This window comes from Pleurodeles waltl, chromosome 7, assembly GCF_031143425.1.
Source record: "Pleurodeles waltl isolate 20211129_DDA chromosome 7, aPleWal1.hap1.20221129, whole genome shotgun sequence".
NCBI lineage: Eukaryota > Metazoa > Chordata > Amphibia > Caudata > Salamandridae > Pleurodeles > Pleurodeles waltl.
The window spans coordinates 538,019,826-538,164,004 of NC_090446.1; the positions used below are offsets into that span (position 1 = coordinate 538,019,826).

Consider the following 144,179-nt stretch of genomic DNA (forward strand, 5'->3'; position numbering starts at 1 on the left):
TCTCTTTATGGGTAAATCCTACGAACTAAACACATTCTGGATCAGTCAGTAGGCCCAAGGAATATTTAGACTGTCCTTCAAAGTCACCTTCACCTTCACCTTTCACCTTGGAGGACATAATGAAGGAAATTAGGGCTTTAAACCCTTTTGTCGTGAAGACTAATACTTCCCTTCAGCTTACTGAAGACAAATGATCTTCTCACGAGCAACATGCCAGTGAACAGCATGTCTGCGATGTGGAGACCTCCATTCCTGATGTTTTTAATTTGGCAAACGAAATTGTACAACTTAAGAAACTCACAGATTATAGAGAATAGGAATCAAAGACATAACCTCAGACTTAATGGCATAACAGAAAATTCAGAAGGCATTAATATGATTGCTTTCTTGCAAAAGGCCCTTCCTTCAATCATTTCCTTCCAGACACAGGTCCAGTCAGCATTCAAGAGTGCACCGTATAACAGGGGTGGCTCCTCCATTAGGGCGGAGGAGTGTTGCCCCCCACCAGCGGTGGTAGTTGCAAACCTTTTGCCAAAAAACAATAATAAACTGCTTTTATTATTGTTTTTTCGTAAAAGGGGCGGGCCCTGGTGCAAGATTTTTTCTAAGGCTATGGCCCTTCAATTAAATTAGCCTTACTCCTGATCTTATCATCCCAGAACAAGATGGTTTTGCTAAACACAGGAAAATAGCTGGGAACTTGCGTATCTTTCTGAATCTTTTCAACAAAGCAAATAAACTCACTTCTTCTCTTGCTGTGACCCTGAAAGGCCTGGTTTTGGTCTCCGATTTTTACAAATGATTTCCTTGCTCTAGTCATTGTCTCGTTCCACTGTCCTATTAAACAGAATTTAATCTCCTTATTTCTCTCTCAACAGAGGCATTCGTCAAGGATGCCCCTTATCGCCTTTATTACTTGTTCTCACTTTAGAACTGTTCTTACATCAATTGAAGACTTCAGACACCCTTTCTGTTTTTAAATTAAAGACACATATATCAAATAGACTACATACGTGGACGTTTCCTCCTTTACATGTCACAACCAGAGTCCTCACTTCCAAATGTTTTCTTTGTGTTGCAATTGTATTCTGAAGTGTTAGGCTATAAGTTTAAGATAGATAAATCAGAAGTTTCACCCCTAAATAAATACTGCATTAAGGACTGTTTTGTTGTGGCAGGCCCTTCTTGGAATACTATTAAAATCAAGTGCCTGGGGATTCTTTATTCCAACAACCTTAGAGACCTGTTAAAGATAAATATGGAAAATATAATTTACAGAATTACCCACCTTACCTAGGGCTGGTCACCTCCATTTCAGTCTTTGTGGGATTGTTTGAATACCATAATGGTAACATTACTCCCAATTGTAAATTTCTTTCTCCAGATGTTACCCATCATGACCCCTAAGAAGCATTTTAATATTCTGGATAAGATTCTTTCTCATTTTCTATGGAATGGGATTAAATTTACTAAGTCTGCAGATTCTGTTAATTTTTCAGATTTCTCTCTCTACCGTAGAGCGTTTGGTACTAAGCAAATTCAGCATTTCTTTTCCTACCCCAGCGATACTACTTCTCAATTGTGGTTCCTACTAGAATCTCCTGTGTTTTCTCCTTTTTCGATTAAACATATCATTTTCATGTCACACCTCCCCCTCCAGGTTTTGGCTGCCATCTGTAATATCACATTCTTGTTCCTACTCAAAAACTGCCTTCTTTCAAATAAATCATCGTTGACCAATATCTCAAAAGTCCTATCTGGTAAAATAAACACCTCATACTAAATGGGAAACCTCTCATGTGGAGAGTTGGATTGATAGGGGTCTTTTTATTATCTCACAACTAATTTTCAATAATTTGGTAATACCTTTTAAATAGCTCTCTCACTCTTTCAGCCTATCATCTACATTCCTCAGACAGTATAAGTTACTGAAGGATCTTCTTCTAAATGTCCTTAAACTCATCTTGTGTTCTTTGGTGAAAATTATGATTTGCAGTTTACTCCTTTCTCACTAGATAAAACATCCACAACCTCACTAATTTACAGAAAACTCACTACACCCATTTGCAATAGATTTAAGTCTAAGCAGGAAACCTTGTGAGAACTTGACTTACATTGCAGTTGGCCTCTTTCTATTTGTGACAAATTGTGGATGAAAATTCACTCTACTGGCATCCGGCCGACTTAAAACAAGCACTATATTACTTTCATAATAGACTATTCAATTTGCCAACCCAACTGTTTAAACCCAAGCTTCTCTAACAAGATCCTTATTGGCATTGTAACTCCCATTCTGACACATCCGTTCATGTGTTTTTTCTGTGCCCAAATATTTCTACCTTGTGGGTTCACGTATGGATTAGAATTGTTGCTATTACTGGTGTATCTGTACAATTTTCCTTAGACAAAATATTCCTTGGTGGCTTACATTTCATATGGTCAGATAAAAGATTTTTTGGTAAATTAGTGGATCTTTTATTAACAATCGGTTTACAGGTGATTACATCCAACTGAAACAATCTCAACATTTAACTGTGGTAGAATCTGGTGTGTCATAATCCTAGACTTGCTAGATATAATACACACACTCCCTTCCATTGTTTGTTGAACAAGATATTCTATGGTCACCTCTCACTACCTATGTCTCTAAAGTTGTAATTTCATGTGTTCCTTGTCCTCCTTTAATAATTGTTTGCCTTCTTTACACTAATTATACTAACTTGTTTGCTTATTTATGATATGGTTGTAGTAACCCACTGGAAGTTATAGCTACTCTTATGTGAAGTTAATTCTTTCAGCATTTTTCCTCTTCCTCTTTCTCTCTATATCTCTCTTCTCTATATGTTCTCCTCTCCAGATACCTTCAACCACCAAATCCTTTCAAGGCAGCCATATGTATTTGAATTACAATTAAAATGGCAGGTATTCCTGAAATAAAAACATTGGATTGATACAGGCATGGGATGTGACAGGATTAATTACCAATTGTTTGATAAGAAAAAGTGAATCTATGAGCAGTCTGTGGCTCATCTTAAATATAAAAAAAGCTATTTGGACAGTTGCCGGCAAGTCTGAGATTTTTAGAGACCAGTGGTGTTGGGACAACGTAAGACAGATGCCTGACATCCTTGCCATGTATATAATCCTTGACACACTCTAATAGCCTTTTAAATGCTTTGGCATATTGAGAAATCTCATGATTGTCCAGTAAGTCACCAAACTCTGTCTGGCAATGTGATGAAATGACAGCAATATCAAGTGAAGTTCTTTATGACTCATAGACTGACTACCAGTGTGATGTTGCCCTTCTTCCTAGGGCACGGTGATAGCTAATTACAGTTTCTTCATTCTGTCTTTTAAAAACCCCTAAGTAAACATTACAATGACATTACAGTGTTTGTAATTATGATGGTGTATATGGCACGGTGGAAACTGCCCACAGGAATTGTACTCTAACCAACTATGTTGAGGGCCTGATTTTCAATTTATTGAATGCTGGATTCCTGCTGTTTTTCAGCATGTGTCCCGCATCTGCCAAACTCTAATTGTGGTCCTAAATAGCAATAACATTATACTTCAAAAGACTTCCAAATATGATGTCTGCAAGGTGAATTCCCCTACTAACCCTGTGCCAGATTATTGATCCATCCATTTGTTGTGGAATGAACAGTGCTCGCACTCAAAAAACTGGAGGTTGCTGTAGTTGTTAGAATGTGTGTTGTGTTGGTCTCTGTGCTTGGAACAATCCCTGTTGGTAAGACTGAGAATGACGTAAAGTTCTCTGTTTTTGTTACTGAGATGGTTTTGCTAGAGCTTGTGTTAGAGAGCATTGTACTGGAAGAGATAACAGCAGAAGTTATAGTTTTGGAAGTCATGGTAGCCTCAGGTGTTGGTGCGGAAACCAAGTAATGGGAATAATTATCAAGTTGAGTGGTGTGGGATCCTGTGGCAACAGAGGAATTTACTATTGATGTGCTGCTTGATTTTATGGGTGTAGTAGAAGAAAACAAGCTGATTGATCCGTAATTACCTGTAGTAGTAGAGTTTAGTGTTTGTGTGGAAACTAAGTTAGTGATTGTTCTTGTGGTTAAATTAAGGACCAGGGTGGGCATAGTATGTGTGTCTAACGCGGATTCATTAGAAACAACTGTTTTGGGGCTGTTAGGCTTAGTAGCCAGAGTAGAAATGAGATTGGAAATAGTTTTGGAGGAAGCTGTAGCAGAAAGATTAGTAGCTAGTGTGATGTGTGTACTGTGGTTTGTTCCATCAGTTCTCGTAGAGACATCTGTAACAGTTCCATGTGTGGCAGCTGATACGCTAGAGTTTTTGTGTGTAGTTTCTCTGGAAAAGAGGATCGTGCTTAACACTGAAGTGGTTGCAAGGGCCATTTTAGTGTAATTTAGGCTAATGTCTGGTGACACTGAAACCATTGTAGGTGAGTTGCTACGTGCTGTGAGTTCGACCGAAGTGGGTCCTGAAGTCAGACGGGAAAAGGTTGTGTTCATAGATTTAGCGATCGATGTAGGTATGGGCACATTGCTTGAGTTGGACAGTGATTTAGTGAAAAATAATGAAGTTGCTGTTGCTCCATTGGCAGCAGTAGTTAGGTTTGAGCCATGGACTGAGACGTGAAGAACAGATGAAGTGGAAGAATTTGCTACATTTGGAGTGTTTAGTTTGGAGGTGGCAGAGTTCATTGAGTTAGAGGATGGACTTGAAGCAGGTATGTTGGTAATTGTAACAGGTGCTAATGTCAAAGTGTGTGAGACAGGCCTGGAAACAGTTATTGCTCTAGTTGAGTTAAATAATGTATTAAGCGCTACAGTGGGTTTAGACGTAGCCCTGGAGCTCCACGCCGTTGTGGTAACAGGCTTCGGAGGCGTTGTGACAGATGCACTCCCTACATTGCAGTTGAGCCCAGGTGTATATCCCTTAATCCAGCTAATGTATGACGTGATCAGGGTGTACACTCCAGGTGCAAAGGGTGCAGCACATTTTGTGGCTTCCCAGCTCATCACTCCAATCAGCAGCCAGGTGCCATTGACACTGCAAGCCAAGGGTCCTCCAGAGTCTCCCTGGAAAATAAATTTCATGCGATTAGCTTTTGTAACTGTCTGGCCTCATTTGAAAGAATGAATGCATGAAAGAATGGATTGATAAATGACGCATGGAAGACTATCAACTCATTATTGATGGAATTAACAAATGAATGAATATGCTTACAGAGAAAATCAGAGTCTGTAGCACACATTGTAACATGTCCCAAGATAGACCTATGTAATTAAATAATTACTCCGCTATGCAATGATTTGAGCGCTCGTGCTTTAGCTCGACTGCTTAGTGACCCTCCAGCAAACCAAACCGGGATAAATCTTGAGTAGGGCCATGCTTGAGCTGGGGGTAAAAGGACTTGCACATGGATCAGAATTCTGATTATTGAAGGAATTACTGCACCGACTGCAATTTTCCCCTCACAAATTTCCAATGCATGTTCGGTTTGGTGAAAAAAAAAAACAGATTCGTTATTTAATTCCCTATTTGCCTCACCCCTTAATGTCAATATTTACCTGATACAGTAAACACCTCACTTTTTACCGGCTCCCTTGTAATCAGGGCCTTTGACAATATTATAAAGTAACGTGCTTGTCTTTCATCAGCCACTGGCGTCCACCGCGATATTGCTCAGGTTAATTATGTTTTGTAACACAGATATATACTGTTTACTCTACCGACGCTAATACGGGAGATTTTGGAAAAGGATGGCTTAAACATAGGGCCTGATTTTTCAGAACATTGCACCAATGCAAGGTCAACAGAAGTAAAGCAAACCGGTGCAAAGTGTTGTTTTGGGATTTTCATTCCATTGCAAAATGTTTTGTGCTGGAAAATTGCCTAAAAGTAACACAAAGCAGAAGTATGCAATACTCTGCTGCTCTACTTTACATCAAGAGGGCATCCTAAGGATGGTGCATGGGGGTTCCCATGTAAATTCTTGACACATAGCTCTGTCTACTAACTTTTTTAGGCAGGGCTTGGCACACATACAGATATAGCTCCTCGAACATATGCACAAAGAAGGAGAAAATATTTATTTGCTCTAAACTTTTCTAATGCATCATATGTGTAACTGAATGCAGTCTAAGCATAGTATTTTGCACTGGATGGGTATCTTTCCAGTGTATAACTTATGCTAGTCTCACACAGACACCTGGGCACTATAGTGTAAATTAGGATTTATAGTGCTAGGCAGCCAACAAGAGCACAAGTGCTTAGGAAAAGAGCAGTAGAACCACATCTTAGTAGATATCTACTGGCCTGCGTCTCACACAATGCAGCACAACTAGGTTACTGCACTGTATTATCTGAGACATTAGTAAATCTGCACGTGCTATTTCAGTTTATTATTTTCCTCTTCCACACAGAGTAAAATAAAGTTTTTTTTGTGGATTAATCACATAATTAGGTGTTGATAACCACATAGCAGAAAAAAAGGAGAGTATTATAGAGGTTCCACAAAAAGATTATGGCTATTCAAATTTTCTGTTAAAGTTCATGTGAATTTTCATGCTTTCAAGAGTTTTTAGTTTGAAAAGACTCAAATCCTCCTTTTGAATTAGCTGGTACCTATAGTACTTCTGCCCTGTTGCGATAATAAAATTACCGTAAAGTAATACCTCGGTGTTTACCATTTGTATGAGAAGTTAGAGTATAGCTTATGATTACTTGGTTATGGTTGTTTTGCTAATGCAGACTTCAACAAAAGATTATCAAAGATCCAAAAAAGATAACTGTTTATAACAATCTGTTGTCTTATTGCTCCCTTTTTATGAGGATTTTCGAAATGTATTCATTCATATATTTCCGTCTTTTTTATCATTTAATCAGGCATCTATTGGTTCATTGGTTTTCTTGAACTTTGTAGCTCATTGTTTGCAGTGGTGACTCATGTATTAGGGCATTGGGCGTACTTATCCCATGCTGACAATGACCAAATTCAGTTTCTCTTCCTAAAATATACAATGCTTTCTGTGACTGGCTGCCTGATCCTCACTCCGAGAAAGCGAGGGTCAGGCAGCCAATCACTGATGGGCTGCCAATTGCGCACATGCATATGGGTGGAAATGTAATAGTGAGTACCTTTCTCCAGCCCTTGCTTCTCATAAGAGAGGTGTTCACAACAATGACGCTGAAGGACTGATCCTCACCATAGGCCCGTATATTGCAGAATTTCAAGCCAGACCCTACCATCACCCACAATCAGTGACCTACAATTTTTAACTCTGGATAGGGCTGAACACCCCCTATTGTGTGGTAAACAGGGTCAAGGTCGGGATCCTTGTCTTACTGGCTCCTCCAAAGCTCCTCCTCTAGAAGGTAGTAAAGCAAAGATGAGGGCTATACTAGACAATCCATTGCTGGCTAGCAGCTTGGTTTGGCTAATGCTGTGGGTGTGCTCTGTAAGCGCCTGCTCCAATGTCACACAGAGTAATAACATTGGGTCATGTATATGTCAAAAGAGCACACCTACAGCACGTGAGTGTCTACGGAACGACACTCCTGCTTTGCCTCGACGTCAGCCAGCTGGAACTGGTGGAAAGGTATAAAATAATCTTTAGTGTTGGTATGTGTGTGACAGACAATGCTTGTATGTGTGCGTGTTCGGGTCTGATGTGTGTGTGCATGCGTCTGTATGTGTGTATGTGCATGTGTGTGGATGTGATGTGCCCACTGCCTACCTGTGGTACAATGTTGTCTATGACTTAATGGTGATGATTCATGGTATATCAGCAGCATCCATGGTATGATGGAGCCCACTCCTGCTGTAGAGCTCATCTTATTGGAATTGTAGTAATTATTTTTTAAACATTTTATTTTTATTTTAATCTTTGAGGAAACAAACAACTTGACACGTTGTACAGTACAATGGCATAGCTGAGAATAAAGGTGTACATGTTGTATCTACAGTGACTATTGTTAGGAAAAAAGAGGGCACTTATAGTCAGGGTGCTTAGACTCCAGCAAATGACACAGTGTCAAGTTAAATCGCATATCTCAGTATGCATGATTTAAACAGTATATCTTTCATGGCACCCAGGGAGTCTAGTTCATACAACAGTATATTGCAACTTCGGCCATGACTGTACACGCAATAAGCATCTGCAGAGCTTACCAAGTCACAGATATCACGTTCAGAAAGAATCAGTACCTAATGTGTGACCTGCAGGGCATGTCAACCTCTCTGATGTCCAATCAGTTTCCATCTCAGCCAACTCCTCCTCTACGGTCCTGGACAGGAAGGCCTGATAGGGTCCTCCAATATCCCTTGGCTGACTGATAAGCTAGAGCAATATCTGGTAGGTGGCTGACTGTGTTGCAATAGGCCATATCCTTGTGCTGTTCCATCAAACTTGGGCTTGGGCTTGGGCCATGGGCCCACAGCATCGCTATTGTTTGTCTTGGAACCAATAAGCCGATAGCTACTAGTAGCGTAACCGCTCCCCGAACCTCTCTATGATATCCTAGCATCACCAGCAGGGGCGCTGGTGTTATTGATTCACCAGTGATTGCCTCTAATTCCCTGAACACGGCTGACCAAAACGTCTGTACGCTCTGGGCAAAAGCACGCTAAATAGGCAAATCCTGTCTCCTCCTCAGTGCAGCACAGGCATCCTGCATTATCACGCAGGCCGTATCTAAATAGGCGATCTGGCATGTAGTGTACCTTGTTGTAAGAGGCTGGCCTGGTTTGTAGTGGGTACCTTGGATACTTACACCTTACACCAGGTCCAGTTATTCCTTCTTAGTGAATGTAGTAGTGGTCTAGCCACTTAGGCTGATAGAGGTAGCTATAGCAGAGCAGCTTAGGCTGAACTAGGAGACATGCAAAGCTTGTGCAATACCACTTATAGTTACACAGTACTTATGCACAAGTAAAGACAATACTCAGTGTTACCAAAAATAAAGGTATTTATTTGGGTGACACAGTACCAAAAATATCTTAGAGACAATGCTCCTTCTGGAGGTAAGTATTATACACAATATATACACTAGACACCAAAATTAGACAAGTAAATAGTCATAGAACAATGCAAACAGTAGGAAATCCTATAGAATGCAAGGGGAGAAAATAGGTCTAGGGGCAACACAAACCATATACTAAAAAAGTGGAATGTGAATCATGAATACCCCCCTAGACAAGTGTAGTGTGCGCAGAATCACTGGGAGAGTAAGAATACAGTAAAGGCAAGTAAATTACCCCACCCCAGAGCCCAGAAAAGCAGGAGTGAAGTTCTGAAAGTTTCCTTGAGACACACTACACCTTTTTGGGATTTGCAGCAGCCAACCAAGTCTGCAAAGAACAATTGTTGGATTATTGGGCCAGAAGACCTGCAAAAGAAGGGGACCAAGTCCAGAAGTCAAAAGAAGTTCCAGGAAGGAAAGGAGCCCCTGCCAACCCAGAAGAGGGTGCAAAAGTCCCCAGTTAGCCGAAGACTGCAGGAATGCATCCTAGGAAGATGCCAGTGGGTTCCTGCATGATGCAAAAGATGTCCCACGGCATGAAGATCGTTGCAGATGAGATTTCGTGTTGGAAGTTGTCAACAAGCATTGGCTACGACAAAAGTGTGTTTTGCGTCAAAATGGCGCTGGATGGACCCAGGAGGGACCTGGGGGCCTCAACTCTGAGTGAGAAGGAAGAGAGGGCCCTCAGCACTTTAGAGAGCCCTCAGGATGCCAGCCAACACCCTCAGGAGCCGCAGGACCTGGGTTCAAAGGAGGTGCAAAACGCGTTGATGCAGCACAACAAAAGAAGGTCCCACGCCGCTGGAGAGCAACTCAGCGAGTTGAGCGTTGCAGGATGGAGTGCTGGGGACCTGGGCCAGGCTGTGCATGGAGGTATTTCACAAAGAGTGCACAGAGGCCTCAAGAGGCGAAGAAGACGCTGTACACACGGGAAACGTCACACTCAGGAAAGGCAAGTTTTACCTCCTCCAAATTGCGTCAGCAGGACCTCAGGACAGTCTATGTCGATGATGTCCACCCTCTGTGTCCTTAGGAGCAAGCTCATGGTTGTGAGAGCAGTCCCAGGGTACCGGTCGTCATCTTGAAGGTGCCTGCTTGCAGCAGGGGAGTGACTCTGTCACTCCACAGGAGATTTCTTCGGTCCTTTTACCCCTCCCCAGCCTGTAACACCTATTTTCAAAGGGAGAGGGTGTAACACCCTGCTCTCAGAGGAAATGCTTTGTTCTGCCTTCCTGGGACGGGGCGGCCCAGACCCCTGGAGGGCAGAACCCTGTCTGTGAGGTGGCAGCAGCTGTAGCTGCAGTGCAGGCCTCAGAGAGCTGGTTTGGCAGTACTGGGGGTCCATGGTGGAGCCCCAGGGATGCATGGAATTGGCTCCCCAATACCAGATTTGGAATGAAAGGACAATTCCATGATCGTAGACATGTTACATGGCCATATTCAGAGTTACCATTCTGAAGCTGCATATAGGTATTGACCTATATGTAGTGCACATGTGTAATGGTGTCCCCACACTCACAAAGTCCGGGGAAATAGCCCTGAACTATGTGGGGGCACCTTTGTCAGTGCAAGGGTGCCCTCACACTTAATAACTTTGCACCTAACCTTCAGCAAGTGACTAAGGCCCTCATTCTGACCTTGGCGGGCGGCGGAGGCCGCCCGCCAAAGTCCCGCTGTCAGGTTACCGTTCCGCGGTCGAAAGACCGCGGCGGTAATTCTGACATTCCCGCTGGGCTGGCGGGCGGCCGCCTTCAGGCCGCCCGCCAGCCCAGCGGGAAAGAGGCTTCCACGATGAAGCCGGCTCGGAATCGAGCCGGCGGAGTGAAAGCTGTGCGACGGGTGCAGTTGCACCCGTCGCGTATTTCACTGTCTGCGCAGCAGACAGTGAAATACTTGTAGGGGCCCTCTTACGGGGGCCCCTGCAGTGCCCATGCCAGTGGCATGGGCACTGCAGGGGCCCCCAGGGGCCCCGCGACCCCCCCTACCGCCATCCGGTTCCCGGCGGTCGGACCGCCGGGATCTGGATGGCGGTAGGGGGGGTCGGAATCCCCTCGGCGGCGCAGCAAGCTGCGCCGCCTTGGAGGATTCAATGGGGCGGCGGGACACTGGCGGGAGACCGCCAGTGGTGCCGGTCCGACCGCGGCTTTACCGCCGCGGTCGGAATCCCCATTGGAGCACCGCCGGCCTGTCGGCGGTGCTCCCGCGGTCCTCCGCCCTGGCGGTCTTTGACCGCCAGGGTCAGAATGACCGCCTAAGTTACTTAAGTGCAGTGAAAATGGCTGTGAAATAACGTGTGCGTTATTTCACGCAGGCTGCAATGGCAGTCCTGTGGAAGGGTTTGTTTGAGCTCCCTATGGGTGGCAAAGGAAATGCTGAAGCCCATATGGATCTCCTGGAACCCCAATGCCCTGGGTACCTAGGTACCATATACTAAGGACTTATAAGGGGGGTCCAGTATGCCAATTGAAATTGGTATATATAGTCACTGGCCTACAGTGACAAATTTAAAAGCAGAGAGAGCATAAGCACTGAGGTTCTGATTAGCAGAGCCTCAGTGACACAGTTAGGCACTACACAGGCATACACATTAGGCCACAAACTATGAGCACTGGGGTCCTGGCTAGCAGGATCCCAGTGAGACAGGCAAAACACACTGACATATAGGTTTTTATCTATGAGCACTGGGGTCCTGGCTAGCAGGATCCCAGTGACACAGTAAAAACACACTAACACACACTCATAAACAGGCCAAAAGTGAGGGGAACCATGCTAGAAAGAGGCTACTTTCCTACGCTTGTTGATATATTTGAAATGTAAGAGTCTACGCCTACTATTCAGGGAGATGGTCTTAACAACTGATCAGCAGTACTGCCATCGCTTATCGCTAATACCAATTCTAAGGTCTCTCTGCCGTTCTAGCCTGACCCTTAAAACTTCTTGTCTACCGCCTCTTGTGCAAACACATAAAATCGCGCTGCTATTCAACAGAGGGCTGTTGCTTGCAGTAAAGAGGTGAGGGCAGACATTTCGAGCTGTTTTTGGACATCATCCCCTAATAGTCCTCTCAAGCTGTGGCACGCTCTATGGTATTGACGCTATTGATATATTTTGCAGGAGTAGCACCAAAATACTGGTGCTATTCCTGCAGGGTACATGCGGGCCCATTAGAAATAATGTAATAATGAAAGTTAAAAGTGCTGTAAAAAGTGACACAAGAAAATCTGTTAGATTTCCTTGTGCCATTTTTTTGTCCCTCCCTAATGGGGGAACGCCCCTTTTGCATACGTTATGCCTGGCGCCGGCATAATGTAGCGCAAAGGGTTACAAAGTGGCACAATGCAAGCATTGCAGCATTTTGTAAATATGGTGCAAGGATTTTGGCCTTGTTGGGCCACATTGGCGTCAAAATAAATAACACTAATGTGGCACAAGGTGGTGCTAGGGGCTTATAAATATTCCCCTTAGTGAAGGATGTACGTTTTTTGCTGCTCTCTTGGACTACATCTCACGTACACCTTGTATTGTGACTAAAGAACACCGCTATAGTGTGTAAACTCAGCTCCCTCAGCACGTTCTCAACTCCAGTCCCCTGACCCAAGGGGAACCATGGGCACTGAGTCTGAGGTATATATGGGGAGTACAATGGTGACCTTGCCTATTGTTCCAGAAAGCGTTGCCAAGCACAAGTCACCACATTCAAAGAATCAAAGACGTTATATCACCACATTGGTTTCCCAAACAGGGTCTGGGGCAGCATGTGTGGAGGCACAGTGCCCCGCTCCAGCCACAAATGTGGCAGTTCTCGCAGACCATATTTTCAGTATTAAGCAAACGTGCACTGTGCTGCCCTATAATATGTTTCTAAACCAGGGGAATTACATCCCCAATATCATATGGTAAGATCAGAGTCTCCCACCCCACTCGTTGTTTTCCTGCCCATGCCAGTCAAGCCATAAGGGCTCCACTGCTTCAGGCAATAGAAGCAGAATATTCACAAACAGAAATAAAAATCAAGGTAACACCACCATTTTCATGATGGTAATACGTCCAGCCATTGACAATGGCAATCAAATCTAATGATCCACTACCTCTGCAAGTTTCTGCACAGCTCTACCACAGTCGTCTAGCATAAAAACCTTAGGTTCCGTATGCACTTGAATCCCCAGATAGCGCACAGAATCTGTCTTCCATTGTGAGAGATAGTCTAGCTGCACTGGCGTTGTTGCAGGGTAAGCGGAAATATAATAGATATATTGCAGGTTATACGGAGTCCGGAGTGTCCCCCAAACAGTACCACCTTCTGTAGCACTAGAGCAAGGTTCTGCTCCTGATTGAGTATATAAAGCAGAGTGTCATCTGCATAAGCCAAAATGATTAGTTTGTATCCCAGGAACTGCAGTGTTAGAAATGGGGTTTTTGGTTGGCAGTCAGGTTGCCCTCTGTCCAAGCAAGAACCCTCACTATAGTCAGGGTAAGTGACACACAATCCAAAATCAGCTTGTGCCCACCCTCTGGTAGCTTGGCACGAGCAGTTAGGCTTAACTTAGAAGGCAATGTGTAAAGCATTTGTGCAATAAATCATACAATAACATAATATAACACCACAAAAATACACCACACAGTGTTTAGAAAAATATATAATATTTATCTGGGTATTTGCAGGTCAAAACGATCAAAGGTGCAATATGAATTTGTAAAGATATCACTGAAAAGTGATATAAAGGGGGTCATTCCAAGTCTGGCGGGCGGCGGAGGCCGCCCGCCAGACTTCCCCCCTCCGAAATACCGCTCCGCGGTCGAAAGACCGCGGAGGGTATTCTAAGTTTTTCCCTGGGCTGGCGGGCGGTCGCCAAAAGACCGCCCGCCAGCCCAGGGAAAAACTCCCTTCCCACGAGGATGCCGGCTCGTAATCGAGCCGGCGGAGTGGGAAGGTGCGACGGGTGCTGTTGCACCCGTCGCGTATTTCACTGTCTGCCAAGCAGACAGTGAAATACTTGTAGGGGCCCTCTTACGGGGGCCCCTGCAGTGCCCATGCCAGTGGCATGGGCACTGCAGGGGCCCCCAGGGGCCCCGCGACCCCCCCTACCGCCATCCGGTTCCCGGCGGGCGGACCGCCGGGAACTGGATGGCGGTAGGGGGGGTCGGAATCTCCTCGGCGGCGCAGCTAGCTGCGCCGCCTTGGAGGATTCCAAAGGGTGGCGGTACACTGGCGGGAGACCGCCAGTGTTGCCGGTCCGACCGCGGCTTTACCGCCGCGGTCGGAATGCCCTTGGGAGCACCGCCGGCCTGTCGCCGGTGCTCCCGCGGTCCTCCAACCCGGCGGTCATTGACCGCCAGGGTTGGAATGACCCCCAAAGTGTCTTAAGTCTTTAAAAAGCAAACAAAGTCTCTTTCAAGCACAAAGTACCTGGTTTCTGGTGGAAAATCTCCTCAGAGGGCCACAGGAGAAGAGATACATGGAAAAATTGTGTGTGCGTCGATTTCTCCCCAGCACACACGGACTTGCATCGTTATTTTTCACGAGGGGAAGTCGTGTGTCGTTTTCCGGCGCGCGGACAGTCTCTTTCTGTGGATTGCGGGAATTACCAGATGTCCCGGGTCTGTGCGTGGATTCTCCTGCTTGTTTTCCGGCTGCGCGTCGTTCTGCGGGGCTGCGTGCTGAAGTTTCGCACTCACCGCAGGCGTTGCGTTGATTTCTGCTCTGGAGGTCGGGCGGCGTTGTCCTTGCGAGCCCGTGCGTCGAAGTTCCGGTCGTCCCGAAGGTGTCGTGTCGATCAGCATTGGTGTGCGGCGTTTTTCTCACCACGGAACACGCTGTGCGTCGAAAATGTCGGCGCACAAAGCGTCCAAGTGAAAAAGTAAAGTCTTTTTGGTCCTGAGACTTCAGGGAACAGGAGGCAAGCTCTATCCAAGCCCTTGGAGAGCACTTTTACAGCCAGACAAGAGTTCAGCAAGGCAGCAGGCCAACAGCAAGGCAGCAGTCCTTTGTAGAAAAGCAGACAGGTGAGTCCTTTGAGCAGCCAGGCAGTTCTTCGTGGCAGGATGTAGTTTCTGGTTCAGGTTTCTTCTCCAGCAAGTGTCTGATGAGGTAGGGCAGAGGCCCTGTTTTATACTAAGTTGTGCCTTTGAAGTGGGGGTGACTTCAAAGAGTGTCTAAGAAATGCACAAAGCCCCCTTTCAGTTCAATCCTGTCTGCCAGAGTCCCAGTAGGGGGTGTGGCAGTCCTTTGTGTGAGGGCAGGCCCTCCACCCTCCCAGCCCAGGAAGACCCATTCAAAATGCAGATGTATGCAAGTGAGGCTGAGTACCCTGTGTTTGGGGTGTGTCTGAGAGAATGCACAAGGAGCTGTCAACTAAACCTAGCCAGACGTGGATTGAAGGGCACAGAAAGATTTAAGTGCAAAGAAATGCTCACTTTCTAAAAGTGGCATTTCTAGAATAGTAATATTAAATCCGACTTCACCAGCCAGCAGGATTTTATATTACCATTCTGGCCCTACTAAATATGACCTTCCTGCTCCTTTCAGATCAGCAGCTGCCACTTCAACAGTGTATGAGGGCAGTCCCAATGTTAGCCTATGAAGGGAGAAGGCCTCACAGTAGTGTAAAAACGAATTTAGGAGTTTTACACCACCAGAACATATAACTATACAGGTAAATGTCCTGCCTTTTACCCACACAGCACCCTGCTCTAGGGGTTACCTAGGGCACACATTAGGGGTGACTTATATGTAGCGAAAGGGGAGTTCTAGGCTTGGCAAGTACTTTTAAATGCCAAGTCGAAGTGGCAGTGAAACTGCACACACAGGCCTTGCAATGGCAGGCCTGAGACAAGGTTAAGGGGCTACTGAAGTGGGTGGCACAACCAGTGCTGCAGGCCCACTAGTAGCATTTAATCTACAGGCCCTAGGCACATATAGTGCACTCTACTAGGGACTTATTAGTGAATGAAATAGCCAATCATGGATAAACCAATCAATAGTACAATTTACACAGAGAGCATATGCACTTTAGCACTGGTTAGCAGGGGTAAAGTGCCCAGAGGTCAAAAGCCAACAACAACAGGTCAGAAAAAATAGGAGGAAGGAAGCAAAAAGTTTGGGGATGACCCCGTCAAAAAGCCAGGTCCAACATGCAGCCTTCGATGTGCATGATTTTCTCACAAGACACAAGCCAAGGGCTCGGACACCAGGGCATATAGTGCAGGAGACAGGGAGCAGCCTTGTCTGGTGCCTTTCGTAATATCTATGTGGGTGGTGACCACTTTGTTGATCCAAACTGTGTTGGTAAGCTGCGAGTATAGTACCTTAACCAGTAAAAGGAAAACATCTCATATCCCCATGCTTTTTATGACCGTGCACATGAAGCCTCATTCCACGGAGTCAAATGCTTTTTCGGTGTTGAGAAATTCAGCCATAGCTCACACTTCTGGGTCCACACACTGAATCACGCAGAATAGCGTTCTGAAGTTGAGTGGCAAACTGCAGCCCGAAGCAAAGCCAACTTGTTCGGTCCCACCATTCCAGGGAGAAGTGGGGCCATCAAAGTGGGCAATATCTTCACATACATTTTTGTATCCACATTTAATAGCAACATTGGTCTATATAATGATGGGCAACAGTCTGCCGTTTTGCACGGTTATAGAATGGTGTTCAGGAGGACTTTGCACATTGTTGGAGGCATGTGTCCTTACTTAACCATTTCCTCGTATAAAGTGACCAGACGGGGAAAAATGTGGTCCTTATAGGCCGTATTAGAGGCTACTGTGAGCCCGTCAGTCCCCAAAGCCGTCTCGGATGACATGTCGCCTAGGGCAGTGCTTATCTCCTCCGGTAGCAATGGTGCATTCAAGCGCTCCCTGTGCTCCCCAGTGAGCTAGTTCATAGTGATGTGCGTGAGGTAGTCCGTAATGGCGTTATCCTTATAGGCGATGTGTGATTTGTATAAGTCAGCATAATATCTGCGCAATCGCTCCGAGACCTGCTCCCCCACACACAAAGGCTGCCCCGGTTCATCTTGTATCTCTAAGATCATGTCATCTTCCCGTCGAGGGTGCAATAACTCTGCCAGCTTTGCACCGAGGTGTTCACCCTCACCATACGTGTGAGTGATTGTGTACTTCTCTAAATGGTTGACCTCACTCTGTGCCATGTCATGATATTCTTCCATTTATGCTGTAATGTTGCACAGGAGGGCCCGCTCCCCCACCTCCTGTGTCGGTGTCCGAGATCTGCAATTTCTGCCTCTAGTTGCACCAAGCAGTCCAGCAATGAGCACAGGACCCCTACATGTTTAGACACAGTGATGTCCTAAATGTTAACTTTGACGGCCTCCCAGACCATCATAAACATTTCCACTGAGCCCACATTAACACAGAAGAACTCTTCGATTGCTTGTGCTAGCTCCTCCCAAAATGCGGCATCTAGCAGTGAGTATAGAGGGAATCGCCCGGTAAATGTGAGCTGTTACAATGCACCCAGTTCCAGCTTCAAAATAACTGGTGAGTGGTTGGAGTATGTACAGGCAGTGGTTCACACCATAGCATGTGCTGGGACAGCCCCTGGAACAATAACGAATAATCAATGTGTGTGGATATTGTGTACAGTGGAGTAATGTGTGTATTCTGACCCCAAAGGGAATCTGTGGTGCCAAACATTCAGCAAACCCTCCACAGAGGCTATATCAGCAATAGCGCAAGCAGTTGCCGAAGGCTGCCGGGTCAGCTCCTTGGAGCAGTCCTGCACCGGAGATAGTACATAATTGAAGTTGCCACCCCATGTTTGGGGCAGATGGCTCTACTGCATTAAGGGTATGACAGAACTGTGGGTCATCATAGTTGGGCCCATACACCCCAATCTGCAAAACCACTGGGTCATTCCTGTGACAGCAGACCACAACATATCTGCCACCCGGTCTCCACGAGTGAAGTCTGATGCCCCACATTGGTCTAAGAATGAACATTCAGGGCCTGTCCAATGGCAGTATGCTATACATGCACCACTAATAACGGTAGCCCCGGAACCTGCAGCATTTTGTACTTGATGGCTGCTTTGATGCACATACAGAGAACTGGAGCCAACAGACAGTAGTGAGGGGTGTTCCAGACATGCTGAGATGACTCACAGAGCCCCTAGGAACAACTTCAGTACCTGGGATATTTCACTGGCCTGTGTGAGGACATTCATACTGGATCTTTGGCTCCCCCTCCCTAGAGGCAAGTGATATTAGTGGGTGGGATGAACCTGCTGTAAGTCCCACTGATTAAAAAGGAATGGAGAGTGGACTGTGCCCTGGGGGACCCTGGTTAGCATCTGAGGGGAAGGTGCACTGTGCTTTGGTCTGCCCTAAGTGAGATTGCTTGAGGGATGCTCCAGAAGAAATAACCTGTGCTTCCTTGGGTTCCCTAAATGGGAGGAGGGCCCATCTGCAGAATTCTTCATCGAGGAAGTTGATTACTACTGCACTCAAATCCAAACAACTCTCAATTTGTTTCTTCATAGAACTAGAGCGTAGGGTGTTGGTACCCGTGCCCTGGCCTTGGGCGCAACCCCGGGGGTGTTTGTTTATTGCTCAACTCTTTAATTAGAGAGACAAGGACACAGTTCTTCAGCATGTCCATGCATATGACCCCCAATGGAGACAAAACTATCCAACTATTCCCCGACTATACGAGGAGAGTCCAAGATCACTGGGAAACGTTCATAACAGTTAAACAATAGATAAGGGAGCACAGTATTTAATACATCCTACTATTCGTGGCCAACCTCTGCGTTCAATATAAGGGCAAAGTGCACTTTTATAAATCACCCATGAGGCTGTGGACTGACTAGAATCCTTAGGCGTAGGACGTGAAGAACAGTTTCCAGAATGGAAAGATCAGAGAAACCGGTGGTCAGTACATCAACTCAGAACTGACTGTCTGGCACCCAACAAGCATTCTGGATCTACAAAGTTGATGGGAGGAGAATGCATCCTGGTATGTCCAGATAGCACTCTGCAAACAGAGACTATGCCACTGGACAGACAAAACTCCTTCTCACCCACTGTGTCTGGTTCAGGAGATCCAAAGAGATGTAACTGCACCAGGGTGAGTAAAAATCGGCCAGGTATGTCAGCAGACTGACGACAGAGACACATAGGCCCTCATTACAACCCTGGCAGTCGGTGATAAAGCGGTGGTAATACCGCCAACAGGCTGGCAGTAAGAAATATGGAATTATGACCACGGCGGAAACCGTTCAGACAGAGAGCCACTTTAACACACCGACTGCCAGGGCAGAATCAATAAGCACCACGGCGGTAACTGCCAACAGCCAGGCCAAAGACAATGTTCCGCCCAAAGTAATATGACACACCTATCCGCCACATTATCAGGGGCGATACCAACGACATAAAAAACCTGGTGGAAACACTGCACAGAAGGGAAACAACTCACCTCTGGGACTCAGGGAACAACCACGCCGCCATGGAGCCCGAGCTGCATGTCTTCCACATGCTCGCCTACCTTCTCCTCCATTACGAACACCAACGCCGGTGAAGACAACAACGGTGAGTACTGCCGCCTAGCACACCGGGGAGGGGGGGCGAAAAAGAGAGTGACACACACATGCAACACACACACCCCCACCCCCAATACCATACACACAAGCAGAGGCAGCAACATAAGATATGTACCCTGTACCCCTCAGGAATAATGCAAGGACCACAGGAATAGATTAAAGTGAGTGTAATACGATAAAATAGTAGAACTAACTGCATCCAAATCAAAAAGTATATACATATTTACAAATGTAGGGACACTGCCCAGTCCTCAATGTCCGTGGGCCACAGGGCCACATCAAATAGTCCAAGGCCCCACCTTACTCCTGCAACAATATGGAGAGAACACTGCAGGGGCATCAGTTCGAACATAGCCAGGCACCTCAGAGGGACAGGGAATGGGGGGGCACCTCAGCCGGAAGATGGTACAATGCCACTGGGCCTGGAGGGAGCAACATGCCCATTACTCAGTCCTGGGGAGTGCAAGGCCACAGTCTGTCAAGTGGGTGATTTGCCCACTGCTTGGTCCTGGGGAGTGCAAGCCCACAGTCTCTCAAGTGGGTGATCTGCCCACTGCTTGGTCCTGCGGAGTGCAAGGCCACAGTCTCTCAAGTGGGTGACTACTTCCACTGGTTCTGGAGGGGGCATTGTGCCCAGTGAGCTTCATCCTGGGGAGGATGGGGTGAGTGGATAGCTTATCCACTGGTTCTGGAGGGGGCATTGTGCCCAGTGAGCTTCATCCTGGGAAGGATGGGGTGAGTGGATGGATTCTCCACTGGTTCTGGAGAGGGCATTGTGCCCAATGGTGCAGATCGTGGGGAGTTCAAGGTCACAGTCTCTCACCTGGGTGTCAGACCCACAGGATTTGCTGGTGCCAGGCCGCACAACAGCTCATGGACGCAGAACAACACATTGTCCGCCAGCAGTGATGGCTGCTCAGTGGTGGCAGTGGTGGTGCTGCTGGTGGAGCTGGCAGTGATAGAGCGAGGCTCCAGCCCATCCCCTGCAGCCTCGGACAGCTGCCCACGGGTCCTGCTGCTGCTGGTGGCGGTGCTGGTGGCAGTGCTAGCAGTGGTGGCGGGAGTCTCCAGCCCATCCCCTGCAGCCTCAGACCGCTGCCCACTGGGGCTGCTGCTGCTGGCAGTGCTGATGGCAGTGCTGGCAGTGGTGGGAGGAGGCACCAGCCCATCCCCTGCAGCCTCCGACGGCTGAACCACCATGGTTGGTGGTGGGGGCTCTGACTGAGTCCCAGCACCAGGCCCCTTGCCCTTCCTGCCAGCAGCTGGAGATGGCTCCCTGCTCCTTTTGACAGCAGCTGAGGACTGCTCCTTGCCCTTCCTATCAGCAGCCGGGGATTGCTCCTTGCCCTTCCTTTTAGCGGCTGGGGGTGCCTCCTTGCCCTTCCTTGTAGCAGCTGGGGGTGCCTCCTTGCCCTTCCCTGCAGTAGCTGAGGGTGCCTCCTTGCCCTTCCCTGCAGCACTTGGTGCAGGCACCCTTTCAATGTGGCTGTCTTTTGCCCGGGATCCTCTCCCACCTTGAGTAGCTGAGGACACTACTATGCCCGTGGACTAGGTGGCTGAGGTGCTCACCTGGGTTTTGACCACCCTGGCCCGACGTGAAGGACTGGGGGAGGGGTAGGGAAGAGGTCAATGGTGGAGAGGAAAAGCTTCTTAGGGGCATTGGGGTGGGAAGAGGGAGAAGGTTTGGAAATGGAGGAAGAGGAAGTGGTTGTAGGAGGTGTCTGTCTGTTGTGTTTGGGTGCAGGTGCATGGGCTGGATGCTGTTGTGAGGTGGATGGCTATTGGGTGTCTGAGTGCTTGCATTTGTGTACTTTGGGAGGAGAGGGCACAGACACAGTGGGAGAGGACACAGGGGACTTGTGAATGGATGTGAGAGTGGTGACTGCCAGTGAAGGGTGTGTACTGATAGGTGTGCTGGTGATGGAGGTAGTGGATGAGGATGCAGTGCATGCAGGTGTGAGTTGAGACGAAACTGGGAAGGAGGTGGATGGCGAGGAGGAGGGTGCCACAGTGGAGGCAGTGGATGTTGGTATGTCTGATTCTAGATGGTGTTTGTGTGAGTGTCTGTGGGATGAAGTCTGGTGCTTGTGTTTGCCATGTCCACTCGTGTGTTGCCCTGGGTGCCTGCTCGTCTGCCTGTGTGCTTAGGATAGTTTGGGGTTGAGGGGAATGGGACTCGGTAGTGGAAGTTGGAGGGGGAGGCTAGAAACAGGGACAATGGCTGCCATCACAGAGGAGGCCAGAGCCTGGATTGAATATGTTGGGCCGCCATGCCAGTGTGAATGCCTTCCAGGAATGCAATCGTCTGTTGCATTTGGCCTGCCAGCCCCTGGATGGCATTCACATTGGTTGACTGCCCTACAGAGATGGATCGCAGGAGGTCAATAGCCTCCACACTCAGAGCAGCAGGGCTAATTGAGGCAGGGCCTGAGGTGCCTGGGGCGAAGGAGATGCCCACCCTCCTGGGTAAAAGGGCACAGGAAACTCACTGAGGGGCTGCTAGGAGGGTGGTGCTCGTACGGGGGTGGCGGCTGTACCTGTAGTTTGGGTGAGCACAGAAGTGTCCGCCACCACCAGGGAGCTTCCATCAGAGAAGGTATCCGTGTCAGAACTGTCGCCTCCAGTCTCTGCTGTGGTGATCCCCTTGCCCTCGTCCCACTGGTGCCCTCACTATCAGTGGATTTGGCATCCCGGGTCCTGTGGGATGCAGCTTCCTCCATCACCGGTGCTTCTGCTCCTCCACCAGATTATGCTAATGCACAGAAGGACAGGGTAACAATACAAAAAGGAGAGGGATGAGACAAAGGATACATTTGGTCAATGGCGGCACCAACACCACCGTTGCCGTACACGACACACACACACACAGGGAACAGCCCTATGCACTAGGCAATGCACTACCCGTCACAATGCTAGTCACCAGGCCATGGATAGGGACACCTAACGCCAATTGCAGCATACCTGTGACCCACAGACCCCTGGCCAGTAGTGGATGCCTACTAGCTTGGTTGGAGGACTTACACATCAGAACCCTGCCCAACATGGGACCTACTCTGCAATGTCAGGCCTGGCCTAGGGGCAACCACAGGCCCACATACCCCACCCGGCTACCACCGCAACACGCGCAAGTTGTATATTGGGGCACTGTACTCACCACCTTGTGGATGCCGTGATGCCCCCAAGCACCGATCCAGCTCCGGATAGACCACCGCCAGTATGCGGGACATCAGGAGGGCCAGGGTTCAACAGGCACCCTTTCCTCGTTGGGAGGCCATCCCCAGCTGGACCTCCGCCGTCTTCCGTGCCCAGCGTCCCAGGCCCTCCCACCGTTTCCGGCAGTGGGTGCTCCGCCTGCCGTAGACCCCCAGGGTCTGCACATCCTTGGCGATGGCACACACTATACCCTTTTTCTGATGGGCGCTGATCTGCAGGGAAATGGACACAGGGAAAGGTATTAGCCTGACCGTCCTGCCTGTTACACTCATGGCCCACCATAGCCCTTTCCATCCCCTTACTCACAGACATGGCCCAGCATACATGATGCACGTTGCCCAGGACCCATCCACCAACCACCCCCTACATGAGGCCTTCAAACACACCAATCCATGCATTCATGCCCCATGCATTGTGCTCACAGTGTACTCACCTGTTGGTCTGGAGGCCCATACAGCAGTCGGTACTGGGGTAAGACCCCATCCACCAGTATCTCCAACTCCACTGAGGTAAAGGCAGGGGCCCTTTCCCCAGTGACACGAGCCATGGTCCGTTCCAGACACAGGTCACAGCAGCACTTGCAGTGTAGGTCCCCTCCTGTTGAAGGTCAGGTAGCAAGTGAGTGAACAGATAGAAAATGGCAATGACGTCTGCGGCGGTGAGTACCGTCACCGCCAGCATACATCACCATTGGCCGCTGTAGCCCATAGGGCCCAATGATAACCAATGAGGAGTTGCACAGCGGTTCTCGACCGCATTCCGCAACGGCACACATCATCAGCGGCATAACCCCATTTCCACATATCTCTCCATACAGGACACACGGGTGCCATTTCAGGGGGGGCCAGGCAATGGCTTCTAACTGCGTCACAGTACACATGTGCACCATTTGGACCTCTCCAACAAAATACTGTTAAAATCACAACATGCATTGAAGTGTAGTCGTTGGAAATATGAGATACTGACCAGCTGCTCACCATTTTGCTCCATAGATTGCAACCGCTGCGGATGAATAGGAGATGGAGACATCCCCCCATGTATAGACCCCTCATGGACTTGGCAACAATGGAGGACAGGCACATTATCCTCACCCGTAGACTGGACAGGCCCACAATCACAGAGCTGTGTGCCTAATTGGAGCCTGACCTGATATTTGCTATCCATCACCCCACCGGAATCCCCCATCTTGTGCAAATGCTATCAGTGCTCCATGTCCTGGCAACTGGGTCCTTCCAAGTGACAGTGGGTTTGGCAGCAGGAATGTGTCAGCCAATGTTATGAATAATGCTGACCAGAGTGTTGTCTGCCCTGATAAAACACATGCGCAGCTACATCGTTTTCCCCCAGGTGGAGGATTTGGACACAGTGAAAGCTGATTTCCATGCAATGGGACATATCCCCAACATGATTGGGGTAATTGATGGTGCACATATTGCATTTGCCCCCCCCCCTAGCGAAATGAACAGGTGTCCAGAAATCAAAAGAGCTTTCACTCCATGAATGTGCAGATGGTGTACCTTGCGGTCCAGTACATCTCCCACGTCAATGCAAAGTATCCTGGGTCTCTGCATGATGCCTTTATCATGAGGAATAGCAGCATCCCATATGTGATGGCTAAACTCCAGAGGTACAGGGTGTGGCTAATAGGTGAGCCCTGGTTCCCACCCAGTATAAGTTGGTGTATGGGTATGGTGTGGGCCCTAAGGGTTAGTGCATGTCTAATAGTTGTCCCTTGATATTTGCAGGTGACTCTGGTTACCCCAACCTCTCATGGCTACTGACCCCTGTGAGGAATCCCAGGACAAGAGGAGAGGAACGTTACAATGAGGCACATGGGCGAACAAGAAGAATATAGAGAGGACTTTTGGCATCCTAAAGGCTTGGTTTTGTTGCCTCCATCTAACAGATGGATCCCTGTACTACTCACCCAAGAAGGTCTGCCAGATCATCGTGGCATTCTGTATGTTGCACAACCTTGCCTTATGTCACAGCAGGATGACAAGAGGATGAGGCTGGAGATGGCCGTGTGGCAGCAGAGGACCCCGTGGACAGTACAGATGAGGAGGCAGAGGATGAGGACAACAGAAGTGCAATAATTCGTCAATACTTCCAATGACACACAGGTAAGACAGTGTTACTTCACACTTAATTGACAGTTTTCTGTTTGACATTGTCACTGGCAGGCGGATTTTCCCACTTCTATGGCCACTCACTGTACCCTTTGGCATCTCTATTTGCAGATATTTGTGCCCCACTATCGCTCCTGGTGTGTTGACTGCAACCAACCACAGGTCATTCCTATGTATACCTTGCTGTACAGTTGAATTGCAATGTTTAAACCTTGTTAAACGAATACATACTTAAATCATTTGACATACTCCAAACTTGTATTTTTTCAAAGGTTGTTTATTTAAGTGCTAAGAAGTAGATGGGGATGTGCAATGGGCTGGGGTGATGGTGGAGGAAAATCCAGGATAGAGTCCAGTCTATTTGTTTCACAAGTGAATTGTTCAAGGGGACATAGGAAGGGAAGCAATGTCAGTTCAAGGTGGACAGGGTGACAGAGTGGGACACAAGAGTGACAATCAGGAGAGTCTTATTTCCTGGCTTCTGCCTGGATCGCTTGGAACATTTGCAGGGTGGTTCCCCTTCTGCAGGGGGAGGGGTGCTGATGGCCTGCTGGTCTTGTGGCGGCACCTCTTGTCCACTACCGGTAGCGGAATTGGAGGGCTGTTCATCGGTTTGGCTACTGTCAGGGGCCCAGTGGTGTGCCACTGTTTCCCTCATAGTGTTGGCCATGTCTGCCAGCAGGCCTGCAATGGTGACCAGGGTGGTGTTGATGTCCTTCAAGTCCTCCCTGATCCCGAAGGTACTGTCCCTCCAGCAGCCGCATGTTCTCCTGCAACTTGTCCACTATCTGGCCCAGCGGATCCTGGGAATGTTGGTATGCTCCCAGGATTGTGGTGAGTGCCTCCTGGAGAGTCAGTTCCCTGGACCTGTCCTCCCCCTGTCGCACAGCAGTCCTCACAGATTCCCTGTTGTCCTGTGCCTCTGTCCCCTGGACTGTGTGCCCACTGCCATTGACCCCAGGTCCCTGATCGTCCCGTGTTTGTGGGGTGGTCTGTGGTCCATGTAGTGGTGGACACACTGCTGATTGACGTGTCCTAGGGACAGAGGTATGGGCCCACTGGGTGGGTTCTGTGGTTGTGTTTCCTGAGAGGGGAGGCTCTGTGGTGGTGTGTGACTGTGCCTGGGTAACCGACTGTCCGGAGATCCCTGATGGGCCAGGTTGGTCATCCAGATCCAGGCGTCCAGAGCTGCTGTCATCACTGTGGGCCTCTTCTGGGGGGGGCTGGATGTTGCTGGAACCTCTTCTCCAGTGAGATTGGCTGGGGGACCTCTGGGGATATAAATGCAGTGTTATTGTTTCTGCATGTGACATATTGTGCATGGGTGTGTTGCCCTGTATGGCTGTTGTTGCCCTTTCAGATTAGCCTTTGTGTGAGTTGGTATTTAGTGGGCTAGGTGGTTCTCTCCAGTGTGCATGCAGTGGTGATAGGTGTCCATGCAGGTCTGTGAGGGGTGTCCATGCATTGGTGTTGCATGCAGGGCTAGGTATTGGGATGAGTGGGTTGTGATGGTGGGGTATGTGGGAGGTGGTGATGTGATGGGAGTGAGGGCAAGGGTGGGGGTTTGTGATGGCATGCAGGTAGGGAGGGTGAAAGTAGTAAAGAGTTAACTTACCAGAGTCCAGTCCTCCTCCTACTCCTGCCAGGCCCTCAGGATGCATGATTGCTAAGACTTGCTCCTCCTTTGTTGTTAGTTGTGGGGGAGGAGGTTGGGGGCCTACCTCCAGTCCTCTGTACAGCTATTTGGTGTCTTGCTGCCACGGAACGCATCTTCCCCCATAGGTCTTTCCACCTCTTCCTGATGTCATCCCTTGTTCTGGGGTGCTCTCTCACGGCGTTGACCCTGTCCACGATTCTCCGCCATAACTCCATCTTCCTAGCAATGGATGTCTGCTGCACCTGTGAACTAAATAGCTGTGGCTCAACCTGGGTGATTTCCTCCACCATGACCCTTAGCTCCTCCTCTGAGAACCCGGGGTGTCGTTGTGGTGCCATGGGTGTAGTGTGAGTGGTGTGGGTGAGGGTGTGTGGGGTGATGTGTTGGGGTGTGTGATGTAACGTGCCTGGATGGAGTATAGGTGATGGTGTTATGTGGCTCTGGTTGTGTGGGTGCTCTTGCCGTATCTCTATCTGGTGCCAATGCTTTCTAGTCTAAAGGGATGTGGGTATTGTGGGTGGGTGTTTTATAGTGGGGTGGGTGTGTGGGTGTGGTGTGTGTATGTGTATCAGGTGTGTGTAGTTTGAATTGTCCAACGTGGTGTTGTTTTGTATGTGTGTGTGTATTTTGAGCACAGCGGTATGTACCGCCAATGGTTTAGCACCATTGAATGTCCACCGTGGTGATTCGTGGGTCATAATGTTGTGGGCGTAGTACTGTTGGTGTAACAGTGTGGGTTCGGATACCGCTAGTTTATCACCTACCTTTGGGCTGGCGGACTTGTGTGTATGGCTGTATAGTGATGGATTGGTATGTGAGTGTCATAATATGCTTGGCGGTTATCCGCCACGGCGGCGGTATGTTGGTAGCAGTCGTCATGGCAGTAAGCGGGACTTACCGCCAATGTCATAATGAGGGCCATATATATTAATAAACTGCTCACTTCCTCAAGGGGACTGAAAGTTTATTTTTTTATAGATGTTAAACAGTGAAGGGCAACATATACTCCTTGGCTGAGAAAATCCAGTAACTGGGCCGACGTGGATTCTAATTGTGGCTTCCGAACTGCGTGGGTCTTAATGTCCTGGACAGAAGTTTAATTGACTACTTTTAATTCGATAGTTGTGATTTGAGAGATATGGTGGGCGACTGGGACAGGCTTTGCTACCTCTTTAACTTTGGTTGTGCCAGGAGAGACTTGTGAAAACTGCCCATGGGTGGGTATTGGGGGAGGGGTTTATTGTTCAATTGTTTACTAATATGTTGACATTGTTAGATAAGTTGGGTAAGAAGGCTTCCAGCTATCATAGGTGTAGCCAATGGGAGCTCAGCACAAATCCTCCAAAGGTGAATTACTCACAATAAATGTTAATATACATTATGTTCAGGGGCGCCAACTATAATCTGCTGACCTGGAATGTGCTGGGTTTGAACAGCCCTGTAAAGTGAAATAGAGTGTATGTGTATCTTTAAAGATACGGTACAGCGATAGCATTTCTGCAAGAGATTGCATAATGTTTGAAGAAAAGATGGAGGGGACTAACCTATGCTACATCCTATTCTGGCTATGCCAGAGAGGTCCTAATATGGGTAGCATCGGAGTTCAGTTTAAGCACACGCAAGTGTCCCTAGATCGGAGTGGAAGGTACGTTCTATTGGAGGGTACACTGGATGTAAATGAACTCTGCTTTAATAATATTTATGCGTCCAATACTATTGGCACAGTGTTGGCAGGCAGTCAGGTCTCCTCGACAGCGAGGATATCCTCGCTGGTGGCTTTAATTGTGTGCTGGATGGCCACATGGACAGGGCTCTCCTTCGACTTGACTCTAAGCCCCATATGACCTTGGCCCTTAAGCAGACCCTAATGATTTTGACTCTTGTTGATATCTGGTGTATGAGACACCCTCATTCACTTACGTATTTCTTTATACAAGCAGCAGCTGCTCATAGGTTGATGGGCACACATAATTTGGCCAGCTACCTTTCTTATCACACACCACTTCTAGTCACATACACATTGGAGAGGCAGAGACCGAGGGTAGCCTTATGGAGGCTCAATGCTGAACACTTACAGTTCAGGTCTTTCGGTGCACACTCACAGAGGCCCTTTCCCAATACTTTGAACACAACTGAGACAGTATGAGTCGTAGTTTGACACAACGGCATGCCATGAAGGTGGGGAGTGTCTGACAGCCACTGTTGGTATTCGCCGGATGTTGGAGGAGGACCTGATAGAACAGGAGGAAGCAGTGGAAGTGCTCGAGAGAGCCTTGTCAGCCAACCCAGAGAACATGAGAGACTGGGACAGACAGTTACAGGGGATTGTGAAATATGAGACCAACTTGCAAAACACACACAGAGTACGGGGGGGACGCCAGTGGTATATAGAGAGTGAAAAGGATGGATGCCTACTGGCATGACTGATACGATCAGAGACTGAAATTTAGCTGGTAAGAGACTAGCGGGACAAAGTAGTGCACATGAAGCAGGTGAATAATAAAGCCTTGGCAAACCATTTGCAGGAGGTGCGTATGAAGACCCCATGCGATACCACATTTTGCTCACAACACACATTTCTGGCAGAGCTGCCGCAACTCTCTCCTGAGGACTGTGAGTTATCAGGGGCCCTGGAGAAAAAGAAACTCCTCAGTGTGGTGACCTCCTTGAAAACTGCTAAGGATCTGGGAGGTGACGGGCTCCCAGTAGAATTTTATAAGGTGCTCCCAGACACCCTGGTCGATAAATTATTGCCAGTGTATATTGAGGCCCTAGAGAGAGGCCTCCTCCCGGATTTTATGAGGGAAGGCATACTTGTAATGATACCAAAACTAGTAGGAGACCCCATGGAAATGAACTCTTACTGACTACTCTCCCCGTTAAATGTTATCTCACAGAGGAACACTCTACACAACCTGCATTGCCCTGCACATGTCAGTCAGTCAAAGTTCTTTATTCGGTCACAAAAGACCATAAAAGCATAACACATAAAATAACACATTTCATAGTAAATCTCTGGTTAGTCTAAAACCTTCTCATTAGCGTTAAAATGTGAGCTGCGACAGTTAACATTTTTAGGCAGAGTGCTCGTTACTTTATAAAATGTAGTTAAAATTCAATACAGGTGTTAGTAGTTGTTTTTTTTTAAATGAAAGATAAAATTCAATACTGTCAAAAAATGTACTAAAGTGCAGTATTCTGCTAAAAACAGATTCACTAATATAATATAAAAATGTTCAACCTAACTAAAAAGTATGTAGAGACTCTTTCAGGTTAAATCCATTTCATGTGTTGTGATAAATAAAACATATGATACAAAATAATACTGTCTGGGTACTTTACGGACCCCGAGTCCCCTTTCTACATATAAGTCCCATCCTCCATAGGCATCTTAAACAAAATGTATTAGAGTTCGTGAAAACTCAATCGTTTGACATCGCATAAGAATGATCAAATAAACATGATAAATCATTTCTATAAATATGGTAATCATAGTAATTTACAATAAAAGAACATTCAGTAAATTCAAATTACAGTCTTATTTAAGTTCTTTCTAGCAGTTATTACAGAACTTACAAAATTTGCTAAGGCACAGCATATTTCAATGGACGGAAGCGTCTGAAGATATAGATACCCAGGACGGCATTGGCGTATGTGAGAGGATCTTAAGAGAGGGATTGTATATTGTTTTCTCTGCCTGTCATACAGTTTACAAAATAGCACAACTTCTATTGTGCTTTGTAATGAGACGGATTTGCAGGGACAGGTCCTTAATGTCGTGCTCCAGTCATTCAGGGTAGGAAAAGTTACCAGGCGATGAAACGTGTCTAGTCTTAAACGAGTAAGAACAAACCCCTGCCTGGTTCTCATTACATACATTAGGTAGGGCTGCATGCCATGCACAGTCAACATGAGTTGCTCATAACACTAGGGGGCATATTTATAGGCCCCTAGGACCACCTTACACCACATTAACGTCATTTATTTTGACGTTAATGTGGCCCAACGAGGTCAAAATCCCCGCACTGTATTTACAGGGGGCCACAAAGCATGCATTGCACCACTCTGTAATCCCTTGCGCATACATTATGCCTGTGCCAGGCATAATGTATGCAGAGGGGGCATTTCCCCGTTAGGGGAGCCGGTAAAATGGTGCAAGGAAATCTATGGGATTTCCTTGCACCATTTATTACGGCACTTTTAACGCCTGCTCAAAAGCAGGTGTTAAAAGGGGGCTTCAATTCTTTATACTGGGCCCCTATGTACTCTGCAGGAGTAGCACCAATATTTTGGAGTATGCAGAGTACAATAATAGCATCATAAAAAAATTACACTATTGCCCCCTACCCTGCGCCATGGTGCGCTGTATTTTAAATACGTCGAACACATGGTGGCGGTAGGTGGGTGCTAAGGGGCGCAGGGAAAATGGCGCTCCCTTCCATAAATCTACCCCGATGTTTTTGCACTTCCACTGTCCACCTCAAGTCCGCTAGGTGCTTAAGGCACAAAGTCCTCACATCTTTTCTGCTTACTGCAGCCAGTAATTCTTGATGTTCATAATATTCTTGGTGTCCCCTATCTTTGAAAAAATTCTTGATATACTTCAACCACAGGACTTTTAAAGAAAATCTAGAGGCCAAACAATCCCGCAGAACAGCACAGTTTAAGCCTGCATGTTCTGAAATTCATATTTTCTGCCATAATAATATGGGCTGTACCATTATTAAATAAACTAATAAGAAGGCCCCAATTCTGCATGACAGATGAATGAGGAAGTACCCTTTGGTACAGATAAATGGAATCTCAGGAAATCATTTTCTGCTGTTTGATTACATTTGGTGCACCCCTAAACACCCACCCCATTTGTGACACTGGGAATACATTTTGCTACGTAGACTTTTAGCATATTCTGTGGAGTAATCATCCCTAGCCATTTTGAAAAGTTCTTCAGAGCCATTTTAGTATTAATAAACTGTAGTTTTCTAGCATTTACACACTGTGACCAAGAGCTTTCTTTATCTAACAAGATTACCAAGTATGAGAATGTTGTTGTAGTATCAATTTTTCCACCTTGGATAATGATATTGTGGCTCTTGATTATCTTTATCCACATTTCAAAATATAGGTTTTGGAGCGATTAACTCTGAGGCCCAGTTTTGACATGTAGCTAACATAAGTTGTTAAGAGTCGCTGGAGGGCTAATGGAGTTCGTAACATAAAAACAGCATTGTCTGCATAAAATAGAGCAGGAATCAGACGATTTCCAGTATGGGGAAGATCTATACCCTTATTTACTAGCTCTAACTCCAGCTTGTTTGTATATAATGAAAATAAAAAAGGTGCTAATACGCAACCTTGACATACTCCTCAGTGTATACTGAATGATCTAGAACATTCCCCTCTTGCCCCATATCTCACCTTAACTCTGTTAGGCATTGTACAGTTCCCTTATAAAAGGAATAATTGTCTGGTGTACCCCTAAATCATTCAAGATGATCCATGGTGTATCATGGACTACACAATCAAATGCTGAGGACAGGTCTATAAAGGCCAACTATAAATTACCTACCTAATCTTAGTGTATTTCTCAATTATAACACTTAGATTTGAGCCCTATTCTACTGTTCCAATCCCTGGGCGGCATCCATATTGTAATTCTGACATGATATTATTTGTTTCCGCCAATTCTTGTAGTCTATTCAGAAAGATTCAACCAGCTATTTTGAGGTGGTCACCCTTTTTAAATATGGGGACAATAATGGACTCTGCCCAAGATGGTATAAACACTAAGATACAACCGGCCCTCAGAACATGAGTCAGGAGGGGCCCCCATAGCTGAATATTAGCCTTTTACAGGTCCAGAGGGACGCCGTCAGGACCTGGAGCTTTCCCACCTGTACTTCCATTAATGGCCGCTACGACTTCCTCTAGGCTAAAGAGGGGTGTTATGATAAAGCGGGCATCTTTTTAGGTTGTGTCACCTGTCGAAGACTCACGCCGCTCTGTGTCAAATATCAAGCCGTATATCTAGGGAAAGTGACCAATCCATTCCCCCTCCATTATAGCAATCTCCATTCTGGGATCCTCTCTTACCCCCATCATTTGAGAATGTATTATCTTCCAGAAAAGAATGTTATCATTTTTTAGGCTGGCATTATGGAGTAATTCCCATGTTTCTTCTTTCAGGCAGTCTTTCCTTTTCTTAATTGCTGCCTTGTATTCATGCCTAGGCATACGAACCTCATTGTGTCATATAACACTTTTGAACAATCCCGGTATGCGGCAGCTGTGGTATAGACCTCCTACTGGATTTTGCAGCATACTGGATACTTTGAAAGATATACATACCTTTCCTTGAGTAAGTCATTTTGACGAAACACGTGTCAGCTGTTAACTGTTGTATTATTGGATTCGCTGTTTTCTGTAGAATCTACTGAACCTTGGAGGAATGAAAATTCCAGCACATTGAAGTTGAACGGTTTATGACTCAGCAAGTTTATGATTGGATTACAAGGATAAGTGTGGTGTGTCTTGGTATATTAAGCAATGTACTAATATTAGTTGACTGGCATTCAGTTGACAAGATCACACCCAAAGTGGTTGGGTGTAATACCAGTTTGTCACCCTAAATAGGACTACCTACGATCTAATGAACATTGGACTGCATACTTCAAATACACATAGGAAGTGCAAACCATTTGCATAGCCACTTGGAGTGTGTATAATTATTTTGTGGATGTTTGCAAGAAGTTTTAAAGTAGTTTCTGCTGTTTTTTTTTTTAGGTTTTATTTGAACTCGCTTTCTTTAGTGTCCGCCCTACTAATAACTAAGCTGACTCGTTCTTCTCTTCAGGCAGACTGATAATACGTGGTGAATTGAACACAGCCATTTTTTGTCATTACAGTTACTCTGTCTCACAGTTACCCTACACGGGTGCCGGCATCAATATTAGTGTGACCATTCTGTGTTGCAGGGGCCACTAATGGGGCCAATATGGTATTGCCACATGACAGCAGTTTTTCTTCAACACATCAGATTTGCTTGTCAATCACTCCCATTGCACCTGAAATATATTTTAATATGGAAGTACGATCTTTTAAGGTGGGTGAGGAGTTCAAAATTGCGTGCTTTCTCTTACATATCTTTCCAGGGGCTAGGTATATCCTTTTCGAAAGAGAGATATTATCTGACCAGCAGTGCACTCTCAAAGTTATGCGACAAAAGCAAACAAACACAAATTATGAAGGGAATGCAGAACCAATCAAACATTCACCCCCAGTCACAGATATGGGTTTAATCCATCAATTCTTTTGCTCACCATGCCACCCCAGTTTGTACCCAGACATATGCAAATCAGTCTTGACCCTGTTCCCCATGGGAACACTCCAGCCGAACTGCCAGGCCAGGTCCTCCCTAGATCGGAAACAAGCATCCTGGGACCGGTTTCAGGGTATCACCTCTCATCAGCCAGGCTAGCTTGAATCCAGTGGCACAGTGAGCCCGGGACCCACATCTGGGCATACCGGGCACACTTATGGCAACAAAAGCAAACAAACACAAATGATGGACAGAATGCGGAACCAATCAAACATTCACCCCCAGTCACAGATCTGGGTGTAATCCATCAATTCTTTTGCTCACCATGCCACCCCAGTTTGGACCCAAACATATGCCAATCAGTCATAACCCTGTTTCCCATGGGAACAGTCCATCCCGAACTGCCAGGGCAGGTCCTCCCTAGATCGGAAACAAGCATCCAGGGACCGGTTTCAGGGTATCACCTCTCATCAGCCAGGCTAGCTTGAATCCAGTGGAACAGTGAGCCCGGGACCCACGCATGGGCATACCTGGTGCACTTATGGCAACAAAAGCAAACAAACACAAATCATAGATGGAATGCGGAACCAATCAAACATTCACCCCCAGTCACAGATATTGGTTTAATTAATCAATTCTTTTGCTCACCATCCCACCCCAGTTTGGGGAACGATGGAGTAAACCCAGATCTGTGACTGGGGACGAGTGTTTGCATTGTTCAGCACTCCGTCCATCATCCTTTTGTGCTGCTCTAATTTATGCGGGCATTGTGCGAGTGGAGTGATTAACGGGCTAGAGGATCTGAACAAGTGGCCCGCTCCAAGGATTCTTCCTTATTGCTCTTGTGTTGAATTATCAATGTTAAATAATGAACAAAAAAAGTGTACCTTCAATATCACTAGAATCATAGATCCACTAAAGCTGTAAGGGACTGTCAGTCTTACCTGGGAGGTTTCTACATGCAGGAGAGAAGAACACCCTTGTTGTAATGGCTCATAAGCCATACTTTGCCATTCATTTATTCTTTCTGCTAAGCTTAGAGGGGTGGCCCAGACCAGCCTCCTCAAGACTCTGTTGGGCGTGGACCGGCCTGCCCTTTGCCCGGGCGCAGCCCACATGCATTCCGCGCTGCGTGTTACTCTGTGTGCTTTATGGCAGTCTGCAATGGCTCCTCCCCCACCAGCCTCCAAGAATTCTGGGATCAGCAGTCCCATGATTGGCAAGTGTGTCCCGCGCTGCGTGTTCCTCCGTGTGCTTTATGGCAGTCTGCAATGGCTCCTCCCGCACCAGCCTCCAAGAATTCTGTGATCAGCAGTCCCACGGTTGGCAAGCGCGTACCAGAGCTGAAGAACAACCCATATGCACTTGCCTTTCTTAATATCGAGGAGCCCTTTGACTTGGTACACTGAGGTTATATCTGGCAGGTGCTGGATAGACTGGGACTGGAGGGCAATTACATTAACTGGGTTGAAATGCTTTATAAGTCCCCAAGGGCGAGGGTGAGAGCAGGGTGATGTGTTTCAGAGGCAATTGACTTACAAAAAGGCGATGCCCCCGGTCCCTACTGAGTTTCACTATCGCGATGGAGCCACTGGCCTGTAGATTTAGGCAAGCCTACATGGATGGGTATACAGATAGGCAGTACGGAGGATATAGTATCACTGTATCATCTAGTATTATCTCCACACCCACCACAGAGGCCGTATACCATGCATAGTATGTGCGTAATGCAATATTGAATGATAAAAAAAGCATGACAGACTCAGCCATTACCTCTGGCATACCATAGTGCAACTTATATTGAACATATTAATTTAGGGCCTCAGCTAATGAGGCAGTCCCTGTGCAGTCACAAGAACCCTAGAGACAATGCTCCCCACTCCACACCCACCACATAAGTGTCCCCACGGGGCAGATGCCGCACTATTCGTCCATTTCCTGCATGTTTCCTGCAACTTCATTGTCCGATCTAGGGGAGCAGCGTTGCATTCCCGCTGTCTCCCAACGCTTGAGAAACTTTTGTAGTTATTTCACGTTGCTTAGTATCCTTGCTTGGCCATCAACCATGCAGGGTACAACACGCTGTATTCCATTTGGAGTTTGTGCAATCTCCTCGTGGCTGGTAAGAACTGCCTCCTTGCTTCCTGCACTTACTGTGTGAAATCTGGCTACAATGACAAGTATGCTTAAGTCACTGCCACAGCACAACAGCTAACGCTGACATCCCCTGAGGCTATGAGTCCTCAAACACACTGGTGACTTTGCTATTTATGGCAGGTGGACGTAGGCTCATAACACACTTATATTGGGCACTGCGCACAGACAAGCAACTAGCGCTGCTTCATATAGAGGAGGCCTGCCAAGGAATTAGTGACAAGCCTATTACTCCTAAAGCCTGGCTCAAAATTCATGCCGGGGTTCGTAAGGTGTCAGTTTGTGCCCAGTACAAACAGATTCAGCATAATATCACATATATGGTGTACCTATCCCCGAAGAGATTGCATTCCATTTATCCCACTAGGAATCAGCGTTGTCCCCACTGCACTGGCAGCCATTTTTCTACATATACTATGGCATTGTGCAGCTATTATTTCCTACTGGGTCGAGGTACCATCCCAAATAAAACATACAACAGAGTGGGGTGTGCCTCGTCAGTTTACCCAATGTATACTGGGACTAATTCCCAGCAAACCAAAAACGACACTGAGCAGGCGTTACACCATATCGGGGCTTACTGTGGCAAAATGATGTGTAGCGAGAAGCTAACTAAGTCCTCGACCCCTACTGCCAAGTCCTGGAAAACAGACTTACTCGAGTGGGGCAGGGCAGAGGAGGCACATATGAGAACAACAAACAGAGATACGGAGGTGGTGGATGCCCTGCTATCCTGGGGTGCACTAACGCAAGCATTACTGGACCCCCTGGGGAGGCCTGGTCGGAACTGAGGGATGCAGAGGGCGGAGATGGTAGAGTGCTCTTAGCAAAAACAATATGTGCACCTGAAAATGAGTAAATAACTACATACAAACTATTCTCTATTAATAGCAGAACTGTAAACAGTACTAAAAACAACCCTTGGTGAGCAATAGGATACCGGAATGGAAGCTGAGAGGGGCAGTTGGGGGGGGCAGGAAGGGTGTTTTAGAAAATGTTTTGTTTAAACTGTGTCTGTATTGGTTATACCTTGCATTATTTGTATGTTTCATTTTTATGGCTACTTACGGTATTCTCATCTGTTATGTGGCAGATATCAATTACCACTATTTCGCCTACCGGCGATTTATCTGTTACACATTGACCCGCACTATTTTTATACTTGTGTATGATGCAGATATATATATATATACATTTGTTGCTCGGGGATCCGTCAATAATTATACTGTACTGTTCTGTGTAATGCGCTTTAAACTGCCAATAAAGTAAAATATAAAAAAGATATCTGCCACCCGGGTCCATACAGACATCCTGCAATGAAACCCCTGACCCTTTGTGCGCCTACACTAGGACACCCCTTACATGCGAAGTGAGACTGCTGCATAGCAAAGGCCCTGTATTCTAAGCTGCCTTAGCACACCACTCCTTGGTGCCAGGTGAGTTTCCTGTAATATAGCCACATCAACTCTGTTCCTCTGGAGATAGGCCACCATCGTACATTTTACTGCAATAATTCAATCCCCTGACATTTCGTGTAATGAATTGAATTAGACAGGGGCTTGCGCTCCCAGACCCTGCAGGCTGCAGGTTATGCCCCATCTTTAGATAGCTCCAGTTTCCAATGCAAGCCTGTCCAGTTTTCACACATCCGACACAGCCTTTTCCTGCACGTAAAGATTTACAGCTGTAAAGTACAATATCCACCCACACTGTGCACACCAACAACTTGCTCAGCGGTTCAAACCCTCCCTCTACCCCTACCTTATTTCCCCAAATTACTTGTTCACCAAGTTACTTGAGATAACTCTAACTACAATAGGTGAATTTTTAAGGTTTGATATGTTAAAATGTGTTAAAATGTAAGCCTAGCTATAATGTCCCTGTAACCTTTGATTTTTTAAGTGAATTCCTATGTTTTTTAAATTCTATTTCCTAACTATAACATCCCTGTAATCTTTGAATTTTTTCCAGTGAATTTCTGTTTTTTTAACGTAAAATAATTTTCACTACTATACGTTAATCCAACCACTGCCACGCATGCTAGGCTGTAGGGTCTGGCTAGGCCGCGCGGCCAACCCCCTAACCACCCAACTCCATGCTGCGCACAACCCTTTGGCCGTGTGTGGCGGAAGTTGGACGCAGCCTATCTCTCTGGGTAGGACTGGGAGGAGCTCACGGAGTTTCACTTCGGGGAGTTCCACAGAGTTACCGGAAAACACCACTAAGGCCAATATGTATACTCGGTTTGCGCTGAATTAGCGTAATTTTTTTAATGCTAATTCAGCACAAACCTAACTCCATATTTATACTTTGGCGCTAGACACAGCTAGCGCCAAAGTTATGGAGTTTACGTCATTTTCTGGATGTGAAAATCTACCTTGCGTCATTGAGATGCAAGGTAGGCATTCCCGTCCAGAAAAGGACGATATGGACTTTGTGCCATATTTATCCTCCATGCTAAAATCCAGCACAGGGAGATGGGGGCCCTAAATAATGGCACTAAGCTTGCTTAGCGCCATTATTTAACGCCTGGGTATGGGCAGGCGTAAGGGGGCCAGTAGGCATATTTCCATGATCAGAGACCATGGAAAGTGCCCACAGGTGCCCTTCCCAGACCCCAGGGACACCCTCATCCACACCAGAGGGGGACCACAGGATGGGGGACCCATCCCAGGTAAGTCTTGCAAGGTTTAAAAAAAAAAAAAAAAAATCCCTCTTGGGGGCCCTGTCTTGGGGCCCCCTTGATGGCACTGGCCCAAGTGGCCATGCCCAGAGAACATTTGTCCCCTGGGCATTGCCATTGGGGTGGTGGGCATGGCTCCTGTCTGTATGAAGACAGGAGCCATGCCAATGTGGGTTGTGCACCAGAAAATGGCTCATCACTTCTTAGAGGCATTTTTCTTCCTCTAACAGTGTAGCACCATAATTCGGCACACTAGCCCCGTTTTTTTTCCCTACGCCTCCCCCGCCCTGTTAGCGTCCTTTCTAAGGACGCTAACAGGGCATTAGCGCCAGCTAGCACCATTCCATAATTATGGCGCCCCACCGGCGTCTTGGAATGGCACTAGCCGGCGCTATACTTTTTCGCCCAAACTGCAGTAACGCAGTTTTGCATGAAAAAGTATAAATCTGGCCCTAAATTTCTCAGAGTTCCGCGAGTGGAAGAATTACTGCTCGGCAACTCGAGAATTTGCACTAATTTGGGATTCCAAATTCTGTGGTAAATAAACAATCTTTGCCTGTTTTGTTCTTGATCCTGGGCTACATGATAATGACCACCGGGTGGCAGCATTGACATGTATCCTGAGTGACAATGCACTTTCCACATCAAGTATCGCATGAAGTCAGTTTTGTAACCCCTGTTTACATACATGGAAACAATGTGACATTTGCAGTTATGAATTACGAAATTTTTATGTTTTATACAAATTTGCAGACCACCAGGAAGTGGTCAAAATGCCACACCTATTAAAACCTGGACGGAGGGCATCTGTGTTTAGCACTAGAGTCAGCTCCAGTAAAAGCTCTGTGAAATATATATTTCAGAATACCAACATTTGTTTTGTACAGGAGTTTCTCAGACTCGGTGCGCGGTTCTCTCCACTGTTCATGTGCACGGACTTCTCTCGTGCTCTGTACCTCGGTACTCAGGCCCATATTTATACTTTTTGACGCAAATCAGCGCTAGCACAGATTTGCGTCAAAAGGTTTACCAACGGCTAACGCTATTCCAACGCGCCAGCCGGGCGCCTTATTTATGGAATGACGTTAGCCAGCGCTGCGGTCTGGTTAGCATCAAATTAAATTACTCAAACCGGGCAGCGGAGGCATAGGGAAGAATGGGGGTTGTGCGTCAAAGAATGGTGCAAGTCAGGTTAGAGTAAAAAATATTGACTCAAACCTGACTGGCGTCATTTTTTGACGCACAAACCCCATGGAAATGACTCCTGTCTTAGCAAAGACAGGAGTCATGCCCCCCTGCCCAATGGCCATGCCTAGGGTACTTCTGTCCCCTGGGCATGGCCATTGGGCACAATGGCATGTAGGGGGGCCCAAGTTAGGCCCCCAATGCCACTTTACAAAATAAATAAAAAATACTTACCTCTACTTACCGTTGATGGGTCCCCCCATCCATGGGTGTCCTCCAGGGGTGGGCGAGGGTGGCAGGGTGTGTTCTGGGGGCAGGGAAGGGCACCTGTGGACAGCTTCCATGGTCGGAGACCATGGAAATGAGCCCACAGGTCCCTTAACACCTGCCCTGAACCAGGCGTTAAAAAATGACTCTAAACTGGTTTAGAGTCATTTTTTAAGGCCCTCCCCCTCCCGTGCGTCATTTTTGCACGGGAGTATAAATAAGGCGCAAAGGCCTTAAAATCATTTTATGCCCTGGAACGCCTAACTTGCATCTCATTAACGCAAGGTAGGTTTCCACGGTAACAAAATGATTCAAACTCCATAAATTTGGTGCAAGACGGGTCTAGCGCCAAAGTATAACTATGGAGTTAAGTTTGCGCAGGATTTGCGTCAAAAAAATGACGCAACTCCGGCACAAACAGAGAATAAATATACCCCTTACTTCTTTCCTTGCCACCTTGCTCTTCCGGATTGTGGATCGGAGATGAGTTCCTGAAGTCTGTTCCAGGGTCCCGTCTTTCTGGGGGGGTTGATAGCAGGGCCCTGTACCCAGTGCTTGAAACAGAAACACAGAAGTGCAGGTACTCTGTACCAGAGTACCTCCTTATTTCTGAGAAGTGCCGGTACTCTCCAATTAAAAGCATTACGTTTTTCTCAAGAAGTGTAGGTACTCTCCCACTAAAAATAAAAAAGTGCTGGTACTCCGTACCGGACAGCACCGGCCCATTTAAAGCACTGCCTGTACCAAGACTCTGTACCTGTGCAATGTCCGAGACAACGTAACTGTGTTCTCTCTGCCGCCTGCCCCACCTTCATCTGTACCTGAATTAGGTACTTATGCTAGTACCTAGACCTCTGCGGTGTCTCTCTGCCCCTGTCCCACCATATCTCTGTACCTCAGTAATGTATTTGGGTTTCTTAAATAGTCCTAGACCTGAACCTACGCACTGTCTCAGACACTGCCCCTGTGTTCTCTCTGCCGCACCCAATCTCTGCCCGAGTGGCCTACTTGAGCTCTGTACCTACATTAAGTACCAGACACTTTACTTGTGCTCTCTGTATCTCCCTCTACATTACCATGTCAGTATACCTGTGTGATCGGCTTGTGCTCCGTATCTAGACTCACACAATACGTGTTTGTGTTTTTTTTCCCCTTGCCCCGCCTGCGCCAGGTGTGCGGAATGCTGTACCTTGGATACCACCCTACACCGCTGTGTACCAGGCACTGCACCTGTGTTACTTTCTGTCCCTAGACCCGCCCACACCTTCTCCATCTTCATCCTTCAACCCCCTATACCCCCGCTCTGTACAGGATTGCTTCTTACCTAGACTTCGAACTCACTATGCAGGGCCAGCTTTAGTGCTGGGGGCGCCCTGTGTGACAGTCTTTTTTGGCGCCCTCCACCCTATGACCACCTCCTCGGATTCACTCACTACCATCCGGCAAATGTGCCCCTCATCTGTCCATAGCCCACCTTTCACATACATTCATTTGTTTCAAAGCACTTGCAAAGGCTGGCTTTACTAATCCACTCAGCTATCCACATAAAATATTGGCCCATATTTATACTCTGTTAGCGCCAGATTTGCATTTTCTTTTTAATGCAAATCCGGGGCAAACCTAACCCCATATTGAAATTTTGGAGTTAATGTCATTTTTTGCCTGCGGAAAACTACCTTGCGTCAATGAGACGGGCAAAAAATGCATCAAAGGCCCTAGCACCTTATTTATCCTCCCGTGCAAAAATCATGCACGGGAGGAGGAGGGCCTTATATAATGGTACTAAGCCTGCTTAACGCCATTATTTAATGCCTGGGTATGGGCATGCGTAATGGGACCTGTAGGCAGATTTCCATGGTCGGAGACCATGGAAATTGCCCACAGGTGCCCTTCCCTGTCCCCCAGGGACACCCCCACCCACCCCTACCCACATCAGGAGGTCACCCACGGATGGGGGCCCATCCGAAGGTAAGTCCGTGAAGGTATTTCTTTTTTCTGTCCAACGCTGCTCGGGGGCCCTGACTTGGGGCACCCTGCACGGCACTAGCCCCAGTGGCCATGCCCAGGGGACATTCGTCCCCTGGGCGTGGCCATTGGGGTGGTGGGCATGGCTCCTGTCTTTACTAAGACAGGATCCATGTCCATGGGGCTTGTGCGCCAGAAAATGGCGTTACACTGCTTAGAGGCAATTTTGTTTGCCTCTAAACAGTGCAGCACCATAATTTGGCACACAAGCCCCCGGATCCCCCTACACCTCCCAGGCCCTGTTAGAGTCCTTTTAAAGGATGCTAACAGGGCCCTAGCGCCGGCTAGCACCATTACTTAAACATGGCGCCTGGCCAGCATCTAGGAATGGTGTTAGCCGGCACTATACTTTTTGCCCCAAACCTGCGCTAACGCAGGTTTGTGGCAAAAAGTATAAAACTGCCCCATAGTTCTGTTATTTGCAGCAGGCATAGAAACCCTCTACACTACTTTATTGAGAGTCAACGCTGCCGCTAGACAAAACTCCCATCTCTCTCCCTAGCAGGAACATTAATCACAAGAGGGTATCTTAATTATTTCCTGAGGGCTGGACGCACAAGGAACTTTTTGGCAGGTGCTTTTAAATTTCAAGTTTCGTAAGTCATTGCTAAACACAACTCCCATTGAGGTCAGTGCCCCACCATCTAGGTCAGCACGTGCTGCGGCCACACCGCTTACACCGCCCTAAAGCCGCCTCTGCCCTCATCTCTCCATAGCCCCTCTAACATACATTCCCTATGTTTTAAAGCGCTGGTAAAGGCTGGCTTTACTGATCCACTCAGCTTTCCACATAAAATACAGTTATGCTATTTGCATCAGGCATATTAACCCTCTGTGCTACTTTATAGCGAGTCAAGGCTGCCGCTAGACAAAACATGGTCTCTCTCTCTAGCAAGAACATTAATCACAAGAGTTATCTTGACATTTTAATTGCCTCCTGAAGCTGGATACATAAGGAACTTTCCAGCAGGGGCTTTTAAATCACAAGTTTGTAAGTTATTGCTAAACACAGCGCTCTCCTGAGGTCAGTGCCCCAATCCAGGTTAGCACCTGGTGCGGCTGTACCGGTCACACCACCCTAAAGCCAGCCCTGTCTCTATGTATCTGGCGGTGCTCTTCGGCACCATACAGGAGCTCTTCGCTTCGTCCTCTGCCCTGACTTTGCACCTTGTGCTCCTGAAGTTCTGTGCCGTGTGCCTGCGGCCTTGAGTTCAGTCTCAACAGGACCCTTTAAACGACTAGCCAGGGGCAGGGACAGGCAATGGCAAGAGAGACATCATGGCCGCTCCACGGACACGTGTCTGTCAACTGGCAATCAAAGCCAATGGTACTTCGGGCTCAGCCGACTTCTTACCATCACCCCGTGGCATGATTGGAATACATCCTACTAAGTGAGACCACGCTTAGCACGGACTGGCTGGCTTCGAACTAGAAGAATCCTACTGAAAGCGACAAAGGTTCAAGTCTGAATACAGAGCCAATCAAACCCTTCCCTCTTTGCTCTCAGTAATCGCGTATTCAGTAAGCACTTTTCTTTTAAGGAGTTTTAGTTGGTTAGACACTGTAGTTTAGGAGACACTTTCCCTTGGGGGCTGGGGCAAACAGAGAAGCATACAAACTACAAAGGGGCAAATAAGTGGAGTTAGGTGATCATTCTACAGGCAAAGGGAATTCCTGATTCAGAGCATGCTGGTAAACTCCACTCGTCAGGCAGTTGCCAGAGCTTTTGCTGAACTCCGCGCTTTAAGCAGAGCGGGGAGTAGCAAATCTCCATGAACTCCGCTGGCAGACATTTCCTTTCCTTTCATGTCTCTCTCAACATTCCTGCTGCCCGATTGCAATGCGATCAGGGACAGCAGAAATGCCCACTAGACACCAGGAATTTTAATGTATTTTTATATTTCAATAAGGGGAGCGGCCCTTTGGCAAAGGCTGCGCCCCAGTGGATCTGCCCCCAGAGGGCGGAAAACCCCTAGATACCTGGGATACATTTTTAGCTTTGTCTATTTTTATTTTTTTAGGTGTGGGGAGCGACCCCTTAGGCAAGGATCGCTCCCCAGGGGCCAAGTAATTTTTAGCCCATTTCTGCCCCCCCTGGGGGCAGATCAGCCTAATATAATTAGGCCGATCTGCCCCGGGGGGGGGTAGAAACCACTAGACACCAGGGATTTTTGGTTTTTGTTATTTTATATGTGGAGAGCGACCCCTTAGGCAAGGGTCACTCCCCAGGGGGCCAAATTAGTTTTAGGCCATTTCTGCCCCCAGGTAGTTTTGTATTTGATAATTTTGATGTGTCCAGATAGTGTTTTGGGGCATTTTCTGCCACAAGCACTAGGCCTACCAACACAAGTGAGGTACCATTTTTATTGGGAGACTTGGGGGAACGCTGGGTGCAAGGAAATATGTGGCTCCTCTCAGATTACAGAACTTTCTGTCACCGAAATGTAGGAGAAAAATTGATTTTTGGGCCAAATTTTGAGGTTTGCAAAGGATTCTGGGTAACAGAACCTGGTCAGAGCCCCACCAGTCACCCCATCTTGGATTCCCCTAGGTGTCTAGTTTTCGAAAATTGGCAGGCTTGGTAGGTTTCCCTAGGTGCCGGCTGAGCTAAAGGCCAAAATCCACAGCTAGACACTTTGCAAAAAACAGCTGTTTTCTATGGAAAAATGTGATGTGTCCACGTTGTGTTTTGGGGCATTTCCTGTCGCGGGCGCTAGGCCTACTCACACAAGTGAGGTACGATTTTTATCGGGAGACTTGGGGGAATACAGAATAGCAAAACAAGTGTTATTGCTTCTTGTCTTTCTCTAAATTTTTTCCTTCCAAATGTAAGACAGTGTGTAAAAAAGATGTCCATTTGAGAAATGCCCTGTAATTCACATGCTAGTATGGGCACCCCGGAATTTAGAGATGTGCAGATAACCACTGCTTCTCAACACCTTATCTTGTGACCCTTTAGGAAATACAAAGGTTTTCTTGATACCCATTTTTCACTCTTTACATTTCCGCAAATGAATTGCTGTATACCCGGTATAGAATTAAAACCCATTGCAAGGTGCAGCTCATTTACTGGCTCTCGGTACCTAGGGTTCTTGATGAACCTACAAGCCCTATATATCCCCACAACCAGAAGACGTAACGGTATATTGCTTTCAAACATCTGACATCACAGTAAACAGTTAAAGAGTAAAATGTGGAGAAAAATGTCTGTTTTTTTCACCTCAATTTCACTATATTGTTTTATTTCAGCTCTTATTTTCAAACACCCTTGTAGGATCTACACAATTTACCCCTTGCTGAAATCAGAATTTGGTCTACTTTTCATAAATATTTAGCTTTCTGGTATCCAGCATTGGTTTTACACCCATTTCTGTCACTAACTGGAAGGAGGCTGAAAGCACAAAAAATAGTAAAAATGGGGTATGTCCCAGTAAAATGCCAAAATTGGGTTGAAAAAGTGGGCTTTCTGATTCCCTGGCTGAGGAGCAAGAGGGGCAGGGTTTGGGGTTAGTTCCCCATGGTGGCAGCAGTAGTTTTAGTAATTCAAATGTTAGGGAAGCTAAAAGTAAACACAAAGATCCTTCTTCAGGTCCAAAACACTCCTCTGGGGGTGGGGATAATCCTTCATCTTCTTCAAACTCTTCACAATCAGAAAAAGCCTTGGTGCTATGTGTGTAGAAATAAAGGCCACTGGCCAGGGGATAAGTCCTGCTCAGGTAAAGCCCCTGAGCCTACCACCACTAATACATCAGACTCTAGTGCCCCTAGCAGTAGTGGTAATATAGGTGGGACTACTGGAAACAGTTAAACTATAGGTGTAGTTGGGTTCACTTTTGGGACCATAATAGAAACTGGGGTAGACAGTCCCAAGACAGTTTCTGTCACACCTGGTAGCATTGGCCTTGCCACCTTGGCTGATTGTCCCCTTAACATGGCTACGTACAGGCAGTCAATCTTAATAAATGGTGTTGAGGCCCAGGCCTACAGGGACACAGGTGCCAGTATCACTTTGGTGACTGAAAACCTGGTGTCACCTGCACAAGACCTCCTTGGACAGAAGTACAAAGTTACTGATGTCAATAACTCCACTCAGTCCCTCCCCTTAGCTGTAGTTCAACTTAGTTGGGGTGGAGTACTGGCCCTTAGCAGGTGGTGGTATCACCTAGCTTACCTGTAGATTGTCTCTTAGGGAATGACCTAGAGGCCTCAGGTTGGGCTGAGGTAGAGTTTAGTACCCATGCATCCATGCTGGGTATCCCTGAGGAATTTGCTTCCTCTCATTTCTGGTGAAATAAAAAAGCAAAGGAGAGAAAAAGGCCTGAAAACTCAGGATCACTCTCCACCAACAGGTAAGAAGGGTATCAAAGTATCCATTCACCACCCTGCCAATAAGGATACCATTCCTGTGGTGGGAGTAACGTGTCCTGGGGTGGAACCTGTACCAAGAGAGCCCTCAGCTACCACAGCTTGACTCCAAGAGGTAAAAATACCTCTCTGTGGAATTACTAATCCAGATGGGCAAAATTGCACCATTTTAGTAAATATGGAGCATCCCTCCAGGCCTCCCAGAGAAACTTTAGTGCAGCAGCCATGCACTACCTCTAAACACTTAGGACAGCAGCCCTGTCCTGGTGTGGAGCTTATAGGACAGCAGCCCTGCCCTGCTCCAACACAAGAGAAACTGCAACCCTACTCTCTCTTACAGCCATATGGGCAAGGTTTTTGCCCAGCTATGGCTTTATTGAGACAGCATCCCTATCTAGCATTTCCTGCATTTGACATTGGCCCAGTGGACCAATTCCACTTCCCAACTTTAAAACATACTAATAGAAAAATTAATACTCACACTGTTGGTTAGGTAAAAATCTCCAAACAGGGTGGTTTACATCCCCACAGTGAAATAACCATATAGTGGATAATAAAGGGAGTAACCACTCTATTGCAGATCTACTCTCCACTTTTCACCACTTAGACAATATTGTCTCAACTGGCCAAGGTTAGCCTTATTGTCCTTCGTTTGGGGGGAGGGTTGTGTGAGAAAGTAGCCTCTTTCTAGCATGGTTAACCCCACTTTTGGCCTGTGTGTCAGTGTGTTTTTACTGTGTCACTGGGATCCTGGTAGCCAGGACCACAGTGCCCATAGATAAAAACCTATATGTCAGTATGTTTTGTCTGTCTCACTGGGATTCTGCTAGCCACGACCCCAGTGCTCATAGTTTGTGGCCTAATGTGTATGCCTGTGTAGTGGCTAACTGTGTCACTGAGGTTCTGCTAACCAGAACCTCAGTGCTTATGCTCTCTCTGCTTTTAAATTTGTCACTGTAGGCCAGTGACTTCATTTACCAATTTCAATTGGCATACTGGACCCCCCCCCCTTATAAGTCCCTAGTATATGGTACCCAGGTACCCAGGGCATTGGGGTTCCAGGAGATCCATATGGGCTGCAGCATTTCTTTTGCCACCCATAGGGAGCTCAGACAAACCCTTACACAGGACTGCCACTGCAGCCTGCGTGAAATAACGCACACATTATTTCACAGCCATTTTCACTGCACTTAACTAACTTAGAAGTCACCTATATGTCTAACCTTCACTTGCTGAAGGTTAGGTGCAAAGTCACTAAGTGTGAGGGCACTCTTGCACTAGCAAAGATACCCCCACATAATTCAGGGCCATTTCCAACACCATTACACGCGTGCACTACATATAGGTCAATACCTATATGTAGCTTTACAATGGTAACTCCAAATATGGCCATGTAACATGTCTAAGATCATGGAATTGTCCCCCCATTCCAAGTCTGGTATTGGGGAGCCAGTTCCATGCATCCTGGGGGCTCCACCATGGACCCTCAGTACTGCCAAACCAGCTCTCTGAGGCTTGCACTGCAGCTACAGCTGCAGCCACTTCACTCACAGGGTTCTGCCCTCCTGGGGTCTGGGCAGCCCAGTCCCAGGAAGGCAGAACAAAGTATTTCCTCTGAGAGCAGGGTGTTACACCCTCTCCCTTTGGAAATAGGTGTTACAGGCTGAAGAGGAGTAGCCTCCACCAGCCTCTGGAAATGTTTTGAAGAGCACAAATGGTGCCCTCCTTGCATAAACTACTCTACACCAGTTCAGGGACCCTGCTGTGGCGGGAAACTGGACAAAGGAAAGGGGAGTGACCACTCTCCTGTCCATCATCACCCCAGAGGTGGTGCCCATAGCTCCTCCAGTGTGTCCCAGACTTCAGCCATCTTGCTTTGCAAGGTGTGGGGGCACTCTGGAGGGCTCTGAAGGCCAGTGCCAGCAAGTGACGTCAGAGATACCTCCTGATAGGTCCATAGCTGATAAGGTAGCCAATCTCCCTCTCAGGGCTATTTAGGGTCTCTCCTGTGGGTTCTCTGCAGATTCTTCTTGTAAGTTTCCTTTAGGAATCCTCTGCAACAACTTCAGACTCTTCTGACCTCAGATCAACTGCAACCTGCTCCAAGAAACGTTGTAACTGCAACAAAGTTTCTACAAGAGACACTTTTCTTCAGCAACCTCGGCTCCCAGTCAGCAACTGCAACAGTTTCCATGGTGTGCATGCTCTGGAGACTCCTTGTCTTCATCGTGCACCAGAAGGACCGAAGAAATATCCCGTGGAGTGACGGAGTCACTCCCCTGCTCCAAGCAGGCACCTTCCAAGGCAACGACCAGTACCCTGGGACTCCTCTCATGCCAATGAGCATGCTGCTAAGGACGCAGAGGGTGGACATCATCGACATAGACTGTCCTGAGGTCCTGCTGACACAATTTGGAGGAGGTAAGACCTTGCCTTCCCTGAGAACGACAGTACCCCTGTGTATTGTGTCTTCTTTGCCTCCTGAGGCCTCTGTGCACTCTTTGCAAAATTCTTTTATGTGCAGCATGGCCCAGGTCCTCAGCACTCCACCCTGTGATGCTCAACTCGCTGAGTTGTTCCTCAGCGGCGTGGGACCTTCTTTTCTTATGCTGCATCAACCACGTTTTGCATCTCCTTTGAACCCAGATCCTGCGGCTTCATGAGGGTTCTCTAAAGTGCTGAGAGCCCCCTCCTCCTCCTCTTCACACAGAGTTGAGGCTCCCAGGTCCCTCCTGGGTCCATCCAGTGCCATTTTGATGAAAAACGCACTTTTGCCGTAGCCAAGGCTTGTTGGTGCCTTCCAACACAAAATCTTATCTGCAACGATCTTTACGCCGTGGGACATCTTTTGCATCATGCAGGAACCCACTGGCATCTTCCTAGGGTGCATTTCTGCAGTCTTCGTCTAACCAGGGACTCTTCTTTTGCACCCTCTTCTGGGTTGGCAGGGGCTCCTGTCTTTCCTGGAACTTCCTTCAACTTCTGGACTTGGTCCCCTTCCTTTGCAGGTCTTCAGGTCCAATAATCCAGCAGTTGTTCTTTGCAGGCTTGGTTGGCTGCTGCAAAATCCCAAAAATGAGTTGTAGTGTGTCCTAGGGAAACGTGCAATACTTTACTCCTGCTTTTCTGGGCTCTGGGGTGGAGTAATTTACTTACCTTTACTGTATTCTTACTCTCCCAGTGATTCTGCACACACTACACTTGTCTATGAGGGAATTTGTGATTCACATTCCACTTTTTTAGTATATGGTTTGTGTTGCCCCTAGCCCTATTTTCTCCCATCGCATTCTATAGGATTTCCTACTGTTCGTATTGTTCTATGACTATTTGCTTGTCTAATTTTGGTGTCTAGTGTATACATTGTGTATAATACTTACTTCCAGAAGGAGTATTGTCTCTAAGATATTTTTGGTACTGTGTCACCCAAATAAATACCTTTATTTTTTATTAACACTGAGTTTTGCCTTTACTTGTGAATAAGTACGGTGAACTGTAAGTGGTATTGCATTAGCTTTGCATGTCTCCTAGTTCAGCCTAAGCTGCTCTTCTATAGCTACCTCTATCAGCCTGAGCTGCTAGAACACTACTACTACCACTAACAAGGGATACCTGGTGTAAAGTATAAGTACCCAAGGTACCCACTACAAACCAGGCCAGCCTCCTACACCGGTAAGTCTAGGTTTTCCATACCTAACTAAACATATATGTATCCATGCAGTAAATAATGCAATAAGGTATGTAGATGTGGAGTTAGGCATACTAAATCCATACTTTCCAATATGTTCATTCCTATTGATATTCTGTCCATCGGTATTCTGCTTCCATATTCTTATACCGCGATAATCTAGGGGTACATATATTTAGTAGTATGATCTAGTCTAGTCTAGCAGTCTCGGGGTAAAAACTCTCTCTTCATTGAAACCTACCCAGAGGCTTGCATGAGGAATACTAAGCATACTGACACCTGTTCACTAGGGCAGCAGCAATTTATGTTATCTCCCTGAAGTGATGAAATTATAGTGCTTAATATAATGTGTAACATTACTATTGCTTATAAACAATTGCTGCAGCACTGAAACATAGCTAGAATATCTTAAAGCCCCCTCAGATGTGGTACTGCCTCACACCTCACAATATCACATGCATTATATTGGATAGCTACAATTTTGCACCACCTACATTGCCCAACCACTACATTGCAAGCTAAGTATAGTAAATATGTAAGTAGTTAAGAATAGCAAATATGTACTTACCTAGAATGTGTAGTCCTGTGTGATGTAGTACACATATCTGTACTTTTGTAGATAAATATTAGCAGCAGCAGTATAGTGTCACACAACCTCAAATGCACTGGTGAAAGCTTCACACAACACATTAAAGATGACATCACAAATCACAGACATCACTGTTATCAATAAATAATCCTGTGCTACAGGAAAAGATCTACCGCTATACCTTACGCACTGCCTTAGCATCTCACTCAAAGTGAAGTGGCTGATGTTGTTATGAGTCATGTTGTTGTTATTTGTGAGGTCTGGTGCACTTTCATTGCTAACCGTAACAGTGTATTTTTGGAATCTTTTGGTTTTGGTCTGAAAATTCAATACCCTTTTGTCTGAAATACTTTTATGAAATGTCAGTTCATTATAAATAAAAACAGGAGAGCTATTACCCTTCGTAAAGATCCATAAGATTCATTAATTAACTTTTTTACTAATTTTGTTGGCAGTTAGACATGAGAAACCTTGTCTGGTCACCTTGTCCCAAAAAAACCAATATTGTGTGTCTGTCTGTACTGAGAACATGGCATAGCATCTATGTCCTAATTGGCTGGGCAATTCCTCCTAGTCGACTTAATTTAATCCCATCTAGATCCATAGATCTAGATCAAAAGAACCACCTTTCCTTCGACCCTATATGTGCCAGAATGTTTAATAATTCACATCGCCCAGTAAACTGAATCCATTGCTGGATTAATGAATTGCTCTTTTTCTCTTAAATCAGCGCCTACTAAAACTCCTGCCATTATCTTATTCCCCTTACACTTTAGGGAGAACTTAATGCTTACAGTTGGAAGTGGTTATAGTTTTAAGGTGAAACCTGCAAGCGCTTTGACCTGTTGTGAGTATTGTGGGCTTTTAACCACACCCACGCACGCCCATCTCTTTCACTCGTTCTTGGGCTTGCCTTTCAAAAATGACGATTTAATTGGTAAATGCTTTACGTTACTCCCTCCTTGGGGCAGTTTTGTTACCGCCTTGCAGACTACCCCTTTTACATGCATAATTGCACAATTGCCGATATGTTTGACTGCGAGCAAACTTCTTTTTCCTTTTGTATCTCTCCTACGCGATCATGCTCATAGAGGCCATGGAGCTTTACATGTGCTCGCATATGTCAATCGTTTTACTTTTCAGTTTATTTGGCAAGAAAAGTTCAGTTAGGAATTTACAACGCTAATAGCTCTAACTTGAGCAAATGTGAGACCCATTGCATTGTAGATGCTTGTTAAGTTTTGATTTTAGTTTTCAGAATGAAATAAAAATGTCAATGTATTTTAGTTGGTGGTGCCTACAGGATTTCTGATGAGAGATGTTACTGGTGCTGAGACAACTAAGTTGTTGTGCGGTGCAATGTAATGAATAACCAGGTGTGCATGCACTTCCATCGTAGTGGTGCCTGTGGATGTGGGCACAGAGGACAGAATGCTCAGGTAACATCCCCTGCTGCCATTCTCTAGGTTGAAAAAAACAGCAGATACAGGTATGGGGCCACTGATGATGCTAAGAAGCACCTAGGCACTGCTTGTCTTAGAGCACTGAGGTTCTCAAACCTCTAGTCTCATACCTTTTTCCCTGCTTTTATCTTTCCTGAGGTATCTTTACTGTGCTGAAGTGATTCCACAGTCAGAACCAGAGACCAGGAAAAGTGGCAAGCATGGCAATTGGAATACGTCAAAGACTCATAACAGGACGGTGGTGACTGCAGTACGTAAAGGTCACCAAAGAAAGGTATTACTGAATTGTTAATCATAAAGAGTAAGTGTGTAGTCATGTGAAGTGTAGTTCCTTTTTGTGGCCAGTGGTTTGCCCCACAACACCCCAAAGCTAGTGCAGTGCTGTGTTTAGGAGGACATATGAGTCAACATTTTCCCTTTCTCTTCAGACATTAGCTTTGATATTGACATTGTACTGGATCCATTTGACTTAGAGTGAGTGAGGTTCAAGAGCTCATCCAATCTTCTGGTTCTTTGCTGTAGTAAAAGGCAAGCAGACATAGCAGTGAATGTGGAACTTACATTGCAGAAGCCCTTCTGACCAATGGTGTAGCCAGCACAGACCATGTCATCTCGGACGGGTTTGAAGAGGGAGCTCTGTCGTAGAAAGTTCTGAAACATGGCATTACAATCCTTGGTATCAATGAGTGGGGCTTGCCCCTCCTGTAGCGTCTGTGGTGGTGGCAAAGTTGCTGCAAGATGAAAGTATGAATTAATAAATGGATGAATGAAAGCATGGGTAAAGAAATTGTACAATAGGCAAAACATTGTATTTTTAGTGCTCCTTATCCATGCACCAAGCGACACAGACAAAGTTGAGTGACATCAAAGTGACATTTTAAAATACATTATTTTTGTTTTTTTACAGCAGATAATGTTTTTGAATAGTCTAGTTCCTCCAGAGACTCCATGGTAGATTTCTGACTTCCTTTTTCTTAAGTATTTGATGTATCTTTCTAGATTTAGTCCTAACCCTGTGACATATGAATCACCACTCATTTGAAAAGATTCTATACATTGGGCCCCATTAGTAAACAAGCACTAGCAAAAGCCTTTTGTTAATCAAGAGCATGTGTCAAGAACCATGAAACACACAAAAGGAGATGGAGGATGCTTGAAATAAATCTAACCACTGGCAATTACTTGGATAGCATTCCAACCCATTGTTCTTTTGCTCACTGTGCCACCTCAGATAGACTAAGCCGTATTCATATAAGCCTTGACCCTTCTCTAATGGGAAAAGTCCAGCCCGAACTGCCAAACCAGGTCCTCTCTAAACTGGAACACAAGCAACCCAAGACCAGTTTCAGTCAGGTGGAGCTTAGCTCTAGAGGCAGAGTAAGGGACCCATGTCTGGGCATATCCTCAGAGGTACATGGCTAGCAACCTTGCCACAGGTGGTCTATAAAGAAAACAAATTCCATGACATCTGTTGTGACTCGTGCGTGTGTGTGTCTCATGCCATCTGCACATGACACAGGTATCATGATGAGTGAGCACAAGTGTGTCATGATGCACGTCTGTATGTACAAAAAAGTGAATAAAAGGAAAGTGTAAAAATAGTAGGAAGCGGCCCTGCAGTACTTTTCAGCTGCTGGACCCATGAAAAACAAAAACAAAACAAAATAAAACATTAACAGGTGTAGTGGGATAGGGAGTAGGGTGCAGAGCAACTGAGAGCAGGGGAGTGAAAGAAGGGCACCAGGAGGTGAGGCGTGAAGAGAAAAAAGAAGGGTGAGAGGGGAAGGGAACACACGCACTCCTTTGAAGTGTCCCCAGAGGTATACAGTAGGATACAGCTCATCCAATAAGAACACTGTGAGAAAAACAAGAATAGGGAAGAAAGTAATGGTCTCAAGAGCAGGTAATTGAGAGAGACAACAAATCCATTCAGCCATGAGTAAGGGCCTGATGCAAAGCCTCTTCACTGACACTAGCCACAGACAGCCGACAGACAGCTACAGCTAAAGATGTTTGTAGGGGGTCGGACTAGCCTATAGGTAATCATGCAGTGTCTGACAGGCTGGCCTGAAAGATCAGTATGTGACCCAGTTTTTTGGCTGTTTGTGGGACTGTTTTATGAACTTCTGGGTGAGATGTTACTACTGATTTCCCTGATATTAAAAAAAACTTTGCATGTAGCAATCTCAAATCCTGGTAGTCTTCTATGCCTTGCAAAACACTTATACATTGTGTCTTTATGAGTTCAAAACTGCCCCACTTTGCAAACATGGGCCGCTTATTTAGCTTTTTAATTCACTAATGTGGGACACTTTGTTTTTGGTGCCTGAGCCTATTTTCTGTTTGAGTGCAATTTTGTTTAAAGTCAAGACCTAAAGAGAAAAGCTGCTTTGGGCCGGATTGATTCATTTTAAAATGTACTCCATGTTTAGAATCATTTACACTCAGGTACAAAGCATGCACAGTAAAAACTGGAGTATAACTAACGTTTGTGTTGGCCCTCACTTTGTTATTAGTACCCTATTTACATCTTAGTGTAAAAAAATGGAATAAGAAGCACAAACTGTAAGTGTGCGTGTTTTGTGCCATGGCTGTATCAGTTTCACACTATTTAGCCAATAACCACCAAGGAAGGACACTTAAGGTGAATTGATGCTAAAAACTGTGAAATGCAATTTGCATCTGTTGTTCACTGTACTTGTATTCCTGGTGCTATCTGGTAGCACAAAAGGCACCTTCATATCCAAAATGGACTCGAGGACTCATTTCATATTAAATATATAGCACTATGGGCTACAGGTATGAATCTTTTATTGAGGTCCCACACTGCCGATCCACAAAATCCAGCCATTTGTGACAGCATAAATGCCTTTTTTGATGTACAAACACCAAACTGCAATTCTACAGAATCATAGTTTGGGTTTCTGAATCGGTATCTTGAAGGAGCGTTGTCAGAAATTAGGTATCTAGCTGGCAGAGATATGCACCCTTCCCAAGTAGGGACCACAACCCCATCATGAAATTCAGATACACACCCTAAATTAACCTGCACCCACCCTCTGGTAGCTGCATCTGATTAGCGCAACAGCCTTGATGCAAAAGGTTTGAAGAAAAATAGCTGGGGAGTCCACTCTCAAAGCCCAGGACTGGTTTAGCACTTCTTGGAAGGGCAGGACTCAGACTGGCAGCTGACCCAGAGTGGAGGAAAGTCGTTGATGTCCCTGTGACTTACAGAACAAAAGACAAGCCAACAAGCCCTTGGAGTCACTTGGTTCTGAAGAGGATGTTGAGAGTTAAGTCCAGTCCTTCTCACTCCCAGGCAAGAGGCAGCAGGAAGCAGGCCAACACAGCGAAGCAGTTTAGCAAAGTGGCAGTCCCTCCTGGTAGCACAGCAGTCCTTCTTCTTGGCAGAAAATCCTCACATCCATAAGTGTACTGATTTGGTGGGGACCTGCACTTATACCCAATTAAGCCTTTGAAGTGTGGGAGACTTCAAAGAGAGGCCTTCAAATTGCACAAGGTCCCTGCCCTTGCTTCCCTGACTCTAGATATTTTACAGGGGATTATGCAGCTCTTTGTGTGGGGACAGACACAGCCCTATTCAGAGGTGTCAACTCCTCCCTCCCATCTAGCCCAGGAAGGACCATCAGGCTGGTAATGGGCAATCAGAATGTAAAAGTCACACCCCAGCTCCCTTTGTGTGTGACTGTCTAGAGGGAATGCACAAAGCCCAGCTGTTACCCACCCCAGATGTGTATTCAGTGGTATTCAGAGGTAGGCAGATGCTAACTTTTTTTTTCAGAATAGCATGCAGCTTCCACTAAGAGATAAGTTACGTTTAGTTTATGTTAAGAAGATTATTTTTACTATGTGATCCAGTTAGCAGGTGCTCAGCGCTATATCATCGTACTTGTAGGTAGGCACTCGCTTTGGCTGAATATTGAAGAAGCCATTGCAGCGCAGACTATTCTGTCCTTCTGTCGCCGTAGTGAATTAATGACCATAATGAGTTAGAGTTCTTTGTGACTTTATGCTGCTCGTACAGGCCCAAGCAATTTCACAGTAATGCAAGAATGCATGCATTGCAAAAAAGGGAGACTGGTTTGGTCGAATTAAGGGGCTTGAGAAATGAGAATAGAATGAAAGATCATGAGTTGGAATGCATTCATTCCAAATGTAGCTTTTGTTAAGGAAATTTGAAATAGGGATTTTAGGAGTATAGACAACTCAATGATAGTTGATCATACTAGTATAGTACCATAGGCGATCTAATTTAAGTGCAATGGTATTGCATTTGCCTGTTATATAATAATATTGTGGAGATTAATAGTACCATTAATGTTTTTTTTATCGTCTTTATTTCTAATCTTACATCACCACTCAATGGCAAGAAGTGGGTCACTGCACCAGCAGGTCCGTCAGGTGTTGGGGAGGCGCCAACCACCAGGACTGATGCTGATGGCTCTGCTCATGCCAGTAAGTCCTATTATTTAATATTACTTTTTTTATTCCCCTAACTTTTACCTCTCCCCACTCTAATACTACTTTTAATCTTGCTTTGTTTATTGTTTCACACTGTCTCCCTTTCTTTTCAACTCCCCTATTCAAGTTTTGTTTAATCCTGTATCCCTACATTATAATTTTTTTTTTGTCTTTCATTGACAATTTTATATTCCACCCCTTCATTGCTCTTCAATGACTCTGAGTCATCGTCAATCATAGGCTATAGCTCTGCCCCTCTATAACGCAAAGCTTTTGGTTGGCTAGACTACCTGGCTTTTCTTACATTCCAACAAATGCCCATAGTGATATTTTTGAACGAAGATACTGTAGCGCTAACCGAACTGTAACAATGTACTGTGGTTGCTTTTTTTTATTAATAAATTAAGAATGGGAGGTATACCTGGCGTCTAAGAACTGCATACTGTTTCTTTATAGCCACACCAACCAATGGAGCTGAATGTAGTTTGACAGTTGCAGGAGCAGATGGAACAAGGAGAGGTTCAGTGGCAGGGACAGGGGATGGTAAGTCATACTGCTTGCTAATTGACAATTACACTTACTCACTAGTTACAAGGGTGTTGTCGTGATTGGATTCACAATCCAGGAAGGGATGCTTAGGTGGATGAAAAATGATACATGGGTGAGCATTGGTGTTGGGTAAATGGATGGATGGGTGAAAGGATGATTGAGAGAAAGGGTGGATAGTGTGAGTACTGAATTGGGAATTTGGGTGAAAGACTGGGTGAGAGAAAGTGAAGCTTAAATCATGGTGTTAATGGGGGTACATAGGGGAAGAATGAAAGGACAATTGAATAATTGCTTGGATGACTAAAGAAGGGAGCTCTTCTTCTGTAGACACCCCTCTATTCTTCTATAGCAAAAGCTGTACCTACCTGCCTAATCCATCTGCCTTACTCTGCAATAGAATAAGTCAAGTTTCTTTACTTTCCTTACTGACCAGCAAATCAATTTGTTGGAAAGAATGTGTGATGGTGGGTGAGACCATTGAGTAAAGTGGGACTAGTAAGTGCCCAATTTGATTTCAAGTTTGGCGTAGGGGATACTCTGTGACAAATGTGCCAAATACAATATACATAGGCCATTCCTTTCCCTGTAGTGCAGTGCATAGTCCCCCCCATGTCTACTTACAGCAGACAGGATAAATATATTCAAATTTTATACATGACATGTGTGACATATCTTACTTATTCATCTGCCTCTTTGGAGTCAGGGTAGAACTTAAATAAAGTGAAAGGCATGTGGGGAAGAGCAGGGCCATTGGAATTAAAGATAGATAATTGTCAGCTACATCTGCCTGATCTGCAGACAGTAGCAACCCATTTAAAGCACTGGTGAGCATGCCTCCATTTATTTGGCCAACAACTTGTACTCCATAGTGCATAATGCCTTACACGACATATTGAGAGGTAATTCATTTTTATTTTTGCATTAAATGTGTTTGTTTAGTTACTAGAAAAGCCTTTAAAAGAAAAAAAATAAAATCACTGTTTTTTTTTATCTGGTCTTATTCTGACTTAATTCTTTTCTACCAGACAGTCAGTGTGTTTTATGTGAAGAATGTGTGGGTAAACAAATAGGATATTGGCCCTGTGACTCTCCTAATCATAATCACATCAAATTCCAACGTCCCTAGGAGTCCAGCAATGTAGTGCTATTGTGCCTCCCACTATCTATCTTTGAAGAAGTGTTTGTTCAAAGCATTGTTAACAATTTGTCTTTTGTTATTCTTCTTTTCTCCATATAGCCACTTCTGCCCAACTATCACCACTGACTAGGCAGTAGATAGCAGCCTGTCTGCGGCAGCAGAGGCTGGGGAACATTCAGGCCGAATATCAGTGTCTGGTGATTCCGGAGGAAGAAGAGGCCAAAATAGCTGCCTCTGACTCAGGACCCAGCAGAGCAACACGCCAGCCCCTGCAACCAACAGTCATGGTACCTGACTGCACCTGCTGCTGCACCCTCCCCCTCCAACAAGGCATTGCTTCGATGCATCCTGCAGCAGATGGACCAGCTGGAGAGCTCACTCGCCAGCATTGAGCAGACCCTCAACCTGCTCCAGATCCATATTGACAGTGTCCTTATTTTTTGTTTTGGTGAGGGGGACTTATGGGTGGAGAGGGTGGGGAGGTATTTGGGCTGGACTTTGAGTTTTAAGTTTAACTTTTTGGGGATGGAGTTATTTGTTCAGGAAGAGGGGTGGTTCTGTTGTGGGTGGAGAGGGAGGGCTTTCTATTTGTAAAAAATAAAAGGAGATAATTTTTTTGACTCCATTTGGGTCTCAGATCTTTATTTTGGTGTTTTAGACTTTTAGTTTTCACTGCTGTCTTTTAGTGTAGCCTGTTATTTTTAATCTGCTAAAAAAAAGTGTATGTCATTTACTTAGACCACTGCTCCATTGCCCTCTGCAACTATTATTGACCACTAGGGGATGACTGGAATGTATGTCGGAACAATGCATGCTAGAAGCACGCATGCCTGAACAACGCAGTTAGAACAACGACCACGTTGTTACACTAATGCCTTTACCACGAATGCCTTAACAGCGATTTTTCATTGTAAAGGCATTCCTGGTAAAGGCATGCATGGAATGGCATGCATGGTTCCAGCACATGACTCCTGTGACCCCTAACCCGCCTCCCTAAACGCGACCCCTGCCCGCTCCTAAAACCTAAAACTACCCGACCCCTACCCCACCCCTAAAACCTAAACTACACCAATCCCCCCACCGCACCCCACCCCACCCCTAAAACTACCCTGACCCCTACCCTTCCCCAAAACCTAAAACTACTGCAACCCCCCACCCTGCCCCTAAAACCTAAAACTATTATGACCCCCCCACCCTGCCCCAAAAACTAAAACTACCCTCACCCATAAAACTACTGCGACCCCCCACCGGGCCCCTAAAACCCAAACTACCCTGACCCCCCACCCCTAAAACTACCCCCCACCCGTAAAACTACTGCAACCCCGAACCCTGCCCCTAAAACCTAAAACTACCCCAATTCCCACCCCTAAAACCTAAAACTGCCCCACCCCACCTCTAAAACCTAAAACTACACTGACCCCCCACCCACCCCTAAAACTACACGATCCTCCACCTTGCCACTAAACTACCCCAACCCCCCACCCTGCCCCTAAAACTACTGTGACCCCCACCCCTAAAACCTAAAACTATACCCACCCGCCCCAAAAACTACTGAGACCCCCCACCCCTAAAATCTGAAAGTACCCCGGCCCCCCACCCCACCCATAAAACCTAAAACTAACCCGACCCTTACCTTGCCCCTAAAACCTAAACTACCCCAACCCACCACACCCACCCCTAAAACTACAGTGACCCCCCACCTCTGCCCCTTAAACCAAAACCTACCCGACCCCCGCCCCTAAAACTACCCCGACCTGCACCCTGCCCCTAAAACCTAAACTACCCCAATCCCCCACCCCCGCCTCTAAAACTACTGCGACCACCCACCCCGGCCCTAACACCTACACTACCCCATCCCCACACCCTGGCCCTAAAACTACCATGACCCCCTACCCCTGCCTCTTAGCTGAATAGATGAAGCAAGGAAGTCTTCTTACTGCAGCTTTTTTCCTAAGGTGGCATTTTAAGGGGGTAATAAGAGCAGTAGTAGTAGGCTAGCGTGGTAACAGGGAAGACAGAAGGTGTCACTTCCACCTATGCAAACTCCAACTGCAGGTTTAATTAAAGGACTATCTATGACTGCCAACTAGATTGAAATAAAACAGCTAGTTTGGGGGTCATATGTCATAACTTTTGGAAGACTAAGACCAGACTACCACAATGACAGCATTCGACACACAGCAAAGAACACTATATGATAATAAAATCTAGCAATATCAATTTCTTCTGAGCAATGTTGGGGAGCTGTAAAACTATACTTAGGAAATTAAATAAGGGAGTCAGGAGACGTGGGCTCAGACTCAGCAGTATTTAGACCAGGTTAAATATTCATGGAACACACACACACGCACACACACAAGGCAAGAAAGGAGATGATGCAGCGGGGTGGAATATTGCTCAGAAAATAGACGGTGGAAGGTCATGCAGTGAGTTGACATTGCTTTCACCACATTCCGCCGCAGTAAGTGTATGATTTATTTATGGTGTAAAATTAGGTCACAACCTCAATAAATCGCACAGCCTGGGGGAACAGGGCTACAGGCTCAATGAATGAATGGGAAAGAGGGCTTGGGGAAAGGTGTGACAAAGACGAACACTACACAAAGGAAACCACAACAATATTTGGTGGGGCGCTGAGCAGCACGCCATGATCAGTCTATTGTGGAAGAAAACAAGAGATAAGTATGACACAGTTCAGAAAATTATTGGAAACAGTCCTTCTGCCCCAGAAATACCCCAGATAGTATATCCTAGGTGTTATATCTTCTTGTTTTGAAATATGGAAGATTGAATGTAATGTAACCCACTTGTTTCTAAAAAAAATGATGATTGTTAAAACGAAAATAATACTGTATTGCCAAAATGGGTGATTCACCACCATTCTTCTTGGAATGTCTGTCACTCTGCTGCCTGTCTATACCTGTCCAATAGGTAAGCTGGAGTATTGAGCTTCCAAAGTTTTGTTTGTGCAGGAGAGGAATAGGCCTGTGTTTTGAAAAAAACAGTAGCTGTATTATAAAGTAAAGGAAAAAGACAAAAATAAGCAAAGTAAGCTTCATGAGGAGTCAGAAGTGTACCAAGAAAACTCGGGGGCAGAGCAAGAACATAAAAGGAGCTTCACGTTTGAGCTAGCAATGCAGCAAACACATACTCAGCAGCATTTCCTAACCAACCCACCTCTCTCCAGTTCATAGAGGTGAGTGAGTACTAGGCCTCAAAGTCTTCGCCATCATCATGGGTTCTCTTTGAAGTCGATAACTCTCTCCTTCTAGCTGTTGAGGTAATCTCGCCCTGAGTCCTTCTATTTTCATCCTCCAGATTCAGATTCACTCCGTCCCAGTCCCAAACTAACCAAGGGAGACCTGTGAAGTGCACTTCAGTTGGAGAATAAACATAGAAACAGAAGTGGAGTATTCTGGAGTATATTTGTGTTTGGTAACTAAAGGGGCTGGTTTGTTTTGAGGAACCAGGAAAAAGAAGTAGACCCTGCAGGTAAATTTCACTGGTTTTAAAAGACCGATCAGTTTCAGGAACAAATGACCATCCATAAACCCCCAAACATTGCAAATAATCAGAAACAAATGTACAAATTTGTTGAACTCCCTCTCTCATTGTCAAACACCACATACATCAGTCTTCACACTCAAATTCACAACCAATCAATATATCACCACTCATTGGTGCAATAGTTACTTAATTACCTCCTCCAATCCAAGCACAGTGGTTGAACAAAATATCTCCTCTTTGATGGTATCCCCATATTGGGATTAGGCATTGGCACTGGCAGTTTTTTAATCAATGATCTTCTAGGGCAGCCCTGCTAGGTGATGTAAAAAAATAGAATAGGCAATGGTATGTGAGAGAGGCAGGCATCATCTCCAATGTCCTGAAGGGTATATGGGGCTTCTTCACTGCATACGGGTCCAACTCCAATGGTGGGGCAGCATAAATCTGACACAAGCAATGTTACACTAGCATATTTTTGAAAGAGAAAAAGCTGAGCGACAAATAATAAAAAAATTCTATGGTGGCACTACTCACATACTCAATCCGGTAGCTCATCCTCAAACTCTGGTGGTTCTCCCAGAAGTTTGTCAGCTAACAGGCTTGATTCTGACCAATCATCCTGTTCCTTCTCCTATGGGGTTTCGGGAACGATGTAATCAGGTAGTATAAAATGCTGGTTCAGTTTGACCATGGTCAATCTCTCCATGTTTTGAGGTGAAAGACTGGTCTTTCTCCCTGTAACAACTGCATGATCTGCACTGAACACACATTCAGCAGACACTCTGGCTACAGTACAAGCCAGAAGATGTATTGCAAGCATGCTGAGCTCTGGTCATTGGCACATCTTCCCATACCAATATATCAATGGGTTTTGATCCACATGTACCTCTTTTGGGTCATCCAGATATTCCTATAACATCCTCTGAATGGTCAGTGGTGCTGCTAACTGTTCAACCACTTTTTCCGTTGCCTCTGCACTGGACTTAAGACCTGCCACTTGAAACCAAGCCAATGTAGAAGTTGGGTCCAATTCTTCTGTTGCTGTTGTCACTAGTTTTCCTTTTGATGGGCTTGGCAGACATGAGACAAGACTGCCATCTCTGGAAGTTGAAGGCGGCACCCCAGAACTGCAGAGTGGGACTCTAAGTTGCAGCTTTTCTACTTCCATTTCTCCTGCTTATTCAACAATTCACCTCTTGTATTGTGAAGCATCCCTTTCAGAAAAAGGAATGATAGCGTAAAGATTTTTTTGTATCATGGATCAAGTAGGCTGGCGCAGATGTACGCTTTGGATGAGATGGTGTCATTTTGCAACCTTGCATTACAAGTCAAGCAATAGCTTAGGCTATTAACCAAGGCATGCACTTCTGGGTTTTCGTTCACACCCACGAATGTGAACCTTTCAGACACCTTCTTTAGCAACTCCTGTAGCAGATGCAATAACGGGATAGCTTGGCCCATTGTACTGTCCTCCTTGCTAACATCCTGCATGAAAACCTCAAAGGTAGCAGCATTTGTGTGAGACATTTGACTAGGCCCCATTTGTCCGCATCTGTGGTCATAGCTTTCCCAATTGCATCAGCTTCTCTTTGAATGACATAGTCATTGATCTGTTTGTATTGCTCAAACAGGAGATGCAACATATAATAGGTTGAGTCCCAATGTGTTGGCATCTCCTATATCAGGGCATTAGCTGGTACCCTGTTATTATACTGAATAATCCGCAACTGTTTCTGGGCTTTAAAAGAATGGCTGAAATGACTGCCGATATGTTTGCAGGTGGTTAATATTTTGCTAACTGTTCCTTCTTTTTAAAAAAAGGCTTGCATAACCAGGTTGAAGCAGTGCACCAAACACAGCACCCTGAAATAGACACTGTCTGTCATGGCCTTGACTATGTTACTGCCATTGTCCGTGGCAACAAATACAACCCGAAGACCTCTGGGTTGCAGCCATTCAGGCATCTTGCTATTAAATTCCTCCAAAATGTTTGCAGCTGTGTATGATTTCTCCATGGCGAACATTGCTTCTGTTGCATGCCACCAAATGCTCTTAAAAATTTCTTCAGGTCCAAGACCTGTAGATAGCTTTTGCTATACCCCCAGAAAAGATATTCAGTGTGCAATGATGCACGTGTAATCAGTCACCTGACAATTGGACCCCTTGTATGGTCGTCAGGTGGATAGTGTGGACAACACTTTGCTGCAAAGCTTGTACAACCAATTACTGCACTGGAACAACAACTCTGGCAAAAAAGGTCCTGCTTTGAACCTTCCATTTTGGGCAGAGAGCTGCTACAAACTGTAAGAATCCCACTTCTTACATGAAAGAAAAAGGGAGGAGGTCCAGCGCTAACATTTTTGCCAGCTTCTGATTGTACAAATGTGCTATTGGGTGGTTGAGGTCATAGAGCCCCTCCTGCATAAACATGCCCGTAATTGTAGCCTGGACTTTCTTTTTTGTGCGGCCACTGACACAGGAAACATTTGAGATGTAGGTGGTGGTGGACTCAATGTACATCGTGGTGCAGTCAACGTATGGTGTGTTGTCTCCATCTGACTCTGAGTCTTTCTGTGCCATTGTGAGGTCACTGAGGCAGGTGATCCTGGGACACTCCTGGGGACAGGGCTGCTTTGCATGAGGATGTCACCCTCTTCTTCCTCACCTTCTACCGTGATTTGTCCAGTTATAGCTGATGTTTCTTAGCTCTCCTTATCTTCACCACCGCGACCACATTGATCCATTTATTTGAGGTGCTCCTCCCTCCGGATTGCGTGATGTTTTTTCATATGTGTTGTCTGGATTTCCTCAACGAACACTTGCATAGCAAATGGAGCATATTGCAATGTTCTCCTCCTGATAAAAAAGAACTGGATGTCTCTCTGCAGCACATACTTCTACTGAGGTATGGGTTAGTGCAGGTCTCTGCTGGGGCCTTCCAAATATGGGTGCTGGTGGTACTGCCTGTGCCACATCCCTCGAGCAGGTTGGATAGTAATGTTGGAGTCCTCTGTGCCAGCTTCCACAATTACTGGCTCGGCATCATCATCCTCCTCATCATCATCATCCACCTCCATGAATCTGAGGGCTTCTGAAACTTTTCTTTTCCCTTACTTCTCCAGGCATCTTCAAGACTCTGCAGAGGTCCACTCCATGTCCTTATCATCCTCATCAGAAGTGGTGCCTGGAGAAGATGGTGGAGTAGTACACTTCCCTTTTCTTGCTGGAGATCTGGGAGCCATTGATCCTAAAAGAAGTTCTTGCTCAGCAGGAAGGTCAACCTCCTGTTCTGCTCCAACTTCCGAAAGACATGGCTGCGGCTGCTGTCCACTTTGCTCTGTTTCCTGAAACAATTGGGTACTACTTTGCGAAATGGACAAATCTGATTCAACATCACTGCTCATTGTTTGGCGTCGCCATGATTGCAGTGGCTGCCTCACTGAGAGACATGGTCTTGGGCTTGGGTTGGGTCTGGTACTGTTAATGCAGGAGTGCTCCTTCCAAGTTCCTCCCCGGAGGCCGGTGTGGCAGGCACACAGCTCTCGAAAAAGGTTGCGGTTGGCACACCACTGGCGGAAAGCTGCTTCTTCTCACTGGTCAATTTCTTGGGATACACTTTCTTTGGGGCCATCTTGGCTCTACTCTAGGTTGGCAGTAGCACTAAGATGCACAAATGAAAGAGTTTGGTGCCTTTGGACCGAAGTATCTGTAGGCAGTACTGCTGGTGATATGGGGTCTCTTGTGCACTTAAAAGCAACCAAGCAAGATAAACATGTAGTTAGTGAAACGTGGCATTGTTGCAGGTTGAAAATAGTACAGAGAAATGCAATCTTAGAGCGGTTGGTTACTTATGTAATATACCTATTTAATCAAGCACTGTAAGGGCAAACCACAACACCATGCCGAAAAAAAATTACATTTCAAATCAGACAGCACAATAGGCAGATCTAGCTCTTTGCTTTGTCTCCATCTGTTTTAAAGGAAACACCTGGGGTAGTCGGAGAGAGGTGCATGGGTAAATGGAATAATTCTATAAATAACCTATGACAGCAAAGTGGTCCAGGGGAAATTAAATAATCATTAACAAAATGAATTATGCTGTTGATTTGTCTGCCATGCTCTGCAGCCAGGGTGTCCTGGAGGAAATGGAATTACACCTAAGAAACTGAATGCTGTAGTACAGCTGTCCATCTTTGGCGGATGGATGGAAGGAGGAATGGATAGGATGGATGTGGATAGATGGATTAAGGCATAATGTAGAATTAAATAAAAATAAAAACAAAATTACAAAATTATAATTAAGAAATATATACAAAAATTTAAATGAAAACCAAATAAAACAATTAAAATAAAAGGTAAAAATAAAAAAGAGTAACAAAATAAAAAAAGTATTAAAAAAAACTAAAATATGAAAAGTAAAAGCAAAAATAAAATGAAAAAATAAATTTGAAAAATGGCTAAAAATAAAAATGTAAAAATAAAAATAGAAACTTAAAAAACAAATGATCAATAATGAATAATGTTTACATGTAGGCCTATGTCAAAGACACACTGGCTGAACGCTCAAAATCTCTGCCAGCCAGCCAAATGGTCAAACAACAACAACAAAGAGCAAGTAGGAGTCAGAGAACAAATAACACATGCAAGCCTATGGCAAGGGACACTGGCTGGATGGACAAAATGGCTGCCAGCCAGCCACATTGGCAGACACCAACAACAAGCCGCAAGGAGGCATGGCAAACTAAGAGCACATACAAGCCTATGGCAAGGAACAATGGCTGGATTGACAAAATGTCTGACAGCCAGCCACATGGTCAAACAACAACAAAGAGCAAGGAGGCATGTCGAGCAAAGAACATATGCAATCCAAAGGCAGGGACACTGGCTACATGCACAAAATAGATGCCAGCCACGTGGTCATGGTCAAATAATAACTGCAAACAAGGAGGCATGAAGAACAAAGACCACATGTGAGCCTATGGCAAGGGACACTGGCTAGGTGGACAAAATGGCTGCTAGCCAGCCACATGGTCAAACAACAACAAGGAGCAAGGGGAATAAAGAAGAACACATGCGAGCCTATGGCAAAGGGACACTGGCTGCATGCACAAAATGGCTGCCAGCCACATGGTCAAACAGCAACCTCCTATGCCATCAAATATTATTACCCCACAATATACATACTTTTTGCAAAAGAAATGAAAGGTAAACAATAGCCAATATTTTAAATTGAATCCAATGTCATCCCTGCCCTAAATGAAGTTTTAAAAACATATATGTTAAAAATGGGGTTTTTGGTTGGCAGTCAGGTTACCCCCTGTTCAAGCAAGGACCCTCACTCTAGTTAGGGTAAGTCACACACCATCCAAATTATCCTGTGCCCACACTCTGGTAGCTTGGCATTGAGCAGTCAGGCTTAACTTAGAAGGTGTTGTGTAAAGTATTTGTGCAATAAATCATACAATAAAACAATATAGCACCACAAAAATACACCACACAGTGTTTAGAAAAATATATAATATTTATCTGGATATTTGCAGGTCAAAACAATCAAAGATGCAATAAGTATATGTAGAGATTGTAGGAAAGTACCATCTTGCCTGGCATGTTACCCCCATTTTTCACTGTATATATGTTGTTTTAGTTGTATGTGTCACTGGGACCCTGCCAGCCAGGGCCCCAGTGCTCATAAGTGGGCCTGAATGTGTTACCTGTGTAGTGACTAACTGTCTCACTGAGGCTCTGCTATCCAGAACCTCAGTGGTTATGCTCTCTCATTTCTTTCAAATTGTCACTAACAGACTAGTGACCAATTTTACCAATTTACATTGGCTTACTGGAACACCCTTATAATTCCCTAGTATATGGTACTAAAGTACGCAGGGTATTGGGGTTCCAGGAGATCCCTATGGGCTGCAGCATTTCTTTTGCCACCCATAGGGAGCTCTGACAAATCTTACACAGGCCTGCCACTGTAGCCTGAGTGAAATAACGTCCACGTTATTTCACAGCCATTTTACACTGCACTTAAGTAACTTATAAGTCACCTATATGTCTAACCTTTATCTGGTAAAGGTGAGGTGCAAAGTTACTTAGTGTGAGGACACCCTGGCACTAGCCAAGGCCCCCCCACATTGTTCAGGGCCAATTCCCAGGACTTTGTGAGTGCGGGGACACCATTACACGCGTGCACTACATATAGGTCACTACCTATATGTAGCTTCACAATGGTAACTCCGAATATGGCCATGTAACATGTCTATGATCATGGAATTGCCCCCTCTATGCCATCCTGGCATAGTTGGCACAATCCCATGATCCCAGTGGTCTGTAGCACAGACCCTGGTACTGCCAAACTGCCTTTCCTGGGGTTTCACTGCAGCTGCTGCTGCTGCCAACTCCTCAGACAGGTTTCTACCCTCCTGGGGTCCAGCCAGGCTTGTCCCAGGATGGCAGAACAAAGGACTTCCTCCCTTTGGAAAATGGTGTGAAGGCAGGGGAGGAGTAGCCTCCCCCAGGCTCTGGAAATGCTTTCATGGGCCCATTTGGTGCCCATTTCTGCATAAGCCAGTCTACACCAGTTCAGGGACCCCTTAGCCCTGCTCTGGCGCGAAACTGGACAAAGGAAAGGGGAGTGACCACTCCCCTGACCTGCACCTCCCCTGGGAGGTGTCCAGAGCTCCTCCAGTGTGCTCCAGACCTCTGCCATCATGGAAACAGAGGTGCTGCTGGCACACTGGACTGCTCTGAGTGGCCAGTGCCACCAGGTGACGTCAGAGACTCCTTCTGATAGGCTCCTTCAGGTGTTGCTAGCCTATCCTCTCTCCTAGGTAGCCAAACCCTCTTTTCTGGCTATTTAAGGTCTCTGTCTCTGGGGATTCCTTAGATAACGAATGCAAGAGCTCATCCGAGTTCCTCTGCATCTCTTTCTTCACCTTCTGCCAAGGAATCGACTGCTGACCGTGCTGGAAGCCTGCAAAACTGCAACAAAGTAGCGAAGACGACTACTGCAACTCTGTAACGCTGATCCTGCCGCCTTCTCAACTGTTTTCCTGGTGGTGCATGCTGTGGGGGTAGTCTGCCTCCTCTCTGCACTAGAAGCTCCAAAGAAATCTCCCGTGGGTCGACGGAATCTTCCCCCTGCTACCTCAGTGACCAAAAAACTGCATTACCGGTACTCTGGGTATCCTCTCAGCCCGACGAGCGAGGTCCCTTGATTCCAGCAACTCTGTCCAAGTGACTCCCACAGTCCAGTGACTCTTCAGTCCAAGTTTGGTGAAGGTAAGTCCTTGCCTCCCCACGCCAGGTGGGTCTACAGCACTCTAACCTGCATTGCACGACTTCCTAAGTTGTCCTCCGGCGGCGTGGGACTCCTTTGTGCAACTTCGGATGAGCACTGTTTCACTCTTCTTTGAAGTGCCTGTTCTGGCACTTCTGCATGTGCTGCCTGCTTCTGAGAGGGCTCCTTGTCTTGCTCGATGCTTCCTCTGTCCCCAGACACAACTGGCGACATCCTGGTCCCTCCTGGGCCACAGCAGCATGCAAAAACCCTTACCGCACGATTTACAGCTAGCAAGGCTTGTTGTCTGTATTTCCACAGGAAAACACTTCTGCACAACTCTCCACGGCGTGGGGGATCCATCCCCCAAAGGGGAAGTTTCTAGCCCTTGTCGTTCCTGCAGAATCCTAAGCTTCTACTGTCCAGTAGCAGCTTCTTTGCACCCACCGTTGGCATTTCTTGGGCATCTGCCCATCGCCGACTTGCTTGTGACTTTTGGACTTGGTCCCCTTGTTCCACAGGTACCCTCGACTGGAAATCCATCGTTGTTGCATTGCTGGTTTGTGTCTTTCCTGCAGAATTCCCCTATCACGACTTCTTTGTCCTTTGGGGAACTTTAGTGCACTTTGCACTCACATTTCTTGGTCTTGGGGTGAGCTATTTGTCTAACCCTAACTATTTTCTAATAGTCCCAGCGATCCTCTACAAGGTCACATAGGTTTGGGGTCCATTCGTGGTTCGCATTCCACTTTTGGAGTATATGGTTTGTGTTGCCCCTATCCCTATGTGTCCCCATTGCATCCTATTGTAACTATACATTGTTTGCACTGTTTTCTAAGACTATACTGCATATTTTTGGTATTGTGTACATATATCTTGTGTATATTTGCTATCCTCATACTGAGGGTACACTCTGAGATACTTTGACATATTGTCATAAAAATAAAGTACCTTTATTTTTAGTATATCTGTGTATTGTGTTTTCTTATGATATTGTGCAAGTGACACTAGTGGTACTGTAGGAGCTTCACTCGTCTCCTAGTTCAGCCTAAGCTGCTCTGCTAAGCTACCATTATCTATCAGCCTATGCTGCTAGACACCCTATACACTAATAAGGGATAACTGGGCCTGGTGCAAGGTGCAAGTACCCCTTGGTACTCACTACAAGCCAGTCCAGCCTCCTACAGAGGTATCACTGAAAAGTGATATAAAGGGGGTCATTCTAACCCTTGCGGTCGGCGACCGCCAGGGCTAAAATGACGGAAGCACCGCCAACAGGCTGGCGGTGCTTCCCAGACCATTCTGACCGCGGCAGTAAAGCAGCGGTCAGAAAAGGGGATCCGGCATTTCCCCTTGCTGGGCTGAATCTCCATGGCGGCGCTGCAAGCAGCGCCGCCATGGAGATTCCGACCCCCTTCCCGCCATCCTGTTCCTGGCGGTTTTTACCGCCAGGAACAGGATGGTGGGAACGGGTGTCGTGGGGCCCCTGGAGGCCCCTGCACTGCCCATGCCACTGGCATGGGCAGTGCAGTGGCCCCCTAACAGGGCCCCAGCATGATTTTCACTGTCTGCTTAGCAGACAGTGAAAATCGCGACGGGTGCAACTGCACCCGTCGCACCCCTGCAACACCGCCGGCTCCATTCGGAGCCGGCTTCAGTGTTGCAGGGCCTGTCCCGCTGGGCCGGCGGGCGCTCCCTGGCGGGCGCCCGCCGGCCCAGCGGGAAAGTCAGAATGGCCTCCGCGGTCTTCTGACCGCGGAGCGGCCATTTGGCGGTTCCCGCCAGGCGGGTGGGTCAGAATGACCCTCAAAGTGTCTTAAGTCTTTTTAAAGCAAACAATGTCTCTTAAGCACAAAGTACCTGGTTCGCGTGATAAAGCTACACAATGGGCTGCAGAGGAGGAGAAGTGTGGAAACAAAGGGAGTGTGCATCGATTTCTCGGGCCGCACACGGTGATGCGTCATTTAGTTTCAATTCAGGGACGGCTGTGCGTCGATTTCCGGCGCTCGGTCGTGGATCCTCTTCAGCTTGCAGGGTTTTCAGACTCCCCAGGGTCTCTTTGTGGAATCCTGGGCTTGTGGAGCGAAGTCACAAGCGCTGCGTCGTTCCGGTGGGCGTTGCATGGAAGTTTCTGCTGCACGGCAGGCGCTGCATTGATTTCCCCACTGAAAGTCGGGCCGCGTCCTCCCACGTCAGCTGTGCATCGATCCGGTGGGCCCTGCATCGAAGTTCCGGTCGCAATGCAGGCGCTGCGTCGATCTTCTCCTTGCAAAGTCGGGCTGCATCGTTCCGGTTCGGCGTGCAGTGAATTTCTCACCGCGGGGCAGGCTGTGCGGCGGTTTTAACAAGCTGTGTGTTGAATTTTCACCGCACAAGGAGTTCAGTTGCAAGAGAGATGTCTTTTTGGTCCTGAGACTTCAGGGAACAGGAGGCAAGCTCTATCCAAGCCCTTGGAGAGCACTTCTTCACCACAGCCAGGGAGCAGCAAAGCAGCAGTGCAACAGCAAGGCAGCAGTCCTTCACAGAAAGCAGTCAGTTGAGTCCTTTGGGAAGCCAGGCAGTTCTACTTGGCAGGATGCAGGTTCTGGTTACAGGTTTTTTCTCCAGGAAGTATCTGAGTTGGAAGGGGCAGAGGCCCTGTTTATATGCCCAAATGTGCCTTTGAAGTGGGGGAGACTTCAAAGAGTGGCTTAGAAGTGCACCAGGTTCCCTTTGAGTTCAATCCTATCTGCCAGGGTCCCAGTAGGGGGTGTGGCAGTCCTTTGTGTGAGAGCATGACCTCCGCCCTCCCAGCCCAGGAAGACCCATTCAAAATGCAGATGGTTGCCAGTGAGGCTGAGTATCCTGTGCTTGGGGTGTGTCTGAGTGAATGCACAAGGAGCTGTCAACTAAACCCAGCCAGACGTGGATTGTAAGGCAAAGAAAGATTTAAGTGCAGAGAAATGCTCACTTTCTAAAAGTGACATATCTAAAATAGTTATATGAAATCCAACTTCACCAGTCAGCAGGATTTGATATCACCATTCTTGCCATACTAAATATGACCGTCCTACTCCTCTCAGATCAGCAGCTACCACTCATTATAGGAGGACAGCCCCAATGTTAGCCCATGAAGGGAGCAGACTTCACAGCAGTGTAAAAACGAATTTGAGAAATATACACTACCAGGACATGTAAACTACATAGGTACATGTCCTGCCTTTGCCTACACAGCACCCTGCCCTGTGGGTTACCTAGGGCATACCTTAGGGGTGTCATATGTGGAAAAGGGGCATGTTTTAGGCTTGGCAAGTACTTGGCCTGAGACAAGGTTAAGGGGCTACTTAAGTGGGTGGCACAACCAGTGCTGCAGGCCCACTAGTAGCATGTAATCTACAGGCCCTGGGCACATATACTGAACAGTACTAGGGTCTCATGAGTAAATTAAATAGTCCAGTTCGGTATGATCCAATGTTACCATGTTTAAAGGGGGAGAGTATATGCACTTTAGCACTGGTTAGCAGTGGCAAAGTGCGCAGAGTCTAAAACTCAACAAAAACAGTGTCCAAAAAGTGGAGGGAGGCAGGCAAAAGTTTAGGGGTGACCACCCTAAGGCTGTCAGCTGTAATAATCTACTACTGAAACATTAATTTCATGCACTGATGTCTACTAGTGCTGGGCCGACTGACTAAATGGTCCTTTGGAAATATAGGCCACATACTAAAATAATATTGCCAATGTTACAAACGTAGAAAAGGTGTTGAGTTGTGCAACACTTTTCCTTAAAAAAAGGTGAAAAATCAATGAAATGCAAAATAAATAATACCTAGGCCCATGCTTAAACTTCAGCCATGCCCAACACTTTAAAATGTTTAAATCAAATATCAAATTAAAGTCCAAAGAAATACTGATGCATGCCCAAGCAAACAAACAACAGCCTTATACAGTAGTTTTTGAACTTACTTGTGTGATTCAACAAAAACAAAGACCTTACCCAAAGGTATAACAAGGAGACAAAAAGAGTGATCCTTCGATATTGAAATTCAAGAGAAAAGTGACCAGGTGATGGGCAAAGCACTGGGAGAAGCCTGCTAGACAGGAACAGGAAGTTGGAGTCTCTGGCACACTTCATTCCTGTTTGAAAAAAAAGGCTTCTCAATCTGAAAAACAAATTGCAGGGTCCATTGGAGAAAAAAATCTAGTAAAAAACTCTTTTTGACTAAATTTATTGGCTCTGGTGTAGAAAATCTACTTCAGAAGTAAGTTTGCACTCACAAGCGACCCTGTTTTGCCAATCAGTGCGGCTGTAAGCAACACGATCAAAGAGCACCAAAACCCAATCTGGGGAGCGTGAACAAACTCTGCTCCGTGCTAAGTGCAGAATTCGGGAAATCTGCACTCTTCCATGTAGTGCAAAGTGCCCGAACTCCGCAAACTCTGATGGCGGAGTGTAATTCTACGCTCAGGCCTACTGTGTACGAGTGAATGTGGATGCGGTCTGCTCTCCTTGCTGCAAGCCGCTCCTATTTTCATTGTAGTGCTTGCACGGTATGCCCTCCATATTGTCCTCAGAGGAACATGGTCCGTTATCTTTAAATTAAATAAAAACAGTTTCCCAAAATCAAAGACGAAATCAGTCCTGCGAGGCAGGTGGCCGGGGGCCCTCTTACCCCAAGCTAGGTCCATATGAGACATGTGTGACCTGAACCATAGCCAGTTTTAACATACTTACATGGACGCTTTTGTACTTAAATTTTTTATACTGCATGTTACTGCACGCCTGCAGGCACAGAGATGGCTGGAGTTGTGAACCCACTTTTCTTTTTATGTTTTTTATTTTAGTTTTTAGGTCTTCTGTGCCGTGGCTGCAGTTAAACATTGACCGGCACTGCCCTTCCTGAGGTGACATGAATTTTATTGCCTTGCAGGGAGAGGCAAGGCTTGTCTGGGACACGAATGGGCTACGGCTGCACTATAACACGAATAGCTAGGTGGCTGTTTTTTGTTATATAAATGTTAAATTGAAACACGAGTGCCTTCACTATAGTCCCTGTTGCTCCATGTCTACATTCAGCAGCGTAATCTTTTTTTTTTTTATTTACTTTTTTCATGCCCCCACTATCTGCAATCCCTCTTCTAAAGCTCACTCCCACCCCCCACTGTTTCTGTGCACTACTTGCTTACCCCTTTGTTGTTTGTGTGCTATATTTTAATACTACACAGGCAGTCACAAGTGCAGTTTACTAGGAGGCACTAATGATATGATTCCAATTGTGCAGCAGGTGCAGTGACACAGTGCCCAAAATCTCTAGGAACCCCTCTAAACACCAATTATTGCTATATTTCACTACTAAACAGGCAGTCACAAGAGTGGTTACCTTGCAGACATTGGGGTCATGATTTGAATGCTGCAGCAGTTCCGGTGGCACCGGGGCACAACGTTGACAGAACTTCTCTAAACACCAATTATTGCTATAGTTTACTAATAAACAGACAGTCACAATTGTGGTTACCTTGCATTTAAAAGGGGTTTGATTTGAATGGTGCAGCAGGTGCAGTGGCACTCTACTAACTACACATTACTGTATTCGTATACACTGTCATGTTAAATAAGGTGCAAAATACGAGTCTGGAACCCCAGGATATTAATTCAATAAACCTCACATCATAAGCAACTATTAACAGTTCATCAAATGTAAAACAAACATTAACATAACCTTTTTCTAATATTTATAATCCTGTTAGTAAAGTAAAATGTAAAACAAAAAACAAAGGCAAAACCTATTGGGTTTGCCAATGCTTCTTTAGTAACCATCGATTCTATGGTCCATTATTATGAACTACACCCATGGAAGAAGGTTGAAGTTTATTACTCGCTCCATATGTCCATTTTTTTAGTTCTTTTTTTTTATATATATATTTTATTAATGCATGTTCAGCTCTACTGGGATTTTCAAGTTGTAACAGGAATACTAATACACTTTGGGCCAGATGCAGGAAAATTGCAAATTGCGACTTGCAATTTGCAAGTCCTTCCGACTCGCAAATTGCAAGTCGCAATTTGCAATGCAGAACGGTGTCTCAGACACCATCTGCGAGTCGGTATGGGGTCGCAGAGACCCACCTCATTAATATTAAGGAGGTGGGTCGCAAATTGCGGCCCCATAGCGACCATGGGTACTCGCAAACATGGAGGCCTGCTGTAGTCAGCAGACCTCCATGTTCCTGACTGCTTTTAAATAAAGCAGTTTTTTTTTTTTTTAAGTGTAGCCCGTTATCCTTAAAGGAAAACGAGCTGCACTTTTTAAAAAAACGAAACCTTTCGTTTCGGTATTTTTTCAGGGCAGGTAGTGGTCCCTTGGACCACTACCTGCCCTGAAAAAATATTTGTGGGTCCTTTCACAAAGTGGAAGGGGTCCCATGGGGACCCCTTCCAATTTGCGATTGGGTTACCATCCACTTCAAGTGGATGGTAACTGCGACTCCATTCGGTCGCAAATGGAATTGCATTCCATTGCGACTCGCAAATAGGAAGGGAACACCCCTTCCTATTTGCGAGTCGGAAATGCATTTTGCGAGTCGATCCCGACTCGCAAAATGCATTTCTGCATAGCAAAGAGGCTTTTGCGCCTCGCAAACGGCGATTTTCGCCGTTTGCGACGCGCAAATCCTTTGCTACATCTGGCCCTATAAAACGTAATATTCCAGCACTTGTTTTGAGTGACAAAAGCAGTAGGGCAAAGTGGGGGTTTGGTTAAGTCTTCAAGTGAGTATCACGAAATCAGTGCACTGATGCTAATATTTACCATCCCTGTAAAGGTTTTTGTTTTACTATTCATGACGGCTTTGCATGTCAGTAAACGTCTCCATTGTACTCAAAGTATGTTTATGTCTGTATTTATATAGCCCAGCTGTACTAATTGCAGATTACCTATGTTCTGGATGTTGCCCCAGCCAGTGACGGAGCAGTTCAGTCCTGACTTCAGCTGGGCTGAGGCCGGTGGCAAGCAGACAGGGTAGATGAAACGCGTAAAATTGACACGGGTCTGCAGCTCCACCAGGGCGATGTCTCCACTAGACGTCGAGATTCCGGCGTATCTATCGTGGACGATCACTTGCTTCACGCCCACGATCAGCGCGTTGGGGCCGGTGAGATTGGAGAGATCGTGCATCCCGAGGCGTACAAGGTACAGGAAGGCATTGATAGGCCTAATAGACAGGACAGAATACACAAACGAGTTGGATTTTTGTGCAGCTTTGTGATGCAAGCGTTTCTGTGACATTGACAAGCTGATTTTTTAAATTGTTTATGCTTAGATCTCACAAATGGAAACATGGATAATTTAAGTAACAGGGAATGATGATGAAATAAACTGCTTTAGTTGTCAAAGTATCTACAATTTCTCTTTTTTGTGACATATATATTACTTCTTTTTAGATCCTGCATAGGGTTGGGTTATGATCAGTATGTCTGCATGGGTTACGTTTATTTCCCTTTGGAGTCTGCCATTCTTCAAGTCGAGGCTATTTCGTGGTTTTAATTGTGATTGTGTCTGACTGAGTTTCTTTATATTTGTCAATCAGCCGGATTCCTTCATAGAGAAACTAGGTGCAGGCAATCATATCTGTACAATTCGATAGTAGCTACCTGCTGATTACTGTTTGAAAGAAGAAAAACAGGCATTGGCAAATCCAATAGGTCTCACCAATGTGTGAATTGCTATTAGCTCTGTTGGAGTGAAGTGGCTTTGAGTAAAGTGTGGAGTAGAGGTGAATTGAGTGGAGTAGAATCGAGTGGAGTGTACTGCTTTGGCGTAGACTTGAGGGGAATGGTGTGGAGTATGTGGCATCACACAGCATGGCATGGAGTGGAGTGGCGTGGTTGAATGGAGTGCTGGGGCATGGAGTCAAGTGGAGTGGTATGGAGTGGCATTGAGTGGATCTGAGTGGAGCAGAGTGGCACTGAGTGGAGCGGAGTGGCATTGAGTGTAGTCGAGTGGAGTGGAGGGGCACTGGGTTGAGTGTAGTGGCATTGAGTAGAGTACAGTGGAGTGGAGTAGCATGGAGTGGAGTAACGTGGAGTGGTGTGGAATTGAGTTGAGTGGATTGGAGGGCTGTGGAGTGGAGTGGCATGGAGCGGAGTGGAGTGGCACTGAGTGGAGAGGAGTGGCCTGGACTATTACCCAAGATGCCACTGAACTGCCCTATAGCACTTCAAAGCCTAGTGCTATATGAATGCAATTTAATGCAATATGTTACCAACTATCTCACCCTATGATCTATGTAAACATCTGATGCCCTTGATCCAATGCAGGAACTTGTTAGTTTGTACAATGCTTCTGCAGGAACTGGTTTGCTTACAATAAAATGCATTTTAGGCGAGGAGGGGCTACTGGGAGAGGGTGCAACACATTGTGTACCATTTGGGTATAAAGGGGATGCAGTCAGTTGGCGGCAGTGTTGTGAAGCTAGATGCCTGAGTGGTGGGGTGGTAGGTAGTATGGGAAAAAAGCAACAAGGAGAATGGGGTGGGAGGGGAAGAAGAAGAGTGAGAAGCGGACTGACACTAATTAAGATGAATCAATCTGTGCTTGCTCTATGTTCCACTGAAAAAAAAAGGAAGTGACGTCGGTACATGCTGGCCAATTCGGAGGCAGCAAAGAAGAGTGACAATGATGCCAATGAACGGTAAGCAATAAGCGGGCTCCAAGTCCTTTGTTGTATACAATATTCTCCTCAGAAAGCAGCACATGTGCTGTCGGCAAGCAAGACCTGAAAAATGATGAATGGACTGGATGTATTAATCTCAGTGAATGGTAACTACTGTAGGCCACTTTCCAGCCCATTGTTTATTTTATTTTATTTTTGCTCACTGTTCCACTAGAGACAGGGACCACCCCATGCAAATCATAACTGGCCCTGTTCCAAAAGAGGAGTCCAAGCCGAACTGCTGGGCTCAGCCTCCTCTGCCTGGTAACACAAGCAAGCTTAAGGACTGGAGTGCTTGTCTTCTCTTTTGGGTGTCCTAGCATAATCACTCCAGAATAAAGCAGTATAACCAGCACTCCCTAACTCTAACTGTGCAACATTACCACTTCATACCAATGTGAAAGCACACTCCAACATTATAACAAGCATTACTACTTTAGCTCAATGTAGCACAATCACACAATAATTCTACTAGCAAAAGTGCAGTAACAGTACAACCACAATTATACCAGAAATCAGAACCTCTGAAGCTCCACACTACTAACCACCATATTTGCGTTTTGTACTTAAAAGCACGATACTAACAATTCAATACTATGCTACCACTACTGCACTAATATTTCTACCATTATACTACCACTCCTGTCAAAATAGTACCAACAACCCACACTACTCTACATTCCCCACTAGAACACTATCCCTCACAGTATTGTATTACCTTCTATTAGTACACTGCGGCATATCTTTACCACACTATTATCTCTTACCACAAAACTACCACATTCAAGGAATAATATTTTGTAATACAGGATGACTATCATCCAATAGCACCCATTATCACACTGTATTACTGTTGTAGTATGTCTCAGCACAATGATATCAAACCCCACCACACTACCAACGCGTTAGCATCACGTCGCTACCCCCATGAATGGCCCTTTCACCCTAGCTCTGCAATACCATACCACTCCATGACACTATCACTCCCATAACCATGTACTACTATTCTGAGCTCCAAAACACCATCCAACAACACTCTATCCCTGCACTTTAATACCAGCCTACACCATTGCCTTCCCCCCCACACAGCTGCATCACTACTCCAACCACTACACTACTGACCCTGACTGCATTAATAATATATAACACTGAGCCTGGCCACCACACTTCCATCTACAAACACCAGACTACCACCTCTTAGCACCTGACTACCACACCACCTCACTGCCACCCGAAACCAGGCTAACATTTCCACCACTCACTACAATATCACAGCATGAACCTACAAACTTCCACCAATAAAGCACCACTGTGATTAGTGTTCTTCCAACTTCAATCACTATAGCACCCCCACACTAACCTTTTTTGAATGCTTTCCAACACAGTTCTATGACCCCTAGACATGCACTGCCGCTCCAGTCACTACCTGGCTGTCCTCACAACTGCACTACTACTCAGCAGTGCTCCAATACTGTACCTGACCTCTGTCCCACCCCCATAATACTATCTCAAGTATTTACATAACAGTACTGAAACACCCATATCACATTGAAACACTCCCACCTCCAAAAGCACTTTACCAATACACATTGTTGCACTAAAACCTCACAACTCAGCATCACCAGTGCATAGCACAGCACCTCAGCTCCAAACTACTGCCCCAGCACCATACTGCCAAGCACGTATACCAAATTATCATCCCAGAACCACACTATCAACCCAGATCTGACCTTTCATCTTTGCCATAATCTCACATCCACACTATACAACAGTGCCACTGTGATGATCAAAGCGGCACCAAGTGCGCTGAAATGCACTGTAACCTCTGGCAGACTGAGACACAGTTCTATAATGATCTTATTCTCTTTTGAGTGTGTGGTCTCTCTGTATGCTTGAATGGTGCGTGGGAGGTGGGACACAGACCTGGAGAACCTTCTACCATAATGACTGACTATGAAAGAGACTTCCTCACAGCTGAATGTGTGAGTGGGGTGACCCAGGATGAAATGTGTATGCTTTCAGAGGCCAACCAACCACTGGATTTAGTAAATGTGTGGGTTAGAAATTGCATTTGAATTGAGGAGCTAGCTGGTAGCAAAGTCATGGTTTCTGGTATAATGAAGCTCACACATATAGGACCAGCAGTCGAACAAAGCAGCAAAAAATCCTTCTTCTGCATGTGTATACCTTCAGTGAGGCCCTATATCACTGTGCTAAATGTAGTCCTTGAATATTTTATTTCCTTTTTTCAGTCTTTACTTAACAGTAACATACTGATGAGTTTTCAATGAGATACTTTAAGTTTATTTAAATAGTGATATTCAATTATCACTGAGGGTACCTTTTGAGATCATTACTGTTGCAAGGAGAATGTCCCCTGCACAGCAGCAACCCATCCTTAAGCGTGGAAGGGCCACACCGCTCCACCTTTTTCCTGACATAAAGAACGTTTGTCAGGCTGACAAAAAGTCAGCCTGACAGACAGTCTTTGTGTTCCAATCAAGCAGGCAGGTGCTATACAGTTTCTAGATGCACAAGCGCCTGGCTACTTGAGCTGAACTTTGCCGGACTAAAGATGTCACAGCCCTTGTGGGCATGACATTTTCAGCATGGCAAAGCACCTCGAGGCCCTCCTCCTTGTAAAGAAGTTCCCAGAGCCCAGTGCCTCTCACTGACACCTTGTCACAGAGTGTAGTGGGGTAAACAACTCCTATTGACCCCAACCCTCTGTGTGATGAGGTAAGGACTGCCACCTCCTCTCACTAGCTGACCTAAGGTCAGTCAATGAAAGGAGGGAGCAGCCTCAACCCTCCTGGAACCTCGGAGACATCTCTCCAGAGACGCATTACAAGGTAAGTGCTATGTTTTTATTTAATGTTTGGTGTGTGCGTGCATGTATAAATGTATGCGTATATGTGAGTGCATGATGCAAATGGGTGTGCATGTGCATGAGTGCATGTGAATGCCGGGGAGTGAATGAGTCTGCACATGTGTGACCCCTATACCCCCCTTCTATGCTCTAATTACTAACCAAATCTGCCCCAAACTGGTGCATAGTTGTGTTGTCCTGAGTACCATACTGCGAGAATCTGGTGTCCTTTTTTTTCATTTTGGCGCTAACCTGACGCTAACCTAATGTGTGTTCTGAGGTTAGGCTTGCTCCTTGATATGTGTGAGACCCCGGACCTGCTCTGTCACATGGAATACCAAGCATGCCCGCATTTTGCTGACAGTGAACTACTGTGCCTGTCATGGGTTTAGCATATAGAATGGTAATGGCAGCATACCATGTTTTGTAAATCAATGGTTGTAACCAGACCTTTTTATCTGTGTCACTGGAGTGGATGCCTACTGGTTCACTTGTATAAAGTTCTGCTTCTATTCACTGACCCAGATCTTAGCATTAACCTCCCAACTATATGTTGTGCTTGTTTGTACATAACACCTGTGTGTTGCATGCATTGTGTGTTTGAGTGAGCCAGATGAGTGGAACCTTCTGAGATCTATTTTTGGATACCCCTGGCCTATTCCTTTGCCCAAGATAAAGGTGGCATTGTTTTCCCAGGCAGTGGAAGTGTATCGCTGATATTCTCAAAGCTGGAGGGAGGAGACTTAGCCAAATTATGAAGAAAATTCAAACAAGGATCCTTTAGAAATTCAATTAGGCTTTTTGAAGAGAAGTGCTGCTGATTAGTCTTCCTGTAACACTATTCAGTTATTGTGTTGCTGCTTTCCTTAGAGCCCTGTAACTCTTTGTCACCACTAATACTGAGAGCCAATTGTGGAAGTGTTTCTACTTGGACCAGATTGCTGATCACTATCAGGACATATCCAGGGACATCAGAAACAAATAACCACAGCCCATAGGACTGAGCCTCAGTGACCCCTGTGTGCCCTGGGCCTTGAACGGGGTCTAACAATAAAGTTTCACTTTCACTAACACTATGAAGAGGAATTTCATCTTGCTAGTTGGTGATGTTTTTGCTACAGATCAATTTAAATGATAATATATCCAAGTATCTATTCCATCAAGGAAGTAAAATCCCCTGGTACAGAACAGTGACCCAGAAGCTTACATCTGTGCTTGTGCTGTTTGGTGCATATTGCATGCATCACTGTTTACAATGTGGGCCTGGCTATGGCAACATCATGCATTAAGGCGGCTGTTAAAGATCAGTTGCTAACTGCCTTCCCTGTTAACATTTCATCATATGCAGGCAGATGCTTACCACATTGTTATTTCACACAGTTGGTTTCATGCCGACCTTGGGCATTCTACAATTTCCATTGCAAACTCTTGCCACAATTTGTGGTTTGTAACCTATCCTTATTGTAACAAAATGGTGGGTATAACAAAAAAGTTGGGCAAATACTGCAAGCATTGTCACAGCGAAGCTGAGTGTGGATTTAAGACTTCTGACTTTGTTGAAGAAAAGTATCCTCGGACATGACCCATACAACTGTTGTCCACCCACATGTTTATCCTGCCCTTGATGTGCAGAACAACCTGTGACTCGCGCCCTACCATACACACTTTTGTCCTCAAAAATTTTACTGCAAATATTACATTGATATTATCAATGATGTTATCAAAGATGTCATAGGTGTTGCAATTTGTTGGGCAATAAACAGTGCATGGCGAGGGTGTGAGTTATAGTTACTTTAGGGCACAAGTTATAGTTACTTGACATATCTCTAACTATAACAGGTGAACCTCTGTGGTTTTGTACGTTTAAAATGTGAGCCTAACTATAATGTCCCAGTAATCTCTGTTTTTTTAAGCGAAATTCAATGTTTCTTTAAAATTCTTTTCCTAACTGTAGCGTCCCTGTAACCTTTAGTTTTTCAATTAATTTCTATGTTTTTTATTAAGTAAAGTAATTTTAATTACTATACGTTAATTCAACCTCTGCCACCTATAATCACCCAGCCTCTCTTCGCACACGGAGGGGGTTGGGCACGAGGCCTTGGCCTGCAGCCAGGCCTTACAACCACCCCCCTACAACTACCCTACTCCGCATTGCGCACAGCCTTTGACCAAGCATGGAGAGGTTGGGTGTAAGTAGCAGATGGCAAGAAAAAAACCACTTGTCACAGTTACTACATGAGATATTGCACTCAAAGAAGGCAAGGATGCAAACACCTCCATCAAGGATTACAGATAAGGTTTCAGGGTGGAAATGCAGAGAAAACACTCTTGCTGTGCCTTGGCCATGCGTAAGAAGATAGGCTGATTAGTACCATACAGAAGCGGAGCTTCAATGCAGGCACCTACGTTGTTTGTAGGTGTAAGTGCTTACTGCTGAGGTTACATTTCTCTAAAAAAGCATTGTGCCAGAATGAATCCTATCATGCATATTTATCCAAGAAGAGGCCATCATTATCTGCCAAATGTTTACCTATCTGCCAAATGTTTATCTACTGGCTAATTAGTGAGTGCTACCTCCTTGGGTAAATGTATAGTACATCTTCTACACTACAGCTGTGCGAAGGACGTTAAGTAAATGACCCGGTGTGTTTGTAAAATTGCTGATGTGATTTTCCTTGAGCCTCTTCATCAGATAATTTTCAAGGTAAAACTGTAACTCTGCAGTTCCAATTTTCAAATTATGTTTTTTTTATTTTTTTTATTTTTGTGGCGACTTCTGTGGGAACCAGCATTGCTCCTGCAAGCACGGAGCTGCTTTAAATATTTTCTTGCAGAGAAACAGATGAAAACTCAGCTTTTTGCGAGCAGGAGCTGCTTGAAAGCTCCCCCTTGCAGAAAGCAGAGTTATGTTTGCTTTTGCTTGGTGGGAGTTGTCAGCTCCCACTAAGCAAAAGCAAACAGCTACCTACTGAGGGTGGACACCTCAGGAGGAAGCAAGAGCCACCCCTGGGTAGTGGCGGTCCCCAGGGCCATCTATCGCTCCACAATGGTGGCCCCATGCCCCACAGCCCCCCCTCCATCTTTATAATTTAGCCCAAGCAGGTGGTGGTCCCTGGCACTGGGGGGTCTAAGTCACACACCCTGATTTACTTTAATTTATGTCCTGGGGAGCTGTCAGACCCTGGGGCCTGGAAATCCGTTGGACCCCCCCCCCACACTATTTTAAAAGCATTTTGCCCTGGGGAGCTGTTGCTCCCCATGGTGCGGTGGGGCTTTGTGGATCCCCCACATATAGCACAAATTTAGCCCCAGGGACATGGCAATCCCCAGGGCCAGGAGGTCTGCAGGATCCCCCTACTATTATAAATGTATCTTGGCCTGAGGAGGTGGTGGTCCCTGAGGTGGGGGGGGTCACGTTGCCCTCCTGCATATTATTGTCTCTTAGCCCCAAGGAGTTAGTGGTCCCTAGGGCTACTATAAAGCCTAGGAGGAGACCCGAGCACCCACCTCCATTTATCAGCACCCAATGCTCCTGGGAATTCCGAGGGGCAGAATAAAAAATAAGGACGACAGACCACGCTACTTTTTCTTAAAAAAATCTCAGAAAAATCTGCGGATCTGCCCACAGATTTTTCTGATTTTGCTTAAAGAAAAATGCTTCTTAGCCCTCGTGGGGTCCCTGCGGTCTCCTGGACCAAGGAAAGGGGCTCAAGGTATCCCTACCCTGGCCCTTTTTCTTTTTTGTAAGGTTTTTTGTGGGACTCCACTGAAGCGGAGTCCCAAAATGGCTGCCAACACTTTCTTGATAAAGTGTTGGCAGCCAATCAGATATCAGTACGTATTCTCTGCGTCCCTAGATATCTATATTTTTTAACCTTTAATATCTTAGAAACTACTCAATGGATTTACACCAGATCACAAAAAGCACAATCTGTGTACCAGTACCTAGCTTCCTGCTAAGTTTGGTGTAATTCTGTTCATCAGTTCGGGCTGTAGGCGTGTCCAAAGACCCTATGGGAAAATGAATTGGGAAAACACGTTTTGGGGGTCCCCTTTTTTCTCAGGCCCGCTTGATAAATCACCCCAAAACTTTCAAGGCAGCAACTGAGCTGACTGTCATATCAGTTGTGAAAATTTTGTTAAGATTCATCAAGCGGCGTCAAAAATATTTTCAAAACAAAAAAATGCTCTTCCAATGAAAACCAGGTGCTAACCGCAAGTAGGTATATATCTATATACATATATATGAACATATATGTCGTTTTTTAAATTCATTCATTATTTTTAATTTGTTAACTTATTTATTAAGCAAATAATTTTACATTATTGTTTTGAAAAAGTTTATTTTATGAGCGGTTGCTTCGTAAAACTGTGGAAAATATGGCCCTCATTATGACATTGGTGGTAAATGCTGCTTACCGCCACTGTGATGGCCGCCAACATACCGCTGCTGTGGCAAATATCCGTTCACCATATTATGACACACACACACACCAATCCGACAGCATACAGCCACATACACAAATCCACCAGCCCAAAGGTCAGTGATAAAGTGGAGGTACCGACACCCATACCGTTACACCAACAAAACAACGACCATCACATTATGACCCACGAATCATCACGGCGGACATTCAATAGCGGTAAACCATTGGGGGTACATACCGCCGTGCTCAGAATGGACACCCACATACAAAACAACACTCAATGTAGTGTTTTAGCCAATACTAAAAACACACACCTGAACTTAATACACACACCACACCCACACCACGATAAAACACACACCCACATTACCCACAACCCTTTACGAATACAAATCATTGCCACAAGACTGACACCAAGACCACTGCGAAAACTAGACATACACCAATTACACCCATACATCCCTCTCGCACCCCAGATCACACAGCCCACCACATTACTCAAAACATTCTCACCAACACACACCACACAACACCCATGTCCCCACAAAGCAACCCTGTTTCTCTGATGAGGAGTTAAGGGTCATGGTGGAGGAAATTGTCAGGGTAGAGCCACAGATGTTTGGAGCACAAGTACAGCAGATATCCATTGCAAGGAAGATGGAGCTATGGCGGAGAATCGTGGACAGGGTGAACTCCGTGGGACAGCACCCAAGAACAAGGGACGACATCAGGAAGAGGTGGAACGACCTACGGGGTAAGGTACCTTCCATAGCAGCAAGGCACCAGCTCACCATAAAGAGGACTGGCGGTGGACCTCCACCTCCTCCCCCCCACAGCTCACAGCATGGGAGGAGAAAGTCTTGGCAATACTGCATCCTGAGGGACTCACTGGAGTAGCCAGAGGACTGGACACTGGTAAGTCAACAATTACCACTTAACACCTCCCGTACCTGCATGCCATCTCACACCCTCACCCTCAGTCCCATCACTCCACTACATCCCACATACTGCACCTACACATCTGACTAACCCCGATGCCAAGCCTTGCATGCTATGCCAAAGCATGGACAGCCCTCACAGCCCTCCATAGACACCCATTGCCAAAGCATGCACAGCACAGGGAAACTAACATTCCCACAATACATCACCATACACAAGCAAAAGGTGACAGGGCAACACCAACGATAGAGGGGCAGCCAGGGATGTACAATATGTCACACAAATGAAGCATAATACATCAGTTACATCCCCACAGGTACCCTGGATAATGTCAGCGGAGAGGAGGTGCCACGGCTATCCAGTCCACCAACAGAAGATGCCCCCAGTAATGACAGTAAACTCTAGACTTCTGGATCTGGATGACCTACCTGGCCCATCAGGGAGCACTGGACAGCCAGCCACCCAAGCCCACTCACAGTACATCACAGAGTCTCCCCCTTCAGTATCCCACACCACAGCACCCACCCAGTGTACCCACACCTCTGTCCCCAGTACACATCAATCAGCAGTGTGCCCACCTGTACAGGGACCCAAGGCTACACTTCATACCCAAGACAATCAGGGACCTGGGGTCAGTGGCAGTGGGCATACCCTTCAGGGGACAGAGGCACAGGCCAACAGGGGCACTGGGAGGCTTGCTGTGCGCCAGGGAGAGGACAGGAGCAGGGAACCGACTCTCCAGAAGGCACTCTCTGAGATCCTGAGAGCCTACCAACATTCACAGGACACGATGGGCCAGATCCTTGACAACATGAAGGAGAATAGGCGGCTGCAGGAGGGACAGTATCAGGGGATCAGGAGGACTTGCAGGTCATTAACACCACCCTGATCTCCATAGCAGGGGTGCTAGCAGACATGGCCAACATCATGAGGGAGGCAACAGCACACCAGCGGGCCCCTACCACTAGCCAGTCAATTGACCAGCCCTCCACTTTTGCTGCAGCTAGTGGGCAGGAGGCCCCACCACAGGACCCACAGGCCACGAGCACCCATCCCCCTGCAGAAGGTGAACCACCCTGCAAACTTTCCCTGCGACCCAGACAGAAGCCCGAGACACTTGCCAAGAGCCCCGCCAGGAAGTGAGACTCTTCTGATTGTCCCCCTTGTGTCCCACTCAGTCACCTTGTCCACTTTGAAATGCAGTTGCTCCCCTTCCTATGGCCACTTTAACACTGCACTTGTGCTACAAACAGACTGGAAAAATACCCTGGACTTTCCTCCATCATCACCCCATTCCATTGCACTTTCCCCTCAATTTCCTAGCACTACAATAAACACCCTTGAACACAACTTGACTCTTAGTATTTTATGTATTGAAAATGTGTATTTATGGCAACAGTCACATCTAGTGCAAATGAACTATACACTGTGGGAGCATAGAAATAACGACCTGTAGCTGTCTGTAGTCAGTCAGCACAACAGTACACAGTTGTTATATCACCATCATCTGTAAAATGACAAACCATAGGTGACAGTAAGTTGAGGTACAAAGGAAGTTAATGCCATCATGCTACAGCCACACAGAATACACCAATAGTCATAGGAATGTACAGTTGCATTGTCTCACCTTTGTGTCATTGGAAGTACTGACGGATAACTGATGTTCTGTTGTCCTCATCCTTATCCTGAGCCTCTTCATCCTCACTGTCATCAGGGTCTACTGCTTCCACAGGGGCATCTCCAGTCTCGTCCTCCCGCACAAAATGTACATGGCGTCTGAGGGCCAGGTTGTGCAACGTGCAGCATGCCACTACTATCTGGCAGACCTTCTCGGGTGAGTAGCACAGGGATCCACCTGTCAGATGGAGGCACCTGACCCTGGCCTTCAGAAGGCCGAAGGTCCTCTCGATGATCTGTCTGGTTCGCCCATGTGCCTCATTATAACATTCCTCAGCCCCTGTCCTGGCATTCCTCACAGGGGTTAGCAGCCATGATAGGGTTGGGCAGCCAGAGCCACCTGCAGGTATTGAGGGAGCACATTTAGCCTCACACAATCCAATGGGGTTAACAGCAGAAGGCATACACTAACATACAGTGGGTAGGGATCAAGGGTCACCCATTAGCCCAACCCTTTGCCTCTGTAGTTGGGCCATCACATTTGGGATGCTGCTATTCCTCAGAACAAAGGCACCATGCACCAACCCAAGATACTTAGCATTGACGTGGGAGATGTATTGGTGAGCCAGGCACAACATCTGCACATTCAGTTAGTGGAAACTCTTACGATTCCTGAACAGCTGTTCATTCTGGCAGGGGGGACAAACACAATATGTGCCCCATCAATCACCCCAATGACATTGGGGATATGTCCCATTCCATAGAATCTGGCCTTCACAGTGGCCAATTCTTTCACCTGGGGGAAAGAAATGTAGCCGCACATGTATTTTACCAGGGCAGACAACACTCTTGCCAGCATGATTGAGAACATTGGCTGTGACATTTCCGCTGCCAAGCCCACTGTCACTTGGAAGCAACCAGCTGCCAAGAAATGGAGCACTGATAGCACTTGCACAACAGGGGTGATCCCAGTTGGATGACAGATAGGTGAGATCAGGTCTGGCTCCAATTGGGCACACACCTCTGTGATTGTGGCCCTGTCCAGTCTATACATGAGGATAATGTACCTGTCCTCCAGTGCAGCTAAGTCCATAAGGGGTCTGTACACGGGGTATGTCTTCACCTCCTATTCATCCGCAGCAGTAGGTATCTAAGGGACACAAGAGTGAGTAGGCTGTCACAATTGGAACAATGGAACCACAACTGCAGTCTACTTGGTGCACTTATGTAATGGGACAGTGTTAATGGTGAGGTGTGTGCCAATCTGATCTGTGATGTTGGTAATGTCAATATGACTGTTTCCCTTCCCTGAAATAGCGACCGCCTGTCCTGTATGTAGGAACAGGTGGAAGTGAGGTAATTCCACCGACGTTGGGCGTCGTGGCAGAAGGTGGTCTTGCACCGCCGTGCAATTCCTCATTGGATAATATGGGGCTCTATCGAGTACAGTGGCCAATGGGGATCTGCGCCAGCGGTGATGGTGTACACCGCGCGGACGTGACCACCATTTTCTATCTTCTTCCTCACTTGTTTCCTGACCTTCAACAGGATAACACCTACACTACGTGTGCTGCTGTGACTTGAGTCTGGAACCTACCATGGCCCGTGTGGCGGGGAAAGGGCCCCTGCCTTCACTTCGGAGGAGTTGGAGTGACTGGTGGATGGGCTCCTACCCAGTATAGACTGCTGTATGGGCCTCCAAACCAACAGGTGAGTACACTTTGGGTATGATGCATGTGGGAAGGATGCATAGAGATGTGTGTGCAAGCATCGTGTGGGGGGTGGGGGGAATGTCTTGTTGTGGTGTACATGGTGTGCGCTGGGCAATGTGTGTGCCAATGGTGATGGAAATGGGTATGGTGGGCCATTTGTGTGACAGGCTGGACTGTTTGTTTAATGGTGTGCTCCTGTCTGTATTGCCTCTGCAGGTCAGCGCCCATCAAAAGAAGGGACTATGGCGTGCCATTGCCAAGGACGTGAGGACCCAGGGTGTCCATGGCAAGCGGAGCACCCGCTGTCGGAAATGGTGGGAGGACCTGAGACGCTGGGCACCGAAGACCGCAGAGGCACAGCTGGGGTTGGCCTCCAAACGAGGAAAGGGTGCCTGTCGGAACACGACCCCCCCTGATGGTCCGCATACTGCCGGTGGCCAATCCTGAGCTGGATGGGCGCTTGAGGGAATCACAGCAGCCACAAGAGGGTTAGTACAGTGGGTATCATTACAAATTTTGGCAGGTGGGGTGGGACCCGGGTGGTGGATGTGAGTTAGTGGGTGCCCCTAAGGCCAGGCAAGACTAGGGTAATGGGTCTATATCAAATACAGGTAACCTAGCCTGTTAGCAGTCCATTTCAGGCAGGGCATTGCGGATCCCAGGAGGGATGCTTTTGGCGGTGTGTGGCCCTCATGTTGCCTTAGCATCTAGCCATGTCACTGGCAGTGCAATGCATAGTGCTTCAGCCTGTCTCCTGTCTGTGACAGTGCTGTGTATGCCAACTGTGAGGTTGGTGCAGTCATTGACCCAGTATTTCCTTTGTCTCTCTCCCCCCTTTTTTGTTTTGTCATCCTGTCCTTGTGTGCATTAGCATCATCTGGCGGAGGAGCAGGGGCACCGGTGACAGAGGGAGCTGTATCCCACAGGACCCAGGAGGCAGAGTCTGACAACGCTGAGGGAACCAGTGGGACAGAGGGCGAGGGGAGCACCACGGCGGAGACAGGAGGTGACAACACAGACTCAGATACCTCCTCTGATACCTCCTCTGATGGAAGATCCCTGGTGGTGGCAGACACCTCTGTGACATCACCTCCATCACCACCAGCGGTCATGGGGCCCCCACCGCCAGCTGAGGAAGTACAGCCATCACCACCTGCAGAGTCTGCCCAGTAGGCACCTCATCTGCCACCACACTGCAGCCATCACCACCTGCAGAGTCTGCCCAGTAGGCACCTCCATCTGCCACCACACTGCAGTCATCACCAACTGCAGAGGCTGCCCAGGAGACACCTCCATCTGCCACCAACGTGCAGCCATCCCCACCAGCAAACGCCATGTAGGCCACCTTCCAAGGGCTGCTGTAAGAAGGGCCCCCTCCAGAACCAGTAGGCAAGTCACCCACCTAAGAGAATGTGGCCTTGCACGCCCCAGGATAGAGCAATGGGCATTTTGCCCCCTCCAGAACCAGTGGGAAAGTCACCCACTTGAAGGACTGTGGCCTTGCATTCCCCAGGACAGAGAAATAGGCATGTTGCACCCTCCAGAACCAGTGGGCAAGTCACCCACCTGAGAGACTGTGGCCTTGCGCTCCCCAGGACAGAGTAATGGGCATGGAGCCCCTCCAGAACCAGTGGGCTTGTTCCCGAATCCAGCTGAGGTGCCCCCCTCCCCCTGAAGTTCCTGCCCACTTGCAAACTGATGCCCCTGCAGAGTTCTATTCGGATGAAGTCAGGATTCAAGTTGGGCCTTGAACTGTGGCCATGTGGGCCCTTTGAACATTGAACTGTGCAGTGTCCCTTTGTGTACATGTGTACATATCTGTTTCAAGGACAATTCGATAATTTATTAGCTGTTGATACTAATACATTCACTTTCGTGCATTCCTGTTGTCCTTGCATTATTCTGCTGTGTATCGGGTGTAAATTGTTTTACGTGTGCAGCTGGACGTGTGGATGGTGTGTGTGTGGATGGTGTCTGTTGTGCGTGTGTGTGTCACTCTCATTTTCCTCCCTCCCTCCCTTGTGTGCTAGGCGGCTGTACTCACCGTTGTCGGCGGCATTGGTGTTCTAGGTGCAGCATAACGCAGAAGATCATCGGGAAAACTTGCAGTTCTGGTTCCATGTCGGCGTTGTTCTTCCCTGTGTCTCCGATGGTGAGTCTTTTCTCTTCAGTGATGTGTTTCCGCCAGGCTTTTGATGGCGTTGGTTCCTGCCCCGGATATGGTGGCGGTTTCCTGTGTCATAATAATGTGGGCGATACTTTGTCTCCCACCTTGCTGTTGGCGAATACCGCTGTGGTGAGTGTTGTTTCTGCCCTGGCGGTTGGTATGGTACATTGGCTGTCTATGGGAGTTAGCACCGCCATGGTCATAATTTGGCGGTAGTTACCGCTAGCCTGTTGGCGGTATTACCACCACTTTATCACTCATAGCCAGAGTCATAATGAGGGCCTACATGTCAATATTTGTGTTGTATGTTATGTCTAATTATATTTTATTTGCTATTTTTGTGTTCCTCATGTTTGATATCTTTATTATATTTGATGCATATTTTTATTTTTGGTAGGTTGTTTATTTTGTAGATAAGTAGGATGCAAGTGTTTTCAAATATATATTTGTTTCATTTTGATATATTGGAGCCAAAATAATATTTAAAGATTAACAGGCAAAAATGAAATTGTATATGGCTATTTAAAATGTGTGGATGTGTTAGGTTGGAAGGATCAATGGAAACCTGGGATAGTGAAGAATGCCTACAGCAAGGAAGCTGTTCTGGTGGTAAATGAGTCCAAATGTAAAGAGTGGATGATCCAAAATTCCCTTTTTTTGATAAGTGGGAGACATGAAAGTATTATCCACAAAAATCAAGTTGAGAAAAATGCATGCCTAGTCAAACAAAAATGAAATGAGCACAAATAAGTGTAAGACATAATTTGAAAGAGGTGCTGAGGAGTCTTAAATACAAGGCATAATAGAAGAAATTGAATCTTCAGAGTGGGCTTCTCCAATTGTACTGGCAAGGAAGGCAGACCAAAAGTGACGATTGTGTGTAACCCTCAGAGCTTTAAATGCCATCATTATAGCTGACTGCCATTCACTTCCCAATATCGGTGAGATTGTGGCCATATTGGTAGAGTAATTTATTGAATATCTGAACATCATTATTCAACAATGCTGAAGAATTATTGCACTTGAAATTAATTTTGTATTGTAGGTGAAGAAATATGATTCAGAGCCTTCATATCTCTGGATGATTACTCTGGCTTAAAATAAGTAACATGCGACTTTCTTTATATATTGATTCATACTGGAAGTGGTGCAAGAATGAAAAGGTAACCAGTTATATTGCAATGTTGGGAGATCTTTCTAATACTTGTGAGTTTCGAATACTGTGTGACTCTCTGATTAGAGCTAAACTTGTTAGGTGTGTTAACAATATAAGAATACAAGAAAAGTTACTCACACACAATCCAGATCTCAGGGTAGCCTTATAAATATCCAAAAGCATAGATTATACAGCTGAATGCATCACAGTAATGAAACATCCTGTGCCAGGAGAAGAAGTGCAGAAAATACAAGAATTTTAGAAGAATAAAGATGAAGCAGAAAAGGTCATGGAAATGCACAAAAAAGCACTAGCGACAAGGTCTAGGAATAAACCCAGTACGATAACCGAAAACTATAAGTCAAAATGATTTAGCTGTGGTAATAATAACCATTTAACAAATAATCCTAACTGTCCTGCTCATTTGAGTGTATGCAGAAAATGCAATACAAGGGGGCATTATTCAAAAGCATGTAAAAATTCAGACACCAAGCAAGTACATAGCATAGTAAACTTTGAATAAAACAAAGGGAAATACATCTTCCAAATTGATCCTCTTGAAACGGATTCCCAAAATATATATCCCACACGTAATGTAATTTTAAATGGTGTGGAAGTAAAAGTGTATGCAGATTTTTGCTCTACTTACACCCTTCTAGAAAGGATTGTATTGTTGGAAAAGTACACAGAGGGTAAAGGGGTTTGAACAGGGGTCATATTCTTCTAGGCGGAATAGTAACCATGTGTATTTCTTTTAATGGTAGCTTTACTTTTGGGAAGATATACATTACAGAACAGGGATCTAACTTATTAGGGTGGAGACACTAAAATTAAATGAAAATGAAGTTGGACCTAAACAACTCTGAGGAAGTTGTTCTTTGTGAGAAGTCTTTCACGGGTCAAGAAGTATGTAAAGAAAAGGTATCTTAAAGGACTTTCACCACATAAATAAAATTAAAAAAGAGAGACACTTGTTGTACACAAAGTTACACTCATTCTCCATCTTATGAAAGAGACGTTAAGAGAAGAAATCAGGAAATAGGAGGTGCAATGGGTCATTGAGCCCTTAGAAAGTTTTGACTGATTTGCTCCCATAGTAGTGACCACTAAGACTGGGGGTAAAGGAATACATCTTTTTGTAGACCTGATGGATCTTAATGCTAACATCTGGGTTAACAGGTTTCCCCTCCCCAGGGTTAACCAAATGCTAAGCCTAATTAGAGATGCCATTTTTTTTCAGTGTAATCAATCTATCGTCAGCATACCACCAAGTGGAGCTTCATCCTGATTATAGTTCCTGCACATCTTTTATCACCACATTTGTTGAATTTAGGTACTGCAGGATGCCTTTTGGGTTAGCAACCGCTGCTGCAGTATCTCATAGAATCATGCAGCAGGTTTTGGATGGTTAAGTAAAGTTGTTTGCTTCCAGGATGATATTCTAGTATATGGCAACTCAGAAAAGGAACTTAATTTTCATCTTTGGGTTTGTCATTTATTTAACATTAAATTGTTTTAAACCCAGAATCCATACCTTTCAGAAGAATAGGAACAAACCTCTAATATGTTTCCTTTCTCATTTGTTCTAGGAATTAACAAGAGCATATAAGTCATACAAAGGAATAATGTAGGAACTTGATATTAAAATCAAAACGCAGACTGTTCTTTAAGTCTGTTGAATATTTGTGCACCCATTTTATGGTGAAGTAGTTGTTCCTAAAAGGGCGTTGTTTGAACCAATTTTGATAGCTTTGGTGCCCAACATCAAGTACAAACCGTTATCTTCTACTGGACTCTGTGAATACTATAACATGTTTGCAACAAACGTCTTAAAGGAAATGGAGCCTTTAAATTAACTTAGAAGGAAGAATGTGGAATTTGTATAGACATAAGGCAGTATTTCACCAAATCAAGCTTGATATAATAAGTGTTCCAACCTTAAATTCCTTTTATGTAATCGAGGAGTTTGTCAATACTTTGAGTGCCAGTATGAATACATCGGAGGAATTTTGTCATAAAGAAGAACCAAATGTGGCGTTTCCATTATTTACTTTGAGTGAAAGTAGCACTAATCAAAAATTAATCTTAACAATATGTGGGCCTTGAGGCATTACAAGAGTTTTCTGTGATGAAGTCAGTTTAGTCTCAAAAATGGCCATTAACTTTTTGTAAGTATTCTTTTATCCCACACGGGTTGCAGTTCAATAGCACTTACTGCCAGCTTGACATCATAATTGCTAAAACACAAGCCTAAGATCAAATTTATATCAGGAAAACAGTGTGATGGGGATTGTCTGTCAAGGTTGCCATGTGAGGTTGGAATTAGTGACGTAGCTGACTGTATTGATTTTGACATGATGGTCACTGAGAGAGAATTCATTTTGGGGGAATTGAAGGCATTACTGAGGCAAATTGTAAGAGTAGTGAAGATGGTGATGAACTACTGAGAATAGGGAATAATAATATGCAGGAGGTTGGCCTAATCAGATGAGCTTGGGCCCTAAAGTTCTACAGTACAGGAAACTTTCAGAGGAGTTAGAAATTGAGGATATTTTGTTGTTTAAAAGAAGGGTACAGTCAAGCATTGTGAGATGTCAGTCGGGTTTCACCAAGGATGTTTACTTCCAAAACTGAAAAAAAACACAAACACACTCCCCCCTCTCTGTTCTAAAAGTCCATAAAATATTGGTTGCTTTACAATGTATTGTGTTTTCTCTTTTAGTACTCCTACCAATCTGCATTCCTCTCCCTTTCCTCTGCCTCTTAGGCCCCTCTCATGGACCCGGCTTGTCATATAATGTATTCAATGTTTTAAAATAAACTCACTGACAAAGCTGCACCCATGAGTGCCTGATTCTGAAATAAGAGATTGGGTGAGAATTCTGAAACCTGGTATTGTTTCCAATGGTGGCTTTAAATTATATAAACTGAGAAAGGTAGTGAAGGTGAATTTTAAGAGTGTGGTCACACAGGATGGAAGATTTTGCAGTGTGAGCGTAGTTGTGAGATATCAACATGGTAATTCTGACATACAGAATGTGAAGGGTGAAGCAGATTTCCAACTGTAAATTGCAGGAACGTGTGAAGCAACGGATCTAGAAGAAATAAATGTGTCTGAAGTTGTGAGTAATCAGAATAAAGAGCATCGTGAGGTGTGTGTGTTGATAATTGAGTGGATGTTCCTGGAACAATTTCTTCTTGTTATATATTTCTTTAACATGCTTGTATGGCACTTGCACGCTGTGGAGTGTGGAATGTTGGCAACAGACCTGTAATGACAATAAATACTTTCTACAGTACTGCCTGACTATGTGAAATTGATCAGAACAGCCACTCAATGCAGAACCACAAAGTAATGCTCTGAAGTGAAATGCTTCAGTGTGTCAAAAAAAATAATCATTTTTGAAATTTGAACAGTTTTTATCCTATTAGGTTTAGCGTTAGCCAAGATCTTCTATTGATTTTACTGGATTTATGTTTATAACATACTTACAAGAACTATATTATGTTATGTTGGTTATTTTATGGTAACCATCACTGTTTGCAAGCTAATCACCCACAACGGTATCCAGGTGTGTGAGGCCACCGCTGGTGGGTTACTTGAAAAGTCAGGTCATCAGCTTCTTGCGAAAGTCAAGAAGTGAGGAGGGGGCTCTGATGTACTGTGTGAGGTTGCTCCAGACTTTCTCGCCCAGATACAAGAACCCAAGTATATAGGAAAGTATTAATAATTATGGTCCCAAATCCTAAAAGAGATTTACTTGCCCATAAGTGTATAGCCCCTTAGATAAGTTGGACATAGACATGAAATTGCTTGGAGAAGAATCCAAGTAAATAGATCGTTGACAGTTATTGCAGGTCTGATACATATTGACCAATGTGGCTCCTCTACAAAGAAGTCGGCTACGTGCCATAGGCAACTGGCACATGTCATCAGAGAACGCACAGACAGTGATGAGAACTTGCCAATGGTCTCTAGATATCGAGAAGGTGTTTGATAAGAACTTTAGGCCTGAGTTTATTGGATAGATATGGTTATTTTTCACCCATCCAAAGGCCAGATTAAAGACCAATGGAAGACTCTCAGAGAGCTAGTACTTGTAAATGGGCACTCCCCAGGATGGCCCCCTGTTTCTTTTCCCCTTTTCACTTGAATAGGTCCTCTGAAATGTCAGTTGAATGCCTCCCATGTGGGGAGAGGAATAGTGAAAGGCGCAAGTGAACACATGGTCTTGCTTTACACAGTAATATGCTGGTGTATGTTAAGGATCCTGCTTTGATTTTTGACTGCCTACTATATGTTTTGGATAGTTTCAATAGCTTCAGGACTGAGAATTAATGGTAAGATATCAATGAGAAACACTATGGCCCTCATTCTGACCTTGGCGGGCGGCGGAGGCCGCCCGCCAAAGTCCCGCCGTCAGGTTACCGTTCCGCGGTCGAAAGACCGCGGCGGTAATTCTGACTTTCCCGCTGGGCTGGCGGGCGGTCGCCTTCAGACCGCCAGCCAGCCCAGCGGGAAAGAGGCTTCCACGATGAAGCCGGCTCGGAATCGAGCCGGCGGAGTGGAAGCTGTGCGACGGGTGCAGTTGCACCCGTCGCGTATTTCACTGTCTGCGCAGCAGACAGTGAAATACATGTAGGGGCCCTCTTACGGGGGCCCCTGCAATGCCCATGCCAGTGGCATGGGCACTGCAGGGGCCCCCAGGGGCCCCGCGACCCCCCCTACCGCCATCCGGATCTCGGCGGTCCGACCGCCGGGATCTGGATGGCGGTAGGGGGGGTCGGAATCCCCGCGGCGGTGCAGCAAGCTGCGCCGCCGCGGAGGATTCAATGGGGCCGCGGTACACTGGCGGGACCCCGCCAGTGGTGCCGGTCCGACCGCGGCTTTACCGCCGCGGTCGGAATCCCCATTGGAGCACCGCCGGCCTGTCGGCGGTGCTCCCGCGGTCCTCCGCCCTGGCGGTCAAAGACCGCCAGGGTCAGAATGACCACCTATGTCCGGAACCCCACCCCATCATATCTACATGTTGTATCTCTGAAATACAATACCAGGATATTCTGATATTTGAGGATACAATTTGCACTCATACAGATAAAAGGGTGTATGTCTAACATGGTCAGAATGATTGCGTGACCCAACAAGTCAATCAAAATCTGGCTGTCATTGCCCTTGTTCTTAATTGGATAATTCACTTTGGACAAAATACTCTTTTGCTCTGTTGTTTATATTAATTTCAAAATAACATGTACTCATCCCCCTAAATTATTTTTAGGTAACCTAGGACCTTATTTAGAGTTTGGTGGATAGGATGCTGTCACCGGCATTGGGTGATGTCCCATCCTTAGTTTTACAAGTGCATTAGAGCCTCTGGCACTGGCACTGGTAATACAGCAGATTCAATCGCTTCAACGCTTTGATTGAGTATCCTTTACTCCAAAATCCAGTTCTAAATAAGCTCCTTACTCTGTACAGCCATCTGATGGATTTAATCACAGTGGAGATAGCGTAGTCTCTGTCATGATTAAACCTAAGGTTTGCCCACATATTAATTTGGTGAGCGGACCATTATCTTGGCAGTATAGATACTCCATTGCCATTGCAACATGGTAGATATACTGCCCAGACAAAGTGAGCCCTTGTCTGTAGTGGCACAGTGAGCACAATGTACTGGAATATGGCCTGAGCAATTACCCATGGCTGTGATTAATTCAAGCTTTCTGCAATCACTTTGTTTTATTTTTCTTGCCTTTACTTTGCAGGCACAATAAAACTATGCTCTGGAGTGGAAACAAAGGGTGGAACCAACTGGAAATACCTAGAGGTTTTATGGCGTAGCTCATATATGAGCAAGGGGTACAGCTAAAGCACCTTCAATCCGATCCTGGATTGAGTGCGGCTTTTTCTCACCATTCTTGCATTTTTTATCCTTGTTCTCCTGTTTTACTCTCCCTTAATTCTCAGTCATCCCCACGTTGGTTTTCCCTTCTCCCTCCTTCTGAACTTTTCCCACTTGTTTATCTTCACTTTCCATTTTTTTCTATTTCTAGCATTCACTTTTTTCTGGTTCTTCTTTCCTCCCTTATTCTATCATCCCCACTTACTTCCCCTGCTGAAACTTCTCTGCTAAACTCGCTTTCCTCCTGATCTCCCTCTTCACAATCACATTTTCTTTTGAAGCTCCTTCCTGGAATTTCCAAATCTCTGATTGTCTTTGCTTATATCTTCCTTTTTATCTGCTTTTCCTTTTCTTCAGCTCTCCTTTTCTTCTTTTAGCAACACATATGTTCTTTCCTGTTTTCCTCATGAGTGAAGACACTATGGCCCTCATTCTGACCTTGGCGGGCGGCGGAGGCCGACCGCCAAAGTCCCGCCGTCAGGTTACCGTTCCGCGGTCGAAAGACCGCGGCAGTAATTCTGACTTTCCCGCTGGGCTGGCGGGCGGTCGCCTTCAGACCGCCAGCCAGCCCAGCGGGAAAGAGGCTTCCACGATGAAGCCGGCTCGGAATCGAGCCGGCGGAGTGGAAGCTGTGCGACGGGTGCAGTTGCACCCGTCGCGTATTTCACTGTCTGCGCAGCAGACAGTGAAATACATTTAGGGGCCCTCTTACGGGGGCCCCTGCAATGCCCATGCCAGTGGCATGGGCACTGCAGGGGCCCCCAGGGGCCCCGCGACCCCCCCTACCGCCATCCGGATCTCGGCGGTCCGACCGCCGGGATCTGGATGGCGGTAGGGGGGGTCGGAATCCCCGCGGCGGTGCAGCAAGCTGCGCCGCCGCGGAGGATTCAATGGGGCCGCGGTACACTGGCGGGACCCCGCCAGTGGTGCCGGTCCGACCGCGGCTTTACCGCCGCGGTCGGAATCCCCATTGGAGCACCGCCGGCCTGTCGGCGGTGCTCCCGCGGTCCTCCGCCCTGGCGGTCAAAGACCGCCAGGGTCAGAATGACCACCTATTTGTCTCTCCCTTTATGTAAATGTCTCCACTCTCTCTTCCTGAAGATCTCTATTGGATCTGAACATAAAGTTTTAGACTTTTATTGAGGGATGAGAAGTATGGCAGATATGTTGCGGGCTTTTTTTTAAAGCACAGGATTTTATACATATTCCAAATAGGACAGGTCAAACTGAAGATTGTCCAACTCAGGAGGCATCGGGGTTTCCTGAGAGGCAAACTTTAGCTGAAATCCAGCTTCCCAACTCAGAGTGAGCTGGTGAAATCTTCACAATGAAGGCTGCTCTGCTTATGGAAAAAGTGCTTGGAATTGCTTGTTTGGTGTAAATGCACAGCTGTTGGCACCATCTATTCTTTTAAAATGTTGCAAAGGTTCTACTCATTTTACCACATGGATTACGGCATGGCCCACTGTGATTGCACGGTTTAGGTGTAAAGATACAGTGTTATGTTGCCATTCCAGCTAGATTTGTGTCATGGTGATGCCTATATTAAAGCAATAAATCCCCATTAACCGGAGTAGCCTGTGTACGTCCAGCAGATAACAGATATGCTGAGTAGAAAGCTGGCATGTCCAGGGACACTAGACGTCTAGGATTTGTCCGGACACTGATTTGGTCTCTGCCAAGAGTCTCAACTCTTTTCACAAAAGCAAATGTAAGTCTTGATTTTGGGAGGTGATTAGGTAAACTCACTCTTCTGTAGAACCCTCTGGAATTATGTGGCAGCAGGAGGTCACATTATATGCCAGGGAAGGCCAAATTATGCTGCATGAAAAGGCAAATTATACGGCATAATGCAGCAGGTGTTATGATAGTATTACTTCATTATTTTGACATTTTTACATGTAAACATTATCTGGAAAAAAAATCACTTCAGTTTAGCCGCCAACTATTGCAAAGGGGCTTCCACTGTGCGGGAGCACAAATCACCATGGCCCAGAGGTGCGAACAAGACATGCAACTCAGCAAGACACCTTGCGGCGTTGCTTTGCATGAAAGGGAGAGAGCAGGACTGCACCATATCTACTACTAAGATATTGCTAATTTCTGCTCACTCCCTGCCTAGCACCATTGCAGGCACTCTTGCACCATATTGTAATGGTGCCTGCATTACAGGTAGGATTGTGTTTGTGCTAGAAGGGACAACTTTCTGCACAAAAACAATCCTCTGAGGCGTTTTCCTCTTTCTAGTTGAGCTGCAGAATGCAGCACATGTAGAAAGAGGAAAAACAAGGAGAAATAAGGATATTTCTCCTTGTTACACCTCACCTGGAAAGGCATAGCATTTTGACGCTTTCTCTGGTTTACTTGTGTAAGTAAATCTGTGACTGCACCAAAATCCATGTGTTGATGCGTAGGAACACCCACGCTACATGCATGGAATGCTTCCCAGTGCACAGTAATGCAAGGCAGCAACTTGTGCTGCCTTGTATTACTCCAGATTTACTATGACATCCAGAGCCACGCAAGGTGGATCTGAGTGGCATAGGAAAACTCATTTAAGGGCTTGCCTTGCCCTTGAGTCACATTGCGTGATCCAAGGGCAACGCAAGTCCTTGATAAATCTGGCCCTCAATTTTTACATTTGGTGCCTGAAACAATACAATAAATATACCTGGTTAATATATGTAATATTTAAAAATGAAGTGTGTATAACGTGTCCTAGTTTAGGGTTGTCATTACCCATCTATGCCCATAGCTCATGCCAATCAGTAGTCCTACCTTTATGTTCACAGCTTTCCCCCCAAGATCAGTAGACTAATGATACACCATGTACAAACATCTAACGCACTGCATAAGGCTAAACATCTCACATATACCACAGTACTCAAAGGTACCAAAGAACCAGCAGCAACAGGCCTGAACCATAACTACGCAAAGAACGACACAATGGAGGGTCCTGACAGAAGTGACAGGCACAGCCTAGTCTTCCCCTGGGAAACTTCATGGCATACTGCAAGGCCATACAGGATAGGTAGAGACAGGGGAAGGGGAGAGCTTGCAGAGACAGTATTTAAGAAGTCAGGGGAGGCGGCAATAGACTCTTCCTCCCCCCTGACCACCAGAATGAGGGGAAGATGATTTTTTAAGGGAGGACAAGTTTCTGCATGCAGGATGAGCGTGGGGAAGAATGATGCTGTAAGGGGCGCCCTGCACATCCTTGGTGCAGCAGGGCGAGCAGATTTACTCAGGCCTGGGGTGTTGGATCAGTCCTGGGTGGGCGTGACCTGCCCGACGCGGCGCGGCGCGCAACCGGTGGTTCTGCGGTCGCCATTGCGGCCTGTTCGCCCCCTCGAGGGAGGACGAATGTAAAGAGGCATGAACAGGAAACAGGGCCAAAAGCAGGCCCATAGTGGGCAGGCCTAGTGTGTACCACCATGCTGGTGAGGACCCAGAGATTGCTGTCAGGCCGCACAAGGACAGTCCGGCAGAGAATGAGCTGAGCGGCAGCACTAGAGCGCTTGTAGAGACCTCGGCAGGCAAGCTGAGTGTAGGCAAGTCGAGGGGGAGCTGCCCCTAGATCTAACTGTGGACCAGGCCCCGAGGAGACTGTGCCTGTCAGCTGGCTCTGGGCCAGGCCTGTCTAGCACAAGGAAGATGCAGGGGGAGTTCCAGCACAGGCAAATGCAGGTGGAAGGCACCCAGGGTCCCAAGGTTATGTACAGGACAATGTAGAGGAGGTAGAGGCTGGGCAGAAGCCTGTGGGGGTGGGGGAGGAGGCACATTCCAGGTGGCATGGAGTGGATCTGGAAGTGAAGATAAGGGAGCAACGTCGGCTCCTAAAATAGACTGATGCAAGGTGGGAATACCTGTGTAGGAACAGAGAGGTGGCGTTGGATCAGGACCAGATCCTGATGAAGGGAAAGGGCATGCCCGGGGTTGAAGGGGCAGGTGACAGGTCCAGGGGTCAGGGTGGGTTAGAGCGCTGGTTATAGGTGCCTGATGGTGGACAGGTAGGATCAGGGACTGCAGGAATCTGTGCGGCTCAAGGGGCTGGTGGTGCAGGGGGCCCGCCAGGTTGGTACAGTCTGGTGGGTGAAGCATCAGCAAGGCTAGCAAAAGAGGCTGGCAGTCAGTTGGCGATCCTGTTAGGGGGCAAGACAGCTGCTGGACATTGCACTGAAGAAGTGGGGGGGTCTGCGGCGGCCCTCCCCACACACCGAGGGTTCGGCCCAGCAACACTCAAATGGAGCATCACACTGTGTTGGAGCGTGACATGTCTGGGAAACGGAGTGGTGCAATTATGAGGCGAGTGGTGTCTAAAGGAAGATGCAGGCAAGAAAGAGTTGGAATTGGACTACAATGAAGGCAATGACGAGTGGAAGGAAGGTGAACTGCATGGTGGAGAGGAAGGGGGGGTACAGGCAGCATGGAAGAAGGAGAGAGATGAGGCAATCAAGAGTACAATTGGTGTCTTTCAGACATCAAGTGAGGACAAAGAAAGCAAGACATGCCAGCAGTCTGAGACGAGGAGCGGACGTCGCACGGACAGACAGGATGTTAACGGTTTGCCTTCAGGTAACAAATATAGGTGGTCAGTATGGGACATAAAAGAGAAGGGGTATGTGGCAAAAACGTGGAGGTCAGTGGGGCTTGCGTCATTCAGGGTGGGGATGTGAAGGTGAAACAGAGAGTGAAGGTACAGGAGCCTCCCCAAGAGGCAATGAGTGACAAGGTCAAAGAAGAAAAAGGGGTTTAGATGGAGGATTCAAAGGGGACAGACGACAATGAGGGAGATGAGAGCACAGAAGAGGGGACACATAGGAAGAGGCTTCCTTACATGGGTTTGGCTATGCCTCTAGGATCACACATGTCTGACAAAACAAAGAATAAGATCATGGAACATGAATGTAGATGTATTTCAGTTATTGAAGACAGACATTCCAGTGAAGGAAGTGTCTAAGGAGGAAGAATGGGAGCTGGTGAGGCGCCCCAAGGTTGCTGTTAGCATGGAAAATTGGACGTTGGCCTTTTTAATTTATGCCAGCATTTATTGTGAGAATTATGCGGACAGAGCTATTGCTCTGTTCAACTATATGGATATCATTAGGAAGGTACAGATGCATTTTGGGGGCTTTGCGTGACTTAGGTAAGATGAGGACCTCAGGGCCCGGGTGAGTATCAACCCAGACAAGCTTTAAGGGGACGTGGATTCTGAGTTGTAGATGCAATGGATGTCTTAAACGCAGTCAATGGTTTCTACGCATACAGTGAGTGGCCTTCCAATCACATGAAGGCCTTTTTACCCCTGTCCTGGCCAATGGGGGCAGGGTATGTGCCAAAGCCAACAGGACCCAATGTTGGAGCATGTTGGAATTTCAATAAAGGTTTCTGTTCCAGACACCCGTGCTAGTTCAAGCATGAGTACTCAATGTGTGGCGAAGACATCCGATTACTCAGTTCTTCACCTCGTCCAGAATAGTGGAGGGTAACCAGAGGGAGGAGACATGAGGGTACTACCGGGCCAAAGGGCGTCTGCGCCAATTACAATAAACGGCCTGCTTCAAGGGGCACAGAGCCTAGCCGGACAGGGCAACAGCCTTGAGGTTGGAATTACGTTTCAAGAAGGTTTTGGGGTGGATTACCAAGGCCCTAGGGAATGTAGGTGGGTGGAAAATGTGCAGTCAGCAAAGGGAAACCTGGAGGCAGTGGCTGTTAAATTGAGGAAAGAAGTGGAGGAGGAGAGAATCGTAGGTCCTTTCTATGATTGGCCCATGGCAGATTTGATTGTCTCCACTTAAGGGCTAGTGCCCAAGAAGGTGGAAGGGGAGTTCAGGCTGATACACCATTTGCCATGGCTGAGGGAGCCTTGGTGACACTAAGGTGATCTATGCTTTGGTTGATGAGGCCTTATAAATGGATGCAGCAGTGGAGCGGAGCTCGTGAAGTGGGATCTCACATTAGATTTTCAATTGCTGCCCATACACCCCAAGGATTTCCCATTGTTAGGCATGCACTGGATGATTTCTTGTTTGTGGGCAGCCGATGGTCAGATGAGTGTCACAGGGCTTTGGGTCACTTTGAGAGGTTAGCGGGGGACTTGGGTGTTTCACTGACTCCTGAAAAGACAGAAGGCCCCAGTACGGTGTTGACATTTTTTGGGCATTGAGTTGGACACAGAATAGTTGGTGGCAAGGTTTTCTCAAGCGAAGGTGCAAGAGATTCAACGATTTTTAGATTAGGTGATTGGGGATGAAGAATCATGTTGCACACGGTGCAGAAGCTGTTGGGTTTCTTGAATTTTGCATACAGAGTGGTAAGGGCTGGACAAACGTTTTCTTGGAGATTGGGCATGGTTATGCCTGTGGCTGTGATGCCACATCACAAAGTGTAGATGTCATTATCATCAAAACTTTATTCAGACATAAAAATATCCACAAAAGAAACGCAAATAAAAACATACAATGTGGATGTCATTGTTGGTGAGAGCTAATCTGTGTTTCTGGAGGACTTTTTGGAAGGTTTCAGTGGTGTAATAATGATGTTTATGGACAACAACATGGTGTGGTAACTACAAATGTTTTCTGATGTGCCAGGAGCACATGATTTTGGTCTGTTCTGTGATGGCAGGTGGTGTGCAGAGATTTGCCTACCACACTGGTTGCAGCAAAGTTGGGGCATCACTTTTCTGGATTTTTTTTCTGTTGTTGGTGGCATTAACAGTGTGGGTTGGTGAGATGGCGCACGTAATGGTGATATTCAATGTGAACAACATGAGGTAGTGGGCTTGGTGAATCGGCAGAAGTCGAAGGATCTGAGAGTGCTGCATTTGTTAAGACAATTTATGCTGCGTTGTTTGCAATTGAACATTGATTTTGTGGCTAAACATGTGCCAGGGGTGAGCAATGATATAGCGGATGCATTATCTCATTCGCACTGGCAGTTTTCCACAGACTGGCCCCAGGAGAGGAGGACACACCAAATATAACTATACAGAGGGGATTAATATATATATACTCTTTTATATATCACAGTGAAATTGTCATTTAGTCACTGGAAGAATTTCTTCTTTTCCTTCTTTTTATTCTTTAGTATTTATCTCTCTTTGTCTCACTCTCTTGGTTTATATAATTAACATAAACATAAAAGAGGACACACATCTTATTTACAAACAATATGTACAAACATCTACACATATAACTGTGAACATCTCTGTCCATGATGCATATGCCACTTGGCATTAAAAATTCTGAGAAGTCTTTTGCGCTGACAGTTTCCAATCAACAGTTCTTAAATATACCCGCTGCTCAACCTTTCCCAGGCGTGCAGTCTTTAAAATGAGGTAGTGATATTCAGTACCGCCTTTTCTAGGATATTACTTCCTGCTGTTCTATGCAGTACTATCCCGTTTTCATAATCTCCTTTAGTCCACAATTAACACAACACTCCTCAGGTAGATAGTCAGCGTGTTTAGGCCTTTCAACATCTGGCCCCTTCAGGACATCGGAAACAGTGTCTATGTATGCAATTTTACAAATTATTACTCTCCAATTCTAATTACCTCAAAGCCATGACAGGCATTGCCACCAGGGTCCTTACAAACCCTGTTCACCATTACCTCTAAAACAACTGTAATCATAATTCCTTCCTCGTCCATGGCAAAGAGACTCACCAACATGCAAATGTATTTGTCTGTGTTCTATTTGTAGATTATTGTGGTAATACTCTTGTTATACACTATGTTAACCACCCAGTGAATACATGCATTGTACCCCAATGTCTCGTATGAGAGGAGGACAGCAAGACAACATTACCAGCAGGCATTTGGGTGTCAGAGGAGTGAGGGTGGTTGGGCTAGTGGAGAGGGATTTAGGGGAATCTACCAGAAGGAGCTATCATCAGAATCAATTTGACAAACAAAGAAGAGTGATACATTTTGTTCTGTTTTTGATTGGCAAAGGTTTATCATCCACAACCATAGTGGTAAGTTGGCTGGAGTATCTTTTTATGGAAAATTGTATTGGGGCTTTGACCCATTGAGCGAAGAACTGCTTGGGTGAATTTTGAAGGGATGGGGCCAAGAGCAGGGTGCTGAGGGCTCTACATTGCGGGAGGTGATCACGTTTGAATAGTTGCAGGAGACTTCAACTGTTTTGCCTGAGTGTTGATATGATGGGGTTGAGGAGGCATTTTTTAGGATGTGCATGATATGGATGTATTTTGGGGTGTATACTAGAAAACAGAAGGGGTCCCTGACTAGATGAGGAGAGAAACCCAGGGCGAAACACTCAGAACACGTGCATGTATCTCTCCTACTGTCTTCACAATATATCACATCAAAAGTTGCTATACATATTTTTAGAAAAAAGTTATTTTTTATTCAACTTATAAATACTTCATTATACAGTTTCCAAGCAGAATAGAGCAAACATTCCCTAAGCTAACTAGAAATAAAAATAAAACATATCAACATACATAAGACAAAACAATAATCAAGAAAAACTCAAATTAAGAAACAACAAAGAACAGAGCCACAATAGCGACAGACCAACATACAAAAACAAATATCAAATAACGATGACCACACGTTTATATCAAACAAAGAATTCATTATTCATAATTTATCATAAATTATGGCAAATGCCCGTTCTATACCAAAAGTAAATTCGTCAGTCTTTTGTCCAACTCCTAATAGGTGCACCTTCAGTGCCAGGAGATGAATATTAATTTCAAGTACTGCAGCCCTTTCGTATGCCACTTAGTGATTCCCGAAGTTCGCGTATTAGTGATTATTTAAATAGTTGTCCATTGTGAACACTGTAACTCTTTCATGGCCACTTAGTGTTCCTCAGGGTTCATGGTAGGCAATTCAGACATCTTCCTGTCACTCAGTAGACTTTCGCCAACAGTTGGCCGTTGCCTGGCTGTTGTCGTTGCCAACCCGTGTTTCGGTGGAAATACAATAATTCGATATAATCATAATTTCTCACTCCACCTTCATCAGGGCAATATATAGTGTACTGGACCTTATTCTATGAATCTAGGCAATAAACCCAAAAGAAAATATTGTTTGATTATATATGATAAAAATCATAGGGAATTATTGCATATAATACCAACCGCCATCTTGCTATAAAAATGGATGTGAATATTCCTCACATAAATAGATATAGTGATAAAACACCGAAAGTGAAAAAGTGATACAACTAGCTTAACTCAAATACCTCCAATGTGACATATAGGCCCTCATTATGACCTAGGTGGTAAATGGCACTTACCGCCATGGCGACTGCCTCCAAAAGACTGTCACCAGAGCACAGTTTTGCATCAAAAAGTATAAATATGGGCCTCAATATGTTAAAACACCAGTGCAGGCCCTCAAAAAGCATGGGCCTTGAGAATAATGACTCCAAGACTACCCTCACCCGCCTTCTAACTGGGCTGAGACCAGTTTCACATGAGACACATTGATCAGAACATGACAGGCCTGCAGCACTACACAAGGCTCAAAAGAGTGACAGCAAGAGTTCAGGAGCTTTAGAATAAAGTAATATTTCCGCATCAGAATACAGGAAAGGGTTTAACCCAGAATAGGGCTTGTAAAAACCAAAAAATGCATTCATAAAATGGGCAATAACAATGCTACAGCAAGTTATTCTTCATTTATTTGGGCTCCCTGCTAAATCTGGTGGTATTGCTCAGCAATCAGGTTGTTACAGTTGCAGACTTTCCCTTGAAAATGTACCATTCAAATCTAAATGAGTGAGTCTATGTGATCTCAAAGTGAATTAATGCTCAGTGCACTCACAAAGGACATTGGTTATTAGAAGAGTGCTTGGGAGATGCGCTCATAATGATGGATCAGTATCAACAGAATGCTTCAGAGCATGCTTGCTGGGGAGAATCTGGCCAAGAGAACATGTTTGGACAAAAGCACAACAGAGCCCAGAGGTCAGCAGGATATTCTCAGACATCACAGACCAAACAGACAGACGTATTGCTGGACATTTCCTAAGTAGGCTAATGTAGAAACCATCTCAGAGGGGAGGAGGATGGCCACCCCCTTCAGGTCATTATAGATACTGTTCCCAGTTTAGGATTTTCATGTGATAAACTAATGCTTTCTGAGTGTGGTAGTCTTGATCTACTTCCATTGACTAATTAGGTTGACACACTTGAAAACAATGATTTTTAGGTAAAAATGTCAGGCCTGGAGACAGTGTCCTTAATGACCTGGAGGGAGATGGTCACCATATAGCAGAGATCAATGGTCAGAGAAAGATGTTAGAAGATCAATGGAAAATTCCTAAATCTCTCAGGTAAAGCTACTACATCTCTAAGTTAAGCATTAGCATTAGTGTTTATGAGGACAAGAAATGTTATGTTAATTATGTTTGTATAGCTTCAAATTGCTCTGAGTTCTCTAAAGCTTTTATTGCAGACCAGAATACGTGAAATAATTACATGCCCTATAACTAGATAGCGTAAAAGGCCATTTATTAGGACAGGTTTGCAAAGAGTTAGTCAACCTCAAAACACCATTAACATCAAACATTTTGTAACGTCATCCCCATCTTCACCCCACAATTCTCACTTCTCACCAAGCTTTCACCACAAGACCCATACCTGTCTTATTATTTCTCCTTTCACTCACTAACCTCCTTCCATTCCCCAATCTCTCTCTTTTACTTTCCCTCCATAACCCTCCAATGAAGCATCCTTCCCCTATTCAAAGAACCCCATACACTGTCTTCCTTCACTTGTGCTCACGGTACCCCCTTAGGGTAGATACACCTGCATCAGACTCTCCACCCCAAAATTTCCTCTGATTCCTTTGAAGCCTGCCCTATGATGGCATTTGCTAGCACCGATTCCTGTCCCTTCACTCCTGCAAATCGCAAGGCGGTGAGTGGAAAAAAAAATCTTACCCCCATACTGGTAGTGCAGGAGTCTTAAATACTGATCCTACAAGCCAACCCGTTCCACTCTCACTACCGATCCTGCCTGGCCTTGCTCTACCCCACATAGTTTCCAGGGGAAAGATTAGGCTGCACTTGTCACTTCCCCTGGGACCCTCCATTATGGAATAATTACATACCATACAACTATGTTGAGTAAAATGCCATTTATTAGGACAGGTTTGCAAACAGTTAGTCAACTTCAAAACACCATTAACAGCAAACATTTTAAAACATCATCCCCATCTTCACCCAACAATTCTCACTTCTCACCAAGCTTTCACCACAAGACCCCGTCTGTTTCACTCTTTCTCCTTTTACTCACTGACCCTTTTCCACTCCCTAATCTCTCTCACACGTCCCCTCCAAAATTATCCAAAGAAGCCTCCTTCCCCTGTTCAAAGAATCACGTACACCGTCTTTCTTCACCTGTGCTCGCTTCGCCCTGGAGGGGTTAATATGTCCACATCTTACTCTCCACCCCCTCCCAAACATTCCTCCATCAAGGCAAACAACATACAGTGTTTTACAGCCCCTCCAGTTGTTGCATTTCAAGAGATTGAATGATACAACCCTCTGCACCAAATCCTCTAGCTCCAAAGCTTGCTCATCACATCCTTTATTTTCATTATATAATAAGCACTGCCAGATTGCGAAAGGTGCACTCCATCCTTCTTGAATAGACACTGTTCTTCCTCCTTGATGCCCCTTTGAGCTATCACCTTGATGTCTCTTGACATGCAATAAACCCTCATGCACTGTTGAGTTTCTTCCAAGCCTTATAAATGGCCCCATGTGTAACCGCACCTCTCCACAGTCTCCGAGGCACAAATTCAGTCCATACCAAACATGTCCTTGCAAACCTCTGTTTGATTAACTGTATCTCTAACTGCATGTGTTGCGGTGAGGTCGACCCTGACAACTGGACCAAATCATTCTCCCCCAAATGCACCATGAGCATATCTGGTCAACCCCTCTGCAGCACCAGTTTCGCCAAGAAAGGCAACAAATTGCCACAGCGCATCCCACTTCTACCCCACCATAGCACTTCATGCCTACTGCTGGACAATTCTAGGCTCCTTCCATAAATCTGTTGTCTACATATTTTGCCACCCAATGCACAAGAGTGTCCAACAATTCATGTTACCACCTTACTCCTCCCAGGACTGCTCACACATCCTAAGGTGGGAAAGGAGTTAATAATGCACATCCTCCCCCTCTAACATGCACCAAATTCCCTAATTTCCGCAAATAAGGCTCACAACACCATGATTACATCTACCTATCCTCAAATTTGATTCAGAAAGGGAGCACTTGGAAGGGGAAGGGTACTGTCAATAAGGTTTGGGCAAGGAAAGGTACAAACTCAATCTGGACAGTCTAAGACAAATAAAGCCAGCAAATGGCAAGAAAATATGAGTTACAAAGCCAATGGAAAGCAACGGGCAGAATGCATTTCTACATCAGCTTTCTGAATGTCCTGAAGATGTCTTTAGCGAACCAGACAGCTGTGCTGACTGGTAGGCACTGACCCAAAAAACTCCTAATTTGTGCTATCTGTGCCATGAGAAAGCCAAAGCTGTGTCCAGCCAGCGTTAATAGAATACATACGCATTGTAATAAATGATGACACAACAAAAACTCACTTTGGGAAACAATGGGCAGCTGATACCACCCATCGATCTGAAATGAGGGTCCCTCCACAGGTGTGGTAGCCTTGCGGCCCGATGCTCACCTGCCAAGGCCACCGTCCTGGAAGAGCATCACGCCACCCCACTGCTGTGCTTGAGGCCTGCTGTGCAGTGACAACTGTCAACAAGAAAAAAATGTAATATTATTAATAAAACAGCAATTGGTTTGTCTAGGAAGCAGACATAACTCATCAAACACCCATAGCTCTCTTTAGACTATAGCACTATTATGCAGAACAGCTTGTTTAGGCCCTCGCTATCAGTGCTCAGGAGAAATCTCTAATTTCCCCATCCCAGAATTACCATTACCTGGGTCCTAATAATTTCACAGGTGGGAAAATAATGGGAATTACAAGAAGACATCAGACTTGCTGTGTTGAGCGTTGCACATGTTTCCAGTACAGTGCACAGAGTCTTGGTCAGCTTGCAGTAGGTGATGTCTCTGGGTGAATTCCCACTCACCAGCAGAGTTCATGCTTAACCTATAATACCACTGGGCCTTGTCATTTGAGTTTCTGGGCCCATCAGAATAAGGGCCCACTCTCAACAAGAGCCTTTAAACCACAATACAATTCTGTCTGTAAAGCCAGCTATTGCATTAGGCACCTTACCTAGACAAGTGCAGTGCTCTTACTTCAAGAGAAGTAAATGGAAAATGTAGACCCCCTCCCATTGGCGTAGATCAAATTGATGCAGCCCAGCGAGCCTCAAATATATCACAAATATTCAATGGCATTAGGGTAGATGGGGGGCCCCTGAAAAGTAGGGGTCATCCCTGAAGGGTTGCATTGTTGCAAGTGCTGCTGGGGCCAGGGTTACCCCCCTGCAATCCCCTTCCAAGGAACTGCGTAATTCAGGAATAGATAGCCCTCTTCTCAAAACATATTTTAGGAAGCATTTCTAAAAACAAATCTAACAATTTTTCATACTTATTTACAGTTGGTGCCTAGGGGGGAGTAAGAGATATCCTTTTAAACATCACAACTGCAAACACATCACTCACCAGGCAGAAGGAGAAGCAGGATTTGAAGGCAGTTAGCAACCACCATGTCTCAATCTTTCTGGTACCTTAAGCCGACAGTACTGCCAGGGCACCTGAAAATACAACGCAGGAAGAAGGAATGAAGGCTTCCCTATTTCTTAATCTGCCTGGAGGATATAGGACGAAGGTGCCCCTCTAAGGCATTCACCTCTAAGACTGTATATCAAAGGGATGGCACCAGAATACGTAATTCACCTTTACGTCTGAGTATCTTAGAGACTGGCACAAGGGCACAAAAATGTTAATTTTTATGACTGGTGTGTGACAGCTATGCCTAGTGATTACTTTTAAAAATAAGGGGTATAAATACTAATATATCACCCAATGCAATGCAGCAAGACAATTCGCTGAGTTGGTTAAACGGGAGACAGCAGAAGTGCACCATATCTACTAAGATATGGCTAATTTCTTCTATCTCCTAAACACTAACATACTTGTGGCAACCAACGTAGTCACCCTTCCATCATGCTACAAGGGTGCCTGCATTATGAGTAGTTTTTGACTAAGAACAATCCTTTGAGGCATTTTCCTCTTTCCATATGTGCTACAGAATGCAGCAAGCATCGATTGAGGACATAACAAGGAGAAACCATGTTATGCCCTGGTCAGGGAGGCGCCGCATTTTTACACAGTAGCAGGTTTACCAACATTAGTAAATCAGAGATTTTGTCAAAAACCATGGGTGTATTTGTGAAAATGCCACACTCCACCCATGGAACTCCTCCCTGCGGCAAGGTAACGCAAAGCAGCGATATGCACTGCTTTGCATTACTTTGGATTTACTAAACCAAGGTGGCTTTGCATGGCTTATTACATACCTTTTAAGAACTTGCATTGCCTTGAGATGAATTGCATCACGCAAGGGCAAAACAAGCCCTTAGTAAATATGGGCCTGAGTCCTGGGGCCAAACGTTTTCCTCCAAAGTTGAAATCATTGCTGAAATGTTGTTGTGCCCAATATTAAGGTTGCCTAGTTTTGACTTCAGCTCATGTCTTCATTCATTCATCACCCTACTCCTACCAACCCTGCTTTCTCCCTTTGTCACTGTTTTTTTCACATCTTCCCCTTCCTCCTTCTTTCCCCCTTTGCTGTCTTTCTCTTTTTTGTTTTGGGTTAAAGGCTGATGATGAAGAATAACTCCTGATCTCCATAAAAGAGTGCAAGTGAGACTCACCTGCAACCTCCTGCTCAAATGAAGAAACTGGCTATCCCCATACTCATGGAGCTGTTCATTTCCATACCTATCTCCTTAAATTGAAATCATATTCTCTCTCGACCACCACAAAATTATGCACCTTCATAAATTGAATTGGCATCCCCTGCCAAAAACACCTAAAGTTGTGTTCTGTTATGCTATGTTATGTTATATGTTAATGCCTTGTTATGTTATGTTGTGTATGTTATGTGTTTAAGTGTCATGTACACCGAAGCTTGGTAGTGCTGTGGAAGGCAGCAACATAATCACTGTGTAAGAAGTTTTAAAAAACAGAGCAGATTTTATTATTATTAAAAAGTAAAGTTGACATTGTTTTCATTCTGAAAAGCTTTCGAGGAGGGTAAAGACTATGGGGGTCATTACGCGATTGGCAAGCGGTAACCGCCGTGCGGCCGCACTCCCGCGGACCCCATTACGACATCCCTGCTGGGCCGGCGGGCGCAAACCTAGTTTGCACCCACCGGCCCAGCGGGGATGAGGCCGCAACATAGGAGCCGGCTCCTAATGGAGCCGGCGGTGTTGTGGCCGTGCGACGGGTGCAGTAGCACCCGTCGCGCTTTTCACTGTCTGCTATGCAGACAGTGAAAAGCTGGCCGGGGCCCCAGGGGCCCCAGGGGCCCCAGGACACCCCTTACCGCCAGCCTCTTCCTGGCGGTGCAAACCGCCAGAAACAGGCTGGCGGTAGGGGAGTCATAATCCCCAGGGCAGCGCTGCTTGCAGCTCTGCCCTGGCGGATTATCACCGCCGGGGCTAAAACGGCGGGAAACCGCCGGCCCCGGCGGTGTAGCGCCGCGGTCGTAATAAGGGTCTCCGTACCGCCAGCCTGTTGGCGGTACAGACGCCACATTAACCCTGGCGGTCTCTGACCGCCAGGGTCGTAATGACCCCCTATAACTCGAAGTGTAGCTTTCTTCTCCTCTTTAGAGCTTTGGGCCTTGTAATGTAGATTTACTTTTAACTTTAAAAGGTATATGTGTGTGTGGGTGGGTGCGTGTGGGTGTGCGTGTGTGTGCATGTATACAAATTCATTATATTTTGAAAGCGACAGGTATGAATGCAGAAAAAGCAGTCTTACTCATATTTGACAATAATATTTAACATCTTAGGTCTCTCCTCAGCCTTGCTCAATTAATCATTTAGGAATTTGACTTTGTAGTTAATAACGCATTTCTGCTAATCATCGGATGCTAATGAATCCTATAAGTTAAAAATATAATTCTATCCTATAAAGTAGACGGATCCTGGACAACCAATTAACAAGCATTGGCAATGTCATTATGTTCTGTCTTTGTTTTTTCTGGTTTTTTTTCTGTTTTTTAATGTTTATTTTAAATTTGATAAATAATTAATAGTTGTCTTTGTTGCTGTTTATTAATTAATCATACATCACAACATTAACAAACATTATTATAACAAACGTTATTATGACATGTTTCTAATATTTAAAATCCAGTTAGATAGTAATTCAGAATGCAAAAGAAAAAACAAAGGTGACGCCTATTGGTTTTGCCAATTCTTGTTTCGCTCATGCTGTCGCTCTCCCTTTTTCTTGCCTTCCATCTCCTCCACTGATCCAGGTTGTCAGTTTTCTGTTGATATCACTCCTCCTCTCATAATATTTAATTTATGTCACATGATTGATTTTAGTGGTTAAGGGTGCAAAGATAGTGAATTAACACATACCACATGCATTTTAAGATTGGTAATAAACAAGTGACCAGCTTTATCTGGGGAACAGGTCTGTGGCAAACCAAAGAACAGGAAACCAAGGGCATGGAGCATTTCCCAAAACCTCCACAGGCAACAAGTCAAACCAAAAGAAAGTGAGTTTTACAAACTTAAGTTTTCGCCGGGCCACTTTACAGCAACTACAAACTCCTTTGTAATGAATGCAGACAATATGCCTGCATTAAACTACAAAAGGCTTGATTTACAAGAAACTGGCACATTGAAATCAAAGTGCCAGTTTTCTTGCACCAGCCCTGGATCTCCTAACGACACCATGGTAGCGCTGTATTTACAACACAACGCTCCATGGCATACGTTTTCACAGATGCGTCAGAAATTCTGACGCATCTGTGGTGCTAAACTGATGTATTACTGGACTAGCCTAAAAAAAGATGACGCTACTCCAGCAATGCGAGGGAGGGTCCAATGGGTCACTTTAACACCTGCTCTGAGCAGGCATTAAAATACTGACATTGTGAAGGCGCAGAATGGCGCAGTAGATTTCACTGCACCAGTTCTGCGTGGCTTTTAACGGGGGAACACCTACCTTGCATATATTATATCTGGTGCAGGTAAAATGTGGCACAAGGCTTTACAAATTGGCACAATGGTCCAATTGCACCAGTTTGTAAGTATGGCACAGTGTATGGGGATGGCTGGCATCACCGCAGCATAAAAAATAATTACGCTATGGCGGCACAAGGGGCTTGTAAATAAGCCCCGTAGTGTGTTACCCAACACTGCCTCTATTATACATTCGTTCTGCCATATAGGCTAATCTCAACCCCACTAAACACTTCAGAATATGTCGCCATCTGTTACTCTCTCAACTGTATACGAACAATGAAACACGAGTGGGCTGCATCTGGAACAAAACAAATCTGACAAAAGCCTTGTGTTCTGTCTAATATCAGATTGTTCTTGTCTACTGAGTATTTAAAGGGACAAAGCGGTAAAAACATGGATCGAACATCCACCTACTCTTCAATCCTATAAAATCGTCCATCCTTAAGGCCAAATACCTAGTGTGTAACTGCTAAGTCACCCAGCTGGGAACTATGCTTACTAGCAGCTCTGGATTACTAGCCAACAGCATTTTTTCTACATTTTATTTCATTTTTTAAACAGCAGTAGTTACACAAAGAATAAGCGCTTTACAAATGTTGCAGAGACGGGAGAACATTATAGTGAGTCGGTGCCACATTTGTTCCTGCATGCGGCAAAGAAGAAAGAAGACAGAAAAGATGGCAGCGAAGGTAGAAGATGGCCGTGAAGAAAGAAAACAGGGACAACGGCATGCAGCAAAGAAGATTGCAGCAAAGAAGATTTCAGCAAAAAAAGAAGACAGAGAAGGTGGCAGTGAAAAAAGAAGACAGCAGCCAAGAAAGAAGACAGAGAAGGTGGCATGCGGCGAAGAAGATGGCCGTGAAGAAAGAAGACAGAGAAAACGGCATGTGGCAAGGAAGATTTAAACAAAGAAAGAAGACAGCAGCCAAGAAAGAAGACAGAGAAGATGGCATGCGGCGAAGAAAAAAGAAGACGGTAGCAAAGAGAAGACAGCAGCAGAGAAAGAAGATAGAGAATACAGTATGCGGCGAAGAAGAAAAAAGACCACAGTGAGAAAAGAAGACAGAGAAGATAGCATGCAGCGAAGAAGAAAGAAGACATCTGCGAAGAAAGAAGACATCAGTGAAGATAGAAGATGGCATGCAGAAGGAAAAAAGAAGTACTTTCAGCATCATAGCCAGACAAAGGACACAGGACAGTGTCCAATGGCAAGTGACAAGAAGACATACTTGGTCCAGAGGCAACCCGACGGCATGAACGGCAAAGCCAGCAGGAAGTCAAGCACAAAATGTGCAGAGGACGTGCTGGCCAAACAGAAGCACGTAAATTTGAGCGATGTTGGGCCAACCCAAAGGTATGTTCAGGTAAGTAAGGGACGGTTTCTTTGCCCCTTTAAAAAAAAAAATGATAAAGAAAAGATTCTACAAGCACAGCGAGCAAACGCGTGCGTGCAGGTGAAACCTAAACAAGGACACATCTCAAGGACAATCACCAAATCAGTGGAAATGTACGTATGAAATAAACATCATTTATGTATATTGTTAGGTTTGCAAACACAAAAAATGACAAAGGTCAGTGGCCAAGTGGAGCCAGAGAGTTAAAGGTTTTTCTAATGACACACTGGAGGTAAGAGCTTGTGCTATAAACCAGGAAGTTAAAATCTGCCTCCGAGAGTCTCTGGGACAGTAATATTCAGCTGTCTTGGGTGTGTCACACACTCACAGCCTCCACCTCGATTTACTAATGCACATGTCAACCGATGCCTGCAGTCTCACTGTACAAAGAAGGAAGCGAGTTGCCCTGCAGGACATAGTAGAACAAATAAATAGTCCAATTTACTCACCTACTCCAAGTTCAAGTCACTAATCGAACAGAGAGTTGGTGGCAAGTCCACTTTCCAGCGCCCGCTCCTCCACACACGAGCGTGACCTTCTAGCCTCTGACAGCCATCAGCCTGAAGCAGGAAGTCGGTCAGTGATGATCAAAGCCTCTTGTTCCTGGGACACTCTCAGCATCTCCGGGAGCCCCATGAAAGGGCGGCCTCACATTACCATCCCAGACTGAACATGGAGTCCCTGCTCTTATAGCTCTCCGGGGACCTGCCTCATTGTGTCAGCCGTCAGTGAATGGCCAGAGGTGGGCTCCACAGCGACTGGGAACTGGTATCTATTTCAGTCAGTGAAGGCACGCTTGCCAACGGAAATATTAATAGTAACAAGAGATTCATTAATTAAAAAAAAAACGTTGTGAAGACCTGCAACACACTCAATACCTTGAAATTCCTGATCTTTTACTATCACACTCGTCTGCCTTCCTCTAAATAACCTCTCATTATGTCTTACCCTGTCATTCATCCTCTCCTACCCTCTAATGAAATAATTGCTTTTAAGTATATTTTTTCCGCCATCTTGTGGATTGATAGAAGTGTGGGTCGCATGTGTCCCTACTACCCAGTTATCTGGTTTAATGCTTTCAATATCAGAAGTATAAAAAAGCGGAGTGTACATCCGTGTCTTATTGCTGACATTAACCTTAGCTACAGTCCCAGCTCAATGTCATGGAACAGAATTGTTGCTAATTACTCACCTTTATATTATCATGAGTATTTCTAAAAGCTTTTTTGTAACATGCATAATTAGAAAAACATTTGACTGTTTAAAAAAGGCACGTAATTTAATTACGTTTTTCTGATTGTTTTTAAGGATCTAAAGTGGAGTAAATATCGGTAAACTTGTCTATGTATTCAAGGAGTCCAAATCTGCATGTGAAAATTCCCTGATCCCGAGCCACAACATTTTGTCAGTGCACATTCATGCCTTAGTTTTACTCCTAAAGCAATCCACCAGTTTTGTAAATTGTTCATGAGACTGAATTAAAAGTTTTCTAGCTACCGCGTCAAGAATTTTAGATTCTATCAAGGACACAGAGACGAGGATTATGCTTTCTCTTTCATTTACTGACAACACAGCAGCCAATGAAAACAGTAAAAACTTTAAACTACATATCCCATTAACACACAGCCATCCAATCATGGCTCTTCTCTGACGATCTAAATAGCATCAACATTATAGTCCTTTCGCTTTCTTTGCGAAAAACAACAAAATTAAAAGTCAATATATAATTTGCAGAACACTGGTCCGACCAACACCCTCCTGGAACTTGCCAACCGTCCAAAAACCTTTACTTCTGGGGACTTCATCCAAAGAACAGAACTTCCACTTGATCCAGCATCATAACCGAAGAATTCAAGAAGCAGTATTATTTGCCCCTTCAGAACAAGACAAGTGAAAACTAATATCCACACATATATATGGATTGGGTGATTTTTATCAACAATATTAACATTTATATTTGACAAACAACAAGTATATCATACAAAGCATGTATAGCATAAACGTATGAAGGGTGGGATAATCCTCGTCTCCGTGTCCTTAATAGAATCTAAAATTCTTGATGCAATAGCTAGAACATTTTTAATTCTATGGCAGGACCAGAGGCTTTGAATTATGCTAGTTTAAAGTCTATTTACTACTTCGGATATGACATCAACAATAGGTTTATGATAAAATACTTTGAAAGTAGAATCATTTGACCAGTCTGCTGCTGCCATATATTCCTCCAATCAAGCTCCTGTTGAAAACAATTTAGAAGCCATAGCTCCTCTGACAGAATGAGCTCCACAAATGTTTACATCTATACCTGCTACTGCCAATAACCATTTGACCCAACGAGCCAAAGTTGTCACAGCGACTGGTCGAAAAGGTTTCTGCAAAGAAATTAACAATTGACCAGAAACATGCTGTCTGAATTCACGCGTACAATCCTCATAAGCCTTTATACATGGAACAACACATAGCTTTTTTTTATGTGGAAAAGATGGGTATGAAATACACTGGTATGAAGGCCAACTTCTAAGAAAACAAAGGACAATATTAACATCCCATAAAGATGTATATGTTGGCAGAGAGGGTTTCACCATATGAATGTCCCTAAGACTTTTACAAATTAAGGGATGTTCCCCAACCTGTCAACCCTGAATATGAGGATGACCAGCTGAAAGATCTGAACGACAATTATGAATTGCCCTGTAAGCCAAACCTTGTGAATCCAAGCCATACAGAAAATTGGTATGACATGAATTTCTGACCTCCCCACAGGATCTAGACTCCTTTCACTGCACCAACATAACCACTTCTTCCATGCTTGCTCGTATCTTTTATGAGTGGAGGGAGCCCAGGACTGGGATAAGAAAAACAGTGCAGATTCCGAAACTCCAGGCACCTGCCATCGTCTCCTGAAAGTCGCCAAGCCATGAGGGACAATAGTCCTCGTAGAGTCAGAGGCTGCAAGCTGCCCAACGGATCCTTGAGAAGATCCTTGCACACTGGCAGCATCAATGGAAAATCACACAAGAGAACCATCACAGATGGGAACTAAGGCTGTGCCCTCCAGTATGGAGTCACCAAAGTTTCCGCTTGATGTCGCAGTACTTGGTCCAGGACACGCGGAATCACAGCGAAGGGGGAAAATGCATAAAGCAGACCCCCTATCCACGGTTGAAGGAATGCATCCATCCCCATCGACTGAGGATCCGGCCTCCAGATGAAGAAACATGGAACCTGGTTGTTCAACCAGGAAGCAAACAAATGTATTTGACCAATCCCCCACCTCAGTTAAAGAGCATGGAATATCTGCGGTTTGAGCTTCCAATCGCTGCCATCCCACAGGAAGCGCAAATTCCAATCCGCTGTCATGTTGGAATGACCCGGAATGTATTCCGCTATCACCAAAATCTGGTGATGCAGACAATAATGCCAAAAATCCTTCGCAATCTCTGCTGAAAGACGAGATCTGGTCCCTCCTAGGCGATTGATATATCTGTCCACAGTTGCATTGTACGTCCGAAGGAGGATGCAACAATGGACTCTGCAAGGGGAAAGTGATCTGATTGCAAATGTCCCCGCTAAGAGTTCCAGATAGTTTATGTGATAATTCAGTTCCCCTGTGACCAATGACCCCCCGTCTCCACTGAGACACAACAAGCTCCCCAGCCCCACCGTCTGGCATCCAACTCTATTATCACATCTGGGCTGGAGGAAAATATCACTCTGCCATTCCAGGCATCCATGTGGGAGAGTCACCAATTCATCAGAGAGCTGAACCAACTCTGAATATTGAAGACCCTTCCAAAGATGCTAAAATGTTTAGCCTCTGAAGGGCCCTGTAATGTAGGGGCCCTGGAAAAATAGCTTGAATTGAAGACGCAAGAAGGCCGACTAGGCGTGCCAACATCCTTAATGATATAATCAGAGAGGCAAAGGCTTTCCTCAACTCTTTCTTGATCGAAGTCCGTTTGTTGAGAGGAAGAAGTAACAAGGTCTTGACAGAGTCTATCTGAAAACCTAAGAACTCGATAGTCTGTGTTGGCACCATGCTGGATTTCTCAGAATTGACTTACTGGGATCCAGATCTGGCATATCCGTTACTTTGCCGACCAATGAAGGCCATGGACATTCAGATCTGAGAGTGTTGCACACTCCCTTTTCAAAACTTTTGCGCAGCATATCCTGCACATAATGAGCCACCTCAGCACTGGGAACCTACTCGGTGGAACGTGGATGAACTATATCCTCAGGGGAGAATTGCAGATTCTGACCAGCCAGGGCCGGTGCATCAGGAATAACATGATGGGACTTGCACTTCTTTTTGTATGGGACAGAATCTGCATGTGAGTCATCCCACTCTGACTTAGACGACCTTTGCTCTTGCAAGCCCGACTGAGGGCATGGGAAAGATATTTGATGATTCTTGTGGGAAGAAACTCCCATATTCATGATCGCGCAGCAATGAAGCTGCCATCTGCACCAGCATTTCTGCCGAGGATGACCCTCCAGAGCACTGCAAAGAGAGGCCAGACACCTCCATAGACTCACCAGATTGCAAACGAGTTTTCTGACTGCATCCGCCCAAAAACTCTCTCCTGCACGTAATGTCCAAGTGCTTCCACCAATCTTTCCTCCATTTGGTGCTCCACTGGCACTTCTTGCAGTTCCTGTTACTCCTCCTCTTCATCAGCATAGTACGTCATGATATTACAGGCTGGGAGGTATGGAGAAGTTAAAGTGGGGGGACCCTAAACAGGTGCACTAGTCTGAGGACAAAAAACAGCTAGAAGCTGTACGTCCAGTAAATTATTTGTGGAAGGAGCCACCTGCTCCTGTAAATCAAGTAATTCATTAATTAATTTCCAAGGGCCAGGCCCAGTTTGTATTACTACAGCCACGTCGGGTGATTGAAAGGCTGATTTACAGTGTAAACCGTCACCCTGTTTGAGATACATGCATTGAGCCGATCAGAATGGAAAAATCTCAGAGCCAGCTCAACGTGCATGCGTCGCGCAAGAAATAGAAAGAGGACTACTTTCTCAGAATGAGAAATGGAGAAATCTCTCTGTCAGCCTTGCTCCCGCTCCACATCGCAGATCCCTGTGAAAAAACAACAGCACGAAGCATAAAAGCGCGCGAGCTTTAAACATCAAATATACACTTTGAAAATAACATGCAATAAATCAATATGCACGAGAGAATAAACAATTAACTGGCTGCTGCAGCAGCAAAGAAAGAGGAAGGACTATAATGTTAAGCCTATTTATAACATCAGAGAACATCCATGATTGGATGGCTGTGTGTTCATGGGATATGTAGTTTAAACGTTTTACTGTTTTCATTGGCTGCTGTGTTGTCAGTAAATGATAAAGAAAGCAAAATCCGAAGCCTCTGGTCCTGCCATAGAATTCGAAAGGGATATTCCTGGGCCTTTTATCAGCAAAAAGTCTACAAATAGTAAAACAAAAACTTTACGTTCATGGGTCCTTTGCAGTTCTGTAAAAGTACTCGTCTGTAGATCAGCAGGGATATGTACTTTCCAGTGTAAAAAAGAAAAGGGACCACTGCATATTTCATGGGAGGCAAGGACACATATTTTTCAATGGGGCCAAAATGTTTTGCCCTTGAATAACATACACTAAAAAAATGTGGTAATGAATATTTCTGAGAGGCAGGCAATTCACAGCAGTGTGGATAGAGAACTCTGAGCATGAGTAGAAATGGTACTAATATTTAATGCTAAACTTCATCAATCCAAGTCTAGGTGTTCTTTGTCACAAACCTTACTCCGTGAACATGAGCCTTATCCTTAAAAATCTTCTTGCTCTATACTTATGATCGAATAATGCTGTTAACAAAAAAGGAAGAATCCATAGAAACACAAGAAAAAAACAAACCACCAGAAAGAATTCCAGGATAGCTTGCTGGTCATTCAAGTGGCAGTGATGCATAAATGTATGGGCAGAAAGAAAGGATGCAGCACTACAAAAACTCAGTCAAATAAATCTAGCCTGGCTGATGATGGGTGATACCCTGAAACTGGTCCCGTGATGCTTGTTTCCTTTCAAGAGAGGACCTGGCCTGGCAGTTCCGGCTGGACTGTTCCCATGGGGAGCAGTGTCAAGACAAATTTGCATGAGGCTGTGTCTAAACTAGGCTGGCATGGTGGGCAAAAAAACAATGGATTTAGGCCCAGATTCCTGGCTGGGGGGGTGAATGTTTGAAATTGTTCAGCATTCTGACCCAGCATCTGTTCTTTTAGCTTTTTTACAAATTTTGTACAACAGTCCTTCTTAAGGAGCTCAATTCGGGACTCTGTAGAGATTAAATGCCCAGAAGACATGCCACAGAAGAAGAAGAAGAGGGAACACAATGTAATGAGACAGGGACGGGCCAAACGAACTTGAGTAGTGGCTACAGTCTGGCTGACCTGGTCAGTATAGCAGGAAGTTGGTCCTTCTCTGTTACGAGCCCCCGTTTTGCCTTCTTGTTAGCTGGAGGTTGATAAAGGCTAGTGTGATTGCTCTCTGCCGTAATGGAAGATTTAGTTGTAGGGGAGGTTTCACTGGTTCGTATAACCGAAGTAAGTGCAGATACGGATGCAGGACTTGTTGTAACAGCGCAAGGGGTAAGCCCACGTGTAGACTCAGGGTAGGGGTCAATATCAGCCTCGCCAGAAGTAAGGACCAGAGCAGGGCCAAAATTTAATGAAGCCTGTCCCTCTGTTCAATCTCAGTACTGGTAACCCCGTAGCTATCTCCAACATTTTGTCAATCAAAGTGCACTTCACAGGGGAAGTAAAAGCAGATTGACTACCTGGGAGTTTCTTCTTAACCATATTGTTAAACTAGTGGAGGGTAGCCACAGCCAGACAGCCAAGTAAGATAAAGCAGAGTTCTGGGGCTCCCTCCCCTACCAAGCTCATTGGGCTCCTGATGCAAGCTTTTGGAGTGGCCAGTAACAGCCAAGATATTTCCAAATATGCCATCCAGACCTGATGATAAGTCAGTAAAACAAACGAAGGAGCAGGTGGTTAGCCAGGGGAGAGAATATGATGATTATGTAGAAAGACTTGTCAGGCCTTAACAGGCTCAATCCAGAGCCTAGTCCACAGCTTCACTCCTGGCACACAGCGGGCAGAGATTTGCAGACCTCACATACTCAGCACCACCACAGGCTGAGAGCTGGAAGCTGGGAGTTAAGAATTGCAGACACCACCACCACTTGCTCCTGCATAAGGCCTTCAGGGTACATGGGTCAAAACTCAAGGATCAAGACCGGACGGTCCAACTCTAGGACATATCTGTGGGGTTACTAACCTGCCTGCAGCCCCCCAGGAGCAAACCAACTGAGAGGCCTTGCATGTAATACGGTAGCAGCCCAACTCTCCTCACAACCAAGCTCAAGCCACGCTACAGCCTGCTGTACAAGCCGGCAATGACTCACAGCTCACTAGAGAGGGTAGCTAGCCTGGTATTTGGCTGGCCTCATAGCTGAGTGACCAGCAGCTGGTAGCTGGTGGTCCTCCTGGTCCTCTAACCCTTAGTTTGGTTAGAAACAGAAGCTTATGCCCCTCTAATATAATGGGACCCTCTCATTCTTTCTCCTCACCTTTGTTCTGTATCAGCGCAGTATGCTGGTGGGGGCTGACAATCAGGTTGCAGTGCTAAGCAGGTTGTGGATGAGTGAGTAAAGGGAGGAGAGATGGGTAGGGTCGCACATTGAGCAAGTTGCACTGGTACGCAGACTGTCTGTCTCCACACACCACTGCTCAATAGCCCTGTGCCACCACACCCAATGTACAGCAGCCTCACATCCTCATGGTTCCTCACAACATGCCTCCTCACAGCCTGGCATGCATTAGGAGCACTCGCCCAGGCGTCCAGCTATCCGGATAAACAAGCGGGGTAGAAGTAGAATGTGACCCTTGAAGAATGCCAGCTGGAAGGGGAACAGGAGGAGGCCTGTTGGTCGGAAAAGCCTGAGCCTTGGGAGAGTACAAAAGTGCTGGAGCACGAGTGCTGGAGGAACACAGGTCAGGAAACCAGGTAGGGAGCTGAAAGCAGATCCATCAATTGGAAGAGCCTCCACAGGAAGTTGCCTCTTGGAGTCACTCTTAAAGTCTTGGTTCAAGCAGGAAAGCAGGCCTCCATCAGAAGGGCAGTCCTATGAGGGAATAGGGCAAGCTTCAGGCTGTAGGCAGTCCTTCCAGTGCAGCAGGGAGATCCTTTGAAGTACACAGAAGGCCACACGCAGCGGGGCAGTTCTATGAGAATTCTTCAGTAGGCCCAGAAGCAAACTGAAGAGTGGGTCTTAGCGTCCCATTTTTATACCTGATGCCAGCTATGAAGTGGGTTATGTTCTGGAGTTTTGCCCTGACAGAACTGCCTGCAATTGTTTTCCTCTGTGCCCTGGTTCCAGTCTGTATGCAGTTTCAATAGACTAGTGTAAACCTCTTTGTGTGTGAGCAAAAGCAGTATCTTTGAAGTGCAAATGGGGCTGTACTTAGTTTGCCCCCACCCCCAATCCTACCCTGGATGGCTCACCGTGCCAACACGCAGTCCCTCTATTATGTGTCTGTCTGGAAGGAACACACAAAGGCAAAGTGCCAACTTACACCTAGTAATGTAACTCATGAAATAGGCTGCAGGCACCAAATGGTTAGGACAAGAAAATGCCAACTTTTTAAAAGTGGTATTTTCAGAATTCTGACTTAAAATCCAGCTTTATCATTAAAGATGATTTTATATTACAATTTCCTAGACACCAAACTTGACTTTTCCAGGTACTCCTAAACAAAATGTATTGCTTATTAAAAGTAATAAGGTAACCCAATTGTATCCTATGGAGAGGTAGGCCTCACAGTAGTGAAAAACACATTTTTGAGTTTTTTACTACCAAGACATGTAAAACTTGAAAGTACATGGCCAACTTTTTAAATAAATGCATTCTGCTCTATGGGGTGTCTAGGGCCGCCCTTAGGGATGACACATGTAATAAAAAGGGAACTTTAGGCTTGGCAAAGGAGTTGAATTGGCAGTTTAAGCTGCACTGCGGGCTTCAAGTGGCAAGCCAGAGGCACGCTAAAAGGCTACTAAAGTGGGTGGCACAATAAGTGCTGCAGGCCCCTATTAGCATTTAATTTACCAGCCCTAGGTATATGGTATACCACTTTACCAGGGACATAGAAGTAAACTAAATAGGTAATTCAGGTGTAAGCCAATTTTACAATGTATAAGGGAGTGAGCACAAACACTTTGGCACTATTTATCAGAGGTGAAGTGTACAGAGTCCTACAGCCAACAGAAACATATGTAGAAAAAACAGGAGGGAAGCAAGGAGTAGGCAAAGGTTTGGAGGACAACCAACTTAACAGTGACATGTCTAACAGGAGCAACTAGGACTATTACAGTTTGGAGAAATATCATCTTGAAAGTTATTGTTAAGAGAAACTGGCTGGCTCCATTAAGATCCAGGATTGGCTAGACCACTCCCAAAGTCTTCCTTGCCACCAACAGAATGAAGCAGATGCATGTACTCCTTTCACTCTGAGAAGACTGCCACTGTCTTGTTTTGCAGTATAACATCTACTCCAGCCAGAAGGGTCTACCTCCTGGATGTTCTTGCTAGGGGAAGAGCATGGGGAATACAGAACAGAGTGGAAGGTATGGGAACTTGAGCTGATATTCTTTTGATATCACTTGCAGTGTCCACTGATTAGCAACCAAGAGGTGAATCCCCACCCGAGGAACAGGACTGGACCTGAAATAGGCACAACCTAGGAGTTTGTGAAGGCATTGTTGCTGGAGACTCAATTGTTACACCCCTCTAACAATGGGCCCACATATGACAATGTCATCTCTGCAATCAAATTGTTGAGTATGAGGAAATAAAATAGAATGATATCAGGAGGGCTAATGATGGAAATGTAGCAACAACGTCTTGTTTTCTGCAGACCATTCTCAGCAACTCATCCGGTTTTGACTCAAAGAGCTTTGTACCACAATCTACGATGAGATTCGGACTCATGAAGTCCAGCAGAGTTATCCATGTCTCTAAAAAAGGATCCTTTCAAAGGTGGTGGGGCATGCACAAATCATGCAGGACTACACAGCATGTTAAGGACAGGCAGCATTTAGGATGGAAGGAAGACCATGCACGTGCTTGTCGTTCAAACTTTCCTGTTGCCAGTGATGAGCCATCTTTTGTTTTCTTCCCTGACGATCTGTGGTTTCCTTCAAATTCTTCAGCTGGACGACTTCCTAGTTGCTCAATGGTTCTTGGTCAAATTTAAAGGCATATTTTGTGTCTGCCAAAAGGAATTTGTTTTTTCAAGGAAAAAACATAAACAGAATTTCTCTTGTTTGATTAAGACTGTATTTAACAACGTACAATCATTTAACTTGAGGATTGTGGGCCAGAAACGTACCCTAATAAAGACTGGAAGGGTCATTGATATTTTATGGTATGTTCACTCCTTGGAACATAGAGACAAATTACTTGATTCTCACAGGGTATTGCTCTATTCTTTGCTCTTATGTAATAGCATGAATATTATGCTGTGTATTTTATATTGTAGCCTGGAGCATGATTTGCATAGTCAACATACATAGGACGGGTATTTCTAGCAACTAGAATCTTAATTGATTACAGTCTGTTGTTTGAATAACCCTTTGATATGATGGAATTGGTGAGTTTATGGGATACTTAGGCCCTGATTTATTATGGCATAGAGCCATTCCAACGCCACATTAGTGTAATTTTGTTTACACTAATTTGGCGTTAGAAGGCCAAAAACACTGTACCACATTTACAAAGTGGCGCAATTCTTGCATTGCACAACTTTGTAACCCCTTGCGCCACATTATACCTGCGCCAGGCATAATGTTTGCAAGGGGGGGCGTGCCGGCGCTGGGGGGGGGCTGAAAAAATGGTGCAAAGAAATCGAAGAGATTTCTTTGCATCATTTTTATCGCCATTTTTAACGCCTGCTAAAAGCAGGCATTAAAAAGAGGTTCCCTTTGTTTTCAATGGGCCTATGGGTGCTTTGCAGGATTAGTGTCATAATTTTTTACGCTAATCCTGCAAAGCGCCGGGCTAGCATGAAAAATTATGACGCTAGTCCCCATGACTACCGCCATGGTGCGCAATTTTTTAAATACAAAAGACACATGGTGGAGTTAGGGAGGGCGAAAGAAAAGTGGCGCTGCACTAAGTGCAATGCCACTTTTCATAAATCTGCTCCTTGAGTTTTTTGCAGAGCTGGAAAGGAGAACCTTGATGTTTATCGCTGCTTTTGCAAGAGACGGGGGCCACAGACTTCAGTGCTCAGCACCACCAGCGGCAGGGAGGCCGGAAAGGCTCTCTTCACACCAGGAGGCGCTCATTACCCGTGCTGCGCTCTCGCAGTGTGGGAATGCTTTCAGCAGCGGGGGGGGGGCCATAGACTTCAGTACCTAGCACCGCCATCGGCAGGGAGGCCGCACAGGCTCTTTTCGCACCAGGGTGCACTCATTACCCCTGTGGCACTCCCACAGCTCAGAACACATGCAGGACATGCCCAGGCGTGTGCCTGGGCAAAGACCAAGCCAAGATCAGGCCTGTCTGCGCCTGCCCAAGACCAGAGGAGGCGAGGCTGTGCCCACTCTCTTGCATCCATCTTTTTTGTGACTATTACCGTTTTACCGTTTTACATCATGGTTAAATGGAAACTGCCTTCCTCTAAGCTCCAAGGTAAGCTGACTACTTCTAAATTGAATCTACTGATGGCTGCTATGAGCTCAAATGAAAAGAGCTTTCCACAGTGGAAGGGACATCCCAATGAATCACCGCAGATATCATGAGTTCTCCTCACCATCCCCTCTTGATACGGGTTCTAAGGCCATGTTGTCTGGTACAGCCTGTAGCAGTTGTGTGCAGGATGCTATTCAGGAAACTATTTCTATTCCCCCTAACTTTTTTTACCATCCCCGTGAAGCGCAAGAATCTTCCCACAGGAGTACCGACAACAAACAAACAGCAGAAAGGTTTGAATCCAGCTGTGAAGCCCAGCACACTTGTGAAGAAAGGGGTACATCTGCTGCAGCCCCTTTAGCCAATCCAGCGTACATAAATCGCTAATCTATGACTGTGTCTTCTATGGAAGTTTTTATAAATTCTACATTTGAATCCCTGTCATCCAGGCTCACTTTCATAGAAAACACACTGGCTAAGTATTTAGATCCTCTGTAGTCAAATGTTAAACCTACTTTGCCGTCTGTCCAGAGTGCCAACTAGGTCCCTCCTTCTGTTGTGTCTCCCTACCTCCACATTCACATCTCAGATATCAACACCCAGCAGAGTCGCTCTGCTCTCCACCCTAATTCTGCTACTCTTACTTCTGCTTCACCTATTAATGCACCTTCTGCTCTCTGTAATTCAATTGTGCAATCTAGAAATATAAACGGACCTTCAAATGTATCTAATTTGGGAGCTCAGCCACTTATTCTTGATCTTCCCTCTGATGCTCTGATGCTACGCCCTATGTTGTAATTCTGGGGAATGTTATGACTCTTTCACAACCAAAGTCCAAGTCCTGGGTTAGTTGAAAAAAAAAAGCTAATCATTGGGTGGGTTGCAAAACTGACCTAACCACGGCCGTTTTTGAGGACCTCAAAATTGTCAGATGGGTCAGCTGGATCGGGAGGAAACCTAAACATTTTCCTAGTGACTGTGTAACCATTTAAATCTTCACGTCTGGTAGAGTTAATCTTGTATGGAACCTCATTCAGGCGACCCTTCGCCTCTCCTTCACACATCACAACTTTTCCACTGGGGTTTTTCTACTTCCCTCCAAACCCTAGAGAAGTTGCCAGGTTAGCTGCTAAGGTTGCCCCTTCCTGGTCCACTGAAATCCACCCGTTTGTTACCCATAATAATTTTTTACCTCTGACCGAGCTGAACGACACTGACAGTCAACTCATTAGGAGGTTAACACCTTAACACCTTACCTTCAAGCCCTGGTCCACTTACTCACACACCGAACAACCTTCTGACTGAACCTTGCTCTTCTCTTCTCCATCCACCTGCTGGTTTGGCTGACAGCGTCATCATGCTGGCCTCATTGGGTGACCCAGGACTCATTTTCATTTTGCAAGTTTTTATAATGGAATGTGGCTGGACTTCGTTCTAAGGTGTTCTAATCTTGGTCTACTTTTATACACACATTTAATTCCTTATGTTTTCAGGAGACCTGGGCTACTGACCCCACACACATTAATGGTTTCAAGACCTTTTATCAGCCTGCTCTGCCATCCAGCTCTAGTAGACCAAAGAGAGGCTTAGCCACTTATGTCTCGAGCAGTTTGCTCAATAACACGCAGGAAGTGGTGTCCAGCTCGTCATTTTATTTGATAATGGTTTGGGAAATCTTGCAAGATTTTAATTTTGTGATTGTTAATTTTTATAATAATATTTTGCCTTCTGATATACTTGAGTTAGCTCAGCTTGAATATGATGAGAACAAGCTATGTTTTATTGAAGGGAGGGACACATTTTTGTTGTTGGAAGGAGACCTTAATAATAGTTTGTGCCACTTTCCCCCTAAAAGAATCTGTGGCATGTTGGATTCTTATGGTAATGAACGATCTCATTTTACTCATTCTGATTATGGTTTCGAACTGAATGATTTGGGGACTGATTTAGATCTTGGCGGTCTTACAGCCAATCTGCCATGGCGGTAGACCTGAGAACACCGTCAAATTGACGGTGTCCCACCCTCCATTTTTAGTTGTATTGTGGCTGAACCGCAAACCACCAAGACAGAGTGCTCTTCCTAGCAGTCAGGCTGGTGGGTTCCCACCAACCTTATTTAGATGTTACAGTCCTACAGGCAGTTTTCTGCCGGCAGATTGCTGACAGAGGGAGGACGTCGCTGGGCCTAATAGACATTGAGTGATGGCAGTGGCTATGGAACGGAGGTAAGTCACACACACACACTGTACCTTACCCATATGTGATCCCCTGCAAAATACACTACACAACACACCGCATACCTACTCATATCCATTGTCATTCCAACACAACACGTACATTCCGAAAACACACATTAACGTACATCCCTGACTCAACATACTCACACTATTGATATTGCACCCACAAACGACACAACCATAAAAACCAACACAACCACACACTCATCTACACAAACACATAAGCACAACTACACACATTGCAACAATGACCGCCACACAACAACACTCACCTGAATGTTGCACATAGCAACACAACATGCACAACAACATCAAAGCCATATGCAAGTGGCACACATACTGACATCACCCACTCCAGCTCCCTGCATCTCAACCAGCCAATCACATCAAACATTCACGTACTGACTCACATACAAAACTGGGAGCACAACATGACAGGTACAGGTCCACTTGCAATGTGCACACATGGACACAGTTGACAAGCATTATTGTACCATCATTTTGGTGCTAGCATTCATTTGGCAGTGATTACTGACACCAAACAGACAGTTGTGTATGTGTACAATATGTGTGATGTCGCAGTGTGTCCCCATCCATTTCTGGCCCAATCATGTCCCTTACATATGCATGTCACAGTAACTTAAAAAAAGTACTTTGACATGTATATGACTGCAGTGGTCCTGAGCTCCTATGCGCTACCAACACAGTGTACACACGTAATGTGGGTTCCCCATCTTGAAGTCTGGAGATGGGATATTCTTGTTTTCTCCGTGGTCCAGTGGCAGCACTGATGGAAGGTGTTGTCCAGTCATGTACAGTCAAAAAAGGAAGTGGAATCGGGGTAAAAGGTACCTTTTCCCCCCATTTCTCCCCCATTCCGCCAACTCAGATGTGAAGGTCAGACTGCCAAAGTTGGCTTTGCGGTAAGGCACAACCAAATTTGCACAACATTGAAGGTGGCTGGAGTCCCGCCATCAGCCACCATTTTAAATGGCACCGTTGAGGCGGATGGGAATCCTTGGCTGAGTCAATAGGACTCGGACGGCTATGGCCTATTGAACCATCAACATCTAAATCCGGGGGCAGACCACCAAGGTGGCGGACAGGATTTCAGTCAGAAAACTGATGCCAGGAATGTTGCCACCATGATCTAAATTTGATCTTGCCTTTTCCAATGAATTATGCACTCCCCCTAGGCCCTTCCATCCCACTTATCGTGATCGTGGTTCTGACACAGTGATTAGTTATATTCTTGTTTCCTATAAGCTCGTAAAATTAATAGTATGAGGCTGGCCTGGTTTGTAGTGGGTACCTCAGATACTTACACCTTATACCAGGTCCAATTATCTCTTGTTAGTGAAATGAAGTCAGTGTTTAGAAGCCAGGCACTCTAGGGGTAGTGTGGATGAGAAGCCAGTGCCTAATTAGGAGACATGTACGGCTCATGCAATACCACTGTAGTCACACAGTACTTACACAAATGAAAGAAAATACACAGTGTTACAAAAATAAAGGTAATTTATTTTGGTGACACAAATGGAAAAAATACCACAGTGACTATACTCCCTTAGGAGGTACGTAATGCACAAATTATATACACTAGTATGCACAAAATAACTGTAAAAGCAGTTAGAAAACAGTGCAAATAGTGAAAATCACAATAGTTAGAAATGGGCCTAGGGGAAACACAAACCATATGCTGAGAAAGTGGAATGCGAATGTCGGTTTCCCACCTTGGCAAGTGTAGTGTGTAGAGGGGCACTGGAAGTATTTGAAAACACCAAAGGTAAGTAATAGAACCCACCCCAGAGCCCAGTAACATTCCTAGAACACACAAGAACACGAGAAAGAAGATTATGCAAGAACCAGAAGAGACTGAGACTGCAAGGCACCAACAGTGGATTCCTGGACCTGAAGACCTGTGGAAGAAGGGGACCAAGTCCAAGAAGCACAGAAGAGTCCAGAGAGAACAGGAGCCCCTGCTTACCCGGATGAAGGTGCAAAAAAGGAACCACCGGTTAAGAACAACAGTCAGTAGTGCACCCAAGAAGAAGGATGCAGATTCCTGGTTGGTGCAGATGATGTCCCACGCCGCATGGAAGATTGCAGTCTGGTTTGCGTCGCTGGATTCTGCCAACAAGCCTTGGCACACGCAAAGCTCGCGGTTAGCAGAAAATGGCGCTGCCCGGGACCAGAAGGGACCTCGATGACTCTACCCAGGAGGGGGAGCCAGAGGGGGCTGCCAGCAACTCAGAGAGCCCTCAGAAGACCAGGCAGTGTGCACAGGAGACCCACAGCATGGGGACAAAGAAGGTGCAAAAGGTGGCCCATGCAGCACTACAAAAAGGGTCCCACCCCGCCGGAGAACCACACAGGAAGCTGTGCATCACAGGAGGGAGTGCTGGGGGCGGAGCTGCACAGTGCACAAAGAACTTCATGGAAAGATGCCAATAAGCCTTTGCAACTGCAAAACATGCGGTGCACGGGGGTACTGTCTTGCGTGGGGAGGCAAGCTCCTACCTCCACTAAAATTGGACAGTTGGACGTCAGGACCGTCAGGACCACTTCAGTCTACCACCTGTGATGCAGGCAAGCACCTATCAGGGGAGGGCTCTGACATCACCTGCTGGCACTGGCACTGGCCACTCAGATTTTCCCAGAGTTCCCTGCCAACTTAGAATCCAAGATGGAAAACCCAGGGACCATCTGGAGGAGCTTGTAACACCTATTTCCAAAGGGAGGGGGAGTAACACCCCTCTCCCAAAGGAAATCCTTTGTTATGCCTTCCTCGGCTTGAGCTGCTCAAGCAACAGGAGGGCAAAAACCTGTTTGAGAGGTAGCAGCAGCTGGGGCTGACTGGAAAACCTCAGAAGGCAGGAATGGCAATACCGGCGTCCTCTGAGGAGTCCCCAGAGTGCATGGAATCATACAACCAATGCTTGCAAAAGTACTAAACATGCCTATGTTCGGAGTTACCATTCTGTAGCTGGACATAGGTAGTGACCTATGTCGAGTACACGCATAAAAAGGCGCCCCCACACTCATGAAGTCCGGGAAAATGGTCCTGGAGGTCATGGGGGCACCTCTGCTAGTGCAGGGGTGCAGTCACACACAGGTACTCTGCACCCTGCCCTCAGAGATGGCGGGCCTGCTATAGGGGTGACTTATAATTGACATAGTGCAGTCTAAAAGGCAGCAGGCACCTTTTCACACAGGCTGCAATGGCAGTCCTGTAGAAGCCTTTGCATGGGCTCCCTATGGGTGGCAAAAGAAATACTGCAGCCCATAGGGATGCCCTGGAACCCCAATGCCTAGGCTACCTAGGGACCATATACTAGGGACTTATATGGGTACACCAGTATGCCAATTTTGGGTTAAATACTGAGTTACCAGTATGCAGTGACAAAATTCAGAGGAGAGAGAGCGTAATCACTGGGGTCCTGCTTAGTAGGATCCCAGTGAACACAGTCAAACACACTGACATCAGGCAGAGAATGGGGGTAACCATGGCAAAAAGAGGGAAAGAACTGAAGCATCTATCCATGGTATGACTGATTGAAGCCAGTCAGTCTAAGGATGCTTCTGCCTTTTGACGCATAATAAACGGCCTCCTGTTAAAAGATGACAGTGCACCTAGTTTAGAACTGGCCATAAATGAGCCTGAGTGGATTGCTAATTTCTTTGAGATCTATTCCATCCCCTGCTAACTCTCCTGGTGTTCGGATTCTGTTATTGATGCAGGTTTTTGCAACCTTTCCTTTACCCTTGAAGAGATTACTATTGCACGTTTAGGAAACAAGGATGGTAAAGCGGACGGCATACCCATTGACCTGTTCAAGGCTAATCTACCCAACTAGGTCTAATTGTGGTCAGGGTGTTAGGGGCCTGCTGTTGTTCATGTATACTAGTCTCATGTTCAGAGTCTGTTACTGTCCCCATCTTTAAAAGAGGGACTGCTCAAACGCTGCATGTTACTGCCCCATAACAGTTCTTGATTTAATGATGAAGGTTATGGGAAAAATTGCATTGAATAATCTTGAAGAATGGTCAGAAGATGCCAACATTCTCAGAGATATACAGTATGTCTTTCGCAAGGGCCTAGCAACTATCAAGCTTGTGCTCAACCTTAATATGATAATAGGCAAATATATTGAAATCAAAAAAGGTCAGTTGTTCTTAGCCTTCACCGACCTGTCAAGTGCTTTCCACTGTGTCATCCACAGCCAACTTTGCGCTATTTCAACTGAGCTTGGTGTGGGCCCTCAAGCCATTTCCTTAATCAGAAAGATTTATCTAGGGCAAAGGCGAGGGTGCACTTTGGTCATAGTGGTGAATGTACTGGCACCTTTGTGCCCTTTACTTTTACCCTGTATATAAACAACTTGGGCTTAGTTCTAAGTAGAAACTGTGTAGACCTCCCTTAAACCGGCCATAGACCCTTCCCATGTCTGCTTTATGCCAACAATACTATCCTTCCATCCCGCACCCCTTTGGTTTTTTTGAAGCTACTTACCTCTTTTATTGATTAAATGTCAAACCTGGGTTTCATTTTTAACAAAAGCAAGACTTTTGTTATGAAGTGTGAGAATAAGGCCAAGAAGTGTCCTAATTTTATGGCTAGTGACGTTAAGCTAAGTATTGCACCCACATTTTCACTGTTCTTGGTGTCCAGCGTCAAAAACAAGAAATTGTTTTTCAACAAATCTGTTACCACTCTATTAAGGTCTGCCACTAAACTAGGCAACAAACCCATAAGGGAAATTTTAACTATTTATCATGCCTCCTGTGTCTCAGCATTCTTGTATGCAGGGGCGTAGCTTCAGGGGGTGTTTGGGGTGTTACACCCCCTAATAAATGTATTTTAAGGCAAATAGTTGGGTGAAGGTGCTTTCAGTCGTGTCTGGTGAGGTATCTATAGGATTTCACCCAGAACATTTACATGAACACGGACAAAAACACACACACTATCTCTCTTTCTACTTTGAAAGTCTTCAAAACTTGGTTATTTTAGATAATATTGTTTTTTCTCTCACTTACTACCTCTGCCAATCCACATTTGTCTCCCTTTCAACTGCCCCTTTAGACCCTCTCATGTGCCCTGCTTGTATTTGTCAGAAGATCTGAAGCTCACACACCCTGAGCCTTATTGACAGAGCTACGCTCCTCCTTCTACGGAGAAGGCATTTTGGGCCATTCTAGTGTTACTCAACCCCAGCTGATTGAGAATTATTTTTTAAGAATCTTCTCTCTGTACCCAAAAGCTGCTCTGCATTTGTTTGCCATTCTGAACTGGGGGATTTGTTTTTATCTGATTTGTTTAAAATTCAACCAGTCTTATTATGGCACAAAGTATGGAGATCTGGATTTACCACTTTAATAGTTCATTTTTCAATGATTTTCTCAGGCTGTCTAGCTTTAATTGTATACCTTGGCGTAGCTACGTTAACCCCTTAGCTGCATGGCCTCCACCCCCCTCCCCCAAGTGCTGAGCCCTTTTTTGGATATTTGGGGTAGTTTGCGCTTCGGCTTTCATAACGTTTTGTCCACATAAGCTACCCACACCCTATTTGGGTCCTTTTTTTCCAACATCCTAGGGATTCTAAAGGTACCCAGAGTTTGTAGGTTCCCCTGGAGGAGACCAAGAAATTAGCCAAAATACAGCTAACATTTTGTTTTTTTTCTGAAAAATGGGAAAAAGGCTCCAGGAGAAAGCATGTGGTTTTCCCTGAAAATGGCATCAACAAACGGTTTGCAGTGCTAAAATCACCATTTACCCAGCTTTCGGGAACAGGCAGACTTGAATCAGAAAACTACATTTTTCAACACAATTTTGGCATTTTACTGGGACATACTGCATTTTTACTATTTATTGTGCTGTTAGCCTCCTTCTAGTTAGTGACAGTAATGGGTGTGAAACCAATACCGGATCCTGGACAGCTAAACATTTCTGAAAAATAAACAAAACTCTGAATTCAGCAAGAGGTGGGTCATTTGTGTAGATCCTACAAGGTTTTCCTACAGAAAATAACAGTTGCAATGAACAAATATTGAAATTGAGGTGAAAAAACAACAATTTTTCTCCACGTTTACCCTGTAACATTTTCCTGCGATGTCAGATTTTCAAAAGTAATATACAGTTACATCTGCTGGACTTTTCTGGTTGCAGGGATATATAGGGTGTGTAGGTTCATCAAGAACCCTAGGTACCCAAAGCCAATAAAGGAGCTGCACCTTGGAAAGGGTTTTCATTGTATACCTGGTGTACAGCAATTCATTTGATGAAATATAAAGAGTGAAAAATAGGAATCAAGGAAACCTTTATATTTCCAAAATGGGCACAAGATAAGTGGGGTCATCACGACCTCGGCGGTCTTTTCAAAAGACTGCCGAGGCCGCAGGAGACAGAATACCGCCATTGCCGGCGGTATTACGGTCTCCCTATTATGACATTTCCGCTGGGCCAGCGGACGGTAACAGTGTTACCGTCCGCTGGCCCAGCGGAAATGTCACATCAACATTGCAGCCGGCTCGTAATAGAGCCGGCGGCAATGCTGATGTGCAGCGGGTGCAGTAGCACCCGTCGCACATTTCACTGCCCGAAATTCGGGCAGTGAAATGCGTGACGAGGCACCCCAAGTCCCCTTACCGCCGGCCTTTCCATGGCGGTGTGTACCGCCATGGACAGCAGGCCGGCGGTCGGGGACTCATAATCCCCAGGGCAGCGGTGCTGGCACCGCTGCCCTGGGGATTATGACCGCCAGGCGGAATCCTGGTGGGAAAGTGGAGGGGCCGGCGGTATGGCTGTGGCAATTCCGCCACGGTCAAAATTGCTGGGGGAACACCGCCAGCCTGTTGGCAGTGTTACCGCCAACATACCGCCGGCCACCAGGGTCATAATGACCCCCAAGGTGTTGAGAAGCAGTGGTTATTTGCACATCTCTGAATTCCGGGGTGCCCATACTAGCATGTGAATTACAGGGCATTTTTCAAATAGATGTCTATTTTTCACACTGTCTTACATTTGGAAGGAAGAAATATAGAGAAAGACAAGGGGCAATAACACTTGTTCTGCTATTCTGTGTTCCCCCAAGTCTCCTGATAAAAATGGTACCTCACTTGCATGGGTAGGCATAATGCTCATGACAGGAAATGCAACGTGGACACATCACATTTTTAATTGAAATCAGACGTGTTTTTTGGAAAGTGTCTAGCTGTGGATTTTGGTTGCTAGCTCAGCCGGCACCTAGGAAAACCTACCAAACCTGTGCATGTTTGAAAACTAGACACCTAGTGGAATCTAGGAAGAGGTGACTTGTGGAGCTCTTATCAGGTTCTGTTGCCCAGAATCCTTTGCAACCCTCAAACTTTAGCCAAAAAAAAGAAAAATTTCCTCACATTTTGGTGATAGAAAGTTCTGGAATCTGAGCGGAGCCACAAATTTACTTCATCCAGCATTCCCCCTCAAGTCTCCCGATAATAATGGTACCTCATTGTGTTGGTGGGCCTAGTGCCCGCAACAGGAAACGCCCCAAAACGCAACATGGACACATCACATTTTTACATTGCCAACTGACGTGTTTTTTGGAAAGTGCCTAGCCGTGGATTTTGGTCTCTAGCTCAGCCGGCACCTAGAAAAAACTACCAAAACCTGTGCATTTTTTAAAACTAGACACCTAGGGGAACCCAGGAGGGGTATCTTGTGGCGCTCTCACTAGGTTCTGTTGCCCAGAATCCTTTGCAAACGTCAATATTTGGCAAAAAAAACACTTTTTCCTCACATTTTGGTGATAGAAAGTTCTGGAATCTGACAGGAGCCACAAATTTCCTTCCACCCATCATTTCCCCAAGTCTTCTGATAAAAATGATACCTCACATTTGTGAGTAGGCCTAGTGCCCACAACAGGGAATGCCCCAAAACACAACATGGAGACATCACATCTTCCCGAAGAAAACTGACCTGTTTTTTGGAAAGTGCCTAGCTGTGGATTTTAGCCTCTAGTTCATCCGGCACCTAGGAAAACCTAGCAAAACTGGACATTTCTGAAAACTAGACACCTAGGGGAACCCAGAATGGGTTAACGTGTTGCACTTTCACCAGGTTCTGTTACCCAGAATACTTAGCAAACCTCAAAATTTCGCAGAAAACACACCTTTTCCTCACATTTCAGTGCTGCAAAGTTCTGGAATCTGAGGGGAGCCACAAACTTTATTCTACCCAGCATTCCCCCACATCTCCTGATACAAATGGTACCTCACTTGTGTGGCTAGGCCTAGTGCCTGCGACAGGAAATGCCTCAAAACACTACGTGGAAACATCAAAATGATCACATACAAAACTACCTATTTTTGCGGGGGTGGCAACTGCGTTTTTGGTCCTGGGCTTAGCAACCTTCTACGGAAACCTACCAAACCGAGACATTTCAGAAAACTAGACACCTGAGGGAGTCCAGGGAGGTGTTACTTGCGTGGATCCCTCAGTGTTTTCTTACCCAGAATCCTCAGCAAACCTCACATTTAGCTATAAAATCACGTTTCCCCCCACATTTCTGTGTGGGATCACCACACTGGAACAAATTTCCTACCACCCAACGTTCCCCTCAGTCTCCCGATACAAATTATACCTCACTTGTGTAGGTGGGCCAAGTGCCTATGACAGGGAAGAGCCAAAAACATGTCGAAATTGAGGGGGAACCAAAGCGGGTCCAAAAGGGCAGTTTGAAAAAAACGTTTTTAGGCTGACAAGTGGTGCAGAATTTATATTGGTATAGATGCAGCAATGGTGGTTGGTAAGAATTTTGTGGATTCCTGCAGATTCCAGAAGGTTCCATCTAAAAAATGTAGGAAAAATGTGCAATTTCAAGCAAAGTTGGAGGTTTGCAGGGCATTGTGGGTAAGAAAATGGTGCGGGGTGCATGTGAAGCACACCACCCTGGACTCACCCAGCTGTTTAGTTTTCAGATGTGTCTAGGTCTCATAGATTTTTCTACATGGCAGCGTCCCAAAGTCCAAAAAGTGCAGCCCTCACCATTCCAAGTGGGACCATTTTGAGAGTTAGACAAGCTCTCATGGCCCAAATGCAAAACCAAAACCCCAAATAATCAAATGTCCTCTTGCCCGCAGCTGGGATAAGATCTTTTAGTGTGTGGGAGTAGAGCTGAAAGACTGTTACGCCCTTTAGTTGGGGTGGGGGCATAACCATGCCCATACTGGTTGGTAGCCACCAACTCACTATTTTTTATTTTTTTTAAATACCCTGGCATCTAGTAGGCTTTCTGCCCTACCCGTAGTGTATCAGGGGTAATTGCCCCATCTGCCCACCGGTGGGCAGAAAAACTTTGTCCCCATTTATTTGGGGTGGGGGGATGGCCATACCCCCACCCTCTTTTTTTAAAAAACAAATCTTCCCTGGTGTCTGGTGGGCTTTCTGCCTCCCTTGGGGGCAGATGGGCCTTACAAAAATAGGTCAATAGGCAGAAATGGTCAATAGTAATGTGCCCCCATGGAGAGTGACCCTTGCCCAAGGGGCTGTCCCCCAAACAAAACACACACACCAATCCCTGGTGCCTAAGTGGTTTCTACTCCCCTTGGGGACAGATTGGCCTAATAGAAATAGGCCAATCTGGGGGCAGAAGTGGCCTACAAGAAATTTGCCCCCCCAGGGGAGATACTCTTGCCTAAGGGGTCGTTCCCCATCTGTTATTTTTTTTTTTTAATTCCTGGTGCCTAGTGGTTTCTGCCACCCTTGGGGGCAGATCGGCCCCATTAAAATAAGCCAACCTGCCTCCGAGTGGGGCAAAAATGGCTAAAAGAAATTTGTTCCCCATCTGTAAAAAATAAAAAATTCCTGGTGTTGGAAAATGGGTTATTGGTAAGGGCAGGTAGGTACCTACACTTAGCAATAGGCCACTAACCTCCACTTAGGTCCAGTTAGGTCTCAGCAAATTAAACCCAGCTCAACCCTTGGTAGCTTGGCAACGAGCGACAAGGCTTAACTTAGGAGGCAGAGTGTAAAGCATTCAAATATCACAAAACAGTAATTAAATAAAACACAGGAAACAGTTTAAAAATCCAAAACCAATTTATGAAAATAGATTATATTTTTATGTTTAAAATGACACTAAAACTAATAAAATCGGATAAGGGGAACCGGAGATGTGAATTTTTAAAGAATTATTGTTTTTTAGAGCCTAGAAACAAAAAGCGCCAATTGGGTCATCTGGTTGCACCTCGACCGGGGCAAAGTCAAAGTTTAAGGCCGACCACGATGGAGTCCTGCTCGGCTACAGTCCGCGGGAAGCCTCGGTTAAAAGTTTACCTTCACACTTAGTTTCTTTTCTGAAGATTTTCTTCAGCGGAACGAGCCTGCCAGTCCTGCCAGGTTGGCCTCCTGGTGCCCTTCTCCGGATACGCGTCGCGGGAATCCTCGGTGGAGATTTTTACCTTCGGACGTAGTCGTTTTTTCTGGGTGAAAATCCTTCGACCGGGGTAAACCTGGATCTTGATCCGACGTCCATGGAGCCCTCCTCGGATACGCTGGCTGGGAGGTCCTGGTCAACTTTTTACCTTCGGACTTCGTCTCTTTTTTGGAGATTTTCTTTACCGGGACGAACCTGCAAATCAGGCCGGGTCGCGGTTGAGGCAAGCCGGCTAGAGTTGCCGCGGCGGGTCGGTCCCTCAATGGAGCTTTTTTTCAAATGTTCTCCAAACTTCTGGGGCTTCTCCCAGATGTTCTTTTAACGTTCTTTTGGGGTCCACAGCTCACCCCAAGGGTCCAGAAGCTCTGAGATGATCCTTGGGGGTGCGGACTACAACTCCCAGAATGCACCTGGCGCAAGCTCCTTTTTGGCCACTGGGCAGTGGCCAGCTGGTTGATTTCTTCAGGAGTTGGTGCAGGGGACTCTGGTTAGCAATTTTTCACCTGTAGCAAACAGGGAGTCCCTCCTTGATCCAGTTGAAGCCAGGCAAAGTCCTTCTTGTGGTGAAGCCCAAGTGTGCAGCTGGTGCAGTCCTTCTGAGTGCAGGTTCCAGGTGCAGGCCAGGGGTCCAGCAGGGCAGTCCTTCTTCTCCTTTGGTTCTTCCTTGTTGGAATCTGATGGGGATCTGAGGTGTGGGTGCAGGTCTGCCAGTTTTATCCTTGCTCCTGGGTGAAAAACAGGGGGGTCCTGATTCTCCAATCAAGGGCAGGGTCCTTCCCCCTGTTATGACCACTTCCTGGGAAGTGCGGCAAAAATCAATCCCAGGAGGCAACATTCTTCAAAAATCCATCATGGCTGAATCTGATTTTTGGAGGTTACATCTGGCTGAGGCCACCCACTGGTGTGGCTAAAAATCATAAACACACCCCTATCCTGCCCTATCCTAATCTAATCAAGGGGGCATCTAGTTGTCTGGGGTTGCAGGATGTGGGGGTGTTGCTGGGTTGTTCCAAATGTCCTTCTCTGCCTTTGAAGACCAGTTTGGCAGCCCTCCCCCTTCCTGCCTCACCATCTGCTGAGGGCAAATTCCCTCCCACAGGCACATCTCTTTGTGTGACGCCAGGCCACTTCACACCTCATCAAGGCAGCCTGGCCAGGCTGCCAGAGGCTGGCCAATCAGAGCACAGCAGCAAAAACAATGCAGGGCTGAAATTGGCAACTTCTCAGGTAACGTTTAAAACTCTTTACCTGGGATTTATTATAACAATTAATTTGATACCAAACTCTTGGTATCCATTACTTAAGGGGACTTTAAAAATTAAAATAAAGTCTCCCCATTCTAGCCTATGATGGCCATTCACTACAATGAGGGAAACATGGATTTGGCTGTTTTTACCTCACCAGGGCTTATAAAACTACTTCTATAAGGTCCCTGCTTATAGTTACATGGCACCCAGCCCAAGGGGCACATAGGGCACACCTTAGGGGTGACTTATATGTAAAAAATAAGGTAGTTTAAGACTTTGGAACTACTTTTAATTCCAAAGTCGAATTTGCATATAACTTTAATTTAAAAGCAGCCAGCAAGGCAGGCCTGCCTTTAAAATGACACTGGGCACCTCAGCAGTGCACCTATGGGTGCACTAATATGCTGTGGTCCCTAAACCTACATGCCCTACCATATACTAGGGACTTATAGGTAGGTTAACTTAGCCAATTATAATTAGCCTAATTTGCATATCCACTTTACACAGAGCACTGGCCCTGGGACTGGTAAGCGGTACCCAGGACACAGCCAGTCAGTAACCACCAGTACCTGTTCAAAAAAGTGTGGGGGTGACCAGGGCAAAAAGGAGGACTTTCCTACGCAGCCCCCCCAGATGAAAGGTGATGGGTACCAACCTACACCCTGGTAGTCCTCATCAGCTAAGTGGAAAAACCTGGAAAGGCCATCTGCATTGGCCTGGGCAATCCCAGGTCTGTGCTCCACTGTGAAGTCCATCCCCTGTAGGGAAATGGACCACCTTAACAGTTTTGGGTTCTCCCCCCTCATCTGCATCAGCCATCTGAGAGGTCTGTGGTCAGTTTGTACACAGAAGTGAGTGCCAAACAAGTATGGCCTCAACTTCTTCAGGGACCAGACCACAGCAAAGGCCTCCATCTCAATGGTAGGAGCATTCTTCAGGCCAAAGGGCATCACCTTGAACTGAAAGTGGCCCTCTGGTGTGGGAAATGCTGACCTCTCCTTAGCTCCTGGACTTAAGGCAATCTGCCAGTATCCTGAGGTCAGATCAAACGTGCTCAGGAACTTGGCAGCCCCCAACCTATCAATGAGATCATCAGCTCTAGGTATGGGTGAGCATCAGTCCTAATGACTGCATGTAGACCTCTGTAGTCCACACAAAATCTAAATTCCTTCTTCCCACCTTGGGGATTAGGTTTGGGCACCAGTACCACTGGACTGGAC

The 144,179-nt window shown here is 45.7% G+C and overlaps 1 protein-coding gene across 1 annotated transcript; it reads right to left on the reverse strand.

The window, feature by feature from the left end:
* Positions 1-2,474: 2,474 nt before the first annotated feature.
* On the reverse strand, positions 2,475-91,640 carry LOC138246914 (uncharacterized). The gene is made up of 4 exons (XM_069201661.1): positions 91,564-91,640; positions 76,178-76,455; positions 52,874-53,043; positions 2,475-5,075 (listed from the first exon to the last, which is right to left on the reverse strand). Exons 1-4 carry the CDS (start codon positions 91,638-91,640, stop codon positions 3,621-3,623), a joined length of 1,980 nt encoding a protein of 659 aa, XP_069057762.1. The 3' UTR covers positions 2,475-3,620.
* Between the last annotated feature and the right edge of the window lie 52,539 nt (positions 91,641-144,179).

Bases quoted from the DNA above. Each gene is read 5' to 3' on its own strand.
- LOC138246914 (XM_069201661.1), bottom strand. From the start codon at position 91,640: ATGGAACCAGAACTGCAAGTTTTCCCGATGATCTTCTGCGTTATGCTG. The intron at 76,456-91,563 runs GTGAGTACAGCC...CCTGTCTATTAG, and splicing joins CACCAATGCCGCCGACAACG to GCCTATCAATGCCTTCCTGT. The intron at 53,044-76,177 runs GTAATCTGCAAT...TTCATCTTGCAG, and splicing joins GGGCAACATCCAGAACATAG to CAACTTTGCCACCACCACAG.